The sequence below is a fragment of the Simochromis diagramma genome, unplaced genomic scaffold (genome assembly GCF_900408965.1).
Source record: "Simochromis diagramma unplaced genomic scaffold, fSimDia1.1 OVJJ01000304.1, whole genome shotgun sequence".
Classification (NCBI taxonomy): Eukaryota; Metazoa; Chordata; class Actinopteri; order Cichliformes; family Cichlidae; genus Simochromis; species Simochromis diagramma.
In genome coordinates, this window is record NW_024387030.1 from 12,308,109 (window position 1) to 12,430,004 (window position 121,896).

Below are 121,896 nucleotides of genomic sequence, written 5' to 3' on the forward strand. Positions count from 1 at the left end.
ACTTCTATCTGAAAACTTCCCAAACTGATTAGTTGCATCCTAGACGGCATGGCTAGGTACTTGATTTTATACACCCTTGGCCACAGGACTGAAAACACCTGAATACACAGATAAAGCAGTGTGGACCAGTGCTTTTATCCATGTAGTGCATGTGTAAGTGCTTTAAAGCATTTAAAACAGCAATGAAAGCAAAAATTAGTCCATGTTGGATTTATGGATTGTAAGGGAAAAGTAAGTTGGGGGTTATATCTGTTGACTAGCAGCTGCTGTGGCGGTGTGGATCTTTAAAAGAGTCTGTTAAATTGTGTCAGCAATGGAGGAAGTGATGAATATCATAGTTTCACCAAGTAAAGGCTCTTTTTTTAGCTTCATAAGTAAAACTCCAACTATAAGAGGGGCCTTGAGTGATTTTAGTATATGCTGATTGGTTGACTTGAACACATGAAAACTTCATAAATGAAACAACTGCTACAAACCAGCTACTGGATCACTTCAGTGTTAGGCATGTGTTCTCAGCTCTCCACGGTGTGGTTACCCTCACTGAGTCTACAGAAAATTTTAGTCCGAAAACTGATTTCTTGTTTTGTCTCAACTTACGTCACTTAGCGACCTATAAGGAAGTAAAGGAAATATGAATGGCTTCCAGGCGGTTATGAGTTATGAATCAGTGACTTCTTCTTTTTCTTCTTCATTTGGCTGATCCCTTTAGGGGTCGCCATGGCAGATTATCTGCTTCCAGCTCACTCTATCCCTTACATCCTCTTCTGTCACACCAGTTCGCTGCATGTCCTCCTTCACTGAACTTATCTAAATAAACTGGGTACTGGCACTTATCACTTTAAGTGCTAGGCTAACTCGCTCGGCGAGCTTCTAGACTTCGTGGTTTTTCTCTGTTCCTCTTCACATGTGATGATTCACAATATTAAGAAAAAAAAAATGCTAGGGGTGGCATAAACATCACGGTTGAGACCAAAGAACAAAGCTCAGGGAGCCACTGGAAGTACGTTCCTGACGTCCCAAAACATTAGCCGCGAGCTTTCGAGCTACAGTAGTCCATCGCTACCTTTGGAAATTGTCACTCTAGCACCAAAGGGAGGCCCACAGGTGAATTTCATCATGCAAGTTTCTTATGTGGCGGGTGTTTACTGAAAGTGAAAATTAGAGCCAAAGTTTGTACATAAGGAATTTCTTTTAAGTCAGAGAAAAAGTCCCTGCCTGCAGACTGTGCTGACCTCTTGGCAACACAGCTTACCATGAGCGCACAAGAGTGTTCTTTGCACTATTTTTGAACTGCTTCATCTATATGCTAGCTGGGTGCTGGAGGGGCAGAGAGTTGGTGCATAATAGGGTTCTGCAGGGGGGTACTTTCCCTTCTAGATCTATGCCTGTATTGGGCCTACTACAGTCACAAAAAGATCAACAAGGATTTCCTATTATCCAGCTCCACACCCACTCTCATCATTTAACAAAGCTGTGGCATAGTAGTGTCAAATATGACAGGGGAAGAAGAGATGACATTTTCTTGATGTTAATTATAAGACTCTCAATGCTCTCTCTCTCGCTCATACACGCATACGCAGAATCACTCTAACAAGTGCGTGCTTCATTCTTGAGAGGACGTAGCAAAAAGGACCTGGCAAGGGTTTGGCTAAGGTCCAGCTGCCTTCACACACATGCAAACACACACACACACACACTTAGTTCTCATCTTGGGTGATTACATAGCCTTTCAAACTCATTTACACATGCACGCAGTCAAGCTGAAAACTAATTTGTCCCAACATACGCAAATACAAGCACACACTCATGCCCTGACACACACATTCAACCCCAAAGCATAAACATAATAAAAAACCGAGCCAAACAAAAAGGTGGAACATTGTGAAGAAAGGCGAAAAAAAAAAAAGGACAACACACACATTCATTCTCACGCAGACATGCACCGTAACTATGCCCAATCTCAATTTCAGATGCTGAAAAGTGTGAAAAGTGACAATAATTTGACATGACAGCCGTGAATTGTAATATCAGACAAAAAGAATCTGATCCCATGAAAGGATTCATACACTGGATGATGAAAGAGGAAGTTTCCTGCTGTTCCATCCCTCCTTCCTCCCAGATTCAATACTGCAGCCTCAGTCATCAGGTGAAGCAGTACCTGTTTGGTCAGCTAATTACTCATCATCAAAGCTTTCACAGGTGTGGTTATGGATTTGCAAGTGTGTGTGTGTGTGTGTGTGTGTGTTCCTACAGATGCAAACAGAAGGCGAAGAGACACTCAGCAGGAAGGAGGCTGGTGTTGACTGAGCATCCATGCAGGGTGCAGAGGGAATGAAGACAAACTGCTGCTGTGACGTACAGATAAAAGTGTGCGTTTGTGTGTGCGTAAGACAGTTCTCCAGTTGTTGTGTCCCAGAGATGCATCCTCAGGTCATCTGACACCTCTTCCATTTTGGACATAAGGGCCCTGAAGACACACACACACACACCACAGCGTGTCCTGTAAGATCCCATATATCAGCCTTGTTGGTGACACATTCGGCTTTTCGTGTGTGACCAGCAGCCCGAGGTCACATGACGGATCTTACAGCAGCTGTGAGCGGACCATACAGAGGAGCATCTGTGTGTACACATGGGGGGGGGGGGGGCAGTTAACATATATAAACGCATGTGTGCATCCTCCCGTCAGCTTAGTCAGAGCTACACAAGTTTCCTCTGACATCACCTTGTCATCGCTGTGAAACTGCGCTAACCATAAAAAGACTGCAGCATAAGGAAAGCAATAAATGATTGCCAAACCACAGCTGAATCTCTGAGCAGGTGGGATCAGCTGTCACACAATATAGAAACAAAAAAAACAAAAAAAAGCTTCTTTAAAATGTCGTATGTTCTCCACCATCTTCAGTGTTTTTAGCGTCAGACGTGAAATGCGATAAGCAGAAGCACTCCTGTCCACTTACTTTTGGTCTGTGGCTGTTCATCATGGTTCATGTCAAGTTCATCAGGTTTAAAAAAAAATAAAAACATGATATCACAACATGCTGTGACATTTTAGACAGTTGTGTGCTTTGAAGTTTGGGGAAACCCAATTTCTGTTTCAACTTTGTAACAAATTGCCCGTGATGCACTTCTGAAGTCCATAACTGGGAGAAGAGGCCAAGAAACCATTGGAGGCTCCAGGAAAGTAAATGATCTTAAGCTGTTTTCACACATGAAATCTGGGCAATGCAGAGAAAATGAAGTCAGGTCATTGCCCATACTTGCCCTTTCTCTCATGTAGCAAGCAGCGGGAGATGGTGCATATCGATACGAGCCAGGCTTGCTTCTTGTTTTCAGTCTGCACACTGAACAATGCTACCAGCTCCTGGAGGTTGCTTCATATTTAGCATTGAGCTATGGCATAGGTAGCAATCTAATCATTAAGAAAGAATCTCAGGTAACCTTAAAGTAGCCTAGCCTTAAAGTGGAGACCGTTAAAGAAGCGAGATGTAGCGTAACGTTTTGGGCAACTTCTTGATGAAAGAAAATCTCCTTGTTATTTTCTTGCTCTTGTCTTAGATTAATCCTCTTTAATAAACTGTGTTTGAGAATCTCTAATATACCTAACTGAACTCCAGGGTACTCTGTTCACCTAAATAATTAGAATAATAAAAACAAAACCTTTATGTTGGTAGGTTGTTTAGTATAGTTTTTTTACAGGAAGGTTAACTGAAATACAGTTGTGGTATGTTTAGATTTATATAAAATGTTTGTATTTCCAGTTTCGTTATGGGGTTTGTTTGTTGTTGTTTTTTTACAGTGTGAGACTACACATATGACCTGGTGCCTGTTCAGATTTACAAGAGCATTTCTGCCCAACTTCTTGTGTCGGCAAGCTTTGGTGTCGTTCTAGCCTTGGGCGCTTTCTAGCATGCCGTAGCATTTTATCCCAGCCACACAAGCTCTGATAACAGAAGACATGGCGCATTAGTGTAGCATCCTAGCCACCAATGCTAGTAATTCCTGCTTCGATATGAGCGAACCTGAGAAAGATGAGTGAAATATCTTACCCAGCCATGCCTTGATACAGGACTTGACGTATGTGGGAGATAGAGGAAGAATACAGAGACTCTGCGCCTCATCTCTGGGCAGCAGGATTAGAATGTTTACCCACTAATGTGTTTAGCTACGCCGGGGCAAGTAACACACACAAATTGGTGCATACTCTACACATAATATACAGACATAAATGCAGGAACAAACATGTCTTGTGTGTGCCTAATTTCACATATATATATATACACAAAAACACTCTCACACATGTATAGATCCAGTACATTCAGCTGGTCTGGCCTTGTTTTGTGTATTTGTGGGTGCTGAGGTCTGCACCCATCTGCTCTTGTGTGTGTGTAATCTGCCTCAGACAGGCTACAGTGCTTAGAGGGGCCAGACTGCAAACACTGCACTGGGATGAGACACCTGCCACAGGGCTAAGACCAGAGCCCTGACGCACAAACACACACACAGATGGAGAGGCCACGGTTACCAGGGACAAAGCTGTCCACAGTCACTCAATTACTGCCCAAGCGGTGTAGCATTCAGGTGCTTTGTGCCGTTTCAAACCATCGTTTGTTTTGTTTTTTTTTAAATCACAAACCGTGTTGTTTTTTTATGCTGCAGTGTGTGGATTTTCTGTCCCTATGTTGCAACCATCAGTCTAATTGGTTGGTATTAATCGGAGGCACACTTGACAGTTCCATAACTACGGCGTTCATAATGCTCCTGTTGAGGAGGGAAAAATCTGTACTTATCCTCGTCTTGAAGTCTAGCTTTGAGCATCTGCTGTCAGAGTGTCACGTCTGAATTTAGCAAATGCCCAGGCACGAGGTGGCTGCGTTCTAAACGCCCAATGCTCAAAGGAGTGTCTGTCGTGCCGCGGCTCGGCGTGCCAAATCAGAGCTGGCTAGGAGCTCCCTATAGGCGAACAGATGGCCATTACTATCATTTATAACTTATTAGTGCCTATAATCCTACCTGCGTCAAACACGCCCCAACGCTTAGGACTGGCTCTCTTTTTTGCCTCATTTAAAACAGTTCTATGTGCCAGAAAAGTCCTTGTCACGATTTTCTCTTCAATCTTTCTGTATTTATAATCTGCAAACTGCGCGGATGACACACGTGCAGAAATATTATGATATGCGGCTATCTCTCGCTTAAAATCAACAGTCAACAGATTGCCCCGTGATGGTGCAGAGCTGGAAACCAACAGTACTGAATGGAAATGCAGACACAACATGTGGTGTGCGGTAATTTTCACCAACTGTAAAGGCTTACAGTGATATTTATTTTCATAACAATGCACCGTTGTCGCCTATATAATGGAATCATTAGGCTAATACGCAGCTCTCCATTTGAAGGCATATGCTGAGAGTGTATGTTACGGATGCCTACAGACACGCTCGTTTCTGCTGATTGATGAATTAGCCGACGCTCATCTTTAACGCGGTGCTTATAGTGCTGAAAAAATCGCTTTCTAGCAGATAGCAGCATCCTAACAAAGTCCTTCCTCCTACTTTGTCAGTCTCTCAGTCTGGCTCCACCGAGGCAATCATCAGTGATGCCTCACATTCACCACCCAAGCAGGTGTGGGCATTGACGTTTCTACTGTGAACAGGCTGCATCTGTCATGTGGCAAAGAAGAAATAGCTCCAATCAATGTCCCCCTCGGACACACACACACGCACACACAGATACACGTTTCCGCGCGCACGCTCCGAGATACGCACACACATGCTCCACATGCACGCACCCCAGGCACCACTGTTCTCCAGCAAACAAGGATATGTGGAACAATCATTGTAAACCATCCCGGCCGGCGGTGTGGGCGATCGATGAGACCACCGTGTATAGAAAGTCAACACGGCCCTTTGCTTCGTCCCTGGACTTCAAAACAGTCGCCGCTCAGAAAGGCCAGAGAAATGCCGAAACCTTTGACTCAGTGTCACACCTCCCATCTGTCGCCATTTTGAGTCAGGCACTTTGTTGCAGCCATTTTGTGTCCCAGCCATTTAGCACTCTATTGAGCTTCAGCTGGGGATGCCAAATGGCGCGTGTGAACCCCCTCCACCCCCCCTCCATCATTTGTGACCGGTTTGGATGACAGACAAATAGATGGGCAGACACGCAGGCAGACAGAGAGACAGAAGGAAGGCAGATGACTGGCTTTGATGAGCTTTATGGGGATGTGTGCGGAAAGACAGACAGACGAATGTGTGTCGGCAAACAGACAGACAGATAGACAGACAGAAGGTATACATACATGTGTGTTTGCGTGTGTGTGTGTGTGTGTTTGCGTGTGCACGTTGTGTGTGAGCGGATGTCAGACCAGGTTGTGTGTTCCTGCAGTGGCAGAGATGAGAGGGAGAGAACAGGAAGCTGCTCTCCTGGAGACAGATGGACTGCCATGCTGTGGACACTCACACACACACTCACACACACACACACACACACACACACACACACACACAGTCGCACAAACTCACACACACTCAGAGTGACACACAACAGTACAGCCAACAAGAGAACATATCAGAGCACGACTGCTGAAAACAGAAAAACACACCAACATGCTAGCCTAAACCGGCATCGCGGACACAGATGACGCACATTTGAGATAAAACGGAGGAAATATGCAAACTCTATAAACTGACTTAACAACAAATCACCAGAATTAGCCGCAACCATTGTCTATTTATGTAGCCAAGAACTTCTTCAAGGGACTGAGCCTCGTTTGATTGGCTCGTTGCAAGTTTGTTCGCAGAAAAAAAAAAAAAAAAAAAGAATCCCAATGAATGCAGTGAGATGCTCATTGACAAACATACATGACACACTCGAGCTCATAACAGGTGTTAATCCTGCGAGCTTCAGGTATGTGGTGACAACCTTCTCACACCCGACTTGAGAGCTCTGGCGGATCTAGGCTACGCCAGGTTGTCACACAGGATGTGTTGTGTGTACAGACACATGTACACACACACACACTCTGCTTCTTCTCTTCTTTTTTTTCTGTCGCTCTTTTGAACAGCGACACACAGGAAAAGGAAGGAACAAGAGAGTGAGGGAGTGAAGATGAGAGTCTTCACAGACATCGACTCCAGCGGCGACAACAGCAGTATCACACCGTGTGTTTGGGTGTTTCTGCGAGTGTGTGTGTGTGTGTGAGCATCTGTGAGTGTGTGTGTGTGTGTGTGTGTGTACCCAGGCACGTGTGTTAGGTGTGTTTCACAGGATTGCCAACACATCTCCTCGCAGCGAGAGCCCTATAGGAACAGAGACATCTGTGGAGTGAAAGGACGCCAGCTTGCATGGTCGTCTCTGGAGAAAGGAAAAGTTGGGGAGAGGAGAGGAGAGGAGAGGAGAGTCAACAGGAGCTCCAAACCTTGTCTGTCAGCTGATAATTAGAGGCGAGACGCCGTCTAATATAAAATAGTTTAATCTGACCATATTCCTTAATCAAGAATCGAGTCTTCAAGTTAAGCAAGTGAGCAAATCTACTTTAAATCTGCACCTGCCTCACACCAAATTTTTCAAGGTAAACGTGCAAAAACTGAGGTCGAAACCATCTGCACTTTCTTCACAGCTGATAGTGAGTGAGCTAATCTAAAGTCATGTGACATGTGTGGTGACTCAGCTGTATGGCAGCAAAGAAGATCCTTACCATTAAAGCTAAACCTTAACTAAAAGTAGGTGCTGTGTCATTCTTTCAGGATAAAAATCGCTCACGGTGAATATCAGCAGATCAGTGAATAAATATCGGAGGCGCTGGCCTTCTTCTGTGATTCATCCATAACCCTGCAGCCGGGGACTTCCACTGCAAATGGAGTTGATGACAATACAAGCAAATGTCCTCCTTGTGTGTACAAGCAAGAGCACTCAAGCAGATGTGCACTGCAGACCTTGGGAGTATGAGCCAGGGAACGGGACACAGGTGCACCTGCTCTCTGCTCTCGATGAAAGGTCAGCCAGATTCAGAGAGAGATGCAGCCTTCCAGCGTGAGGGAGCCAGTGACAAAAAAAAAAGTCGGAGAGAGCGAGCTAGACTGACACAGGAATAATCACAGCAACGGTAAAGTGAAAGCAAGATGAAGAAATATTTAACTTTCATTTTTCGCAGAGTTAGTGATACAAACTATTTGCTGTGGACCCTTTTTTTTTTTCCAAACCCACTTTCAAAACCATCTTTTTTTTCCCTAAACAGCCATCATTGCCACACGTGGCTCCGTGTCGGTTGCCAAAGTGCATTTCCAGCGATCTGAGCAGGTATACAGGAGAAAACATGTGCAGCCGGACCGGTGCCAGAAGAGACAGAAGGTCCGCAATGATGTTTCACTACATAGATTATGCAGATACCGCGGTCAGAACGAGGAACAGACAGAGCGAGGGAAACAGAGAGAGCGAAAGAGAGGGAGGGAGAAAGGGAGCACGAAAAACAGAGAGTAGGCGACAAACAAATACAGACAGAAAGAGAGGACGGCGACGGCGGCGAACACAGAAAAACGGAGCAAGTGTAAGCATGAGAGGGGGAACATGAGAGACAGAGAGAGGGAAGTGAAGCAGGGAGGGGTGTGTGTGTGTGTGCAGGCTACAGCTGGCAGAGGGATTCCCAGAGCCAACTGCCAGTGTAGTGGAGCTCCTTAACAACTTCACAGGCCTCTCAGAAAGGAGCTTTAAAGTGGCCACATGGCCTGGCCAGCACAGCAGAGCAGAGCAGCAGGCTTTACTTGGGCTATGTGCACACACATTTGTGCACATGCATTCATACACACACAAGCTCAAACAAGACTCAGCCCGCCAGCTGCTGACAGGGACAAGAGTGTCCAGAGCGATAAATCTGCAAGTGTGTGTGTGAGGGAAGAAGGGGCGGGGGGGGGGGGGGGGGGGGTTAAGCAAGAAATAGCAGGAGAGCAAAAATCCTCATCTAGCTTTAGATACTCCACAGAAGTCACTGCATAGTTTCAAGTCACACTTTTCAATAAAAATATGAAGCCAGCCTCATATTTTGATATTCTGACCAAAGAGGCCACGTCAGGTTTTGCCTCCCTCGCACCTGCAAGCCGATTTTATCTTTTACTGAGCTGCCTCTTTGCACAAATAGAAAAAAATGCATTTCCCCAACTGCTGCGTTCATCCTCGTCCGTGCTCGTAGGGGTGGAAAAAACGTGGTACACGCCACTCAGCAAAGCAGCTTTGCCTTTTGCCGTTTGATTCCTCCGATAACAGTAAGCACCAGCTCTATTGTGAAATGTCCTCAACAAGTTAAGCCTCCTAATTTCAAAATCGTTCCCTGATCCTTTAAACGCTTGGTGCAAAGCAGAAATTGGTTCTTTTATCGCTCTCTTTATATGCACGATTATCATTATCCCTCTTTGGAGCTGAACTTTGAGGAAGGGATGGATGAGGTTTGGGGGGGGGGAGTGGATGAGATGCCATCACACGACCCAGCTGTGTGTGTGGTGAGATGGATATCGCCCCTTTCTTTCTTTCTTTCTCTCTCTCTCTCGCACCTCCACTGGACGTTTGTCCGTCTGGATCGGCACAGTTGATTTTTCCAGGGGTTGTCCAGTCACAAAGGTTTTTCAGTCAGGATCGCGGTCTCTCCCTTTTTTCCCACCATCACTATGCTAGACCACCACTATACTAATGGTGGGGCATTAGCATTTCAAGGAGCCTCCATTAAGGAGGGCAAGAAAAGCTGCTCTCGGCGGGGGGAAATCCATTTTGTCCCAGGCTCCAACATCTGCTGCAGCCGTCCCAGCCAGAAGGACGCTCGGATAAAGCCCGAAGAGCCCTCTGATTTACTGTAATGACAGACAGACAGATAGACAGGCAGAACGGATGACCATATGCAGAAGAGAGGGAGAAAAAGGAAAAAGATAAAAACAACTTCTGTCTCACTGTCTGTCATTTTCTGGTGCTTTCTGTGTGCATGTGCCGGTGGTGGTGGGGAAGAGGGGAGGGGGCTGGGGGCTGGGGGGGGTCATGGGAAAGGCAGGTTGCCAGATTAGGCTCTCTGGGTAAAATCCTTCATGCCCAAAGTAGTGTGAAATTATTATTTTTTTAATTCTTAGAAGCAGAATGTCATAGTATCATAGACGTGGTATTATAATAACAGTTTAAGAGAAGCAGTAAGAGGACATCTGTAGTCATAATTAGAGGAGCTCACAGGCTGGTTGTCATCTGGCCCCACATAATGGCTGAAAGACCTGAACCAGAAACAGAAGACAAGTCGAGAGAGGGACAGAGGGACACGGGGCCTTGATCCCTACCCCATCTGTCCCGTTTCTCGCAGCTCCTTCTAACTTCTTCATCCCGCCCTCCCTCTGTAGTGGTCTCCTGTTTGCGTTGGTCTAAACCTACTAAGTCCCTCAGAAGCCTAAAGCCCGAACAGCACGGAGGTGAGCTGAATCACACGCCGGCCAGCTGGGAAGTCAAAGCTTTTAGCAGCTATACAGACAGGAAGCAGAAAACACCCGCAGTAGCAGCAGTAACATGAGGCCGAAGCAGGAGAAGAACGTGGGTTTGTTTTGGGTTTCTTTTTTTTAATCCTTACAATAACTCATGTAATATAATGACACCGTGCCCTTCTAATGATAGAGCATATTGCAATTACATGACTTTTTCCCCACCCAAAGGGAGCGTCTGTGATGTCATGGCGCCACAGCGTAGATATTTTTGTCCGTCTGCACAGAGCATGCTTGATAATGGCACATTCTCCGAGATGAACGCCGCAGCATTAGTGGCGGGCGTTTAACAACCTCTGGGTTGTTGTGACACAACACACCACCACGATGATGGATACTGGCTGTTGCCGTGCACAAAAATAAGAAACTTGCTGCAGCTGATAAATGCTGTATTTTTTTTATTTATTTTTTTACAGCAGCAGCACATCTGACTGTCTGGCAGGATAATAACACGAGTTCATCTGTCTCTTTTCTTATACCATCTTCTAGGAGTAAAGACACAGATACAAAGTGTCTGTGGGAGTTTAAACAGATGGAGGGCCTCTACTGGGAAGGAGTTTCTCGCCATAAAAAAGAGGGGGAAAATGAGGCAAAAAATGTCTTAACAAGGCATTTATTCTCATTTTCTGTCTTAAAATATTTATTGTTCCATCTCTAAATGTTTAATTTAGACATAAAACAGTACTATTAGGGGCAGAACATGGTTTCCAAAGCATTTTCTCTTCAGAAGGGGTGGAAATATGAAACTCTTCAAGATATTGCGAAGCTATTTTTTCTATGTATGCATATCAGAAAAAAATGAAATTATCTGTTAGTTAGCTTTTGGAAAAATTCTTGTTTTCAAAATGTAGTTTTTTTTTTATATTCTCGGTAGATTTAATGTCTTAGTTTTCACACTGAAAACACACATATGAGAAGCAGGGCGATGATGTCATCAAGTCAAGTCTGTGTCTCACATCATCAGCTGACCCGGTGGTGTCGCCTGCGGTGAGCACCTGGCTGCTTCCACCACAAGAGAGCCATTACATGTCAGAAGGTTGTTTAGAGCGCAGTCATTATGCACAAATACACGCACACACATACAGTACATAGAGCCAGCAGCTGGTATGCAACTCCAACTGGACAAAACAATAAAACTTGGAACACCGCAGCCCATTGGATGCTACAGAAACCTGGTGAATTTGGAAAGAGCTCTTTCTGGTTGACTGTATGTCTGTCTGTGTGTCTGTCTGCTTCTCTCTCTCTGTCTTTATCTCTCTGTCGTTCTCTTACTTTGGTGCCACCCAGCCTTGACGCCATAGCTTTTATGCAACACCAGCCTGACGGATGCCTTTTGCTCTGTGTGGTCCAGACGTAAGCCATCCAGGCCACTTGTGTGTGTGTGTGTGGGTTACTTTTTGCTCTCTCTCTCTTTCTCTCTCTCTCTCACACACACACACACACACACACACACACACACACACACACACACACACACACACACACACACACACACACACGTCATCTCTTGCTCTGTCTCCACAGGTCTGGTTCTGAGCTCCATCACTCCTAACAATTATCTTTGGCTCACAGATCAGGCACCTCAGAGTCTGGGGCTGTTACAGACGAAGCACATGCCGGCTTAGAGATGTGTTTACAAGAACTGGGGGGTAAAGTACGTGTGTGCGTGTGTGTGTGTGTGTGTGTGTGTGTGTGTGTGTGTGTGTGTGTGTGTGTGTGTGTGTGTGTGTGTGTGTGTGTGTGTGTTCGTGACAGAGAAAAGAAAGAAAATGTACAATGTTAGAGCAGAAGGCTAGCCTATAGTGCGCTACAGTCAGCAAGACTCTAAAAGGAACGCTTGTAGTGCTCTTCCCAGTACCGGATCATGTCCAGTGTGCACACACATACACACACAAACACACACACACACAGCCAAACATGCACATACACATGCGCAGAGCCAGATGGACAGCAGTGCTAAGGCTTAGTTTAATGACAAAAGGACCCTCAATCTGGACATGGATTTATCACTCACTTTAAAGTCCATCTGCGAGAAGTTTGGACAGAAAACACAACTGCTCAATCTCACTGCCTTCCCCAGCTTGTGTTTGAGCAACTTAGCAACTCTCTCTTTTAGACCGCACTCACACACTTCGCCACACAGCGTGTCCCGCACCTCTCCTGTATCTTTAACAAATCTGAATGATAAATGTTTGAAGAGAGGGGCGGCTGCGCTACTTAGATTCCCGGGCCGGTGGCCCTGTCGTACAGGCATGCAACCATAGGCTTTTATTTCCTGGGTTTAGTGGTGTCCAGGGGCCTGGCAGCATGTGGGGTGGTGTGAGGGGAAGCTGAGAGGCAGATAGACAAGAAGAGTGACAGCACGGAGATAGACTAGCTACCTATTTATAGCCCGGGCCATCTGCAGAGCTCCCTCTTGTCTTTGGTCATCCTGTTCACAAAGGCTTGGAGGCAGATTCCAGCAGCCCAGCGCCCAGCCGCTCCATTCACTATTCATTCCAGAGCCGGCAGCACCATATGGATCCGGCCCCACTGCTGGGCCCTGGCCGGCCTGTTTCTCCCTCTCTATCTCTCTCTCTTCAGATTGACATGGTAATGAATCCTGGGTGGCTTGCAAAGCGTTCTCCTTTCTTTTTCCCCCTCTTTCTTCCAGTGTCTTTCCCCTCTTCTCTCTCAAAGACGCCGGGCTTGAGCATGACCGGACACCCCCTCCTCCTTCCCTCCTGTTCTCTTCCTATTACTCTCCCTCCTCCTCCTTTTGCAGCACTCGCCTTCTGTCTTTCTTTACAAGCAGCCCAGACACTCTCCTCTCCGTAGCCACTCTCAGACATTCAAATGATCTCATTTGATTCCCTCACACCTGTGAGGAGCTAATGTGACCTTAAGTGGCCAAGATGTTCTCTTGCCAGTTTCGCACTACACATAGAGATCTCCATCTCTGTCAGGGCTGACGCTGAAACAGAAATGAGTCAAAGTGTGTCACTTTTAAATCACCAGTGTCACATGTCAGCAGGAACACAGGATACTCCCAGACACCATATCCTCTTTTTCAGCTCACATCCCCTTTCCAGCTTGACCATCTCACTTTAATGAGGCATAAAAGGCGATAAAGCGGAAATAGAATCAGAGAAGGGGATTCCACGCAAGGAAACTGTTAATGAAGCTACAAAGCACAGCCCCTTGGGGGAAGTAAGACGACTGTGAAACTAAACCCAAACAGAGCTACTGTCAGGCTCTCGCAACCCTGCTTGGTCCTCCGTCATTGGTCGATAGGAAACACGAAAGGCTTTAAAATGAAATGTCTTAGTCTATAAACACCACATGCTTTCAAAAAGCCCTACTGAACAACCTGACACCATACCTCTGCAAATTGTTCTCAGAGACTTTGTCTTGCAAATATTAACTACAATCACAAGACTTTTCATCTGCCTTTCCCAAACATAAGATCAGAGCTCTAAGGTAAACGGTTCTTTCTCTACAGTACTATGATCCAGAGCAGTTTTATTTTGAAGTGGCCACTAATTGGTGCGTTTATAATCTGATATTCTCACAGCTACTTTCAGCTGTTATTACTGCTTGAAGAGCTAAAAAAGAAGACCCTAATGATAGCAGAAAAAAGAGAAAGTTTAGCAGCTGTTTGATGCAAATATTTTTTAAGAGGAACTGTAACTGCTAGAGCAAACTTTTGTGCTTTCTTGAGTGTTTCCCTCTAATTGCAGAAGGGCATGAAGAATAACTGTGTCCATGAGTATTTATTGCCGTAATATTTTTAGAAGATGGATAACGTTAAAAGTACATTAGTAGACCGAGGTATTATTCCCGCTGTAGTGTGCCAGTCACCTTGGGATCTGTGGAGCCTGAGGCCTAGGCCAGCCTAGTTAACCATGCATGCTGTGCTGGGCCTAACCTAATTAGGTGCCATCCCAATGTCAACACTGCTGCGTTCAGAGCATGATAAAAGACAAGGCTTCTCTTCCTCCTCTCAAACTGTGAAAGGGCTACAAAGAGCCGGGTAGGAGAGACCCTACCATCTGCAAGCTCCGTGTGTGTATTTGTGTATGCATGACTTTGTGTGATACTCGCATGCTGTCAATTTGCTTTAAAACACTCGCTGGGAAAGAAAACAGCTACAGGTTCTCTGCGCAATTGCTTCATCTTATTGTGAAACTGGTGTGGACTGGTGGGTTTTTTTCTTGATTAAATTTAGAGCTTTTTCTGTGATAAGCCTTCAAAAGTGCATCCTGCAGCCAGCGGTACTTCATACATCCATCTACAATTTAATGATTCCACTTTTACTTTAGTCTAGGTGCACTCTGATTTCAATGCCTCTGTTTTTTTGTATTCTTTTTTTTTGGGGGGGGGGGGGGGGGATTTTCCATCGCATCCAGAGCATCATTAAAGCAATGACAGATTTTTGCACTGAAATCCCAATTAGGGTCGATCAAATATGGCTCCCCAAGCACAGAGGCGCGCACGCACACGAACTCAACGTTGCCTTTTTAATGTGTCGTCAAACCAGCCACTAATTCCATTTATACGGATAAAACACTCTCACAAATAGATTACCTGCTACATACGATCCTCTCTTTCACTGTGAAATTGTGGCACGGAGCCACATCCTCCCACTGCTTCTTAGTCCATTAAAATACAGATGAGAGCGTTTTACAGCCTGGGCCAACAGCAACGCCTCCCAGCTAATCCACCAACAAACACAAACATCAGATGAATTATCTGTAATGGAGAGGACTCTGTTCTGGCACAGCTGACGGAGAAATGAAACAAAACACGAGTTTATTTTGGTAAATATTTGGATTTCATTTTGATTCTGCTTTTCATGTATGTAATTAGCTGGCAAATATAGATCTGTATAGAAACCTTTGCTCGTCTATGGAGGGTGTTGGTGTCTTTAGGTGTGCTTCCAGCAGTTCCTTTCAGAGCCGATTCGTGCCTTTGCGTTCTGAAAGCTAAATGTGAAAGAAAAAGTTTCTTTCCTCTCAGCATTTGAAGAGTTTGTCAACTTCAGCGTCTAAAAATGCACTTTAAGAAGAGAAATCCGCTTTCTGAAACCTCCATCCATCCATCTATCCGTGGCCAGCAGCACACTTGACAGTTTCACTGGCTCAGGAGCCAAGCAAACAATGCTGCTCTGACAAGCGAATCTCTGCCGTGTCGGAATCTCATCTACTTAAAGCACTATTTATTCAGCACACATCCTTTTAATGCTGAATCTTGGCAACGGTGCATGAAATCCAGCACCTTAATTCCATTAGCTTGTTACTCCAATAAGTCCCAATAATCTAAACCTAACTGCAACACATACACAAACCCTGGAAATACACAAGCCATAGCTGCTCCCTCTGGGGCATTTTTAATAACAGTAATAGCCTTTAAAGGTTGATTCATTCTGCTGAGATAAAAGTAAATGGCCACATTAACCCGTTGGCTGGGACTAGCTGTGCTGGAGCTTGTCATATAGAGGAAGTAAAAACTAGCGGCAATGTGAAACACAGCAGGTTTTTTGAGGATTTAATGTAATTACATCACAAAGACGTAAAGATGCCACAGCTTAAGGAAGTTCTCCTTCAAACGCTTTCTCTCGGCTGCTTTTTTTGGTTAGTTTCCCACCGTCCTGAATGAAACGCCTTATGCTTGATCATAGTCGACACACAGGGGTGAAGCTATTGTTGATAAGAGACTGAAACTTCTCTTCAAATGGGGCTTAGCGAGTGTCATTCAAAGACTTTGCTCTTCATTTCAAAAGTGACTCAGCTTTTGTTAGTCAAAGGGTAAAGAGGGTCCTTTAGGACCTAGATGCACTTGGTGGGAAAGAAGCGATAAAATTGTGCAAGTGAAAGAGAGAAAAAAGAATTTTTTTAAAAAAGGCGAAGACGGCGTCAGCGTCGCGAGATAGATAATCTAAGAGGAAAGAGAGAGAGAGAGAGAAAGTGATGGGGATATTAAGAGTACACCAAAAGAGAAAGGCATGAGAAAGTCCGCTGGTAGGTCTGATCCTGTGTGAGCCGATGAGATGGGTGACGGGTGAGGAGGGGTGAGAGATAAGAGCCAAAGAGGATTAGGGCTGTGAGAACCTTTGTTGTTGTGATCAGTTAAAAGCACTGGCTCTCAATGATCCACCTGACCACTTCGGTGTGCTTACAGCAGCAAATCTGCATGTGAGGCATGACAAGACAACGTCAGCAACCCACTGCAACACGGGGACCCACGACCACAAGTCCACAGCCCTGCAGACAGATGTTTAACAGAGCTGACGTCTGCTTTCTTTAAGCATCTTTACAAATCTTAAATCAAAGCGTCAGATACCAATATGAGTGGAGAACACAAGCACGAGTCATGTGAATCCAAGATGTGTCCAAAAGCATTCACCACATATTTTCCCATGTGTTGTCTACAGCATTGTTCACACTGTTTTATCAAAGTATGTGAACAATTATGAGCCAATATAACTGCCTCAAACATATACATACTGTGACAAAGTGGATGAGCAGTTGAAATACTCTCCACTCGTCCCAGAAGTGACTTTTTGCACATTATTCTCTCTATATATTTATTCGCTATGATTTGTTATTGTCAAAGTAACATTGCAGCACTTACTATCCCGGGTTTGTTTGTGTAAGCATTATGTTACTAGCAAACCAAACATTCGGCAAATTAAAGCAAATACTCAGTTACGTGTTGCTTTATATTTTATTATGTTGCAGAATTCGTGCATACTCACGTTGTTTTTTGTTTTCAGTCTTCATGTAGGTCAGGTGTGAGGAAAGTACTGATGATGTCATGTCTGACATCAGCAGGTTAAACCAAGAGGAGGGGTTTCTTTTACCATAGGAATGCTTCCTTTTGTTTGTTTCGGGATACAGCGGGACTTGTTGAATATTTTTTCTTATAGAGAGCAATTTAGTTGCATAAATGTGTTAATCAGACAAGTGGTGAGCTTTATGTAATTCTCAGTCATTTGTGTTTAGTTTTAGATTCCTCAGCTCAAGCTAGTGGTACTGGCTAGACTAACTGAAGGGAAATTGGTAGCCCTATATATAGTCAGTCTCTGCTGATTCAGAGGAAGGAGAGAAGAGTTGTGTTACTAAAGCTGTGTGGGTTTGGTGGGGGGTTTTGTTAAGTTTTGCATATGATGGCGGTAACTGTGAATAGATTGCCTATCTCTGGGAACCCAAAATGTCTGCTGAGTCTGCTTACCTGCCACCTTCCTTGACGCTCGAGTCAGATTATCTCACACATACATTCTTAAATCTTTTAATAAATTATGCTAAACATCCACTTGTCAAGGCCTGTTCATTTCTCCTTAAAGATCATGACTGGCTAAAACTGATACTTTGGCTTTGCCAGCATAAAAAGGATTTGTTTGACACCACTAATTGGATTGATCAATGCTCAGAACAACGGGAAGGTTCAAAGACTACCTTCATCTTCACCTTAACGCAACAGCTAGATGGTTGAGACTTGGCTGTACCAACAGGTCAATGATCCCAGACACATCAAGACTGGTTTTGAAAATGATAAAGCAGGCTAACATTAAGCTGACCTCCCAAAGCTCCAACCTCAGATCTGTGCATTACGCTTAAAAGCTGCGTCTGTGGCAGGAATCCAGCTAATTTAAATGAACTCTACCAATTCTGCCAAGAAGAGTGATCAAATATCCAGCCAGAATTATGCCATAAGCTTGATGATGGCTACAAAAAGCATCTGATTGAGGTGCAACTTGTTAAAGGACATTTGACAAAATATTAGTGTGGGTGTGTGTATATATTTGAGCCTGTATGTATACTGTATGACCCTGTGTGTAGTAGGGAAAATCCAGAATGAATCCAAACTTGTGCACCTAATTCTTGTTTTTAAAGTCATTAAAGATGAATGCTATAGAATAATTTCACCCTAGAAAAGGCTGAAAGAAATCATTAAAATCCTAAAATCGCCATAACATTCATGCCCATGATGAGTGTATGTGGACTTCTAACCACAACTGTATTACAGATAGAGCCATCATGACATCATCTACTGGTTTGTAACTTTTGGGTTTATTACCTGCAGTTTAGCATCAGTACTACTGGCATGCTGGGGGGGTTTTTACGTTACGAAAGGTTACCATATTTGAGCTAGAGTATTGATGGACTGCTACATTACCAGGAAATGCAAACAAGCTTGGTAGGAGTGACTCTCTAGAAAAAGATACCTGCTAATTGCCGCTAAACGACATACAGACTTTTTGGGCAGTTTTTGGGGTTTTTTTACCCTCAAAACAAGCCATTTATCATTTAACAGAGAATTTTGTTAGTGTCCTAGACGAGTCTGTAAGTGGGAGTCGAATAACTCACTTTTGGAGCCAGGGTCAAGTGGCCGTTCGAGGTACTGCACTTTTTGGAATTGGTATGTTTTGTCTGCCCTCCAGGTTGCAAATTAGGAAATTAGGGATTTTTGACGAAGGTGTTAACCACTACACGATGGAGCCACTACATTCCATATGATGTAATTCTCCGTAGCAGCTTTAAAACGAACAACTTTTAAGACAACAAAATGCAAACAGCAATTAACATCACTTTAATGGCATGAGAAGGTGGCATGGGGTGAGAGGTGGGGTACACAGGTCCATTGCAAATATGAACACATAGTCTACAACATCCTTTCAAAATGTATTTATGGTGATGTACCGGTGGTCAGTGAATGTATAGGAGCATGTGATGTATCAAACAGGGCTGACCTGTTTTTACAGAAATAAGTGTGTTTCCTACATTAACTCTCTCTTCCTTCTCTGCTGTATAAATAGATAAAGATTGAGTAAGAGCAAGATGACTGTGGTTAGAAGGAAGTGGGCTTTGCTGCAACTAAGAGATACAGCTGAAGGAAACAGAGTTCTGCAAAAGACAGAAGTCAGTCCGAAATGTTTTCTTCTTGTGTTCCTGTCGGAGTGTGTCGCAGCAGTCAAGCATAAGGTCGTGTACCTTAAAGATATAAATCAATTTTTTGGTTGCTTGGCCCAGTGTATTGAACACAAACGTGACTCCAGCTATGACGTGTTTCTTTTAACTAAAAAAAAGAAACATTTTTGTAGAGTTTATGTGCATGTGGTGGTCTGAGAATAAACCAAGAAAATTAAGGTTCTAAATATGCTCTTCATGGTTAAATATTGTGGTAAAGTAACCTACATGTCCCAGACAAATCTAGCATCCTCTCCAGCTAAAGATCCTTGTAGGTCTTTTACAGTGGTATAGCTGATTGTCTTTTTTATTGAAAGGATTAAAAATGAACAATTTTAGAACAATTTTGTACCAACATGACCCTACATGGTTCAGTAAAGATCTTTCAGCTTTAATCGTGGTAAGATTTTTTTTACATTTTGTGTTATTGTATTATTTTTAGTTTAGTTTAGTTGTTGGGGTTTTTTTTCGTTAATGATGTGCTTCCTGGCCCAAAATGTTAACAGCTGCAGCTCAGATGCCAAATCCATTTCTTAATGGTTTGCTCCAGTTTTGTTTTGCTTCTAGACTTATTTCAACAAACCCCTTTAAACTTTAACTGGCTTTTCTCTTGCATGCTCATGCACGTTGCTTCAGCATGTTTCCAAAGATTCAAAGACTTGCTTTTGCAATCCATAAAGAAAAAACAACTTGAACTCTTGAACTCTTAAGGTCTGCTGAGGAAAAATGATATGATACAGCTCTCTGTATGCTATTAGAAATGGTCCCTGTGAAGAGATTGCTCTAGTTCCTGGAATGTCTTGCAAAACGGCAGTAATAACTTTACTGAAATTTGGTGTCGTGGATGAAAATAGGGGACCGCTTATGCAAGGCTAAAGCTTATTTAACCAAAATGGCTTTTTTGACACATATCATCTTCGAGACGAGCACGCACAACCGCATTACCACAGAATCCAAGAAGTCTGAGGGCTAGGTGGTATCAGAACCTAGTTTCACGTCTCATATACATTCTCAATTCCCCTTGGAATAGAGGAACCTGACAAACTGAACCCTGGGATTGAAACAGCCCCAAACTTCATCAGTTTAAAAATGACGAACACAATGATATTACACTGTTCCTGCACCTGTCACATCCTAACACTAACTGACTAGTGGTCATCAACGCCACACGTTAACGTTGACTTAAAAAAACATTTTTGTCACATGCGTGTAGCTGTGACAGATAAGCAATCCCAACTCCTAATTTCCACTCACACACCAGCTCACCTCTCTTCTCCCAGCTGCATTAAGAAAAAAATCTCATTTCCACAATCATCTTTTAACAATATTCTACTAGAACCCACACTGTCATACTCCCTGTGTGAAAGTGGAGATATGCAGATATCTGATTACGGGGGTGCAGACTGCTAGCTGCAGTGACAGCTGTACCGCAGTGATAGGTGGGCGACACAGCAATGTTAGTGTGTGATTGTATGCCAACGGGCAATATTGCCTAAAAGTTAAACTGCAGCCAACTTTTTCACACTGCCAACTGGTTGGTGGTTGTTTCTCTGTCCAAAGGAGCCGAGCGGTTCAGCAGAAAATAAGTGGAGTTCTAACTTTACACGACTAGTTGCTTGAACGGTTTAAACTATAGATGTAGGTGGTAGCATAATGCACATCATATTGCTGCAGCTCAACTGTCCATCTCCATCCTCCACTTTTTCTCCTGCAGCCAGCTGTGCGTTGGGGAGAAGCAGAAGAGGAAGGCCGGCCTCCAGGGAGGCTTGGAGTGGCCACTCCACCACCAGCCTGGAAGGCACTTGGACAGCCACGGCCTTTGTCTCCCAGACCAATCTGGCCAAGATCTCTCCCAGTGCCTCCCGCTTGCATGTGATGTGGCCACAGCCTCTCACGTTACAGTAAAGCCAGGCATGGCCGTTGCTCAGAGAGCAGAGAGAGTCCCATCTGGACCACAGGACAGACTAAAAGACGGGCAGGAGGTGGACTGGAAGACAAGGAAAGCAACAGGATGGAGGATTTTAGTCAGCTGCCAGTTAAATCAATGCAACAGTCTCTCTGATCTTAAAAAAAAAAATCAAACATATCAGTATTTCACATAATCAAGTCACAAATGTGGGCTGACAACTTAGCGTGTCTCACATAACCTTTTAGTTATTCTACTGCACTGAGATAAAACAATGAGTCCAATGAATTTGAAAGAAAATGATTCAACAGATCTTTTGATAATGAGTAAATCTGTGTCGGCTCTTGAACAAAAATACCAACAAAAAATCCCAATGGTGGTTTTTGTAAGCTGCTGTTGTCTTATTATTGATTAACGGGTTTACTGAAAAGCTAATGTGCAGATTACTTGACGACGAGCCTGATCGTAGTCTGCAGTTCAGCTGCGATAAATGTAAAAGAAAGCCTTTACCGTGCTAGAGGTGACTCGGGGGCTGATCACGCTTCACCCCACCGCATCACATCAGTGTTTGGGGGTGTGGGCCTATTTTAGCAAACCCCGCCCTGCAGAATAGACGCTGCTTAAAGAGTCACTGCACCACTGTTTGATGTGTACACTCCTCCACGCGACAGGCGCGTGGCAGCCCTACGAAGAAGAGTGTCGAAGGGGAGACCGCTCGGTACTGAGGGACGGTGGAGAGCAAAGTGTTACTTGCGGTGTACTCGGCTGTTGTCACGTCGGAGGACTCGGAATTGCAGGAGGAATTCAGTGTTAGGAAAGAAAGAGAGCGCGCGGTTTGTACGATCAAACCCACATTTGAGAAATTACGAGTTTAAATAACCGTTGAAAAAAAAAAGCTTTTTAATCATCGGTGTTTTCTCCTCTCCGCTTTTAACCCTCTCCATCACACGGCTGGGGTCGATAACATCAGCCGCAGAGGGATATTATAACATTTTCTCCTATTTTGTTGTTTTAATTTATTGTAATTGGTATTATTATTATTACTAGTATTATTATTAGTAGTATTTCTGCTGTTATTATGAGAACTGAAGACCAGTCGCCGTTCGGGTTAACTTTTAGGCGCACGGGGAGGACACTCTGATAGCCTCCACTGTGATTCACTGCATGCAGCAGGGTCGACCAAAAGGTTCATTTCTTTGCGTTTCCCGTAATTAAAGTATTGGCACCAGGAGACGATCGGCTCATCGTTTAGAGCCAGCTTCATCTTTTTACCTTGAGAGTTAGGTAGGGAGAGGGGAGGAGGATCAACAAGTTCACCGGAGCACAGTCGGGCTGTAGAGCGCCCGACTCCGCTTTGGGTGCTGAACGTTACTTTCTGATCCTTCCCTTGATATTTGAAAGAGAGTTGGTTATTGAGGATTTCTTAATTTATTTATTTTTCCATTATTATTATTATTTTTTATTTTTTACTATTCTGTTCGCTCAGATTGGATAATCTCTCTGAGTTACAACACTGTGTTACTTTAGAAAAAAATTGGGAAAAGTTTTGCAGTACTGCTGGAGTCCAGAGGCATGTTTCTGAAAGTTTGACTGTGCGCTCACAAACTTTTGTGCAGGTTCTTTCCCTGCTTTTCGTAAGGTGATGCGTGAACTCTGACACTGTGGTACAGAACAGGACACAGCCACTTATGGAAATAAGTATGAGCTTCATAGTAGAAAAGAGACAGATTACTTTAAAGTAAAAGAAAAAAGACTGGTTAGGTTTTGTAATTAAAAATAAATCAATCCAAACATAATTGAACATAGGCCTGCAGTTGGTTTCTTCCCACACACCCACACCTAATCACAGAAAACAGAAAGAAGATGCTGACCGTTTGTTACCATTAACAATATAAAGTTTGGTGCAAATGAAAAGACAAAAAGAATTAATTTCATAATGACACTCAGAAATAAAACAAAGAAATTAAAATCTCCAATCATGCACTGAAATAGTCACAGCATGCATGAAGTCTTAGGAAAGTAAGAAGCATATTCATACTCCATAAAATATGCAAGTGTTCTTATTTAGCGGCATCCGTGGATCATTATGAGTGATTCATCTGTTATAAGATGAAGATTAATCAAGCTATTTTATATTCACTTGGGTTTTAATCTATCTTTGGATTTAATGTTCCTGTGGAAAATCTTAATCCTTAAACTAGTGACTATAGATGTCAGATAAATATAGCCTAATGGAGTAAAAGTATGTCCACAGTATTTCCCTGCGGGTTGGGATGTAGCAGAAGTAGCATCAAATAAATACGGACCTGTAAGCTTATCCTCCATTAGCGAGTAAATGTAGGCTACTTAGTCACACTAGAGGCATCATAGGAGCGGACACGGCACTCGAAGAATCTCCAATTGAACTTTGTTTTAAAGACAGATATTATAGAGCTATATAACTATATAGATAGACAGATATAGTTTTTAAAATCAGATTTGATTGGTGATTCATGCGTTTGGCTACAGAAATTTAAAAATGGGCTATTTTAGATAATGCTTTAAAATAACCGCCCAAATAAGGGTCCAGATGTGTTTCAGCATGGCTGCGGGGTTACAAGACTTTCTTCTACATACTACAGAGGCTTTGGTCACATTCCTTTAGTGGTATTTTCTTCTTCTTCTTCTTCTTTAAGATTTGTAATGAGATAATCCGCTGGTCCCTCGAAGCACCACCACCAAAGCAGACTCCTCCGGAGACCCAAACCCGTCCCCGGTGTTAACGCTTCCCTGGTTCGGGCCCCGGCTCGATCAGCTGAGAAACACCTCTGACTGACATCCCCGAAACCCCGTCTCTATGGAAACCGCCTCGGCGGCGCCGGGAGGGCTGGCTCGAGGGCTGCTGTGAATGGGGTGACGTCACGGCGCCGGCGCCAGAGAGTCTGCTCCAAAGACTGAGAGAGAGGGAGAGAGAGAGGAGAGAAAGGAGAAACAGGGAAGAGGGAAGGCAGGGTGAGGCTGCGGCTGCTGCTGCTGCCGGTGATTCGCTCGGCTTTGTACCGACGTGCTCTTGCGCCAATTCATCACCTGTCTGTCAGGCATCAGTCAGAGGCGCAGAGCGAAATGTACACAGCTGTGGGAGCGAAAGGATGAAGGGGAGAAATGGAAAAATCCTATTGCACCAGATGTGGACGCAGACTGCAGGAGTTCCAGATTATATTAGAAATGAATAAAAAAAAATCAGGCTCGTCAGACAGCTGAAGGAGAAGCTGTCCGTGAACTGAACCACGCGCAAAACAATGGCACAGATGGTGTTTCACCGGTTTTTCCTGAAATCCCGGAAACATTTCTTTGATATATATATTTATATATATATTTATATATATTTTTATGAGAATTTCAGGACTCAAACCCTTTGCATAGCTTCTACTATTATAGACTAGAGCGTCTTTCTTTGCCATGGGTGAACAGCCTTCTTGGGCTTTTTCATCAGGATCCACCCCTGAAATGCTTCTCTTGTGGTCCATTAAGCTGTAGAAAGCGGATTCTTTTGACTTCTGGGGTTTTCTTTGATTAATCCTTTCAACCAAATTGCCTTGCCAAATTACTAGGCCTATATTTCAATAAACTGAAAATACGAACGCTGACCGCTTCGTCGTCTTTTTAAAAGTACACTGAAACGCGTCATCTGGAGCAAATTTGATCCACAGTGCCAAAATCGCGCACATCACATTCAGCTGCCCCTGGGGGCAATTACTTAGTGCAGTATTAAGCAGCCCCCATCACCTCCAGCCGAAGAATGAAGCGTGTAATTCCTGCTAACAAATGACTCATTCAGAAAACATTAAAGTGTCAATTGTAGTTAATCGCCTCTTCACGTGTGTGGATGTAAAAGCTACATTTGCACTCTGCTGTGCCGAAGTGCACTGGGTCTTTATTAAAGACACATCTCCAACGTGAAAGTGGTCTAAACACGATGCTTTGGATTACTACAGTTTAATACAACTGTGGGGAAAAGTCGCTGAAGTAAATCGACTGATGATTTTCCCTCTGATTGCAACTGTCGCGCATCATGTCTAACGCACACACGCACTTTATTGTGATATATTTTACAGACTCTTGGCTTCAGTGAATACAGTGAATACATTTTAATCAGGTATTAGGTGCGTTAGTTAGTTAAACTGTATATTTCTGCCACCAAAACAAAACAAACATCCATAATCTTTCGTGCACATGGGTACGTTTCCTCGTGCGTAAAAACAAACAAAACAATTAAAGGAAAGAAAGAAAAAACTTTGACTGGTCTGAACATTTCTTTCTGTTGGTAGCTGTTTCAGTTCTCCACTTTAAGGTTATTGTTCTCCTTCATGCAGGAACCTGCCTTCACGCCGGTCCGGGCTGGTGTGAATTAAGAGTCATCAGGCGCGCCTGACACTACCATCACTGCTCCACAACTTCAAATCCACAGCTGAATGCGCTGATGCAAGAAGGAAAAATAAGTGCTGGCTGATGAGGACTTTGATGGTGTTCCGTAAATAGGATTAGCAGATAAACTCTTGAAAAGATCTCCTTTATTTATTTTTATGTTGAATTTAAATACACCTTTCTAAACCCACTGAAGCTCGACGCCCATCGCAAATCTATGGGGTCAAATTTAAAACGTGCAGGCAAAGGTGCTCGCGCCTTGCCGTTGTCAACTGACATCCATGAGAATCATTAATTTTCTTGATCAGAAACAGGTAAGGGCTTAATTTTCCAAATTGCCCACCGGAGCTGCTGAAGCGCCCTCTGGGTTCCGCCTCCAACATGCGTTGCCACTGGTAACCTGGTGGAAAGGGGGTGGGGTTTGAATGAGAAGCGCCAATAGAGGGTATAAAGGAAGTTGAGTGACATGTTAGCAGCTCCCAATCAGCGCGTTTGGCCCGCCCGTGCCGCATGCCCAGCCTACTGGCTATATAAACCACACTGACAGCTAGGTAATCCAGTCTGATCGCAGATCGTCTGGCAAATCACAGGACTTAATAGAAGCAAGACATCCGACACAAGCAAACCCTCTCGCTCAACACTTACAAAAATGAAAGCAATAAGCCCCGTGCGATCCTTCCGGAAAAACAGCGTGAATTTATCAGAGCACTCCTTGGGAATCTCTCGGAGCAAGACCCCGGTGGATGACCCGCTCAGCCTGCTGTACAACATGAACGACTGCTACTCCAAGCTGAAGGAGCTGGTGCCCAGCATCCCCCAGAACAAGAACGTCAGCAAGATGGAAATCCTGCAGCATGTCATCGACTACATCCTGGACCTGCAGATTGCGCTGGACTCCAGTGTCGCACTAACCAGCCTGCATCACCCTTCCCGGCCGGGGCAGACTCCGTCCAGGACTCCTTTGACCACCCTCAACACAGATATCAGCATCTTGTCATTACAGGTAATTACACTGTAGCTGAGCGCGTATCCTAATTGAAAAGCGACAGTCCAGAGTGTTGTGAGAGAAAGATTTGGTGGATTTTTTTTTCTCTTTTTTTCATGTGCGCGCATAAGCAGTGCGCCTTTGTAGCCTATGCGTAACTCGCACAAAATGGCTTGTTGGAAAGGAGGAGGGGGGGGAAATGGCATGTTATATATTTTTTTTCCTCCTTTTGTTCAGAATCAGATGAGGAAGAGATTTGACCTACATAACACTGTTGCAAACGCCAGACACATCATTCGGATACTGCTTAAAGAATTAACATTTGGTCGGTTTGTTTGTTTGTTTTCAGTCCCCGGAGTTGCCATCAGAGCTGATGACAGATGACAGCCGGACTCTGCATCGTTAAAGCGGTAAGTAGGCTGTCCTCATGTCTGCTGCTGCATTCTGTCCAGGGCTTTTAGGCTCCGCTACAGCCTGTCTCCCAGTCTGCTGGAGCAGAATGGGCTTGAATTACCATTTACCCATCCATTTGTTCCACCGCGAATGTCGTCTCACGTTGCTGTAATGGTCCCACTAATGTTTTTGTATGAGAATGCGATGCAACACTGGGGCGTCTGTTATGGCAAGCACGACTTGGGTACATTTTTATTATTATTATTATTATTACTATTATTATTAGTTACAAGGCTCATCTGAAACAAAATTAAAGATCACATCACTGGCTTCTGCGAGACTTTAGTGTGTCACAGATTGATCGAACTATTTCGTGTCTCATCTGCTGTGTGGAAAGACGTAGCAGACTGATATTTCGCGCTGGAGTTTAGTGGCAAGGTATTCGCTCCAGGCTGCTTGGTTTACTGTATATAAGTAGCAATCGTCAGGGTTGTATTATACCCTCTTGTGTCTATAATGAAGAGCATCTGCAACAGGAAAATAATGGCTGTTTGGATTACTGCTACTACGATGTCTGCACATAATTGGTACAAGAAGTGGGTAGGCGCCAGCTGAGCGGCAATTACGCTGATTCTTCCCCAGATTGTAGGCTGAAGTTGTGCGAGAAGTGTGTGTGTGTGTGTGTGTGTCTGCCTGTGTGTGCGTGCGCCCTCTCCTTTCCCTCTCTCTCTTTCTGTGTGTGTACATCTGGAGCGCAGGGTTTGCTTAGTATTGGGAGTGTTTGGTTAAATGTTAAAAACTGCGGCTTCCTCCCTGGCGCCAGTCTGTCCGGATCTCTGCCCTGTTTGCATTTTCTAAACACGCCTCTCTTTCTCAATCTTTTGCAGGTGTTTGGTCAAGACGTAAAAACACACACAGGACCTGGGGAGCAGGACTTCTCTCCCCCCCCACCCCCTTCTCTCTCTCTCCCTTCCCTCACCTCCAACCTCTGTCCTCCAGGCCTGGATTTTTTTTTTTTCTCTCCTCTTCTGACGCTGAAATCAAGAGACTTTTGCTTATTATGGGACAATCTTTATGTGATGTGTTTTCTGTTTGGACACTTCATTATTATTTAACTTAAGACTTTTTTTATTATTATTATTTGTGGGTCCTTTCTGGAAATGGAAGGCGCGTTATATTCCCGACAGCGGGAGGAAAAACGAGATTGTCACAAGGATTATCCTCCACCCCACCACCACCACCGACTTCACCCCATCCCTCCTCCTCCCTCTTCACCCCCCCTCCTGTCCTTCTCCTCCTTGTTGAAGTCTTCGCTTTTTTGCGGAGGTGGGAACGTAAATAGACAGCTTGGTTAGTTACTGTAAAAAGTTTAGTCTTGTCAGAATTGTTGGCACATGAAGGACTGGACGTTGTTTTAAAAAAAAAAAAAAAAAAAAGTTAAAATGAAAAGAATGAAACCTTGTGAACTCTCATCGGGAGTTTATCTTGTATAGTTGCAGGAATTTCAAACTTCTGCAAAAGTGTAATGTTGTACTTAATTATGCTGAAACTTTTTATAAAAGTAATGTAAATTGTACCTTTTTATACAAAATAAATCAAAAACTCCATTTGGATATGTGTCATTTGGGGGGAAGAACCACTTCGGGTTGGGGGTAAATGTGGTGGGCTTTTGTTTGTTTGTTCAGGAGATATTAAACCAGTGCGTAAAATGATCTAGTCAGATACAGAACAAGCTGAGGTTATCTGTGTTGGCTTTAGGTTGGATGTAAAGAAAACATCTGAGATGCGTGAAAAACTAATCGTACAGAGTGTCCTTATCAGACCTGCAGTATGTGACCTATAATAGTCTTAAAACACAGCGTCAACACTTCTCCAAGGCAAACACGACCTGGAGGCACGGTTGCGTAAAAGCTTACTGAGGACGCACTGACTGCACTCTTACTTTCTCACATGCCGCTGAAAGTAAAAGGGATTAACTGGTTTAGGTTGTGAGAGCCAGAAGCCGAGGATCTATTGTTTTTTTTTTTTGTTTTTTAAAATGGTAGACAATTGTGGGAAAGAGGTGAAACTATAGGTCTGTGATGGGTTGGATTCCGTAAGTCGAGCTATTAACTTGCCTTTCCCCTTTTTGCAAAACAGAAGTACGAGTCAGATCAAAACTTCCTAGAAGCATCTGTATTCAGACCAGATTTTGACTAATCAAACCCCACCGGTGTCCGCAGTTTGGACTTTATCAGCTTGATTCCTGTGAAATTCAACTATAAACCAAGTCAAACGATGACGGGAGTTCAAAATCAAAAGGCCACGTTGAAACCTTAAAAAGCCACCCGTGGTTATTTGGCAGTCCACTGTTCTTTAAAGCAGGCATCAAAAGCGGACTGAGGTAGAAAGGGAGACAGGGGGCGGCTAATGCGTGTTGTTGGGTGACGTGATGGACCCCGCAGTGAGACCTGACAGTCACGTGTTGCAGGATCTCAAATGTTTCCATACCACTGACCCGCCAAGTAATCTGTGGCCTCCCATTAGGTGATTATTATTTTTTTTTTTTAAATAACCCCAAGGGACACTTAATCTCCAAGTGTGGAAACAGTCACTCTTATACAAACCAGGAAAAATCTATTTATAAATAAAGCATGTATTCAAGTTAAGACTCATTTACAGTTAAATGTAGAAGTACCAGAAATAAAAACGGCTCCTTAAAGGACACTTTAAGAGTTATTGTGTTGAAGTTCAGAGTCCTCAAACCTGACAGGCGGTGTCTGTACAACCAGGCAGTAGCACGTTTGTATGAAGAGTGCGCCATCTATCGGTCAATACGAATCCTACTACTGAAGACATTTGCTTTTCCTCACCACATCATTAGGTAAAATATGAAAGCTATTAAAAATGTGACTTAATGTGCGTATTCTGGCCTATTTACCAGCGAATTCCAATAATGTACTGCACAAGCAGCTGAGTTAAGTCGAAGAAAACAAAAAAGAAAACCCCCGTCAGACTGATTTCAAGAGTCCACATACTGAGGATGTTTATTGATTCACAAAACACACTTACATGTGACGCTTTGCAGTCTAGTTCATGCATTTCTATCACACAGAAAACAGCACAAGTGTCTAAGCTTTGTTCTACCTGAAATATTCTAGCAACCTCACAACATGCTTTGAAGGCCGAATGCCTCAGAAACACTAGACTTGTTTTCTCTTCACAGTCATGGCTACTGTTCTATAAGCAACACTTTATTTTGTTTTATTTTTTACTGTAACATTACCGTCGCTACACACAGCAAATCCAAACTAACGACAAAAACACACGGGACAAACAAACAGACCTTACAAACATTTTTTGGTATTTAACCATCAACTATCAGATTTATCCTTTTCAAAAATCAAGGTGGTTGCTTTATTAAACCTTACAACTCTTCTTTGACTTTGTCCTTAACAACACAACACTCATCTACGCTAGTTCATTGCAACACGATACAAACAAGAACCACACTCCGCATGACCCTTCTTAGTGTAACAAACACGTGGCTTCTTAGAGGACGCTCTCCCTCTCGTCGCCAAGGCTGATGGTTCGCAGGTTCTGGTTGTGGTGGATGGTGGCTGCCGTGGTGTTGGCAGTGCTGCTGCCGGGGATGATGATGACATCTGGGGAGATGATGTTGGAGCAGGCGGACTCTGTGCCTGTGATGGTGGCCTGCTGCTGATGGCTGTTGTTGGTGTTAGTGTTGGTGTCGCTGGGGCTGCTTGTGTTGTTATTAAGGGTGGTGTTGCTGGCGCTGTGGTTGAGGTTGCTGACCCCGCTGGATGGCCACCCCTCATCTGGGCTGCTGGCCATAAGGCTGGCCTCAGATGGAGCTTCGGAGCAGATGGACATGCGGGCCACTGTGGCATCCTGCAGGCCGCTCAGGCTGCTGGGTAGGGGGCCTCTCTTCTTCACCAAGCCCTCCAGCTCCAGTTCAATCAGACTGGGCTTCAGTGCATCTCTCTGTCTGCCAGTCTCTCCTTCAGCCTCTTCCAGGGATGGGTCTGAGGAGCTTTCACTGGAGCGCATCCCCGAATCGGACGAGTCCTTCTTATCGATGAGGATTTCGGTGAGGAAGCCAGGCTTGGCAAGCAGCCCAGTTGGCTTGGAGCTGTGGGAAGACAGAGCACCAAATTTTGCCTCTTTATGGAGGAGAGGTGTGGTGTTGTCAGAGTCTTCTGGGCCCGAGTCTTCATCATTGGGCAGCTTGTGGTAATATGACCCAGCTCCTTTCTTCTTGGAGCCTGGAGTCCTGGAGGACGAGCTGTGATCCAGCTTTTCATCCTCTTCGCTGATGGGGTCTAATCCATCGGTCCCTGAGGCAAAGTCTGTGGCATCAGAATTCTTGGAGCTTCTCTTGGTGAAAGACTTGCGGCTGTCTTGATCAGATCCTTCCTTGGCCTGAGAAGAGGAAAGAAGTTTCAATGAGGAGAACATAAAAATATACTGAATCCTCTGCTGCTGACCTCTGAGAGACCACTGACAAAAGGATTCCTATCTCTGCCTCTGGTGCCAAGACAAACAAAGAATATAAGCCAATAATGATGAAATGCAAGAAGCAGTGGTCTCCATTTTCTCAGCTGAGACTTCGAGTCCCGCCATTTCTCAGTACAGCAAAATACAACATTTCAAAATCACAAGTTAACTACACGGTACTTTCCTCCAGTCATGACAGTAGAGACTTATTTGAATGAGCTATTTCTGCCATCAGCGATGTGGTGACAAAAACACGACAGTGTACTTGTGACTGTCCACCCACCCCTTTGTCCTCTGAGCTGGCAGCCTGAAGGAATTGTCCAGGGTGGGGCTGAACAGGCCTCTCTCCCCCACTGCCGGACATCTCCAGCTGGGCCATCTGAGCGATGTACTCCCTGTAGGCATCATGATACTCAGCCTGCTGCTTGTCTGTCAGCTTGCAGATGTCATTAGAAGATTCCTGGGAATTCAGGCTAGACATGCTTGAAGTGCGGTGATTTGCCACCTGAAAAAATGAGGGAAAAGTTTGGTTGGGGTGCAACATTCATCCGAGTCTGTCATGTGCTGAGTACAGAGTGCCTTATGGTTCTGGGCTATTGACTTAAGAGTGCATAAAACAAGAGTGCAACAGCATTTACTCTGTGTGCAATCAGACATATACAGCAGCATTCTAAACTGCATGAATATGTACATGAGCTTTTGTAGCTCAGATTGATTTTATTTGTAGAGTTTATTTTTTGCACATCTTATATTTCGACTGTATTTCTTACATACTGTTTGGCATCTGTCGTGTACAGCAAAGGAAGAGTTTCACTGTACAGGGAAACATGTTTCTTTAATGTGCATATGACTAGAAAACTTTGAAACTTCAAACTGAAACTGATCATTAGATCTGAAATATTCTAAATCGGAGAATTGAATGTTTCCAGCAAAGACCGCGTGTGGAGTGGGAACTGGAGGTTATCTGAAACAGCAGCAGTGTCACTCGACGTGTGACCGTTTGCATGTGTCTCAGACATTTTGCACACTGGAAATACAAAAAAGTGAAAATACCAAATAGGGGGCCCTTTGACACCTTTTGGTTTGCAGCAGTGTCTAAGTATTTTTAATTCTGCAAATTTCAAGACCATCGTCAGCTTCCTCCGCTGTGCTCTTCTTCTTTTTTGGGTTAAACCACATTTATGTGAAACTGCTGAGGCCATCAACACACTGGCTTGGTGCAGCGACCATTCAACAGTTTGGGGTCCGACTATTTCCAAGTGTAACACGATAACAGTTACGCTTAAAAGTAGCAACTTCAAAACGGTTGCACATCTGCATGTGTTAAAATAATGTGCCCACACACACACTGGTTGATCACGCCGCAGTTGTGATATTTCTATAACAAGCTCGTGACAGGAAGACTAACCGGCCAGTGTGAGTTGTTGCTGCGTCTCACAGGCTCCTCCAGACCCACGCCGCTGAGTTCCTCAAAGCTGAGGTTGAGGCTGAAGGCGGCTGTTTCGCGCTGGGCTCCCCCTGAGCGTCTGCAGGGCTCCCCGAGGTGCACGCTGCTGTCCTGCTCGCTAGCAGCTCGGGACTCATCCTGAAGTGCTGCCTGGCTTTCAGCATGCCGCTGTTCTATGACCTTAAACAATACAGGACAATATATGTGATCAACAAGTCACTTAGCGTGTTGGTTTTTGGTGTGTTTAAATGTAACAAGTACATCAGACTGCAGCAACAACAACAACAAAAGCTTGTGAGAACAGAATTGGGAGCTGTTCCTTAAGTAGATCTACTCAGCTGTCCCCTCCTCCCTGACAATACCCTCCCTTCATCCAGATATCAGTCAGCCATCTTGAACCAGATGGCTGTGCTAGCTGCATCCTGGCAACACAACACTGGTTTTTACATGGAGCTGCAAGGCCACTGCACTCTCCAGCTGCTTCTACCCAAGCCCTGCATAGGATCTCCGGTAAAACACGACCAATCTGGGGCTCTTGCCTTGGCATTAAGAGCACAGACTGACATTTGATGAAGTGGAGCCGGCTACATGTGTTAGTGATTTGAGCCCCGGCTCAGCCGACTAGACCTCTGGCTGGCTGACTAGCGCCTTTCTCGTAATACGGATTATAAAATCTCCATCCCAATATCTCAGCACAACACGAGATGTCTTATTATGTGATATTGTCTGGATTCTGGCACAAACCACAACTGAAACAAATATCACCAGCGGGGCCCTGGCATGGTTGAGTATACGTCAGAGTCGCAGAGGGGCAGTTGATATTGTTTGTGGCGGACTAATGCTTTCCCTGTCAGCCTACACATGACCACTTCTGTTCACAAGAATTTAACGGGTAATTAATAAAAAACAACTTTATTTATCCAGGAAAGGAAACTCGTGACATTTAGAGCCTATTTTTCCAACAGTATCACAGGCCCAGAAAGGCAAGATTGACCTAGCATCTTTTCTGGAACATGAGAAACCAGAGCTTCAAGAGAAAACTCGCACAAGAATGGTGAGAACATGCACACAATATTTAGCAAGATGTTGAGTTGCACAATATTATTGCATTAAAGGCACCTAAATGAAGCAATCTAGTCTCACCATTCCTCTGAAGAGCTGCCAGTCACCAAAGTTCATCTCCATCTCTTTCTTCAGCTCATCTAGGTTGCAATGCGTGAGCACCCGACCATTTATATTGGCCTGCAACGGATAAAAAAACAGGACTGGTTTGCTCACAGATTCAATGCAATTGCCTAGAAAAGCCCACAGAGTAGCGAGAACTTCATGAAGAAAAACACTGCATTCATATGTTGCAATAAATGTGACCATCGAAAGAATGCCACGCAAAGATGACGACAAGAAAAAATGAGGTGTTCACATAAACTTCTTTTAGTTTAAACGCGTACCTTCTTAATGGTGGAGGTGTACTGAGGCAGCACGGTGGGGTCGATTCCTTCTAGCTGCCTGAGACGCTCGCACACTGCGTCTGTGTTCAAAGAGCTGAGCAAGACGGCGGGAGAGCCCTACATGATAAAACACATAAACATATAATTGGAACATATTAAGACAGCTTTCATGGAGTTAAAGTCACCAGAGCAAACACACGCACACATTCTGTTAGAGCAACTCATAACTCCTAACACACTGATTAGGGCAAACTGAGCAACAATTCCTGAGAAACAGACGTGCAGGGCTGTTAGCTGCGAGGCACACAGAGGTGCAAAACCACGATCTCACACTGTATTTCTTTCTATCAGTCACACAGTGTAAGTGTAAAAGTAAACATAAATGCCAACCTATCCAAATATGCTGTTACCTTCCCTTATTCTTTTTCTCTGTGTATATATAAGCGCATAATGTGTGCGCTCAACACTTAAGGGATGGAGTCTGTGAGTCTGTGAGCCGACCAACACCGAAGCGGCCTCCGCTGATGAGCAGCTACGTAGCTCGATGTGACTAACACCAGTTGCCTGTTGATGCAACTGGCTGTCTGTGAAGGCCTCACAGACAGCCAAAATGCCACCCGCTGGCACGGAGACCAAACAAACCTCATCCACCCTCCTTCAACCAACCCCCCCCCCCCCCCCTCCTCCCGTCCCTTTTCTCACTCACCCCTCTCCCTCTGGCTCTGCTCGTCTTTGAGACAAGCAAAGTTCTCCTTTCTTTCTTCCTTCCTTCTCCCTCTTCTCTCCCTCCCTTCCTTCCTTCCTTCCTTTCACATTCCTCCCTGCTCAGCCTCCTGCGCTGACCTCCTATCACTCTCTTTTCCATCACTGTCTTTCTCTCACCCCTCCATCCTTCCCTCCTCCAGCTCCACTCGGCTATTAGCACTATTAAGACAAGGCTTCAGTCTAAGCCCCCTGGCTTTGTTTCTGGTTTCGAGGGAGAGAAGAGCAGAGCTTAGCCGAACTGTGAGTGGTTGTTAGACAAAAAATCTAAGCAGCTCTTACAACACAGTACACAATAATAGGTGCCAACTTTCAGTAATGGCTAGGATGAAGACTGGCACTAAGGGAGTTTAACTACTGATCATATCCACACTCTAGAATGAAACTATGTTAGTGACTCTAATAACTATACTAGTTAAGTTGTGTTTTGCATTGACTTTAAAGCAACAAGTCCGTGTTTCTACAGCATGCAACGTACACCGGTGCAAGTGTTAGGGATGAAGCAGAGATAGGTGGATGATGGAAATGGAAGTAGCATCGAAACCAAAGGTGTACCTGCTTGAATTTGTAAGGCAGCGGCTTTAAATGCTTGATCAGGAGACAAAAAAATAAGAAGCAGACGGACAAGAAGTCAGACAAAAATACACACAGACATTTATAACACTGTGAAACCAGGAGTGTACCTGTGAAAAAAGAAGGCGGGGAGGCAGAAATTTAGACAGACAAGCAGAGAGACTGTAAGGACACATGTTAAACTCATCACCACGACAACAGTGCAGACATTTATCTGTCAAACAGTAGGAGGGGAGACAGCTAGCCAGCCAGTGTTGTCGGCCTGGAAAAGAGGAAGCTATTGGAAGTAGAATTGTCAGAGAAAGAGATTTTGTTTTCGCTGGAGTCAGCTGGCTTTTACAGCCATAATCTTTGCAGACAGAGCGGACTGCGGAGGACATAGAGACAGAAAGAAAGATCCATCTAGAGAATGAGACGTTTCTCACTCTGCAAAGAAAAAGCAGAAGTTTCGATTCACTGAAGGCCTTGAATAAGGCTCCTTGATTCAGACACCGAACGTGTCTTCTAAGAGCGTGAGTGAAAGCATGAATGTCTGCGGGTGTGTCCGTGTGTGTGTGTGTGTTTGTGTGAACCCTCCCAGTGTGTGTGTGATAAGACTGTAATTACAGCTGGGCTGAGCTCAGGGCTGGGCAGAAGGATGGGGAAGAGGAAACAGAGCTCTGTGAGGGAGGAAGCGTCTTGGTAAGGAGATAAGCTCTACCAGCGCTGGGCTCATTGTCAGTATATATGTGTGTGTCTGTCTGTACGTGTGTTGCCAGCCCCAACAGTTGCTCTGATGATAATCCCAGCAGCCAGAGGAATCCATACTCGCACTTACATCAGCTAGGCAATTACACTGGGATAGGGCTGCTTATATATCCCCACACTAGGAATTACACACAAATGTACACATACACATTTGCAGATTTGTAGAAATGCAGGGACACATGAGCACGACACAAAGAGATTAAGTACAAACCAAAAAAGGGAAGGAAAATGTGAAAATTTATACTAAGGAGGAAAGAGCACAAGGGAGATACGAGGAACAAAAATTGGTATTAAAATATAAGAGACTGATGAAGGTATAAAGGATTCTTTTTTTTAAAATTAAAGACACAAAATACAGACAGATAAGAGTTAGACGGAATGAACATTACTCAGTAATCTATATTTAAATCTTTCATACAGCTCCTCTAAATGCTTGCTGGCAGCAGCCTGATAAGTGCCTTTGTGAAGCAGAAATCTCCCGAGTAGCGTTATCATCAAATTGTTCTAATACTGGCTGATTTCTCTTCAAATGTGTGAATATCTGGATGCAGAGGCTCACTTCTTTTCAGTGCAACTCCAAGCATCCTTGATGTAAGTTCACAGGACCTCTACATCCATTTACAAGAAGAAGAAGAAGAAAAAAAATCCAACCCGCTGTTGATTTTTGCACACTGCCCATCACTTATGATGGGCACAAAATGAGCAATGGGCAGTGTGTGTTTTTGGCTTTCGTTTTAAGACAGACCATTTTTGATCCCACACACTTTTCACCAAGACTTCGCAGTGTGAAATATCCATTTATAAGAGAAGTAGAGATTGCAGCGTGCCAGAATCAGAATTAACTTCATTCAGCGTGTTATAATTACATGTGTTATTGCTTGCACACTCCTTAGTGGGGGGTAATAATCACACCGGATGCAGCTTACTATGAGTATTTAAGCAGTCTGCAGCACGCAGCAGGCGTGACAGCTTATTTTAGTTCTCCTGGCGTTTGTAAACCACTGCAACAAAATAAGTAGCCCGCCGCACAACGAGGCATGCCTTTTATTCGTGCAGCATGTGAGGTTTAAGCATCAGGCCTGCAGGCAGATAATGAAGGACTACTTTTTTTGCATTAGTGTTGAGTTTGTATGTGCGTATTATACGTCCGCTAATGTTAGTAAGGTTACCATTGTGGGGTCAATGGGGCTTGTGTGGAAGGCTTCGCTGGCATCCTCTGCAATAACGTCCTGATATGGAGTGCAGAATGGAGACAAGGATTGTACAGGGAGACGTGTTAACGAGGGTTGGGGTTATAAGCATGCAGCCTACTGGGAGGACCTTAAACTTCTTAATTTGCAAGGGTAAGGCTTTACAAACAGAGAAATACCCCCGCTAAGGTCAGAACATGGACTGTGAATGAGAACAGTGATAGTGAAAACGGGGAGTTATAAAATCATTGAGAGGAAATGAAGAAATTTAAAACTAAAGCATATAGAATCACTAACAGGACAAATGAGGTGTGCGACAGAAAAGGAAGTATTAAAAAAGGAAAGGAGGTCATACTTTGCGGTTCACAATGGACTTCACAGCACATTAAACACTGAGTGCTAAAACTCCACGCTGTCCTGAGCCTGAAATTTTACAAGTTTAATTGCTTTAATCTATTAACTTAACTCTGTGTATGTCTAATCAAATAAGACTTTTCTAGCTGCCAGGAAGCACTGCTCAGATGTCATAAACTTATTAACAAAGTGAACCAGAAGAGTAAAAAGCGTTTAAACTTTCAATCGATCCAGTCAAACAACGTCAAACACACTATTAACACTTCTTTACGGTGTATGTGCTACGGTGAGATGAAAGCACGTGTGAAATGCATTTAGCCCAACTTCTTTACTTACAAGTCCACTGGTGTCTTGCGGTTGACCGGGTGGTTTAATGGAAGGACGCGAGGATGAGGGGACATGGTGGGAGAAATGCCGTGGCAGGTGATACACGTGATGGGGGAAATAAGGCTACGAGGGGAGAAAGAAGGATTGTGGAAAGGCAGGCAGGAAGACAAAATAAAACAAAAATCATAAAATCATATAAAGGAGCATGAGCATGTGTACATATAACAGGAAAGGATGCTGGGGGGGGGATATCATGGTCATGCGGCACTGTCCAAATCTGCAATGTAGGTCAACTGATAAGGAATAAAGGACTGGGCAGCTAAATCCAGTAACTCTTTGAAATCCATCTTTATTTCAATAGGTGCTTTCTGACCAGAGGAGCCAATCACAGTTCTTAAGAAAAACAATGAGTAAATATTAGTAGAGATTGAAGGACTCTGATATTGGCTGTGTGAGTCTGCACTCAGTGAAAATGACAATCACAACAACCAAAGTAGATCTGAATCAGTATGATTTATTGGACACTATCAATGGTCAAGGATCAGATTTGGAGGCTAACATCAGCAGCAAGCTGCTGAAAGAAGCTTCTGTCTAAAGGAAACAGTTTTTTGTAACACTACCTAAAAGAGCATCACACTGCTTTCAACTATGTCCTTGCTGTATTTCCTTCCCGCCTACATTTTTCCTAATTCCTCATTGGTATGTTCTCACATGGGACCACCCCAGTGGGTAGTCCTTAGACCTGTTTGGCCTGAAAGCACCTATTGTGTGCCATTTTTGGGTTGTTAGCATTGTCATTTGGCCATATAGACACCTTTTAGAGTGAGTAGTAGGTACAGGATGTAAGTCATGTTTCCTCACCCGGTTGTAGAAAGGGTGCTGAGGGCCAGTCATTCCACTGAAGTAGGCACTGTGTGGCTGAGGAGGCAGGGATCCGGTGAAGGAGCCTGCTGGGGAGCAGGCGGCAGAGTGTTGGGTGTAAACTGACTGGGGACGGGCCGCTGCCTCTTGGAGGGGCAGTGTGGGATAGGTCACTCCTCCGATGTGCATCTGCTCCCTGGCCGCACGCACATCTAAGAGACGACAGAGGCAGGGAAGATCGTACAATGGAAAGAGTGAGAGAGAGAGAGGAAGGGTTTATCTGTGATGCTGATTATCATGTCTTGGCGATGACTATAAAGACACTTCAGATCCACCCACACATCAATAATTTAGCTTTATTTCATAATCTCTGGAGAGTTTGGACAGTTGTAAATTCAGAGGAAAAAAACTACATATCAAACAGCTGACGTACATGCCGGCAAAATTCTTTGATTCTCAAAGCACTGCAGGGAATACAACAAGAACATTGTTCGTGAACATGTTCTCCTTATCCCAGTAAGAAGAGAGTCAAACAACTACAGACTGGAAAGAAAATTAGCGCAGATGTTACGATTACAGAGACCTTCAACTGTGAATTCCACTCTCACACTGATTCCTATTACGCTGTTTGCTCACAAACAGCAGGCGTGTTGATATTCTCTGTTTTCCAGATTATATGCCAGCCACGTGACGTTTTCTGGCACATGCAGCTCTTTGCTGTCCCCGTCAAATAAATTCGCCCATGTAAACAAACAAAGAGGACCATGTGAACTCATAGACATCATCCCGTAAGTGCTTTGCTACAACCGCTTTCACACGAACCATTCTGACTTTGAGAGAAGTCGAGGAGGAGGTAAGTAGGGAGCTTTGGTTAAAGCTCCCAAATTAAAGTTAAATAAGGCCGAAGACAGAACAGAGTAGCTCTGTGCGGCTGGCAAGAAAGTAAGAACCAGAAACAGAAGCAGGCACCAGAATGTCTCCTGGTTATACAAGTGGCTGCTGAATGACACGCTGAGTGAGACCCAATCCAGCCTGTGAACACAATGGGGGCCTTATGATGTGAGTCAGGCTCATGGGCGGGTATCACTGACAGCACTGCCCACTGGTTGGCCACAGGACACTGGGCACCAAGTACCAACTGGTCAGGGAGGGGAGCGCAGGGAGTTCGATGACTGGGTAGGAGCGTTGGTCACCTTCCGTTTCGCCGTGGATAAGAGTGGAGGCGCAAACGCCCACAGTTTTGAGCACGTACAAACACAAACACATGTTTCATGGATGCATACACTACACGCACCTTTTTAGGAACAGAGTACTGTACTTACAGATCGGGGCGTTCGGTTGTAGTACTTTGTCAGCTGCGCCCTCCGTGACTCAAAGTTGTCTCAGTGGAACAGACTTTCTGTGTGTGCGAGTGTGTGTTTTCTGTGGTCTCATAACGCTATGATGCAGCAGCTTCACACCAGGCGTCATCCACACTCCTGTACGGGCCGAATGGACGCTGACGCACGGTAGCGAAAGTACAACTCCGCTCTGGCTTACAGTTTAACAGTGATGCACTATTACGTCACTGTAACTACAAAGTGTGAAATTTGGTGCTGCACTGTGGCCAGATTGGAAACGGGGAGCGAAGGCATTGTCCTGACCGTACAGCGCTGGTCGACATTTGATTGTTTGGAAACGAGACCCACGCTGTGGGTTACTGAGAGCCCCTGCAGTGGGCGATTTTAGAGCAAACCCTGCTACAATGCTATGAGTAATGCCACTGCCAAATGAGCTGGCACTGCACCGGACACATTGCATAGAGGACAGTTTTCAGTGTCTCCATGCTATTGTACACCATTCAGTTTGGGGTCTTTTGTCCCATCATAACAGCTAAATCATCCACGTGCCAACTGAGCTTGTCCGTTTGCTGAAGATGTCCATGAGATGTGGCTGAAAGCTTCAGAGGCAACAACAGAATTCATGCCCTTCATGCTCCCTTTCCTTTCCCCAGATTGCAACAAAATAAAACAGATTTTGATGTGGTAGACTGCACTCTCCAGCACTATCATCAAAATACCAAATGAGGGAATATCTTTTGAAAGAATGCTAATCCCTGCAGGAGAGCACAGGAGACTGCCAAAGAGCACTGAAGTTGTTCAGACAGGATATTGCAACTCAAATATCTACTAACACTATGCTATTTATGGCAGGTGTTTTTTTTTCTGCCATCTGTAAAATATACCATGTGTGTACAGACCTGCTATGATCTCCCGCAATTTGGGGTCCAAGTTAACAGTGCAGGGCAGAAACATCTCCACATCTCTGGCAGTAAGAACAGGCGTCCTGGAGGAGAGGAACACTTCAAAGCTGCGGATGTCTCCGTCGATCTCCAGCAGAGGCTCCACGTCCTTTGTGGTCGGGATGTTCTTGGAGATTCTTTAGAGGAATGAAGAATTTTTGAAGGAGTTATTGTAGTGAATATTTACCTTAATTGATACTTATTAAGACGAAAAATGCCAAGGACAACAAAAAACACATGGCACCACTGACTATTTGAGGGTGTTTAGAAATGTGATGTTTGCAACCACTGCTGGCATGACTTATCAGAATGTATGCATGACATTAGTAAACACCATTTTACTACATCTTGTATTGCACGTGAACACTAAATTAGAAATCAGAAAGGCAAATTACCCTTTGATCAAATACTTGAACAATACAAATAACAGAAATTTAAAAAGTACCAATTGGAAACAATATTACAATTTGACACCTTTTTACTCCTCTTTATGAGTTAAGAATCAAAGAGAACAAGGATGACGACAAACTATTCTGTCTTACTGACAAATATGGCATAAATATGTAACTGCATGCTAAATTCTGACTTGTGGATTCATAGCAAAAAATAGAAATCATTAAATTCTGACAAAAAAAGGAAAGAGGAAACAACAAGCAGTTCTGTTAAGATTGAAAAGATATGACAACGGTCATCATCATCATGAGAGTAGAGAGATAACTGGATTTAGAAAAAGGCGAGATAGTGAAAGCGGGGATGTTCGAGTACAGATAGAGTGAGGGATGTTATCTTTTCTGAGCAGAGGAGGAAACCTGAGAAGATGACAATCAGGGTAATTTAGCAAGCAGCAGACGGAAGCGCGTCATGATGTGCTGCTACGGTTAACGTGATGTTTGTTATCACAGGCCCTAAGTAAACACCACGTTTGGAGGTTGTTCTGTTTCTGCGTGATTATAGTTTTCCTGGTCTATACAGCAGGGGGGAAAAAAGCTGTACTACATGAAGAACTTTAGATGAGAACAATTTATCGACGCTGTGTTCAGCTTATGGAATATTCCATTTTAAAACACTAAAATTAAAATTGTATAAACCAAATTTTAGACCCCGGAAATGCTGCATATGGATTACAAATGCTGAAAGGTTATGAAGTGAGGACTTTTATTTAAGCTGAATAATGTTAAAAGTGCTATCACAAAATCAAAGAAAGGGTAAAATGAGGCCAAGGACACACAGGATACAAACAACAACAAGCCACAGCAATCAGTACATCTCGACCGATCCGATCATTCAGACAGGAAAATATGAAACTTGGAGTGACTTATGACACCGGCCATTCATCATGAGAGTATGCAGCTCTTATCAGATGAATGAGGAGACTTCAGTGGGGAGTAGACATTTTTCTCATCTCGGCTTCCATTTGTCATCCAAACCCTTCATCATTTTCTCAGTAGATGCTTTTCTCTCCCTACATCTCCCTTAACCTTCCCTCCTTACAGATCAACCTCAACTCACCCTCCTCTAATACATCATCCAGTCTGTCTAGTGGTGAGCTGTGCAGGGAATACAAGCTGGAAAAGTTGGGGTTTTTCTCAAAGACTGAGCTGTTTTCAACAGTGAACACAGACTCGTCTTTCTGTGACTTGATTGGATGATTAGTACGGCTCCTGCTGCTGCTGCATGCTAGCTAAGTCAGGATGAGGTCAGCATCTGGCCAGAGCTCAACACAGCAGACTGTTAGCTAATAATCCAAAATATAAACTAACTTAATCTGGTTAACACGGTGGCCTGAAATGTCCTCCATCAGCCCATTCCAGTGAAGTTCTCATACCTCAGTGATGGGTGGTCACAAACAAGTCCTTTAAAGGTGCAGAACACTCAGTTACAAGTTACATAATTTCCATTTCTGGCTGTTAGTTGACACTCCAGACTGCTTACAGTGAGTGAACAGGTAGGGCTCCAGTCCTCTGTTCAAGGACATTTCCACAGGACAGATGGCTGGTGATAGACAGGTCTGCTGCTGCAGCGCTAAAACCTGTGACCTTGTTGCAGGTTCATGCTCAAGTCTGACAAGAAATACTGACATTTGGGTGTCTTAGAGAGACATTCTGGCGTGTTTGGTAGTCATAATAAATGAAAAATAAATATATGACATGCAAATCCCGCATGTTGATAGCATATACATTATTTCAGTTGAATCAAGTGAATGTTTTCATATTTATCTTCCCACTCAGGATCTTCTCTTAGAACAGCCCAGGTGGCTCACAGCAACCCTTTGTACCCACCCAACTGCTACTTAGAAAAGACAGTGAGGAGTAGGGATGGGTACCGGTACCGGACATAAACGGTAGTAACCAGACCGAAAAGCAGCGCACATTCGGTGCTTTATTTCGGCGCTTTTTTTTCCTGAAATGTCTTACACTTTGGATTCCAGCCAATCATTTTACCTTTGCAAGTGTAGTAGGCGGGCCCAGGTACGTACGTTCTGTTAGAGCAGAGCTACAGATTAAAAATGCCCAAGGCGAAGCGGTCAAAGTCTGGCTGTACTTCACAGCAAAAGATGCAAACTCAGCAGCCTGCAACAAGTGCTTTACGCTGATACTATGATACTGTCAAAGGAGGTAACACCTCAAATCCGATGAAACACCTGGCGACGCATAGCGTTTTTTAAAAGCAGAGAAATGCGCCGTATTTGATAGCTTGCTGCGAGACCTCACATCTACTGCGGGTGGGTTGCCTGTTATCGGACCCGGAGTTAGCAACATCCCCCAAAAACCCGAAGAGGAGAGTCCTGGCCCCTAGCCCTGCCAGTGTAGCAGAAATGATGACGGATGATGATGCAGCAGCAGCCGTTCTTCTCTGCGTGAGTAGCTTAATGTTGTTGGTGTGTAATTTACGTTGAGTAGGCTAACCACGTTATTACATTAATGCATGTAAGGTGAACTAGCAAACATCATCATAGCTACATGCGGCTGTCTTCTTGTTTGATGGCAGATACTCCCTTCACCCTGGCCAAAAAGGCTAAAATGACCAAAGAAAAAGTGGAAAACAGTTAAACATGAGAGGTTTAGGACAAAGTTTGTGTTTTTTTCCCCCACTGATTAAGCACTGCTTCCTGCCAAGAGTGATGCCACAAATCCCCTATAGCTGCAGAAAAGGCTAACATTGTTGTCTTTTTACAAAAAAAAAGCTAAACACGAGAGGTTTTTGGACAAAGTTCGTGTTCTCCATTCTTTAAGCACCGGTTCGAGCACCGTTTAAGCACCGGCACCATTTCAAAAGTACCGGTTTGGTACTAGTATCGGATAAAACCTAAACGATACCCATCCCTAGTGAGGAGACAGAAAAGGCTGTGAGTAGAGAGGACAGAGCAGCACAGCTGGCTCCAGTGGACAAAGCCCTCTCAGTGTTTCTTCCATTAGAACCTTTAATAAGACCCAAAAAGTTGAGGAAGCTCATTGTTGGCACACAGACAAACCCTCTGCTGTGACCTAGCGGATGAGTGTGATTCTGAAGGCACAGCTGTTACCTGAGTGTACATGCACGTAAGCACCACCAGTGATGGTGTCAGCCTGAGTGCTGATTCAAATAACACTGACGAGAACAATTATGTAATATCCACTGCAGACACCTGGGCAGTCAGGATGGGAAAATTCAAAGGCACAGATGAAGGGTGGAGTATGTGTTTAAGCGCATGCGCGAGTGTCTGTGTGTGTGTGTGTGTGTGTGTGTGTGTGTGTGTGTGTGTGTGTGTGTGTGTGTGTGTGTGTACTGTATGTGTGTGGGGGTGTTTGGTTCCTTTTCTCATGAACTGTATTAACCCATACACAGACTGAGAGAATCTTGTGCTTTTCCCCATTTCCAGCTGGCTTAGTGCTGTTTATTTGTGGGTCTGAAGACACAGACCAACAGGAGCCAGTGAGTCACACACACACAAACATGCACGCACACAGAGCACTTCCTTTTGCTATACAAAGAACATCCTCCACAGACTTTCTAAGGAATCTTATATCTTTTTATAGGACCATCTAAAATAACTCTGTAATGTGTAAACAGGAAAAAAAATTAGAAAGGGCTCCAATTATGAAAGTATAACTGAGACTTATTATGCTTAGATGTACACACAGACAGAAATTTTGGTCTACTACAGACTGTTTATATTCATAGATTTATTATAGCCCGAGGAGTCATATGTTAGATGATAAGTTACTAAGAATTATAACGGAAAATAACTCAATAACTGGTTTATCTTGTCATATTTTCAGACACATTTGCTTTTGTTAAAACTGAGACAAGTTTCACAAACAAATAAAAAACCCTTAATTTATACTGGACAACAATGGCAACCAAGAAACTGGCTACAATGTGCATAATTCACTGAGTTGTGTGTTTGCTCTTGGTAATGCACAATGTGCAAGCATACAGGAGCACAGACAGATGTCTCTTCTAAATACAACTGGATTTGCTAAGAGCAAGTCAAGTACATCCATCATGCCCAGACAAACTGTGAGAGAATAAGAAGACGACTAAGTTCCCAACTACCTATTCAGACAAGAAAGGAAAGACCGACACTGAGTGGAAATCCTGCTTCAAGGAGGACCAAAACGTGAAAAACAAAACAAATCAACAAATAGTGGAAAAGGAAACACCCCCCCCACAAAATAAGCATAAACTGTACATAAAAGATGGATATAGCTACTGTGACCCATTGCCATATTGGGTTTCTGAAAAAGAACATGACAAACAGCTGATTTAGACTGGTAAAGCCTTCAACGTAACCTACTTGAGCAGCCGACGGCATTGCCAGCATTCATGCGTCTGCATGCTGTATTATGTGTTAATCATCCTGTGGTTGTGTCCCGGTGTATTATATGCACTGGGACACAACCCAGCAAATTACAGTGGTGTGAAAAAGTGTTTGGAAGACTTGCTGTGGTAAATGAAATCATGAATTCTGCTTTCTACCAAAACATCCTGAAGGAGAATGCCCTGCCATCTGTTTGTGACCTCAAGCTCAAGTGCACTTGGGTTCTACAGAAAATGGAGACTTTGGCGTAGCCTTCGCTTGAATCCGATCGAGATGCTGTGGCATGACCTTAAAAAGGCAGTTTAGCTCGTTCACCTTCATTTAGAAAATGCAAGTATAACAAACCTACAAAAAAATGGGAAACACTTTTCACACTACAGTAAATCTGGTGCAAGCTACGACTGAAACAAATGAAAAGCTAAGACTTTTTCCTTTCTCTATACATCCATTGACATCCGTTCTGACAGTTTCAGCAATCTCCCTCCAGGAATTTGCTGACATGTGCGAGTCCCTATATTGAGGCTATGATTATTACACCTTATATAATAATATATTACCATAAATGATATTTCAGTACTAATGGACTGAGAGCTAACAACTTGACTGCAGGAGTCTGGGTAACACGCTGAAATGCATGTACCCATTAAATGATAAAAACACTTTTAAAATGAGATACGACCACTTAAAATGCCAATATCTAGAATTCCTATCGTTTGAGATGTTGGCTGCAAATCACTATGGACTAATTAGTCATTCTTATCAGAAACCAGTTGCTTAATGAGAAGTTGGATGTTTTGTTTGCAGTGTCCAAGAAGCCACTACACTACTTTCAAGCAGATGAAGAAAAAATTTTCAGCAGCCATTTTTGTAGCACAATAGGCCCATTGACAGGACCGGGCTTATAGTTGCAGTCATGCAGGCGCACAGGTCCAACCTCTTGCTGTGTGGCGTGGCTACTGGGAGCTTTCTGGGCTTATCCAAATGCTAATAGGTCCCAAAGCTGACTGGGGCATAGCCTTTCTTCTCCTCTCAACTCCCACACACTGCAGCTGATGGGAAGGAGCAGAATTCATCTCGCTCGCTCTCTCTTCAGTACTCTCGCTGGGCACAGAAAGTATGAATGTGCCACTTGACTTTGCTTTATAGCTGCCCACTGTGCTTATGGGTGACATTCGCACACACGCCACAAAGAGGTGGTCTCTCTGCCAAACATTTCCATAAAGGGGCCCAAAGACAGAGAGATGCCTCAGAACAGACAACCGCCTGTGCGCATTGTGTTTGAGAAGCTCAAGAGTTTCGATGTCAGACACTGTGCGACCAGTACAACAATGTGTGGGTGAAGAAGTTAACCAGGCCCGGGTCCGGCACATTCCTCTCCTGGTCAGAGTCATGTCAGAGCTGCTGGCAGTGTCTACCCAGCATGTGGATGAAAACAGCGAGGCCCTCTCTGGAAAAACAGTGGACAGGCGAGTTGGCGCGTGGATTCACAGCATCAAGGCTGAGGGAGGTTATTGTTACAATGGAAGCTGCCAAGACCTCCACCACCCAAAGGCAGAGGGGGAGAGCAAAAATATGTTTTCACTTTAGATGACGCCATGTTCTTTGTCTCCTTAAAAATCCAGACGCATTTCCTTGATTTAAATCAAATGCTTCAAGTACTGTGGACACCCCTGTCTCTGCTTTCCTCTCCGTCTCTAACCTTCCCTTTTCCTTGCTTCCTTGTCTTGGCAGTGCCAACTGACAACTTGCGGCAGCGTCTGCTTTCCATATACATTTGTGGCAAAGTTAAGTCCAGTAATTGAAACTCTCTTGTACTAAGCTGGACCTGTGCATCCCAAAGCAAACCACAGAGACAAGCAGGCTAATGGGAAACACACCATGCTGATAAAAACCAAGCAGTTTCGGAGCAAGCGGCCTCTCAGTGAAACGGGCTCAGGGCTCAGTGGTTCCGTGAAATGTTGATTAAACTCATGTGTAGCGCCGAAATGGAGCCTCCTTGTTCCAGACCCCAAAAACCTTAACTGAACCCTCCACTCAGAGCAACTAGGGCCTCATTCTTGACAAATATTAAAACAGTAAACCTCAACTTAGTGATTTACGCACAAGAAGAGAGTTTGGAGCATCCTTGGGTCATTACACAGTTTGTTCATTGTGACAGTAATTGCACCATGAAGCTCATATCAGCACATGTGGTTGTTTGATAGCTGTAATGGCCAGTTGATAGGCCATATGATGCTCGGTTAAGTGGGGTGGACTGCTAAAGTGAAGACAAATGGGCAGCTGTAGATTATGCAGCTGGAATAAAAATGAATCCATACAGTGAAAAATTAATGTGACAAACAAACTTGGGAGTCTCAGACTGGACGAGCAATCCTGTTCAACGTCACTGAAAGGGATACGTGTGTCAATAATAAGAAGAGAAATTGGAATGAGAAAAAGAAAAATCAATGAGAATGTGAGAGAAAGAAAAGGAAATTACTGTGGTAAAACAAAAGCTTCTCCAGTTCAATTTGCATCCAAGTTAGAGGCAAGGATGTAAAGCCTCGCGTGATTATTAAGGACTTTAAAAAAAAAAAGCAGACTGTTTGAGCAACTACTACAGAGGCTGACAACAAGATCACAGAAAGTCAATGATAATGTAGAAAAAAAGCACCTGTGAAACCTTTCAGAGGCTAAATCCTCAATATGTTTCTCTGGGCTTCTTTGCAATTTCCGTGTGGTTTCTGCACACATATTCTAACAAGCCCTAACCTCCATTGACCTTTGAAGGGCCAGGATGTTAATGTCAGTTAAGAGCCGGATGTGTGTGTGTGTGCGTATCAAGATTGCCCGTGGCTCCCGCAGTGGCTGAGTGGTGAATCTCACTGTCCCCTTAAAGGTCAGCGCCGACCCTCTTGTAACCCTGTGCTGCTATTTATAATCAGCCCCCACCTTCTAGCAGTTCCAGCACAAAGACACGGGAAAGCACGAGAGAGATCAGTGATAATGCTCAACACTGCAGAAATACCAAAGTATCAGGCGGCTGTCAGCTTCTCAGCCCTCTGCTCTTTTTCTTCCATCTAAGTGTCACATTTAAATGTTAACCCAACCTTGTGGTCTGATGGATGGGCTCTAAGACCGGAGCAGAGGTCAGCCAGAGGTGTAGCGGTGGGGCTTTTACTGCATTTAAAAATGATTATTTGTGCTTTGTACAAAAAGAGAACAGAGCAGCTCTCTTGTTTCTGACCAATTAGACTAATCCTTCAACCTCGGCTTGCAGGCACAAATGAAAAAGGCTTTAAGGATTTTCTAGCAAAGAATGCTGCACAACGTTCTTTCCGTCCTCACATGGTAGCCTCCCTGCACAAATACACACAAGAGCAGTCAAAAACTCCTCTTCCACATACATACACACACACACACACCTCCTCCTGTGTCACCTGTACACACTGGCCAGAGCTGTCTTTTTTTTTCCTTTTACATTTTAAGTAGCTCAGTAGGGGTTGGGTGGTGTTGGAGCTGGCTGAGGCTGATTCATGCCTTAGTCACCGCCAGCAAACACCTGAGGGATGCAAGAACGACAGAGCAGGCCAAATCGACCCACACACATACATGCACTCAAGTGGAATCAGCAGAGGACTGGTTTCACTAATATAAACAGCCACGTGGGACCCAGGGGACATGTGCATGAATTTCTGTGTGTGTGTCCACCACCTGGACTATCTCACTTGGAGCAGCAGCATCACCTGAGGCTTCAAATACACCCGAGACGCTAGCACACCAATGGCAAACGCCTCATGCGGTAATCCTGCTGGTATCTGGTCTGATCCTCTGTAGTATTCACAAGCTTTGGTTCCGTTACCTTATTTTACCTCCAGAGACAGAACTCTTTCTTCTTGCTCTCTCTTTCTTATCTCCCCCCACCCCCCAACTGTTCCTGTTTTTCCATCTTTATCTCACACCAACCCTAGTTTCGTTTTTGTCTCCGTCTGTCTTTATCTTCCCTTCAGTCAGGTGGTCTGTCAGCACACTAGTGTGTAGACTCAGTGGCGGTGTCCTATCAGCGATGGAGCCAGAACTCTATTGAGACACAGGTGACTTCACATTAGCCTTTTACAAATTCACACACGTTTGGAGGCCTCTTGGCAAATGGCAGCGCAGTGAACGATCGAATTACCAGTTTTACTCTGTATTTCACTGAAATACCTCCTGGGTACAGGGACAATGGGCTCTCTCAGAGGACAGAGAGAGGGAAGAAAACCATTTTGCGCATTTGTCGTGCAGCTAGATTATAGAATGTGTTGCAAATGCGACAGAACTCCATATGAATGGGCTGTATGGTGAAGAATAAAGACTTTTTTTTCTTCATTTGAGGGCAGGAAAAGTTCAGAAGTGTTCATTATAACAAAAGAACAGGGTCTCGCCATTTTTTGAGTCCAGATTTTTAAGAGCTTATTAAAAGAACTCCGCATAAAGGGAATCACCAGCGTGAGCTTTGGAATGGCGCTTTTATCCCTGCACATAATTGCAACCAAATTACAATAATTGTGCCAATTAAAGTAATCCCGAATGAAGAGAGTGTCATCTTAATGTTTCAGTACTTGGGATAAGAGTCTCCCTAATTAAGAGTGAATTGGTGGGCTGCATATTCATTCAGACTGTGATTAGTGGAAAAAAAAAAAGTTTTTAAGTGTCCATCGAGTGGCTGGCTGTACATCACTGAAAGGGTGATTGTTTAGCGTTTGAACGCTGGGTCAAGCCAACAAATCGGAGGTGAAAAGAAGATGAAAGGATGAGAGAAACGGTTCGTTATTCACAAGCCGTGACCTGGTGATTAAAAGCACAGAGGGCACAGAAAGTGGGAATTTTTTTTTGCCCACAATACTACAAAACGTAGTGTCACTGTGTTTCTAAATACAAATTCACCTGACAACAATTTCTCTGCTGTGTTCTGCTTCCTGCACTGTGTGAATGTGTGTGAGTACGCATGTTTGTTGAACACAGCCTGCATCTCAGGGTCTGATTAATTACACCGATCCTCAGAGGAGTTGGGGGTGACATATGTTCTTGCACTGGTGTGAGAGCTAGCTAGTGTGTGTGAATTTTTGTGAGTTTTCTATCAACTGCATGCATAAGATTTGTATGTGATTTCATGTGTGCACCTGTGTAAATTGCAAAAACTTGTAGTGGCAAATGAGTTTCAGTTGAAACATGCACGGATGACAACACCTGAGTGTGTGTGTGAGAGAGTGTCTATAAGTCCATGGCATGCAATAGTTTGTGTGTATATATATGAGTGGGTGTGTAATGAACAGAAGATTCAGGTGCAACGCCAGAAACACACTCCTGAGTGCAGCAGGGGCATCCTGGCACACACAGGGTACCAGATGTCAGAGCAGCGCAGGAACCTGCTCAGTGGACCAGTGACACTTTTTTTTTCTTTTTCTAGAGCTGAAAACTGGATCTGGGCGTCCAGGAATAAACTCTCTTAGGACCCGACTGAACCCGCCCTCACAGACGATTAGATCCAAGTATGTTAACCCTACATCCAAAATTACTTCACTGTGAAACAAATTATCAAAAAACAAGCACAAGTCATTTGAAAGTCCCTGAAGATCCTGCAGTTAGCATATTTAAATCACATCCAAACCCGAAGATATTCAGTGTTTCAGAAACCAAAGAAAGCAGGAACTCCTTTGGTTCTGGTTCTAGCTACTTGAATGCCTGGAAGCAATATTTAATTTTTTCCACTAAAAAATAGCAACTTATCACATATTTTTGCCAACTGACTCATCCACTCACTATTTACACTCCTCGTGTCTTCATTGCTTGTCCTTTCTCGTTGTTCTTTGGGTTTTTCTCTTTGCTAATACCTACCTTCTGTCAGCCATACTGCTACACTATAAAGCAAATTATTTGCTAACTTTGCTGTCATTTAAATCAAACGTCATTTAGACATTTGATTTTTTTGCTGATTGTTGACTAATTCTGCATAATTAATTGCTGAACACCATGTCCTTAATGCCTATCCACTGCTTTTAATCTTCAACTAATGACAAAGAACAGAAAAAAGGACACAACTGTAGTTAAGTTTAGAAAATATATTCTGATCACTTATTTTAATTTTTTTTTTTGCTTTTTATTCACAAATACAAACCCCCATGGAGACTAGTACCAACCGTTCACAACAATAATAACAGATGTGTATTCAACATCCTAAAACTACTTGTTCAGACATTTAAATTCACTCTACAAATGAATTTCCACTAGATGGCAAAATGTAATATAATGATGCTGAAAAAGCTCAAGGAAATAAATATACAGCAATAACCGCAAAGCAGGAGAGGGCCAGGGTAGCTATAATCATCAGGTTTCTAATGGCAGCTAAGAAACAACTCCTGAGAAGAGACAATAACGAAGAGGAAGTAATGATGTAACCGAAAATGATAGTCATAATGCTGCAGGCTCCAGATCCAATTTACTAATGGAAAGAAAAAACTCAAAAGAAAGATTTGGGTTTGTTAATTTGACAACTACAAATTGAAGACTTGCAGATGCTGGTCTAAAGCATCTGATTTTTTGTTTTCTTCTCAGGTTCTGTCAGTGTACTGGACACACCACAATGCTGCCTCACTTGTCCAAGTGTTTTTTGCAATTTCCCCTGTGAAAGTAGTGACACAAACATTTTACCTATGCTTCGAGTAAAAGCTTGACTGCTTTGGACCAGTATCTCCTTCAGACAGTGCCGTCTTTGTTCCTCACACACCTCTTTCCCTCAGCTACCGTGCATGAGCCTGGGCGGCCCTCAGTCTTAGCATTAACGATAGAAATCGCTGAAGTTATTAACCGATTACGCATTCTCCATCAGATTAAGACGGCTGTACTAGCCTGTTCCTGCAACGGGAATCAGAGGTGAGCTTTTCTCTGCACGCCACGTCCTAAAATGACAGTTCACAGCCTTTCGTTGATGCTTGTCAATGCAAAGCAAGTTAGTGAAAAACATTTAGCTGTTTCGAAATCCTGTCTGTTTGTGTGAGATAGGAGAGAAGGTGGGTAAGCATTTCTGTTTATTATTTCTTAAGAGTTCAGCTCACCCCCTTCACTGAAAGGCCTGTGTGTATTCCATAATAATTTACAGTGTGAGAGTTAATTTAGTTTTAATGTATGGGGCATGCAATCTGAACTGAGACCAACTAATGGTGGTTAGCCCCATTTAAAGCACGTTTGTACTTATGAAGATGGAAACAGAAAAAAATATTTAATTGCAACCACAGCTGCACTGTTTTCAGTCTTATGGTTAACAATAAGTTTATTTTTGATGCTGTGGTATACTTAGCTGTAGACACTTTTACAAAGAGAGGGCAGAGAAGAGGAAGAGCTGCTGCCTTGTGACTGAGATGCAGGGCGACAGTTGACCTATAAGGGGCTGACTCACCCCCCACGTTCACTTCACCACTAATATATTCACTTAGTAACGCTCAGGGGATGTGCAGTTTTGCTGTGTAAAAAAGGCTGTGCATGACAACTCGCACACATGTTTGCAAAATAAAACGCAACAAAGAATAGATGAGATCTGAACCACATGAGCAAAAGGATGCTAAGTATAAAAAAAGGAAATTATCAAACTGGTCAAAGTGAAGCTGTGAAACGAGACGTGGGTGGATGTGTGTATTTTTTAACGCTCTGAAAAGGAAGTCAAATAAAAGAAGCTATCCACTTCTCAAACAGGCAGGCAATCCCCGAGACCCCGAGGTTCTTAGAGGTCAGTCAAGTGCCCATCCGTCGTTAAAGGGAATGAGACAGAATAACTCATCCAGAACAAAAAAAAAGGGCCTAAAGAGCCTCAGATCATATGAAAGAGGAAGAAAAGAGCAGAGACAGAAAAAGACAGACAGACAGAGGCCTGAGTCTTATCAGCGGAAGATTGGTGTAGGAGATAAGGCCTCTAGGCAAGGCGTTGTGTTTAGCCTGTTCGAAGCTTCCTGTCATCATCATTAAGCCAGCTTCTTCGACGGCCACTGCGGAACAGAGCAGCCATTTGGAAAGACACTCAGCGAGGAGGAAGATAAAGAAAGACAGGGCCGTTGGTCAAAAGCAAGATGATGGCTATATTAGGTCTAATGAGTAGTCTAAGTACAACCCCATGCTGCGGTAAGGAGACTTGAATCCAGGCCTTTTGTTAAATGTAGAAACATCAGTTTTTAGGGCTCTCTTATTTTCCACAATAATTACAGCAAAAGTAAGAACGTTTCTTTTAGGGTCTCCAGTGAATGCGAGTAGAGTAAACATACACAGGAGGAAATGTAGTGATATTTTTTCCCATAAAATGCAGAGAGAAACGAGACATTTAAAAATCTGCATTCTGTAGTGCCATATGGAAAAAGAAAAGGTAATAACTTTTGTCCTTTAAAAAAACCATAGAGCAAAAATCCAGTCTAATGAGGTAGTGGTTTGTGTTTGGAGATGGGGGATGGAGAGTTGTCGGCTGAATCTAGCTGGCTGAATAGCTGACAATAACCGTCTGTGACACTTCCCTGCCGCAGGAGTCGTGGGCGCTAGTGTATTGTGACAGAGTGCAACCTTTAAAGGCCAGCGATTGATGCACAACAGCGCCCAAACCCAGCGACTCAGCCTCTATCGGTCTCCTCCTCTCGTCTGCGGTGAGCACGCCTAAAAGCATTCATGACCTCACAGTATACACACACAGGGACAAGACTTTACTGCTCCTCTTGTAGACTTTAAAGAATTAGTGTCCCTTTGTGAATCTCGAATCCGGGCAATAACTCAGTCATCATTCGCCTTGAACATTATGGTCAATTACAAAATCTGTCTGACAGTTGCCAATTAGTGTGGCACAGCCTTTGGCACTACATGTGTACAGATTATCTAGCCTGCATGGAAAACAAAATCCTCTACTGCCACCTGCTGGTTATGGTTACTTAAACACAGAGCAATAAAAGCAAATTCTTAGCTGACATCTCAGGATCTTTATTCCGGCTTGAAGATGTGGAATTTTACTCATCCAAATACATCCATCACCTAATTTTCATTTAGATAATTTAGTCGATGATCAGTCTGCTAGTGCTGCTCTCAAGTTAGAAAGAGAATGAATAAAAGGCAATAAAACAACCCGGGAAAGAAAGGCAAGAAAGTCAATAAATCAGATCAGTAACTAATCAAAAGATGATGTTTCTGTGTGTGTATACCTCTCATAGATGCTCTTGAGAGTAACCTGATCAGACATCCCATCAGCCTCTTCCAAGTACAGGATGATCCATGATGTCCTGTAAGGCCACTCTTCTGTCAGGTTTATCCATGACGCCAGTCGATCCCAGTTGAAGATGATGTGATTGGCGCGTAACAGACGACCTGCCAACAACGAATCAGAGGATTAGGGGCCACAGAAGTCACTTCCAATCTGCTTAATAACAAACATTTTCTTTTGGCTGCATCATTGACTTGTATAACATATAATGGTTTTGCTCACAAGCACTAATCAGCTATAGGGGCTTGTTGTGCCAACTTGCTTAAAAACAAACTGTCAGTGGTAGTGCCAACTGTTTTTAATCTTCGACTCTGTTCTATTACTGTACCCCTTGTGTAATTTATTATAATATATTTATAACCTCTAAATCCTAAGTCTGCCAAGCCTTTGTGGTTAAATTAAAATTACTGTTTAAGCTTACAAGCAAAATGTACTCTTCATTAAAACAGAACTCTTGAAGCGCGGATGTTGATGTAAAAAAAAAAAAAATGGCTTTATTACTGTAATAATATGTACAGTTCTCAAGCAGATCATGGTTAATTCCTCACCTGTAATAGAAACAATGTTGAGCAGCCTCCTCATGGTCTGTGGGCTGATGTCACAGAACCAGTCCTCGGTCACCAGCAGCTTGGTCAGGTCGAAGGACATCTGTCTGGTGAGGGTCCTCTGCATCTGACGCCGTCGGTATGTGTCCTTAGCAGACAAACACTCGTTAGCATGAGGCTGGAGATGGTACATGCTGCATTTTACTTCACAATAAGTTACATAATGGATCGCCAAAAAACACTTTACACCAGGGACGTCCAACTCATTTTATATTGTGGGCCACACTTTGATCTTAAGTGGACAGAACCGGTGCAACTACATAATAAATGCATAAAATTACAGGAAAGGTTCTTCTATATTTATAAAAAGTCTTCATAAATACAGTTAAAAGTTTAAAATCTGTGCCCACATTCACATTTTCTAAAGCTGTTTAGTGAGCCAGATTGGAGTCTTTGCCGGACCGACTTTGGCCCACGTGCCTTATATTTGACACCACTGGTTCACAGTATATAATAAAGGGACCAGGAAAACAGGAAGTGTATTCTAGCCACACATGGAAAAGAAATACAGCAAAGGAACCATAGAGAGCCATAAATTTTTCCTGTTTAATGTTAGACTTCTAAACTGAAACAGCAGCAGTTATTGTGGACCCTGACTGATGTTTGTGAGAACGCACCCTTACTGTCCCGCTATGTGCATCATGAGACCAGAGGAGAGGTTTCATGGTCACCATGTGATCTAAGACCATTTTAAGAACCTTTGCTTCATTAGACTACGACTACATCTAGATGGGATCATTTCTATATTATTCCACATACCCCATATTTGAGAGAGAGATTTTATTTTAAAGTATCAGCAGCACCACAATAATTTTTAACAGCAAACACTACCTTACTCTCAACATAATCCAGTTAAGGTTTATACCAATAAGCCCTGTAAAAGAGATGTACATGGGTTTCTTTCCTTCCATATAACCAATCTCTTAATGGCCATGACATACACAGCACTAAATCTCTGTGACTGCACAGAAGAAATCAAAGAGCCGCTGTCCAACACTGAAAAGTCATGACACACAGGCAAGCTATTGACACAGATCTACCGGAGAACATCTGTGATGATTTCAGACAGCTGCAATGGTCATGAGCCAAGACAAGCCTTTTGGTTGACTTTGAAGTTGTAACACCAGTCTCATGACCTCTTTCTCAGAGAGATGAAACATATGGCCACCGCTCAGTCTGAACCAAAAAGGTCTATCATAGAGACACCTCTTTGGGGCTAGCTTTTTGGTATTTATTAACTTTTGCTGTAGCTTCACAGCTTCAATGGTTTATTCTGATGATTCCTTGAAGTGCTAAGAAATACTAAGCAGCAATTAGTTTCAATCCAATAAATGTCAAAATACTACAGAGATATTTACAGCATCACACTTAATTCAAGAAGTCACAGAATTTCAGTGTGGAGAGAGCTCATAGTCAATTTGCCCTCCTGCCCCCTCATTTTAATCTCCACTTCTAGAAATAGGGCCCTCCTGCCAAGTGCTAGCTAGCGGCATATAAAAAGAGAATGCTGCCCTGTATTAAAGGGGCCAACATCAATAATGGAGGATGCTGGGTAAACCCAAGGTACAACCAAATGTCAAACAAACAAACAAACAAGAAAGGAAAGTGGGAAGGAAAGGGGGGATTGGGGGGAAGGTCTCATAGGAGGGTGGAAGGCATCAGCGACAGCAGCAGAGTCACTTAGCCTCCTGCCAGCAGACCTGGTGCCAGTGTTTTGTCACAGGGACCCACTGCTGCTAGGCCTTGTCATTAGGCTGTGGCAACGCAGCAGGAAGGATAAACAGCCATTACATCAATTACACCAGGAACCTTGGCCGCACACCGAGCACCTCTCTCTTTTTGTCTCTGTGTGTCTCCTTCTGTCCTCTGGCCTCTGCACCGCCTGCCAACACCACGCCTGTACTGAACCCCTCCTCCTCCCTCCTTCAGGGAGGAGGCTGAAGAGAGATAGCAGTGAAGGTTTCTCAGCCAGAATATCTCACACGAAGCCAATGTTTTCTGGTCAAAGAGCAGTGAACTGGCAGCTTTTTCATTTTGTTTGATTAATATGTAGAAATCAAACGTGAATATTAAGTACTTTCCTAAACAGCGTGGGTTTTGGGGAAATTATTGAAACAAAAAAACAAAACCTGCCTGCTTTCATATTGTGTCCAAAGCTTCTTCAATGTGCTATTGCAGCCTTTTTGATTTGGGTATTACAGGCTGGTGCAAGCAGTGAACACTCCCTGCTTAAAGTAGAATTTGGACTAATGACACTTTGGAATTTTTTATTTGATTTTTCTTTTTATTAACAATCTGTTTTGAACTACCACGGCTCTTCCTCGTCTTCTTAACTTACAAACCTAAAGTTAGGAAATCAACCACTGATGTGTGTTTGTAAATCCCACCAAAATATTACATGTAATACTTTTTTTTTTTTACAAACTTGACTTGAATAGCTGTTACCCTGCGGTTTAAGGCGTTCTTGCTGCCAAGTTTGGCCTGGTCTTGAGCCAGGCTGCTCTGAGACATCTTCTTGTCCATGTCTTCATGCCATCCTAGAGAAAGGGATGAAGAGGAAGAGTCAAAGTGTCAACAGAGACGATCAAGCATCACCAAGTATTAGATGTAAAACAGTTTATGAAACTATGAGTTTATAAAATGCCTCAAAGCTCTGTGTAAACCTACTTGTATATATTAAAGTGACCATATTATGCCCAGTTACAAGTTTATAACTTTAATTTGTGGGTCAACTAGAAGGGTGGGTCATGGTTTTCCTTCTACTATACAGGACCACTTTTTATTATCTCACTGAAACGTATCATTTCAGCTGCTGCCTCTTTAAGACCCCACTTACAAAAATTCCAATCTACTCTAGAGGGGTCAGCTTGCCTGGAGCGTTGGCTAATTAGCGTAGTTCTATGAGGAGGAGCTGCCTTCTTAGAGCTAAATGGTAAATGCCCTGTATTTGTATAGCGCTTTACTAGTCCCTAAGGACCCCAAAGCGCTTTACACATCCAGTCATCCACCCATTCACACACTGGTGATGGCAGCTACATTGTAGCCACAGCCACCCTGGGGCGCACTGACAGAGGCGAGGCTGCCGGACACTGGCGCCACCGGGCCCTCTGACCACCACCAGCTAATGGCTAACAAAATCCTGGGGTGTAGCCAAGAATATGATCCAGAACAAAAAAAGTCTTGCAGAAGTTGCTACCTTACATAAAGCATAACCTTGGTGCAGAGATGATCATGAGCAAAGGAACAACCCGTTAAAGACATTTGCGAATCTAGATTGCTTTCTTTAAAATAACAGGATCAAGAACAGTGCCCGTCTGTATATTTTTCTACAAATGTACTATGAGGGAATTGCTAACAAAAAAGCATTCACATCTACAAAAGCTTACAAATTTTGATGCCTCAGTGTGACAATTCCAATATACTATTGCTCTGGCTTATGAAATTAGCCCCACAATGTGCTGACATTGTTATGGGGACACTGCCAAAAGTAATCAATTGGTTATTGGGTTCCTCACATGGGGGAAGTGCACATTGTTTTTGCTCTTGCAACCAGTAACAGAAGACTTAGTGTGTTTGCACTTGGTGAGACATTTTAGAGTTAGCATGAGTGGCTTCAACAAGTAAGTAAAACTGGTGTGTCAAACTAGCTGCTGAGTGGAAATGTTTGTTTTATTGTGACATAGATGTGGGGGAAGTAACACTTGACCTACAAATGAGGTGCTTTAAACTGTTCAGTAGCAGCACTCTATTGTGGGAGAGATTAACTCCCTTTGTAGTAAACTTTGGGTGTAACTTTGCAGACTTTTTCACACACAAAAAGCTATATAACACACTAAAAGACGACAGTAAAGAAAAAAATAAAAGCACTTTAAAAGGAAGACGTGTAGCCTTTGTCGTGTACCTTCACCAGACAGTGGCTCCCCGTTGGTGGGTGCTGCCATGCTCATCTTTTTAGCTGTGTTAAATCCTCTGCTGTTGAGGAACACGGGCAAGTGGACAATGTTTCTCATGTAGTCGTGTCCATTGATGTTTGAGTCTCTTAGCACACTGTTGAGGTTTTGGTTGATAGCTTTGATGATAATATGGGGGTCACTGGCAAAAATGGAGATAAAAGGGCCTTTAGAAAAGAGGACCCTTACCTGGAAAGAAAAAGAAACACCATAAGAAAGTTTTTCAGTATCTTTCAGTTGCATTAAATATATGTTTACAATCTAATCACTCCATGACGCGACACCTCGAGGTAGTCAGTCAGCTGTAGTACTTAAACATAATGACTCCTGTGAGAGCTGACTGTCCACAGCACATGGTGCTGGGGAATTCCACTCGACTAACTAAGAGACATTGTCCAAGTGTCACAGGACATCAATTTGTGCTAGATGCAGTGCTGGTTTGTTAACCCGTAGCCAACAACCCTAAGGCTCGCCTGCAGGACGATGAACCTCCTGTCCAAAAGCAGCTGTCAGCAGAATCAAGTGAAAATGTTTTCACATGATGTCTGCATCTTTAATGCACATCATCTGTTAGCAAACGTACACAGACTGAGAGAAAAAAAATTACATTTAGTTAATTGACAAATGTGTTGTTTGAGTCTCTCTCAAAAGAAGAAGGTTTTGGAGTGACTGGGACATGCTTGCAGAGATGAGAAGATTGCATTAGCACACAGGAGGCTGCCGTCTTCCCTGGGATTACTTCACCAAATAATAACATTTGGCTAAAGGAAATTATATTAGAGCAGCTGGGAAAAAGAATCTAAACTTGGAGGCAAGCTGAGGCAGCTGGGAACACCAAGGTGGCTGCAGTGCAACAGAGATGTGTGGTCTCTGTGTGCACAGGTGAAAGACCCACTTTGTGTTTAAACCACATGGCAGATGCTCTAAAACTCTCTGGCTCATAGTTATAAATTTTCTTGAGCGGCAGATGTCAAAAAAAATCTAATTATTCCATTATCTTGTTTTCAGTCAAGAGGAAGCTGCTCTAATTGTTAATCTGCCTGTACTGACGCACATGAAAACACGCACCGTGTCCAGCATCTGCAGCACTTTGTCCTGCTCGCAAGCATCTAGCCCATCAATGATAACCGCCATGCGTGTCTGGTTCTGGGTAAAGCCATCGATAGTTTTGGCCATTTTTGACATCAGCTCCACTTCATGTTTCAGAACCTGTGAGACATAAAAACCCCCAAAACAAATCAAAGCCAATTCATTTTCTATGAACTAAAGGAAATCAATTGAATTAGAAAGCACAACTTCATGATTTCATAAGCAAACTGAATGCCCCACTGTCATGGCAACAGGATGTCAGAGGATTTCCATTTTCTCTTGATTATGTACAATTACTAAATTACCTTCATAAACCCTTCACTCTTGAGTCTATGCAAGTTGTTGGCAGCGCTGTGCAGGCGTTTCCTCTGGGAGTTGAGGACAGAGTCAGCCACCTGCCACCAGGTCTTACAGTTGAGCAGCAGGGCCAGGCCAACCACGCTAGCCATCGCAATCAGCACTGCATTTACTGTCAGATTCCTAGGGTCCACCTGAGGAACCAAAAGATAAAAAGTAGGACTGAAACTCTGACACATACTGGGTAGGCTCTCTTCTTGTAAGGCTATTTCAGACCAGCATAAACAAAATACACCTACACAGTATTTTTTTCAGAGAACTAAAAACACCTACCTTAAAAATAGACAACAGTGCCACACCAGTGATCAAGCACCCTAGCGTCAATGCAAAGAGTACAAATGAGGGAACACAACATGTTTTCTTCCATTTTTGACCTAAGGGGTTCACAGAAAGGAGACAGTAATATTACACAGATGCACAGAGGACACGACAAACCTTCACATGCTAAAAATACATCAAGAAGGATATAAAGACTTTTTAAGTTGAATAAAACAATGAATTTAAAAAAAAATTCCTGCTACATCAACAGCTACCGGTGTTTATACTGGGCTTACTGGGAGTTCTGGTCCCGAATCTACTCTGCAGCCTGCTCCTTCTTTCTATTCATTTACTTTCACCATTAACTTGCAAGTTTGTTTTGTTTATCATTTGTTGTTTGCTGTTGAAGCAGGTTAAAACCACTCCTGCATGACCAAACCAAATGTAGCTAGCTAAGAGGGAGACAGATGTCGGGAGATTGTTTGCACAGCTTTCTTCAAAGGTCTATTTACTGCGACACAGGTATCGCTTGGTCTCTCGAGCGCTTTCTTTCATTTGTATTTCCGTCATATTTTTTGCCCACACTGACTCACCATCACAATTTGTGCAGTGGCTCACCAAGAAAAGTCCACAATGCTTATAAGACTCTCACAGAATTCCCATCATTATAATTTTACATAAGTTCTGATTAATGAAAATACATAATTTATATTATTTATCCTTTGCTGAACTGCAGCACGTTTAAAAAAAACAGCATTTAGTTATATAGTGTATTATTTGTAAATGTAATATTCTTTATTGTCTCAGTAAACTTTTTCTTTACGAGTCCTGACATTACTCATAAAAAAAGCCAGTAACATCACCTTGGATCTCATCACTCTTGAAAACCCTAAACAGCCGGGTGGCTAAGAAGCCAAACTCCCTCTCGCAGGCATCTGACAGCGTTGCAATCATTTCAGCCATTGACGTCTCTCCTCCAACACTAGACAGGCGATTATAATCAGTAAATAAGAACCTGCATAAAGAGGGAGAGAATGCAGATCAGTATTTAGTTTAATATCATCAGTACAGCAGACATATACAGAGTTAGTCGATTGTGCTAACGAATGCATTACATTTTACAACTTACAACAAGAAAATTGTGAAGGTGTATTTTATGTGTTGACTACAATAAATCGAGTGGATGTAGTTCTGTGTCTGTGCATCATTGTCACCTGACAGGAAGGGCGCGGGTGGTCTGCTCAGGGAGTTCACGAGGGTTGACAAACATCAGTTTGAGCAGCAGCTCCAGGTAACCGACATGACGAGCGAGCCGGGTGCTGATGACCCACGCCCAGTTCCAGCTTTCCCTCTCACGTCGGCTTCCGAAGTACACCAATACTAAATGCAGAAGACATATCACAGTCAACAAAGAAAAAAATAACATTGTCCACCTTACTCCATTTAACCAATATCTGTGATTACTTTATCTTCTTAAACCTCAAAAGGTTTGGCTTCTGAAATTCAGTAAGATTTTTACCAGGACCAAGCCTCAGTGACAAAAATAAAAGTAAAAAAATGTGACAGGCACAAATTTTTCAAATGCTGTCAAGTATGGCGTAACCAGGATGATGATGGAGTAGGATTGGTTGTGCTTCTTGTTAAGATTTTACGAATTTAAGACACATTAAAGCATTCACCAAACATGCAAAAAAGCCCTGCTTCAAGACCAGGAGGAGACTTAAAACTCTGGGAGGGTCACAAACAGCATGCAGGATAAAAATCTACTAAATCAAATACATGCTGTGGCGCCCCCTTGTGAATATGAAAACAGCCGAAAGACGTTTCTTCACGCTTTAGTAAATTATGATTCAAACAAAGGCTGATCTGTAAGCACTGAGCTGGATCTTTAAAGCATCCATTTTTTCTCTTTATTTTGTTCTTAATTGTTATTTTTCACTCATTGTTCCTATTTTTTTTTTTTTTTTGCTTTAGTCAATATTTCTATACTGTCTGCAGTGGTTGCTTGACTCTGTTTCTACTAGTAATTGTCTCTGTATTAGGATAATAGAAGACCCCAAAAGCCTAACCAGGGACAAGATCTGCAAATTAAGTTTGGCTAGAAGTCCTAGCGCAGCAATGTTTACACGTAATGTCCACTAAAAGGAATTAAAATTTAATAGTAGCTAAGCTGGTAATTTTTTAAAAAGGGGTTCATTACAACACTGTCACTGACTCATTATTAAAAGGCTTTGATTTACAGTTTAGATTAAATGTTTTTGCACAGCATAAAAACACGCCACACTGAAACAGGGGTCAAAATATTTTCCAGTTAAAGAATTCTGCTTGACATTCTCTTTGGACAGCAGGCTGACCTTTTATTCTCATCTCACTGCAGAGTGATTCAAATCAAAGCAGAGTTTTCCCACAATCATTCAGTACCCAGCATTCAAGCCGGTCTGTCTCCTCACCGAAAAAGATGTAGAGCAGGGCGAGGAGGCTGAGCGAGACCGCGATCGCCAGTTTGGGATTAACAGTAAAGCCCAGAACGACGGCCACTGAGCCGCAGAGCAGCAGGGTGAGGAAGACTACCAGCCATGAGAACTGGAACAATGGCTCTATCTGCTGGCCTGCAAATGTCTTCATCTCATCTGTTGAACAAGAGAAGAACGGAGAGGCGAAAACAAAAAAGAAATTTAAAAAACAATATAAAGTACTTTCCACATCCCAGTACCACTTTATTCTCATCCAGGAGAATACATACCCTCCAGTTTCTTAAGAAGGAAAGACTTGCCACTGCCCCACTGAGCATACAGGCCAACGCAGATAGGCGGCTGCATCGTGGGCTCACTAAGGATGTCTGCTAAAGCGCTGCTATATAAGTCATAACCCAACATGTCTCCATCAGACTCAGTGGGGGACAGGTGCTCTGAGAGAAAGTTAGGGGAAAAAAATATTCAGAGAAAATAAACAGCTTCTTTTCTCAAATTCTGAACTTAAATTCTCCTTTTTTAGTTTGCAATGTGAAATGTGTCGTACTCGCTCCAAATATCTGCGTCAGGATGCTTTTCTGGTGGGTGCAATCGATGTTGTACGGTGTTTCTCCAGCTTTGTTGGGACGGTACAACAGGCGGCCATCTTTCGGGTTCCTCAGCAGCAGCTCGGCCAACTTTCGGCTACGCCCTCGAATGGCGATGTGGAGAGGCGTGTCTCCTTTCTGAGAGGAGAGAACACAGAGCTCAGTTAATGACTGTTCACTCCAAGCTGAGAACACAATCTAAAAACAGAAGCAAGACCAAGCGTGCTTTAAACAGTACCTTGTCCACTGCAGACACCTTGGCTCCTTTATCCAGTAGCAGTTCCACGATCTCTATGCTCCTCATTTTCGTTGCTTTGATAAGCGGCGTCTCTCCCTCCTAAAACCCAAACAAACACAATCACTCAATTAACTTTACAATGATTTCCAGAACTTCAGAACCACATCACCTTCGTATGCAGCAGACTATTTATTACATTACACACTGTTAAATTTCACAGCTTGGCTAAATCAATACGGGACTAATAATGTACAAAGCACGAAATAATCTATGCCTGAGGTTATCTGTTATCAGAGAGATCCAGCATGAACTCAGAGCAAGGGTCAGGCAACATATAAAAAGATTGAGGGGTAAAGTTATGAAATAAAGTATTATACAGTCTTGAGAAACCCCTCATTTCTTAATATTTGCTTGGAAAGTCTGAAATAGGTGTAGCGATTTTTCGAGTCATGTCCAAACATATATGGATACAGAGTATATAAAGTATAGAAGAGTTTGCGTAATTCTAACAAGCATAAAATATTTGGTGTGACCACCATTATTCTTCAAAACAGCCTGAACTCTCTTGTGTAAGCTTACTTTTAATTTCTTTAATTTCTTTCTGTTACTGTTAGAGTGTAGTATTTTTGTTTGTTTGGATTGGTGGGTTTTTTTTTTTTTTTTTCTATTTATTTATTTATTTATTTATTTATTTATTTATTTATTTATTTTTTATTTTTTTTAAATTTTATTATTAAAAAAAAAAAAAAAAAAAAAGGAAAAAAATAATAATAATAATAATTTCTTTAGGTAGTATTCAGCTGTAGCTCTCCAGGCGTCTTAAAGGTCATTTAAAGCTCTTCTTTGGATGTTGGCTGCCTTGTTATTTTGTTCTCTGTTAAGATGATCCCACACTGCTTTAACAATGTTGAGGTTCGGGCTCTGGGCAGGCCAAGTGCATTTCTCTGTTCCTTGCTGGATTTGTTCCCATTTGTTAAAGAGATTACTTTACTGTTCACCTCATGCTCCACTTGTTCAGTTTCTTTGTTTATTTATTTACTTATTTTTATTTTGCACACCTGAGATATGCCAAGTTTTTCAGCTCTCTGGAATCACCTACAATTTTATGTTTGTGTAAACTGTGTTATTGTTGAGATTTTATACAGATAAAACTAAAATAAAAAACAGAACAAGTAGTTTGTTTTTTGCAGTAGGCTTATTGTAAGAAAATGCCTGAAGATACAATTTAAAATTGGGTCTTTGCTAAACTGTCTCATGTGTAGACATAACACTGTGTAGACAATGTGTTATGTGTAGACACAACACCGGTTCATCCTTGACTTAGGTGTCTTTTTTTGACCGGTTTCTTGAATGACTCATAGGTCAGTGTTAAGTGGCTTAAACAAAAACAATGCCTCTGAAAATGCTGTGGTACAATGACTGGACTGAAAATGAGTGAGAAAGCAGCCAGTGTACAAAGACAGACTCTGAAAAACCTTTAGAAAGCCTGGAAAGCATTTTTAAAAATGAAAGAATTCCTCTGGAAGCAAAATATAAAGATATCACGGTGACCTTTGCACAGTATTGTATAAATCTAAGGTTTATTTTTATTTATCGTTATCCTCACCATTTGTTTAGTGAAATCCAGTTATAAAAGTGTTGCTATTTAGAAAACGCTCTGTAAAAGTGAAGGTTACAGCCTTCCAGATAATAATTTGTCCTCTCTGAACTTAAGTAAATTCTTTGTTTTTATTTATTTATTTGCGTGGAAACATATTTGCTGTTGTTGTCTCTGAATAATGGCCAAAATATAAAAGAACAATGAATCAACACCACACATTTAAAAATAAATAAATAAATACAATTATATATAAATACCAATACCTTGTTTTAAAATTTGATTTTCTGGAGGATTTAAATTGCAACATAATCAAGAAATCAAATTAAAGAAGTTCAAAGGTCAAGAAAGATACCTTGGTGGCGCTCTCGGTGTCAGGGTTGCACTGCAGAATGTCTCTCACCATGGTAGCATTACCTTTCTCCACTGCCCAGTAGAGGGCAGTCTTTCCATCCTGATGAAAAATAAAAGCTTTTTTTTTGTACTAACAACAACAAATTGCATTAACAAAATCCCAAATAAAATAAAATATATATGGTTTAATATGCATAGCTGGGAATGCAGCATATTATGTACTGTGCATATTTTTATGCACATTAAGGTAGGTCTATGCAACAACAACAAGAAATATCTGTAATTCTAACCCATGGGGAAAAGTTCACTTTACTGAGAAACAATAGGGATAAGTAAACAGTACTGATCAGTAGGGTGACATTTTACACCGAGCACATGAGAGAGCAGAAGGAGAGGAGCTTCTACCTGGCCCCTGGCGTCAATATCGGCATATTTGTTCAACAGAGCTCGCACTATCTCCACATGACCTCCTCTAACTGCTCCTATCAGCATTGTTTCCCCACTCTGCAAGAGAGAAACCAGAGAAAACCAAACAGAGAAAAGTGAGTTGTATTTTATTTCCATTGTATTTCATATCAGCCACTGCTGCTGCTACTGTCAAACATCTCACCCTGTCTGGAACATTGACGTAGGTTCCGGCGTCAAGCAGGTCCTGCACAATTTCTGTGTGTCCCTCCTTGGCAGCGATGGTAAGGGCTGTGTTGTGGTCTTTGTCTGTCTTGTTAACGTTTGGGTTCCTCTTCAGCAGCTCTTTGACGACCTCTGTGTAGCCGCCTTTCACGGCTACGATCAGAGCCGTCATTGAGTTCTGTGAAGCCAAGGAAAGAGGCATATTTAGACATCATTCGAACCCCTTTTTGCTATTCATTCCTATTATCAAACAAAAAATGTGCAGTTATCGGTAAAGATCATCCTTTCCCGCATGCCTGTTTATTTCAGGAGCTTTAAGAGACAATACACCCTTCTGTCAATGAACAATCTAGCTTAAAGAGCCTAATAACTCGGGTTTTGCAAACTCCACAGTCTCTTAGTCACTGCCTTTTAAACTGCTCTGTAACATTAGCTATTAACAGTTCCATCCGATTACTGATGCAGCACGTAAAAAAAGCACATCATTCACTTTGTATTAGCATAGATGCAACATGACTTGAAGCAGCACAGATGCACTACATTGCAGAAATCATTGGGGGGGGGGGGTTAAGATTGTGTTTTGTTCGTGTGGAAATAAAATAAATAATGTTGCTACTCAAACATTCCAGACACAGAATAATTAAGAACACTATTTTTATTAATAATAAAAGTGACTTTGCTGAAACCTTTAGTGGCATCATCACAACTAATGCCAAATGAAGTTCTTGAGTACTTACATCTGTGTGGAGTAGTCCTTGAAATAAATGACAGCACTGTCTTGTTTATAGTTATGTGAACTACAGCTGAGGTGCTGCCTAATGTACAGCTTGACTCGTAATCAAAATAATTTACACAGAAAGGAAAACACTCCCTTTGACACAGTGTGTCCATTTTTATATGAAACGATTAGCATCGCTGCTGAATGCTACTGACAGTCTACTTACTGCTCCTTCCTGGTCTACATCAGCTCCATTGGCCAAGAGGTGCATCACACAGTCATAGTGGCCCTTCCGGGCTGCCCAGATCAAAGGAGTGGTGCCATACTACAAATAAAAAATGACAGAGTGCAAGAGATGATTCAATCAACAACCTAGAGATTGATTAATCATGAAGGAAGGGCAACAAATAAGAGGCCCAGGACAGAGGAAAGGCACTTGGGGAATAAGAATGTTCTTTTGGACCGAGCCCTAACCACAAAGCACATCTTATGTGGGATTTAAAGCAAGTAAATAATGAGCATCTGTCAGTATGTAGTTACCTTGTCTGAGCAATTGACCTTGGCTCCGTGCTCCAGCAGGAGACGGACAATCTCTGCGTGGCCTCGACCTGCCGCCCAGATAATGGGGTAGACGCTGTACTGTTGGGGCAGAGGACAGCCGTGTAGTCATGCTGACAGTAACTAATGATCAGTGTTAAGCCCGCGGTCATACAAATGCTTCAAGCTGTAAAAGCAGATGATGGGGAGAGGCAAAGCACTGCGGTGCTTACCCCTTTTTTATCTTTAATTCTCAAATTTACTGACTTTTACCACTTATTTAAAATGAGACATTTCTCTCTATTTCCCTGCATTTACACAGAGTTTAAAATCATAACAAACAAACCAAATAATGTCTTTATTCAGATTATCAGATCACAGATGCCCAAAGATTTCAGAAGACACAGATAACATACAAATAACAATGCTGTGTTGAGTTTTTATACCTGTCCAGTGATGTTAGGGTTGGATCCTTTTTCCAAAAGCAGCTGGGCCACATCTGTACGACCTTTATAGGCTGCCCACATGAGAGCAGTCCAGCCTCCCTAAGTAGAAAACACAGATAATCTAGTTCAGCTAGTGAGGAGTTTAAGTGTACATGATCAGAAAACAGCAACACACACAACACATGTAATATTCAGTTTATTTTATTATAATAAAGAGGAAGACAAACAACAGTACTGACCTTACAGGCTAGTACAGATCTAGACAGATTTTGTGGTTGGAAAATGTGCTATTTAAAGATGACGTGACCCAGTAAGTGAAGTATCACACAGTGTCGTTTATTATAATCCCACTGTGATGACTGACTGTGATCTCTCCTACGCAGCTTAGACACACCATGAACGCCGATGAGTCAGCCCACCTCCTGACTCATTGCCATGGAGTTGCAGAGGCCAAGGATTTATAATGTACATGTCTGGTACATAATACGAAAGCAAATGTATCCTTTGATACGCGGTGATACATAAAGACTGTTATTTTACTTACTGTGTTTTTTAACATTTCTCCCAGGATTTCAGCCCAGTTAGGAACAACATGTAGATCATATTTCCTAAGCATTGCTTTTAATCTTATTAATACAGAAAAAAGCTTCTATAGTTTGGTTACTGTCGAGTCTTTGCCTCTGACGAAGTAACTAAATCATATCACTGCCCCATGCAAAGACAACCAGAGCCCAGTAAATGGGATTACTACTAGAAAGGAGCCATCAGACAGAAAGTAATTTAATTTTAGGTCGATTTCCAAGCTAATGCATTACTCTGTTCAACCAGCACTGGAACTGTCACATCAAACAGAAAGCATTAATAATTATAAAAGGAATATATATCATTTCAGTAAATTCATAAGACTGATTTGGGGTCTTTTTCTTTTCTGTTGTTAAGCTATCTAGCCTTTTTTTTTTATATTATCGTAAATTAAATCATTTTGGTTGTGCTTGGAGCTTGTTCCAGCTCAGCAATATGCCCCAAATACATTTTAGGATGCATTTAAGACTTTATTTGGTAACACTGATTGAAAGTAAGGGGAATTAGTGAGGAGCTAAAGCAAAACAAAAGGCTATTGGCCAATACGTAACAGGTGTTGGATCACGTTTCACCCACAAGGCTAGCTAGATGTTGGGAGCCCAGTTTTCTAGCCAAATTTCATTTTTGCTCCTTTGTATTTGTAGTACAGTAAACACAAACTTTACATATTTTAAATGAGGAACAATTTCACACCGTCAACATTCTCACCATGTCTCTGTGCTCAAGGTTAGCATTGTTCTCCAGCAAGTCCCTCACCACCTCGATGTGTCCCTCCTTAGCTGCCGAGATCAGCGCCGTCCAACAGTCCTGTACACAGACACTACCTGTTACTTTGAGAACTCCCATTCTCTAAATCCAGTTGACAGAGCATCTGTCAGAGCAATAAATGGGATGCTCGAGGATGGTTAGAAAAAAAAAAAAAGAAAACCGCACCTACCAGCTGGTCGTACCAGGTGCTCATGGGAACGCGGTGTCGCATCGAGAGACAAAGGTGTCACAGAGCGCGAGTGTGAGACACGGACAGGACTACGAAATGGAAAACTTCCTCTCTCTTCTTTGACTTTGAGTGCGCCATGTGTAATAATAGGTTACATTACGTGAGATGTTAATAAGTGGTGTGAGAGCAATGCATGCGTGCGTCGAAGTAGGAGGCTGCATGCGTGCGTGAGTGTGTGCTGGGATCTGAAGTCGAGGGTGTTGGCTAGTGAGTGGATCCTGTCATTTACTCAAATGAGCGAAGGTAAAAGTATGTAATAAGCTGTCATTATGGCTCATGACGGATCATAACAGCTGAGGGCTAAGCCCGAATGTGGTGAGTTCAGCAAGATGGAACATCAAGGCCACTAGTTATGTCTTCTTTGTCAAGTGGATGATGTGGTTTAAATGACCGCACTGTTTTTCACCTGTCCCTCCATTCTGCGTACATTGCGTTTACTCATGTTTGGGGCTGTGCTCTTTATTAAGAGATGACACGTGCGTGTGCATTTGAAAACTTACAATATCGTCCAAGTTAACGTTGGCTCCTCTCTTAATGAGCTCCTGCACTATTTCCAGACTGCCCTGCTCTGCTGCCACCATGAGGGGAGTCTGTCCATTCTGAAACAAGGAGACGCGGAGTACAGGCAGTCCATTACAAATCCAATACAAATGAAATAAGACGTCACTGGAACAAAATGACAGATAGGTCCAACGATTTTATGACTTCATGTACAGTAACATAACTGATTACTGTCCCATACAAGTCTACACGCTGCTTGATATTTTCCACATTAAGGGAGAGGTCTGGAATTGTCTCAATTTTTCTTTGTCAACAAATTCATGTAAAGCCTAAAATTACAAAATCTGCTCTACTCGGGTACCAGACTGTCTGTCGCCGCACAATTTTATTTCTTTAATCTTTTAACAACCTGCTATGTGCTCTATTTTTTTTGGTAAATGCTCCTATATGTAACTCGGGACTCATTTGCAGGAAATTTAGCACTTTGTGGTAATTACAGCAACAGCAAGAGGGTGTCTATACAAGCACTGTGCATAAACTACAGCACCTATATAGACAAACATGGAAACAAACAGCAATGTGCAACAATCAGATTTTGGCTACATGAAAATACTTATTAGTAGTAGGATCGGTTCAGTTTTGGAGTTCTGGTCTTTTTGTAGGATTTCTTGACAAAATATCATCTCACTGGCATTATCCTTTAAGATTGTATATGTTGCAAATACAGGAATCAGGCTACTTACAGCTGCTACAATCGTACAGTGTATAGTACACATAGTGTGGGGATACTGCATTACCTTTTAATGGCCTCGGATGTTTATATTCCCTTCTAAGCTCTATCCCTCTGTGTCTTTCAGGGTATACTGCAATAACGTCCTATTAGTACTAAGTGCACATAATAAACAATTTCTTTACTGTTGTAAAACAGTAGCTGACCTTTTAATTGCAGCGACAAGAGATATCTAAAATGTTATCTAATATAATTAAGAACGCAAAAGATAATAACATAATAATGTTTTATGAGTACTATATCTTCATCCATCCATTCATTTTCTTAGCTACTAGCTGGAGCCAATCCAAGCTGATTTTGGGTGAGAGATAGGAAACAGCCTGGAGAGGTCACCAGTCCTTCATAAGGCAAGCACAAACAACCATTCATATTCTCACCTAAAGCCAAGAATCACTAATTAACCTAACAAGTATGTTTTTGAACAGGAAGAGGACGCAAACTCCACACAGAAGGATTTCAGTTTTCCTACATAACACCAACTAAAGTTATTTTAAAGAGCCTTTAATTACTGCTTATTCTTCCCTGAACTTCTAGAGCCAACATTAAGGCTGCTGTGATGTGGCTTACATCACTCCTGCTGTCCACATCCGTGAACATGTCCAAATGCGCTTTGATGGCAGCCAGGTTCTCCTCGTCCACATAGCTGAACAGACTCTGGACAGCCAGAGAGGTCATCTTTAGGGACGTGCTGGTATCCATGGTTGACAGCTAACCAGCTATACACCCCTGCAGAATGAGAGCAAAAGCAGCATTCACAATGAGCTAAAGAGCACAACAATAGCTTTGTGGCCTGTGCAGCTAAATATACAGCACTTCTAAGAGACAAACAAGAAGTTAAAATCGTGACCGGGAAGAGGTGTGGTGTGCCTTTGAAGTGATGCAGTGGAATAAATCACCACTGTCCAAACCCCCAACTTGCATGCATAAGCTCTCCCATACAAACAATAACAATACAGCAGAAACTAGATGGTGTACACATTAAAGTGTAATATTTAAGAAACACACATATAAAAAGTGTGTGTTCGACATGTTGCAATATCCACTCTAATGCAACTATATTATCGATCACAAATTATCAGGACAATTTTTTTTGAGCGTGCATTTCAGAGGTCATTACAAATCTTTTAATATCATGTTAAAGTATCATTATAACCATACTTACAATCTATTAAACAAGCTTATTACACAGGGATGAGCAGGGGCTGTTAGTTCTCTTCAGTTTCGTTCAGTCTGTCTGCTGAGGCTGAAAACACTGACTGAAATTTGTCCACTCAGTATAATGAAGGCTGAGCAATCACAAAGCTCTGCTCAAGATAGTTAACCAAGCCATCAAATACCAATGAAGACAAACAATAGTCTTTAAACTTTGACTCTCTGATGTAATAAAGGCTAGGACAATCGGTGCACTCGACTGTTTGCTCCAATTATATCAGAGCCAGCCTTTTCTACCCTCCTCCACTTCCTGAAATTGGACATTGCGGAACTTTTGTACACAAGAAAAAAGCAGAGTTCTCCCTAAAAGTACTTTAGCACCGATAGGAAAAAAGCAGTAAGACGCAGTGACTATATGACAAATCAATGCACATAACCCACTGGAGCGAGATTATCTATAATTGGAGTGAACCATTCTCAAGAATTATCCTAAACCCAGAGACAAGCATGTTTCTAAATTTACTGAGTCATTTTAAGCCTTTTTACCTTAACTGGACGGCCAAGGTTTGTTTTTTTCTTTGACACTTTAACTACTGGGTATTGACTTACTCTATATTTAGAAAAGATATTCCCAGTTTAAGATAAAATTGCACAAAACTCCCAGAAATGTATTGTATAATACATCTGGACAAGAAAAAGCCCCTAAAATATGTTTTCTTTTGAAAGGGGTTTTTACAGGAATTAGGGATTCAGCCAATCGATAAAAGCACTCATTAATCATTCATCAAGTTGGGCTCTTTCCTAATGGTCAGACCTACTTCCTGCCACAGTAACAAAGAATTAATCAGCTCCATTCATTGCTTGTAAGTTGCCCTGGCAATGGGCTTTATATACGGCTCAATATTTCACCATAATCCTTCAGACAAGCAGCTCAAGCTCAGGTCAATAAACACTCAAATGTCACATGCCTCTTGGGCTGTCAGTACAAAGGCCTGGCAGTTTACTCAAATGCAGAGTAACCAATCAATGCAAATATTTAACCTTTTTTTTTCTGAATTCTTTATATTTTCAGTCAGGGATCGCCTGGTAACCATTTGCCCATATTAGACAGTGCCAGGAAGAGGTGAGAAAAAAAATCCTTTGTTTACAGTCAAAGCAATTGGAGCCTGTTGACACACCCTCCCCAGCTTCTTGCCTCTCAGCATAATGGGTGGACAAATACACCCAAGAACCAATCAGTAAACATTAAGCGCTCTCTCCCTGTTCAGCAGTGATCAGAGTGGAGCTCAGTCGCATCTTTTTCACAAAACACATGCACACTAAAGCTCAGAGACAATAAACCAGTAAAAAAGAAAGAAAGAAAAAACATCAAAAATAAGCTGCTGGAGAAAGAAGGGAAAATAAGACCTACAATCTCCAGAAAACATTACTACAAAAGAAACTCTTACCTTCGTGAAGGGTAAAACTGGCAGTGGTTCTCTGCTCAGCTGCACACAGTTTCAACAAGCACTGCCAGGCTCAGGCTCAGCATCCCCCCCTTTTTACAAACAGCTGAATATTAGATGAGGGGGCTGGCCTACGCCCATCCTCACCCAACACAATAGAGGCACACGACCAGATATTCATCCATTACATGCAATGGCTTGGCACCGACTGATAAAGATAAAAGGCCAATTAGGATGTTTGGACTCATCTGTACGACTTAATTTTACAGATAATGCAATAAAGTAGCATGGGAGCTGTCACTTTAGTATCACTATAATCACAGTGTTTACAATGACTCAGGTGCTGATCAATTAAAATTAAATATTAAACTAACCCTTTGAATCACCCAACAATATAGTAGAAAACCAAACAATTTACTGTTATTAATGAAAATGAACACAGTTCTTGTGAAAGTGAATTAGTGCTATAAAAATGATCTACACACAGGATTCTGGATACAAAAATAAAGAAAAACAAAGGATTACCAAATAAATCAGTCGATCACTGCAAGTTATTTTCTAACCCATTCTTAAATGTGACAATTTATCAAATAAATTGTGTTGCTGCCCTGACAAAACAAGAAACTGGCTTTAGAAGTTCGGTTTTCTGGCATTTTAATGTCCAAAAGTCAAATCGACCAAGAAAATAATAAATTCTAATCAGTAATGAAAACACTTGTTACTTGCAAACCAATTCTCTTTGTTTCCAGCTGGAAAACTGACATAAACATGACATTTATAGTGTTTATGTAAAAACACAGAGCACTAGCTAACATCAAAAACCATCAAATAAAACTCCACGTCAGCTGTTTGGTTATCTGAACGCATTCAAATGTTAGAAGGGAACTAAGCAACACTGGATAGGGTCTCTAAATTTAACCTGTCAGCTTTTTATGACCAGTCATGTGGGTATGAAACTGCTGAGGATTCAGTTCCCTTATGCATACCAGGGTCTGCTAATGTCATATGGATAAGCAAAAACTGTCTCATGTTTTTGATACACACAGAGTCTTAAACTGCTTGGCTGTGGGCTTTGCAACGTGCACAAAGTTCATGGACACAACAAACTGACAGGCAAAACACCGTATCAACATCGTGCCATTTAAACGATGTTGATACGGTGTATAATATAAAGTCACCAAGTCTATGGTGCGTTCACTGCTCTGACCCCCCATGACTCTTAAAAAAAGAACATCTGTATGACGCGCATATAATCACATGGCTTTAAATGTGACGAGGCGAAGAAAAGTTTAGAAATAGTGTGGCTCGGTTATTCCGGTGTCTTGACAAAGGTCTTTTGCAAACACGATATTGCAAACACAGCAGCGACTTCCCGTTCACTATCACTAGGAAGCAACTTGAAAACACAAGCTAGCCAAACCTGGAAACGGGCTAACAGGCTAGCGTTAGCTTTCCAACAGGTCCCTACATTTTTATTTTTTTTTTTTATCTCCTCTAAAAAGCTGGAGAAAAGTACACCAACAATTTTTTAAAGTAGTCTTACCTACGCTGGGTTGCTCTGTATTTTAATTCCGGTCCAGATAATCCAGTCACAAAGTCTTCGTTTTTTAAGCCATAATATCTTTGCTTCTATTTGACAGAGGAGCCTCGACCTGCTACAGTAAGACTCCACCTCCTCGCACCCAAGAGTACAGCAGGGTAACATGTGGCAAGAAAACTAACAGGGGGGAAAAAGCGGGGAGGTGGGATTTGTTTTTACTGTACGACATTAATTTTACAGTTTTAACAGTAACTTTATAGGTTCTGAGTTTAAAAACACAACAAAATATTTTTCTGAATTCAACAAGTAGTTAAAATAAGCTTTAAGCACAAAGCTTACATGCTGTGCGTTGCTTTTAGGCAATTCTGTTGATATAAAGAAAAATATTTAGCTTTTTCTTTGGTCGCCTATTAAAGTATAATATAAATGCTGAACCTGAGTAAAGCATCTGGATACTCCCCCCAATTTGTACTCAATTCCCATTATGATGTGCATGGAGCAGTAGATGGATAATCTAATGATGATGGCAATTTTGTTACACTACAAAGCAGAAAATAAGGCCAAGTCCTTTTGTTTGCCCCATTTTTTTGACTTTGGGTGGATGAAGGATATATCCACACAAGTCAAGTATTGTTAAAAAAAAAAAAAAAAAAGAGACAAAAATCAATAAAAGATAAAAACCCAATTGATAAATATATTTTAATATATTTTAATGATTCTACTCGTGTTTCTCTTTAACATGCAAGAATCTTAACCTCCTAAGACCTGAACTCTTCCACGACATGCTTTTTTAATTTCTCTTTGATATTTGGTCACATTGGGGCCCAATGAATGTAAAAACAAAGAATTACCAGATTAATTTTTTTTTACCTTATTTTTGTTTTTAAGAAAAAACAAATTTTGATAGAACAGTAGCAGTATAATGTCCTCGTAAGTGGATATTAGGCCCTTGTAGAGCAAAATTGTGTATTTTGGTCTAAATAACCCATGATGTAATGTCCACATATGTGGACGGCAGGTCCTAGGAGGTTAATGTTGTTATATGCACATGTGATATATGCAGCTAAAGCCCTTTTGTACTAGTGTTTGAATTCATTTAAAAACAAATTACTTCGTTTTTTTTAACAGGACAAAAACAAATCATTTATGACATAATGGCAGTGTTAGTGTTTAAAAATAAGTTCTCTTTATTCCCCCACATAAATCAGAATTGTAATGTACTGTTATACAAATCTTTCAATAAATTTCCTTCTGACACAAAAATAACCAATATGTTCCACAGGCACGCACACACGCAGGCCCACTTATACACAAAAGAAAAAAAACAACAAAATGCGCCATTTATGATTTGGCACTTTGGACATATGGAGCAGTTTGCATTGATCTGCTGGTTTGGGTGGCCATGCAGTGCAATAATCGCTATGTTTTTGAACAATGACATCCCTTTCCCCTTGGGTGGGCCGCTCTCGCCTACACAGGGCCCAGGCTACAAATATAGTTAAGTCAAGTTCACATCAACATCAACGGGTCACATGAATACTGGTACACACACACAAAGTTATGGCAGGAAAATGCGAGTGTTATCTTAGTCTTAAAAACCAAAAAAAAAGAAAGAAAAATCCCCAACTCATCTCTGCTGCTTTGTTACTACTTTACAGGAAACGAATGCATCAGTTTAACTTAAATTATTGAGAATGATTTTTGGGAAAAAAAAAAAAAAAGGAAGCATAATTTCAAAGTGATGTTGTGGGCTTTGAAATCCCAAGATTATATCTTCCTCTTACAGGTACATTTATGTGTCACTATTATTCAGAGCAGCGAGGTGCCTTGTAAAAGGTCCTCTCTGCACCATGTTTTCATTAACTACATCATTCATTAATCCGATCTAATGATTTCAGAAAAATATCACAGCAGTCGCTGTTATAAGGTCCAACTGGGGGACTCTAGAAGGCTAATAAGGCGAGCCACGGACCAAAACAACATGAGGAAACAGGAACACCATACAGCAAATGCTGAAACATCCCCTAGGCTAACATTAAGTGCACACAATATGAAATAAGACCATTTACCACAACAGCTGGCTTATGTGTTTGAAATTTGTACAATACTATAAAGTCACGTACATATATAACTGTAACTGGTTTCTTTATGTGCTTTTATGCACTGTGCATGGACCATTTGACACTTTATTTCTAAGTCAGTGCGGTGATCTGATTAGATTTCTGTTGCGTTTGTAGGACTTAAGACAATTACTGCACAAATAACTCAAGAAGGATGTAAATTCTGTAGGAATTCTGTTAATTAAAATCATTTTGGAGACTTGTTTTAACAACTGAACACAGAGGAAACCTGTCATGAGACAAATATCAGCAGAAATTAAAAAAAAAAAAAAAATTCTGAACCCCAAGTCAACAAGCCTTAAAAGGTATTCCAAGTTACCAGAGGGTAAACAAACTCCCTTTGAAACACACATTTATCAGATGAGTCTTCTTTGCCCAACAAAAAAAAAAAAAAAAAAGCAGCAGATATGAAAAATATAAAAAGATATCCAGTTATTAAATCTTTTAGACTGGAGAGGAATGAGATCTGAATTCCACTTTGAGATTCTCTCTTTCAGGCATAGTCAAGTCATCCCACAAAAAACAAAAGAGCATTCAGAATGGATTTCAATTAGTGTCGTCACAAACATCTAAGTACAAAACACACACGATGTGAATTCTTCTGGAATAGATTTAAAAAAAAAAAGACATAGAAATCAAACAATATGTTGAGGATCCTAAGGCCTGTTTGAAATTGGCAGCTGATGATAAAGGTTATGTTTCTTTTACATGTACACGGTTTTCTGTTGCCACCTAACAGAGGCTTGTACCCAGACAATGACAAAAACCCTCCACATACTGCGCTTTAAATCTGTTTACCTTACATGAAACCACACTGGTGTAACTGCATTTAGGTTCCTGCAGCGTGCCATTCAAACTGTTATTTCACCTTCAAAGTACATAGAGGGTTTAAGGCAGCTTGGAGGTGTTCGTTTTCACTAATGTATTGTAAAGTAACCACTACCGCTCATTAGTTTACACCTTGGCCATTTCTTCACCTTGGTCTTGTATCCATGTCAGAAGTGTGATTGCTGTCAGCCTTGCTACTGGAAGTTTTTGCCAGGATGTAGACTTGTGTTTTCTGTCTGATAGGAGATATTTGGTTCTTTGTCAGGTAAACAGACTCAACACACTCCAGGTCTCAGTAGTTTATAGTTCGCCTCAGTGTTTCTGCTGCTGAAGGGGCGGCGCGTCACCGTCCCGACCCTCATGTGGTCTTTTCTTTCTGGTTGCAGTTGTTGTCTGTGCTGTTGTGATCTGTCTGGTTGTCCTTCTGGAGGTCGTCCTGCTGCTCTTTGGCCTGCCGGCGTTTCGACTTGACAGGTAGGGCCAGGACCACCAGCAGACATAGAAGATGTAACCCAAAGTACCAAGTCCTGTGAAAACATCGATGAGAGAGAATGTTGTTAACAAGACAACAGTAAACTGCATACTGCACATGTTTGACAACATAACTTTGTAGTAAACAAACAAACAAACAAACAAGCCAGTTTAGCTTGCCTGCAGTCAGACCTTTCATCAACAGAAAGTTGGGCTTGTGAATCATGAGTCACGAGTCAGTAAAGTGATTCTCGAGTATTGAACGATTCGTTCATGATTCGCACATCACTACTACAGTGTCTGTTCTTTACTGCCTGTCTAGCAGCTGTTGTTGATGTTTGGATCGTAATTTCTTTGCAGCAACTGGTCAATGTTAAGGTCACTTGTTTTATTTCCTCCTCATCCTTCAATCATAAAGCTGTCTCGTTAACCATTACCGCCTGACAGGCTAATAAAAACATGTAAATTTCAACACTACGGGCAACGATTTCATTTACATTTTTAATACTACAACAATAATAAAGTTTAAGTTTGCTACAATACCACGGTAATCTCACACAACAGAATTGCTCGCAAAATGAATGTATTCTTTAAAATAAGAAAGGCTGACATTGTGTCTCCTACTCCACAGTGTATAAGAAGCTCATAGACGTACCTGTAGAACTTGAGTGAGGGTCCTACTGCAAGTAGCACAAATGGCGCCACTGTATAACTAATGGCCACCTGAGTCCATGCCCACGTGATCACATCATAGATGCCCTTGTATGAGTCAGACACCAGGAAGTACGGCCGGATGTTGTGCCTTACCTGAAAGAGAAAGTATTTTTCTTACTGCTCTAACAAGTTCAACTTGTCAATTTAAACATTTTAGGTAAATGAAGCTGTAAAGTTCGAATTATACTCTACCCACTCTTCCGTACGATAGACTAAAGTTGAGCTAACTGACCTAGTTCCAAAAATCTCCACATGACAGCAGGGATTACTGTCGGCTTCCACTCATTATCTGCCCATCTTTCTTTTGCGCCGTCTCTTTCTGTCCCTCGTAGATCTTAGGAGGAATCTATCTCTGAAACAGCTTTGTGTGGCAAAGGCCAGAAGTCGGCATAACTAGGTCAATGCTCTGCTTGTCTTCCTTCAGATAAAGAAGGATACAGTCGCTGCAGAAACTCACAACTCACTGCCCCGCACACAAAATTGACCGTTTCTGCATTTTATCTCTTTTATCCAGAGATTTAATGCATTCCTAGTGTACTATCAGTCCACTGTCTCTGCATAAATCTCCTCCTGTCTCCTCTTTTGACATAACTGGAATGAAGATGTCTGGCTTTCCTGAGATTAGTGGTAATGGCCTCACGCTCAAAATGAGGTTCAAGTGGCACACTACTTCATTATTATCCACTTGCAATCCATTAAGTGATTTTGTTGTGTGTTCCTTGGTCTGTTAAGTAGCTGTGGTAAATCTATAGAGGTCTTAAAGTCTAGTATGGCGGTGGCAAACAAATCAATTTTTGTAGCAAAATTTTAATGCAAGTTTTTTGAAAGTAAGTAATATACAAATTCTCAGAAGCTTTTCATCAATTGAACAGTGTGCACTGCGTGTACTCACTGCACGTGCAGCCATGGTCATGCCGATGCCAGTAAGGAAGGTCAGATAGTAGCCAGGGTACACCCCGTGCCACATGGCTGACAGCAGGAAGGTGGCAGCAGTGGGGTTAATGGGACAGCGCTCGTAGCACACCCTGAGAAGAAAACATAACGCGTACATCTAGCGCTCAGTCCAAAAAAGTGGAGACCAATGAATCAAAATCTCATAAATGGGCAAAACTGTCTAATTTAAGTTCACTGCATCAAATACAAACGCTTCAGATTATAGGTTCTGTAAAATGTCTCCACATAAATGATGCAGGTATCAAGCAAACATTTTTGCTTATGTGTCAAGGACAATATACATGCACAACTTGTTCTCTCGCAGACTAAGAAAGCTACAGCATTATAACAGAAATGCTCTTACCTCTTAAGCCAAAGAGCTGTTTGAATGTTCCAATTGTCTAGGAACAACTTGAAACTGGTGGCGAACTGAAAACAAATACATAAAAAAATATTCTTTCAGGCTTTACATAAAAAGGGGCTTTATCTGGATACAAAATAATAAAATGAGAACAAAGATCCAGACCTCAATGTCCAGAATTCTGAGATTTGATATCAGATCCCACCGTGGGGAGCCATCTTTGTTGTATCCGTTGAAGCCGAATCCGGCAGCATTGTTGATAGCATCAGCTGCGGGACAGAGGTACATGGGCTTCAGAGTAGAGCGACTACAGTACAGAATGACAAGAGCTTCCCTCCCTGCAGTTTGTAAAGTAGTGACGGAAACAAATGGAGCCTTGGATGCGTTTGTCTAAAATTAAGCGCGACACCACTAGATCTTCACCACTAGATGGCACTGTTACCTCAAAAAATATCTTGAGGTTGCATTTCACATAGACAAGTTCAATTATAAAACTTAAAGAGGCAGTGGGGTTGAGCAATATGATCTTAGTAACACTTATAGACACACATTTCATCAGACTGTCCAGCTTATCACCAAATTTGAAAATTTGAATGCCAGTAGGCATAAGGTATTTCCTCCCTCTCCTGTCCCAGCTCTTCCTAACATTTTGTGCACGTTACACATGTTATTTAAAGACTGTTTCCTTTCCAGCATAAGGGAACCTCTGTATATACAGTGTTTATGCAAATGTTTAAAATCTGCATAAAATCAGAATATACAGATTTTATTTGTAAACATTCAAATGACAGATTCAAATCTCTGAATAACACATTTATGGGAGGAAATGTGTTATTCACTGATAAGAAAGCCAAGTCAAACTCACCGAGCGTCCAGACAAAGTAGTACTTTGGCCTCAGCGCCAGCATTGCCAAGTAAAGGTAGACAATCTGGAGATGGAAGGGTGTGGAGTTTACAAAGTCGTCGTCTATCGAGCGCTCCACTGGGAGTAGCTTGTAGAGGGACAGATAGACGGCCAGCGAGATAGCACAGGTACACAGCTTGGAGATGACATCATTCTGGACAAAGGTGGGAGACAATAAAAGCAATTAAGCAATCCAATTAAACTCGGTGCACTCTATTATATTCAAAAACGAACGCTGGCAACGTGACGAGAGGTGATGTTATTCTACAGAAACCCGGTTAAGCTGATTTGAAGGTAAATCAAGTCCTTGAGAATCCTTTCATGTTTTATATTTAGCAACATCTGTTTTCACTTTGTTCCTTTCTTTTATGAAACACTTAAACACAAACGCTAATCTTGGACTGTCGTTAAATTATTAATGCATTATGCATCAAGAATATATAAAAAAACCTTGAGGTTTCGATATTTGCGTCACAAATTCCCAGTAATGTCCCAGTTTCTGTCACGCAAATCAAAACCCTGTATATGTATGGCAATATATTATTCTTAGGACTGCTCCACTTTGGGCCTTTTATCCAAATGTGCAATTTTACATCACAGTTATGTGCATTCAAGATTCAAGATAGTACCTTCTGTCAAGTAAAAACTGCAATTTCGTATTGACCGTTAGGCTCATCTGCCTAACCAATCTAAATGGAACTTAACTGTGTTCACTAATGTGCTTTGTACCTTGGGCGAGGGTTCGGTTTGCTTGTACTTTCCATTCTCCTTGCCGTTGGCGTTCTCCTGGTGCCGCGGCTGGTAGCACGTTCCTTCAATGAAGGCCTTGTAGTCGTTGTAGGAGCAGGTTGGCCCTGCCAGGATCCCCATGAAGTTACAGTTGTAGCTCAAGTATTCCAACAAACTGGGCATACGACTTGAGGAGACAGGGATTGAACATTAGAAAATATTCATCCATTCACTACAGAAACCAGACCAAACATATATGAGTGACTAAACCCATGTTATAATGCCTTAGAGCAGTATTGTCCATATCGACTGAGAAGAAGTAGGATTTATTCGACTGAACGGTCCAAGCAAAGATGGAGAATCTCGACTGACCCTGGAGACTTTTTTTCTCCTAGTTTTTCCTATTTAAATTTCATCTGCTAGGTGAAGCACAGTCTGACTGCTGGAACATGCGGGATGTCCTTCCCAGCAGCCATTTCAGAGTAAGCGGCTGACTCAGAGTAGCCCAGCGAAGGATTGTGATGTCTAGGGCCTTAAAGCTACAATGAGTAGGTCTTCTAGTGATCACTATGTTTGCTCAGTTTTATAACCATCTAGGCTGGTTTGTGTAAGATTCACATGTAAAATATGTGTTATTCTTTGCTGTGCATTTTTTTTTTTTCTATACTGTTCTTTTTATTGGCTAGTCTTTTCTAACCTTTTGACAAATATAAACTACCTGTTTCTAAACAACTACTTTTACTTTTGCTGCATTATGGTCTCCAATAGGAATGACAAGGGGGGGGGTCAGTTATACAGCAGGATAGATGGAGGGGATAGGCATTCCCACAGTACAAGTCACCAGAGAGTAGTCAATGTGTTGTTTCCTAGATACAGAGTGCCTAACAACTGCTTGACAGCGCTAGAGAGACTGAAAGGGGAGGGCAGTGTGGCGATTGCCTATGCAGAAAGCAATAACGCCTTTATTAAAGAAAAGAGGATCATTGCTCTCAGACTGAATGCCAATTTAAAAATCACAGCAGCTTTTTAATTCCACTTGATTCAGTGAACTCATCATTTGAAGCATCAAAAACATACCTGAGTCACATACCTGATAGCAAAGTATTTCTGACCGGGAGTCAGCTGCCCTTCTCGCTTGGTCAAACCTACAAATGTAGAGAGACACTTCAATGCCAACAGGTGACATGCATAACAGCTTCACAACACACACACACACACACGCATTATTTTAAGCTTGTTAAGGGTCACAAGCATTTTTCTAATACACTATGCTATTTTAGCTCTTTATTCTGTCAACAGGATATGGATTGAAATGGATTACGCTCCTGCCACAGCAGCTTAATACCATTTAAAACTATCAACAGAACATTTTGTACCATAGATTCTGCAGCGTTAATTGTAAAAGTTAGCGTAGGTGCTACACAGGGCCTGACCAGGGTGTATAACCTCACATCCTATGAGGCTGCCCTAAACTGCAAACTTTTGGACATCGCTTCACGGCTTTATCCAGAAAGTTGCAGGCGCGTAAATCCCCTTTTTATTTGTTTTTGTCCGCAGCCCTGGCCTTCCTTAATAACACAATTCCCTCTTCATTTATGCTCATCAGCCATTTTATTAGGAACACCTGATGGACTGGTTCTTAAGGCAAATATCGAATCTACAGGAAAGGAACAGGAACTTGAGGTGACAATTCACATGGGATCACCATAATAGAAGACTGGAAAATACATTTCCTGGTCTTGATTTGCTTAAGCGCCACAGCCTACCTGAGTATTGTTGCTGACCCTGTGAGCACAGTACCCATCTTTTGATGGCTGGTAACATGCCATGATGCCACAAAGCTCAAGTCATCGCAAACCAGTTTCTTGGAAGTGATGATGAGTTCAATGTACGCTCACAGAATAGGTATAGAATGGGTTCAGACCACCATCATGTTGGTAGGGAGACCACCTGTCTAACAGTGGAAATTAACTTATGCTCCATCAATCGCAGGCTGGTAAATTTTCCTTCCTGGCTGGCAGCATATAGCTGAGCGGGACACAACAATATCACTTGCTACAGGAACGATTTCTTTACAATATTAACGACCGTTACATGGAAATTTATGGCTCACACACACCTGATCCTTTGTTACCTGATCCTAAACCCAACACACTCTTTTTTTTTTTTAATATTCATTCTTACATTCTCATCTCTCTCTATTCAGTGCTTCAATGCTTGTTTTTTAAGATACCCGCCACCCCTTGTCCCCATTTCACATTCATTAAGCTATTATGTTGTTTAAAAATTCAATACAATATCAATCACAGCCGAGTTAGCAGAGGACAGTGAGCGACGGAGAGCAAAAGCAAAGGGTGTAAAGAAAAGATGATGCAACAGAGCAAACAGGGTGTTGTGCGTGCATAACCTCATCGCCTAACACTGGCTGTTCCACTTTGCAGTCTGCTCTTTGTTATGAAGACCAGTGGCTATGCAATTCATTATACTATGAGATTATATGCCTGTTGAGCAAGCTAATATTTAGTTAAACTTTCCTGTTCCCCGGGCCACAATTTAACCCTCTGACTCAATTTAAAACTCAAATTAAATATTGACCTCTGAGACTGTAAACTGTGCCATCGACACATGTATTCTAACAAAGGGAGACAATAAATATTGGGCAGGTAATCAGGATGCGGCACTTCGTTCATGGCCACTACTATCTCACTTATTAGACCGGGGGTGTCAAAAATCATTTAATTCATGGGCCATTTCATCTCAGTGGACTGGACTTAACAGCGTTACTGCATAGCTACCAAGCTACCAAGAGTAAAAGACATCCAAATTTTTAAGCCGTATGTAAAGAATTTTGTGAAAATGTTTGCAAAAACTTAAAATAAAAACATGCTGGTACAGCTCCTTGGCTTAACCAGCTCAGTTCATTGTTGCATTGCAGGCCATGGGAAATGCGTTGTCAGTAAGAACGCTGTAAAAGTGATGATGATTCAAAACTCTGGTTGCCCAACCTGTTCATTTTGTCCATGCCACTCACATGCTACATCTTGTTCTTAATGATTTGGCTTCCTACAAAATACAGTGAAATCTCCAGAAAACATGTACTCCTGTGAGACTTTGCAAAATCATCCAGTGACACCAATGCATTTGGCATAATTGCAAAGAGAAGCAGTTAAAATCCTTCTATCACACCATTCAAGTAAACATCATCCAAATTGTCATTAGACTGATGACTGTGTTCAGTCAGTACACTGAGGTGACTTAAGCCACCAAGTGGGCGCTAAACAGCTGTGAGTACCTCTCTGATACTCGGTTAGGTGTTCCTATTTTAAACATGATTTCACTTCTGGATCTTTATTTACTTCTCATTGGCACATGTGGTGTTTCAATTATATCAGCAAAGTCTCTATTTGTTCCAGGAGCGGAGGGAGAGTCAAATGCAGGTCAGCCTACAGGGAGACAAATTGGACTTTTGCACGTCCACTAAAGTTGTGTTACCTTAAAAAAAACAAAGAAATAATCACAGGCTCTGCAGTATGTCACAATGTAACACGGGGCTGTTCCATCACATGTCTTGTCTTGACTTGACTTTTTGGACAGCACAAAAGCACAAAGTCTAGTTTAATTAGATTTGGGATTAAAGAAAGTCTTAACGGTTGAGGAGGGGGGAAAAAAAACAATGCAAAGTTGGTCATTGCTCCATTATATAACTATGTTTATGCTCTCCTTCTGGTTCAGTAGCCCACTGTAGGAACTGACAACTGGCTCAGAAATGTGGCCATCTGATCTGTTTTCACACTCCGAAGAGAATTGAACTGACATTTTCACTTCTGTCACATCTGCTACTTCTTTTTTTCAAAGTATGCACACACACACGCACACTACACTGGAGACACACTGGCTTTAACGACACTTGTCCTTACCATCATGGATTTCAAATGCCATGCTGGTGATCTTCTGTGTGATAACCATCATGGGCCTAAAGACAGAGTAAACATTAAAAAAAAAACCCAAACAGACCAAGAAACAAACACGCAGCACATTTAAGTCTCAGTGTTCTGACTTTAGGATACATACATTTCCTCATGCACTAAACCTTTGTCCTGAGTTTTCCTGCCTGGCTGCTATCCCGTATTCATTTAGCAACTATTGTTTGATATTTTATGTGGAATCTTCCAATAACAGTGCAAACACTGAGTGGTAGTATCTTCACAATGGCTGGTTTCCTCCAGGATAACGGCAGCCTTTATTAAACTTCCTGTTGTTGTTTTTTCTCCAGTTCTGTGCTGGTCAGCCCTCCTTATCCCGACTTAATGATATTCTCTATCAGTGCGGGATATGTATAAGCCTGAACTCAGAAAAACACAGCTCCTCTCCTGATGCTTGCATCAGCATATTCTGGATTAATTTTATACATGAAAGCTGCTGGTGGCATGAAGTTGAGCTACAAACGGAAGAATAAGCCACAGGGTAGAGATTATTTGCTCTTTAAAGGCCAATTGGGTAAAAGTTGCAACTATGGGATGTTACTATGAGACTTAAGCCAATTATTTTTTTTTATTTATATTTTTTTATCTTGCACGTTTTACGGATAAATATGTAAATGAGGCTTTATTTACCTATAGTACTGTGCAAAAGTCTTGAGCCACATGTCATTTCTTTATATTTTGGTAAGAAGAGAAATAGTTGCAGAGATTCATGGAAATGCAGTATATTAAATACAAACAGTTTGTATAATACTAACCAGCCTGAAAGTCGATATTTGATAAGACCACCTTTATTCTTTAATAAAACCTAAATTCTCTTAGGCAAGCTTTCTTGATAGGTTTTTTAGGCCTGCAACGTTTTGCCCTCCACTTGTCCACGCACACACTGACCACCATGCCAAAATATTTCAAGTTTTCAGCTAATAGCTCTTTAGGAATCACCTTATTGATGCAAAACTACTATTTTATGCCTATCAAACTGTCTCATCTTTTGGCATCAAGCATTTTTGCAGATTCAGCAAAGAAATTGGAAGAAATTGTGTATTTCTGCAAAAAGTGCCTAAAGCCAGAATTTAAAATGTGTTGTATGTTATGTGTTGACACAACACGAGTATGTGTCTTTTTTCTGCCTGAATGACTCATAGGTCAGTGTTAAGTGACTTAAAGAAAAAAAATGTATTTACTGTATATTAGTCATCTTTGAAATATAGTGTGGAGATATGTGGCTCAAGATATTTGAAAAAGGAAAAAAAACTTTCCTAATTGATTACACCGAGGCAATTATTTTTTGTGTAGAAATGTTTTTGTAATATGCAAAAAATGGATTAACTCAATAAATATGCACTACTACTCTAATTAAATAAACACCTATCTTAGACATTTCCCCTATTAGCCCGAAAGAAACATAGCAAGGAAACAAAATAGTCCAAAATCTGAATACTGGCCTTAAATAAAATTCCCTTTTTCCGAAGCACATTTGGCTGGGGTGGGAGGTACAATGACATTTAAGAAAACATGTGATTTTGACATTTTGAGCGAAAACAGAGGGACAACAGATGTAGCTGAAGGAGTGAAATCTCACAGAGGAAGTATGGCTTTGCATTAGGTTGCTTAGTAACTAGCCACCCCCAACCTGCTGTGAGTGCGGGCTGTGTGCTCAAACTGTCAGACTGTCTGGAGAAATGGGAACCAGCCACTTGGAACTGCAGTCCCTGCCGACGTCCTCGTGCGGACACAGATGAGCAGTGGGACTCAGTCTTGTATCCATTTAGCTCGAGTCACATCCAATATTCGGCCGATTCTTATCGACGACTTCTCCTTTTAGCGTCATTTGTAGTCCATTTGGGATTCAAGCTCAATCACTGAAGGTCTTTAATGTTAAATTAAGGTCCAAAATATCTTAAAAGTGCACTGATTATGCCTCATTTTCTGTCATTTGGCAAAGTCTCAAATGTTGAGGTCAGCACACAAGTAATCCCCGTGAGCCAAACGTTCAGGCTTCAGTCTACTCAAAACACACAGTTTCCCTCAGACTTTAGAGAGGACAGAGAGGGGATTATTCTTAAAATTTGGTCAGCTCAGGCATACAGTTCACAGATGCCCCACACACCTGATCTTTAAACACACTGTATATGCAAGGGCTAGCCAATCAAACTGGGCTTAAAGGGAGCGTGGTCTTAAAAGGAAAGCATTCTTTTGAAATGTGAAAAATGAGGATGAAAGAGTTCTAGTGTTAGCTTACCCTGTGAAATCTGCAGAGTACATGCCGTAGTCAAAAACGTAGACCCGTGTGATTTGACACAATATTAAATAGCCCAGTGTTACAATGAAGCAGTATCTACACAGAAAAGAAGCAGAGAAAAAAAATTATTAGATTTTATCTGCATTTAAGTGACATTTAAAAAAAGTGACATTTAAAAGAGTCAGACACGAAAACAGCTAAGAAACTTGGGTACGACTTGTTCTCAACTATTCAACATAGCAACGAGGAGCTTTTCAGACCAGCACCTTGATATGTGCAACATAAACAGTTCATTTTAGAGTTCTGGGGAGAAAAAAAATAAACTTTCATCTCTTTGTTTTGATCTCTGTGGCTGAACAAAGATTTTTTTTTTTTCCCAACACAGCACAGTACGCAGTGGCCTCAGGAACAGGGCAGAACTATGCAGCGGGGGGGAGGGAGTCGTAAACTGGACAAAAGGGCAGAGAAGGCTCCAGCAATGTGTCTCTGTCAGGGAGGGAAGACGGAGGACAACACGACCTTTCAAGACAAGGCCCAAAAACAGAGCAGCGCTAAAGGGTCTAACACAAAGCTGCTGCAGAGTCAGCTCAAGTCAAAGCTAGCCAGATAGCATCCCTCCGCTGTCAACAATAAGAGGATTGTGCCTCTCTGAGAAGCAATACAGCATACCAGCTACAACAATGCTGTGCTGGAGATAAGCCACAACGGGACCTCTTGATTCTCACAGCCTACTGTATCCAAGACGTCACCTGATATCTGCTGCCAAGCACGTATGAAACAAAATAAAAGAAGGCACTCGTACTTCTCCAGTATGAAACATTTGTATAGCTTTCAAGAGCCATTACTCTAGAAGCAATCAAACACTACAATTGCACACTCCTATTAATCACAAAACCCTTAGAGGAGACAGACAAAGCACAGTAAACTGGTGATAATCACTGCGTAGTCCTTTTTTATTCTCAGAGATTTGTATACAGCCCACACTTGGCATCTCATCCGAGGGTATAAGCAGTTTACACAATATTCTTTCAGCATTCTGCACATATAGGAGACCAAACGGCTCTTTGCAATGTTGCTAAGATTCCCACACCAGCAGCTTATTATAGTACTTTATTAACCGCTGCCTGTAGCTCTTTCAAAGCTGGTTTCATTATTCTCTTGCATAAATTGACAATATTCTGTCCGTCAGACGCTTTCACATAATATTTCTCAAGGCTTCATTCATACGTGGTCCAAAATTAACACCCACTAAGCAGTAGATTAGTAGGAAGACTCTGCATTTGGTCAGTAAATATTGGAGGGCTATCTGTCACACTGGCTGGTAAATACCGGTGGCAAGAAACAAATGCAATGAAATTATGTAATGACAAAACTCTTTACCCCTTGAAAACTTGCAAGGAGTAGATTAGTTTGTCCCCAAGAAAGTGTGAACGCCCTATTATATCTGCTCAGTGTATCGTTGCACATGCGTCAGATCTGGTGAAAATATACACATTTTATTGAGCCCCCATACGGGGTTTTACAAAATGAGTGAAGTTAGTGAAGGCGGGGTCTCCCTGTGCAGCTATCCTTGGAAAAAACCTGGAAACTATTTTTTGATGGTGGTCAAACTACATCTTTAATTATATATTCTGAGGTGTCATGACTCGTCATTATGGGTGCAGCGGAGGTCGTCAAGTGTTTGTCAGGGAAAGAGGTAAGCCACCGTTGCCTGAACAGTCATCCAGCATTGAATTAAAAACTGAAATCTGCATCTGCAGTCTGTCCTAGCTGGGGAAAAGAGGAGGGGTAAATCGTGAAGAGGTCGCCAGTCCATCACACAGCAGACACAAAGAGAATGACTACTAACGCTTATTCTGACACCGACAGCCGAGATAAAAATCACCAATTATCCGTGAGAGGCGGCAGGAGCACCTGGAGAAAGCCCACTTAAAACATATTACTGATGCGTTGGAGTGAGGTACATTGTTCTGTTGCACTGGCAGAAATTACACTCGCTTTTAACAAAAAGACTAGACTGTATGCCAGAAAGTGCACATTTAGTGATTTAGTGCAACACAAAAGGGAATTTTTTTTTGACTCCACAAAAAAAAAAAAAAAAAAAAAAGAATCTTTATCAAAAACCCTAATTTTGCCAGGATCAGCACTCTGCAGTAGAAGTGTGCAGCCACATTTTATCAGTGAGGATGTGAACTATATATGCAGGACCGGCTATATTTGTACTGAGCCCAGCGGGGATCCTGTCTTATCATCACCTGATTTGTATTTGTGTAATTTACAGCTCAGAAGGGGGTGTTTCATTTCCACTCAAGGCATCAGATGGAGCCTGGAGACTAAAGCAGGCTGGTCTCCCGCTGTGGGACAGCGGTAGACAGGTCAAGCCACACTGGAGGTGCAGGTATGGATACAGTACACGGTGTATATACAGAAATGAAAATAAAAGCAGGCCAAGCAAATTTGAGGAAGTAATTCATACAAATGTCACCCAGAGATTTACAGTCAATTTAAAAAGAGATCAAATTTCCTTAACTCTGTTGGCTAGCACTGGAGCTACAGATGTTTAAAGGGTAGCAAAGTGGTTTCATGAACAGACGGCTGCAACAGACTTGGATTCAGACCCTTTTTGGTCTTAATGACCGCTCAATGCATGCTACACTATATTCGCCTTTTCCACACTTAAGTGCTTTACCTAGCTTGCATCCACCTACGCCCTATTTAGAGTTACCAATTACTGTGCATGTCTTTGGACTGTGGGAGGAAGTGAGAGTATCCAGTAGAAACCTACAAGCACAGGGAGAATATGCATCCTGCCAGGATCTGTTTACCTTTATGTTTTCCCCAAACAAATGACACATAAGTTCCAGACTTATGTGTCATTTGTTTGGTTTAGGTGAAGGTGCTGCCTGGTTAGAGAGTGTGCAGGTGGAAGGATACATTAAGTGCTCTTGGCTGGCTGTGAATTCTCTAGACTATACTCAATTCTCACAAGGGTTCAAGGTGACATCAAACTAGGGAGCTGGCAGGGCAAAGACCATTTGATATCAAATCAAACTGAAGTAGAAAATTGCGTTCTCACATATAGCTCAGGCCCACAGCTCATGTGTGAAAATGGCTCGAGGCCAGTAAAACAAATGAAAAAGAAAAGAAAAACACATAAAATAAAGAAAAACAACCCAATTGATTAAACAGCTTTAAGTAGCTACATGCTGTAAAAGAGCCAATTAGATACAATTACCTCATTTTAAGGCTCAAAAGCTGAAAACTATAAAGATCAGGTACCAACACATTTGCATCAAGACAGCAGTTTTTCTCTCATTTCTGTAGAAGTCTGACTTGTTACAATTCTTTTTTACTGCCAGTATCCCTGTAAGTGGGCTCTTTCATTACTCTGATAGCCTCTTTCATTAGTTACACTATATCTAACAATGTCACAGTTCTCCCTCTTTGCCATCAACCAGCAGGCAGTGCTGTGTTCACGCTCGAGACAAGTTGGAATGCATCTAGAACATTCCCCCGTCTGCTTGCCACATCCAACAGGTGAGCCGTCAAAGACAGCAGGGAGCTGGGAGTGAAAGAGATCTGGTGCTCACGTGATGAATAGTACAAAATATGATGCCAACAACTAAACAAAGCACCTCTAGTCAGACTACAGCCAGACTTGGGTTCGATCCACACTTAGACCCAAAAAGCTGTCATACTGAGCTCCCTGTATGCTCGACCTTCCTCACTCTATGTTGTGTATGGGTTCGTTAGATTTCCCCATCTGTCACAGATGGCAGCTGAAATCCAGGATGTCATTTATGTCCCCTTCTATGGATTGGCATTTTTTTTATACACTGGAGAATATGTCGATTTGCCCTCAGTGTTTTCATGGCAGCTTGAAGTTTCACAGTGGAAAAAAAAAATAGTGTATTTAGCTTTATAATAATTCACTGCAAGCCTCCATTAAAGGGGACAAAAGATTATTTCCTTAGGTTGATTACTGCAGACGTGTTTTTAAAAAAAAGAAAAGAGGGCGTTAAGGTAAACGTTTGACCAGTGGCACACTTTTATGTGTTGAGATAATTTAAAGTTTACATAAGCTGCTATGTTAGAAATAGTTCAAAGAACAAAGGTTGCGATCTAAAGTTCAGACTGACGTGTCCAGCCCCCAGCTCGATCTCAGCTTATTAGACTGATAATAACTAATTTGTTATGTAAAAATATAATGCAGGTGAAGGTTTCATAAGTGTTAACGCAAGAGGGAGTGGACTGCACTTATGTACCAACCTGCAAAGACACAACACCGGGCTACAAAGGACAATAAGAGTTGAACCTCTTGCAAAGGGTGATGCATGTCAAAACGTGTTACTCATCTAGTTAACCAAAGTTGTCATTTCCATTCTGTCACTGGGTTTGGAGCCTTTTCTTTCTGAGAGCAGCTGTTGTGATGAATATTTCCTTAGTATCTATTTAGAGCGATCTTCCCAGGGGGAAACATTTAATGTTCACACCTGCACTCATAACCTTGAATTCTAGCAAAAATAACATCTAAGCCAATGTGAATACGCCTGTGCGTCTGAGTGTGTGTTTGTCTTCATGAGGCATGGACACAGATGGAAGCCCGGGAGCAGAATCAGTATCAGTGTGACTTATGTGCCCTAAACAGATAAAGCACATGAAGCCTTAAAACAGTCCAATATCTAATGTAACATTAATGACAAGATTCAAGTGCAGCAAACTTCAAGTTTTGGTTTCAGAGTTTATTAAATCAAACAGATTTTTTTTATAGGTTTGCGAGTTTTCTTCTTACTTGTGCATGTTCTCCAGCCCAGCAAACACCATCACGCTGTAAGACAGGCCACTCTGGACCAGGAAATGAAGGGAATACCTGTAGAGAGACAGATACCACAAATAATAAATACCACTGTTTATTTATCTACCTGTATAGTTGTAAGGAAGAGGAAATTACAGCATTACAAAGCATAGTCACACCAGCAACCATGTGAGGACAGACCTTTGTAACTAGTAAAGTGTCATCTTTAGTCACAGGGCAGGGAATGTGACCATAACATCACACTATGTTCTTAATTAACATGTTAGTAACAGCACGTACTAACAAGATATTAAACCAACTCTGCCATATATCCACCTCTCTCCCTTTGTGCGAGGCACAAACAGTTCAGCAGTGGCAGCAGCTACCGGATGGATCTTTGAAGGGCGCAGTGTGTGATCCCATAGACGTCAAGCCCTCCAGGAGAGGAGAGATGTCACAGTGTGTTAGCTGTGACTCAACAAAGACAACACGTCTATCAGGGCTGGCGAGGAACAAGAGATCATAGGGGTGGGTCAATGGAATTAACTGAAAATACAAGGGTTAAGAGTCCGAGAGGGGAAAAGGCAATAAAATTCTTATACAAAGAGACTCCAACCCGTTTGCCTGAAACGTACTAAATAATCAGTTCCAAATGTTTGTCCAGCAGCATTGAGGGAAAAGCGTATGTTTCTGGCAGAGAGGAAATACAACCTAAAAGAAACCAGTCAGCCTGGAGCATTTGGAAGGAAGCTCCTTTAAGACCAGCAGTCGAGGGCTCTCTAACACAGAGCAGCAGCAGAATGTCTGTGTGCTATGAAAGCCATGACGAAAGCCATCATATATGCCCCCTGAATAAAAGCATACACCCAAAAAAAAACAAAAAAAAAAAACCCAAAAAACTATTGATGCATTCATGCATTTAATGCCCTTTCCTTCCTCTACATTACATGTTTATCACCAATTCCACTTGTCAAGTTCAACCTTTTTACCCTGTGATTAGCAGCTAATTCAGTCTTAGCAACATAAAACACTTAACTGGGAATACTGAGCCAAGTACAATAAATGCTATATATTACCTCCATAAAACGTATCTTCTTAATGACATTTCTATGGGTGTATAGTCTTTTTATTACCTACTAATTACTGCAGACAATAAAACTCTTTGGCGGGCGCTCACAGAGGTAAATATCAAATAGTGATTATTTGGCCCCTTTGTGCTAAAATAGACGACTGGTTTCGGCCAGAAAAAATGAAGTTTGCTCACATCTCTTGTGTTGTCGGACTAAGTCGGTGTTTCACTTCCTTTATAACTACACTTCCCCTGTTGCCAGTATCTGATGATAAGTTCCACAGCCTTGCTTGAGACGACTTTTCCAAGTAGCCTGTGGTTGAAGTCAAATGCTGTTCATTTACAAAAATACATTTAAGTCCACTTGGGACCGTTATTGCCACGGGACCTTGTGATTTAGAAATTGCAGTACATCCACATGGATAACCACAGCCTGTGTTTTGCCTGAATTTTGAAAACATCTGTGGTTGCCAGCTTCAAAACTTACATTAAACTGATTAGGCTGCCAGATATAATATGTCCACACATCTCCTTCAGGATTTTCTGGTACAGAGCAGAATTCATGAGTCTATTAATTATAGCAAGTCATTCAGATCCTAAAGCTTCAAAGCAGCTCCAGACCATCACACTACAACCACCGTGTTTGACTGTTGGTACGATGTTCTTTTTATGTTAGTTTTACTCCGGATGTGACATGACTCACACCTTCCAGAAAGTTAAATTTGTATCTCATCAGTTCTCAGAATACCATCCCATTGTGCTTTTGGCAAATGTGAGATAGACCGAGTTCTTTTGTCAATGTTTCTGTAACACCCCATGGACCATTCGTTTCAAGGTTGGCTGTAGCTCAGGTGCAGACAGTCGCCACCAGAGGTGTCGTCACACCGCTGCACTAAATATGGGCAGATACTAACCCCATGTTACTGTGGTGGTCAGGGCCCGGTGGCGCCTGTTCCGGGCCTCGCCTCTGCATGCGCCCCAGGCAGCTGTGCTACAATGTACTTGCCAAGCCAGTGTGTGAGGGTGTTGAATTGAATGACTGAAGACGCGCTTTGGGTCCTAGGCTAGAAAGCGAAAAATGCAGTACCAGTTGTTCCAGGTTCTTCTGTGACCTCCTGGATGAATTGTCGATGCACTGTTGGAGTGATTTTCATAGGCTGTTCAGTCCTGTAAAGGTTCCCTACTGTTCCATGGTTTCTCCATTTGTGCACAGTGGCTCTCACTGTGGTCGGCTGGAGTCCCATAGCTGTACAAATGGCTTTGTAACCCTTTCCAGACTGACAGATGTTGATGATTTTCTATTTTGGTTCTATTTTTGGATAACGTTTTTCCCTTAATAAATGAAATCATCATTTTTAAAATACTAAAGGCCACTAGTGCTACCCCTCACCTTCCACGTAGACGCACCTGTGGTCTAAGTTTGAAGTTTCTAGGTGACTTTCTTCTTGAGTTCTTGGATTCACAAGTGTTTTAAGAAAACTTGACCTCTGACCTTGCAGTCACATGACCTTGACTTTGAAGTCAGGGTCACAGAGAATCAAACTGAGATTTCTAGTAGTGGCACCAATAGCATCAATTTGAGAATGTTCACAAAGTTGGGTTACCATGCCAACCACCCTCCCACCAGGCTGACAACAATACTCCATCAGCTTTGTAATGGCTTTGGTTATCCTTGTCTAACATTAACATTTGTTTGATGATCTGAAACATTTAAGTGTGGCAAATATGCAAAAGAAACCAAAACAAATACTTTTTCATGTCACTGTACATAAGGAGAGTGTTTCTGATACTATATGATTGACTATCATCCATCTGCAGCTTGGTGTCAGCTCAGTCATGCAGCATAAACAGTCTGTTGGTAAAGTGACATAAGACCCCATCGGTGTGATGATCAGATAACACTTTATCTGGCTATCACTTTCTCACTTGCTGTGCAGCTTGAAGTCTGATTAGGAGGAAACAAGTGTTTCCTGTGTTTGCTATATATACACACGCACGCACACAGTGGCACTGTGCCAGAGGTACAGTAGATGGTCTAATACAGGACAACAGCTTCCTAATGAGACAGCAGTTACTACCCAATCGATTACTTTGCTTTGGCATGAAGGGCTGTGAAGGTAGTGGCAGAAGTGACAAGGGAGTGCAAAGACGATGGCAGGCAAACAAATGAGTACAGAATTTAAAAAAACAAACCAAAAAAAGCCCGGAATAACGAATGAGGCAAGCGTACTATCAAACCTAACCTCCGAACAACCACCGACAAATATGCAGGAAGTCTGGTTTCATTTTTGGTATAGTAACATCAACACAAATAAGCTACAATAATCAGGCCATAGGCAGACCAAAGAGTGTCACTGTGGTATTCAGTTTAACTGATTATTTGGTTTCTTTGCACGCTAACAGATTTTACTAGTGTTTGATGAGCATTTTAGTAGTTTTAGCAACAATCTTATTGTATATGAGAACGACACTTGAGGGTTATCATTCATTGTAAACCATTTGCGTGCAGTAGAGGTAGTAGGGTAAGAATTTTCTTAAAGCAACAGAGTAAAAACCAGCAGTGACATTTTGTTTTTCACACCTATAGTTTGTTTACTCTAGTGTGAATCAGCTGATGAATTTGTTAACTTTTAATCTCTCCCTTGTCTGGTTTCTCTTCACACAAAGAAAAATCCAAGTGCGCTCCAAGCGAACCAAAATTCATCACTACAAACCACGTGAAAATGTTCTAGACTACTGGAGAACACGGAGCGTTTACGTTCATTTTGTGGTTAGTTGGTAGCTCATACGAACCTTTGCACATCTGTAGTACATTGCTGCATCTTGGAGGAAAAAGCAGACGTGGCTTTGGGAAGTTGTTTTAGTTCAACCTTGTAACGTACACCTGGTAGCTTGTTAGGATCAAGGTCAAATCACATTCACGCCATAAATGAACCGCTGTGAAATTCATTTTGAAACGCACTGAGACCACTTCCTCAAAGGGTCTTGGTGCGATTGTTTTGGTCAGCACCAGGGTGTGATTACTGTGTTCACACCTGCATAAATGAAAATGCACCAACAGGAAAATGAACCAGAGTTCAATTTAAACAGAATAAACACTGCAGGTGATTAAGAAATTCAAATAGACCAGAAAACAACATTGGAAAGAAAGCCATCACAGAGGTTTCTTTTTAAAACCAATCTCCTTCTTTGCCATTTGGCACCATTTGGCATCTCTACACTCAAGTAGATTCTGACCTGCTTGCACAGATCCAAAATGCCCTGGACACGCCAGGTTAAAAAAAAAAAAAAATTATGTGCGTGTGTGTAGGGGGGTGCACGAAAAGCCAAAACAACGCCAAGGCGCACCACAAGTTGTGACTTAACGTTTGGCACGCATTCGTATTTACAAGGACAACAAAAGCCAACGGAAACCATGACACTGGAAAATGGGTACTGCTGCAAGAGGGATGAAATCCAAAATGGTTTGGGAGTCGAGCTTTTTTTGGCTTAATTTCTGTGACAGACGAAACCCAAACAAGAAGCAAATGTGGGTATCTGTGTCACCATTTTTAAAAGCTGACTTTCTATCAAAACAAGTAGTTTTGATAGAAAGTCACTACCTATGTGTAAAAATGAATGCTAGTTTAGCAAAACCAGCAGAGGGTGAACTGTTCACGTAGGTCCTGATTTAGGAAGAAGCATTCTGGGAAATGTAGAAAAATAACTTAAGTAGAAATGAGCACTTCATTACATAACATTTCTTGTATTATATAACATTACATAACATACTATATACTGATAATTGAACTATAAGTAAAGTCAAATAAAAAATAAAAAATATAAAAAAGCACATAGCCATAACATGAAACTGGGACATGCCCTCTGTTTGCAGGAAAACAAAGTCACTAACGTGATACTGTAGGAAGGAAGGTTGGAGCAGAGTCTGAAAGCACACTGATGACAAGAACAGAGCTGCGGGATAAACAGAGGGGTGACTCACCAGCCAAAGCAGAAGAGAGCCAAGTAGAAGCCCAACAGAGTGGCCACCACATGTCTGATGAAGGGACTGGTCTTACTGGGATGGAGGTAGATCCGAAACCAAACAGCCATCAGCAGTGCAAACAGCTGACATGCCACAAAGTTAACCTGCGCACAGAGACACAGTAATGAATGATAAAAATGTATGCTTTCTCTGTGTATCACTTGCATATGAAAGATTATAGTAGAAGACACTGAGCATAAAACAAAGGTGTGGTCCACCTTGTGCAATTAAATTGTCTCTAATAGTGAAAAATAAAGCAAAAAAATATCCATCTATTTATGAAAACAATAATATAATATGAGTCTGACAGGTCATAGCTGGGTTGGAGGGTGTTAGAGTGGGTGTTTGAGACCTTGTTTCATCTCCTAATGTCTCCAAATGGCACAGCAAAGAGGCTTTACACCAGTCAATAGTGAGATTGACTGAATCCAGTGGGAGGGGGCAAAGGAAACCTCTCAGTTTGATTAGTAACACCAAACACAGGTGGAAGATAGAAAAGAGATTCTTATACGGTATTGATCCATCTGGATTTTGCTATATCAAGGCTATTTGACACAATTGTGACAACAGCCCAAGCTAACCTTGTAATAATTGTTTGACTCACACTTTCTGTTAGGGCTGCACGATTTTGCATAAAATGAGAATCACGATTTCTTGGCTTAGAATTGAGATCACGATTCTCTCACGATTTTCTTCTCCAATATAAATATTTATTGCACTTATTAACTGCACATCAACTTCGTAACAGTTGAGACAGAACATGAAAACAATAAATAAACATAACAAAACAATAAATGTCTCACATTTTGTCATTGAAGCAAAACGTTGTACTGCTTGAAATTCCACCTCCACCGTTGCTCGACACTGCGTGTATAGAGCAGGTAGTGCAACAATAGAAAAATAGTTGCAGGACGGCACTGTGTAGCGTTTGTCTAGGGTGTTGATCATTTTCCTAAATCCCTCGCTTTGCACAGTGTTGATGGGAGCCATATCTTTGGTCAGGTGATAAGTGATAGCCTCTGTAATTTCTTTGTGCCTGCTGGAGTTCGACGGGTATAGGGAAGCGCTGTATCAGGTTCACGTTATTGATGTTTGGGTGGTTGACCGGGATGGATTTTCTCCTGTCACTTTCTTGGCCTTACAGCTTCATCTCTCCGTTGTTTTTTCCCTGCCAGCTGGCTTCTGTATCACGTGGTATAAGGCTCCGCCCTTGTCATTTGCTGAGCAGGAAGAGTGAGCGCTTGTTTTCATGCAGATTATGTCCCGGATCAAAATGCGGTACAATCGTCATCTTTTTTTCTTTTTTTTTAAAAAAATCGTTGTGATTTGGAAATGAGATCGCACATAAGTATGAATTGAGATCGCGATTTTCTAACGATTAATTGTGCAGTCCTACTGTCTGTCATCATTATATTTCAAGTAGTTTTGGAAGTGTTGACATGTCTTTCAGTATACAAAGAGGTGAGTAAGAATCTATGATCATTTTAACATGTGCAGGCAACACTGAACTATTTTACGCAGTGTAAATCCTCGTGTGTCATATACCGGTACAGAAAACTAAATAATCTTTTCATGTGTGCTGTAAAACCTCTCACCACACTACACAAATGCTACATGAACATGCCTAACACATTATGAGAAAGGACATTTATTTTATTGACACATATCTTGCAAACATCTCATAGGGTTTTCCCTAAAATTACTATTGAGGCAGTGCATCTGAGCCAAATAAACAATAAAAAGCTAACTGTTCCCTATCATGTTTTGTTGTCCCACGCTGAAGCCTTTCCTCTTTGTCTGACACACGCAGCAGGGCAGCAAAGAGGCAAGCCCAGGTGAAGTGAAGATTTTACAACACAGCTTAAGTACGTGCAATCAGCCTTCACAACAGAGTCTTTTACAGTACTTTATTAAATCACCTTTATCAAGATTAAACAGAGAATATCAATTGTTCCGCACAAGTTATAAGAAAAGCTCTGCACGTAGTGTTACTGGTAACTTAATGTGCCAATTATCTTCACATAGCTGAATCTTCCAAAGCTAGTCGTGGGCCAAGACAGCAGTCGATCCCCTCTGGCAAGGTGACAAAGAATGACTGATGCTTATGTAGCTGGCAGGGTCCATGTGTTTTGTGAAAGACTTTCACTCCAAAACCCCTTGGACTTGACCTCTGTTAATACTGATGAATTTATGGGCTCAGTCACACACTTCAAGGCAGAAAACTTTAGGTCCATTTTGTATAAGTTTCATAAAGCCATTCACCATCAACACCAAGATGTTTTTAAACTCAATGGTTTTCCATGTCTTAAATATTATTGTGTTCATTGACATTTCACTTTTTTTTTTTCCCATTCCATCCATGTTTCTTCTTTTTTTTCTAAACAGTGATTATCTTAAAAACTATTTTTAAAATAGAAATAAAGAAGAGGATGACAGTATAGCTAGCTAGAAGCTTTACTGTGAATATGGGGAGAAGAAAGAACCACCACACCCTCGCCTCTGCAACCTCAGAACCTAACCTTATGATATCTTTAATAATAGTTTTTCTATAACATCATACGTTTTCTGCAATATAGAAGCATGTCGTTGCACATTGCACAAGCCTATTCCACATACACCCTCACAAATGCAAAGCAGAAGGCTGCACGGTAACTTCTTTATTGCCTCTCCAAGTCCATCTCTGCCCTCAGCCTCCTTTGGCAGATGCAAATGAACTACAGATACAAAACAAATTTCAAACATCAGTACATTATAAAGGGAAACAGACTGTTAAGCACTAAGCCCACATTTGTTTGATGTCACGTTAAGCGATGCATGTCTGAATACATGACAGCCCGCCAATGTATATAGGTCATGTTAACAGATCCGTCTGGCCAGTGAACGGTAAAAGACAAGCAACACCATGAGCGCCATCCATTATCTATGGATCCTGCATGATTGATGAGAGAGAAAGGGAGAGGGACAGATATAGCCCTAAGTACTAAAGCCCTCGCGTCTGCAGGGCTATGTAGCCACAAATCATCTGCAGCATTAGCCTGAGAGTTTCATATCAGATGCTAGTTGGTTGAAAATATCAGGGCTTTTGTTTCTCCATGCGCACACAGACACACACACACAATGTATATGAGCCTCAACAATAGAAGCTACCCTGCTTTGTTCTTCTATTGTTACGAGTGATATTGCTTAAAAGGGGGAAACCATTTGGGACTGAGATGAGTGTAATTAACAAATAATCAAGCAGGAGAAGCTAAACCAGATGGCTGTGTGCAGGTCCTGATGCTGATACTCCTTCAGCTTAGCCCAAAAGCAAACAAATCCAAGCAATCCGCTGGGAAGAAATGTGTCATTTTAGCTCCACGGCTGCCAAAAGAAGACTATGAGTCATTTATCTGTCTCATATGGATGAAAGACAAACAACCGCACCCAGCTGTGTGCCAATAAAGATAAGTTTTATTGACAGTGTCTGTTATTTCCATCTTTCAGCTATGGTTAACAGGGAAAAGGCCCAGTTTCAACCTAAATCATCCCCTGACTTATAGTAATAACCGAGTGGCACTCTAGCGCAACAAATTTGGCAAAATTAAGCCGCAGTTCATTTGCAGATCGCTCCTAATTCTCTAAAGCTCAAGTGCTAAAAATAAAATAAGATGCCCTAATATAATGACAAGAAATCACATTAAACCGACCTTCTCTGACTCCCTCTCCACCCACCCCTTCTCATGCAAGCCTCTTTCTTTGCACAGTGTTTAGCCAGTCCACAGCTTTGGATGTTGCTTTACACTTTGATTACCCTTCAAGCTGCTCACTTGCTGAATATGACTTGTGTGCCTGTACACCGGCCCACGGGGTAACAGGCTGATATGCAAAGCAACAAACAGCCCACATTTTACTATAGTCACTGATTTATCCAAGTGTTCCAGTAAGACAAAAATAGCAGTTAAAGTCAACTAGTTGAATGTTTCTGTGGGAACCCAACTAGTTTTTAGGAGCGTTTAAATGTGCATGACTCCAATGAGCATTGAAAGTATGTCAAACCACAGGTATGCATCTTAAATTAGATCTTAGATTATTACAGCCACAACCCCTCGACTCTGGATTTGTACTGAAGGAAGTTACAACGTCCTTTGCTGACTAGCTGGAAAATCAAGAAGTGTGAATTGGCCCCTCCCTGGATATCAAAATATTGCCCTAAGAGCAAGGAAAGGGCGTGGCAGACAGACAGACAGACAGACAGCATTGTGTGAGTCAACAGTGAAGCGGAGCTATGGGTGACCATTTGTGGCAAAATCTCAAGCGGGCCAACTGACAATCATTTATTCTTAAACTGAGAAATGAGATTGCAGTTGTTCACCTATTACGCTTCCAAGCTATTTAATTAGGACAAATAAAGACCAGAGGACCCAGGACTAAAGGAGAACAGGAGAGTTCATGAAAAATCTGCAGGATTAAGACCAAATGTATACTTACAAATTTACTTCAAGGGCTAAAGTCCTTGCAAGCAAAAGTCTCCTTAATAGTAAAGATGACTTTTTTTATTACATACTTGCTACTTTACCTGTTGATTGTTATCTGAGATGGAAAAGATTGAATTAATGAGTAATGAAGGGGTTCATTTCTAAAGAAAGCACCTGAGAGTCTTTTATAGTTGCCAAACATTGACTAACTGATTCACACCGAGTTCATTGTGAGAATGCTGTGCAACACCTACACTGAACAGCTAAAGGTAAGCGCACATGCATGACCACTTTAAAGAGCGGCTCCCCGCTAACTGGTGGCTTATTGGAAATGAGAGCATTTGCATTCATATTCTCACAGCGTTTCTGCACCATATGTTAGTTAATCGGAATCCTTTTATAGACAAAAGCTACAGCTTGCAGTACCTCTCACCGCTCAGTGCTGTGTGTTCAGCTCAGCGGGAAAGATATATTATTATTGCTCACAGGTCAATTACAAGAGCTCCTGCAGAATCTGTGAAATCATGTAGGAGATTGACATTAGAAATTAATGCCAGCAGTTGAGAAATAAGCTGTCAGGGAAAACATAACCATTTTCGGAACGGTTCTTTCACCCGGGCAGCACTTACACAATGACACCAGATGACAAGCAAACTTGCTACATTTCACTCGCAGATGTGATTTTACACTGTGAACGGACACTGTAGCATCTGTGATTTTTTTTCCCCCTTCTTCGCTTTAAAAAAGGTGCTTTCAACCAGAGCCCTCTGACTTGGACATAAATCTAAGGAATCCTGGGATATGTAGGAACCAGTGTTCCCTCTGGGTTGCATGCAGTACTTTGCAACAAAGTTATATCGTTATAGAAGCCGCCACATGCCAAAAAGAAAAGAAAAGCAGTATCAGACTTGATAGTCACAGGATTTGTTAAAAGATTAGGCTAAATGTGTTTTCTCTCAGCCTGGGATGGTTGTTTATTGAATAAACACTTTGCAGTAGACAAGCTCCTGTGCCGAGGTACGTTGTTCCTTCATTCATAATACATGGATCCCCTCTTCCATTATTGATTCACTCTGAAGTCAACCTTACCCTGGGGTACAGCACTCTTATTGTTTCAGAAACTAAGGCAGAATATCTGTGCTGCAGAATCGTTCAAGATTCAAGGGGATGAAAGAGGAGAAAATGCTATTCTGGATAAATGCACTGCATTTATGACAAGGAAAAAAAGGGACACAGACCAGCTTGGGAAAGGGGGAGGAAGACCCCAAAAACAAAAAGTTGCAGATCTGGGATGCTGGTAAGGTGCCATGTCCATGCCTGCTACTGACAGAATATTTACTTCTGAAGCTGAGAAGTGGCTCCAATGAGGCCTGGTGAGAACCATTGTGAAGCTAAAGCCCCTTCCATCCTTTGTCTTCAGCATACAATGTCAAACAGGGATGTCTCAGCAAATCAATCACATGTCATTACAGAGTGTACAGATCACAGAGACAGGCAACATACGGATGTTTTGATAGGTAGCAAGTGCCAGTGTGCAGCCAGCGCTTAGGGGCCATAAGCTGTCAGGCAGTTTCTCCTGGCAGCTGTGGCACAGGGCTCAGTTCAGCTCAGCCTAAAGACGCTATGTTATAGACTGACACAAACTGGCACTGGGAAAGAAGCTGAAAGGAAGGCAGGAAATCACTGTGAATGCTGAAGACAGATAAGCCTGTTTCCTGAAGCTCATTACCAAGTCAAACCCAGTGTCCATGTATGGGTGCCTGCATGCATGTGAGGAAACATAAAGGCCTTCGGGGCTGATCTTTTTCCAGTTTTTCCAGTTCGTTTATCACCAAAATGATATCCTCACCCACAATCTGGATTTTAAAGCATGTCTATAAAGCAACTACTTCCCGCTCTGTTCAGGTTTTTATCTGTCTCATCAGCCAGGAATTTTGTGTTGGAGAGGAGCTGCAGCTGAGCAGGGAGGCTGTGAGGAAAGAAAGTAGGGATAGCACAGGAACGAAGGGATGGGCGGCAAGTCCTTTATACTCTAGGCAAAGCTTATCTTTTTTCTCTTTTCCACAAAAACAACAGTAAGAGACTGCAACCATGCTAACGACAGTTTCACGCTGTCCCCACGGAAAATATCCACTTCCTGACTGCTTAACCAGTGGTTCCTGTTGACCATTCACCTTCTCACCACTCAGCCAACATGCTTAAAAAGGTGCGAAATTCACTTTTGCCATTTCCTGTTTGTTTTTGCATTTTTCCCCCAAGTTTCACTGCTTCTCAGTGAGGAGTTGGACACCTTTGCAGACTAGTCGGCATCTTCCATACAAACCGCGGGCATTCACAGCAATGTAGCGTTTAATGACAAAACCAATCACAAGAAGATTTTTGGTGCAGCACTAAAATTTTGTAACTAGTTTCACCAACTGCCGCAACCACTTGCCAACCAGTTAGCAACCAGTAACTGCCAAAGGGTCACAAGGGGTCTGAGATGTTACTCATTTAGCATGCTAAATGAGTAACATTTGCCAAGTAATAGTACAGTCACACTAAAGAAAATAATGGCTGCAGACTGTAAGTGAAAAAACTGACTTTTTAAAAAATTCAGAGCAACTAACTGACAGCCCGACTCTGACATCCATATCACCTGTGTGACTAACTGCCACTAAACTCAGGATGTGATTAGTAGTGTTTATGTGGAAATCTACATGTGGCCTATGAGGAAACCGATGACAGGCTCACAATCACAGACACACGCCTCAGGTATAAAGCACGAACGCTAAGCAGAAGTGAGAATTTGCATCGAGTCTACTAAAGGGCTTATTTACCCACTTGTGTCAAACTGTGTGTTATGATAAGAGTGGGGAAAATGCAATACAAAAGGTTCCCGTGGGTTACCGTGAGAGATAAACATCTAAAGACTGCCTTGATGAGTTTGACCTGCTGTCTGTTGGTGCTAACACCTTTTCCATAGATGAGATCTTTGCTTAAGTAATGACAAAATTTCACTCCAGTAAGCCCAAGTAGCACAGGTACACACACATACACACTCACAGGGGTAATATCACTTTTCATGAAGAGTATTCCTGTCCTCTCCATGTGTGTAGTCTGTGTTTAACACCCAGGGACTAAAATAGTTCCTTCCTGCACAAAGCCTCCCTTTACTCGCTGTGACGGGTGAGTTCCCATCTCAGCATGTGTGTGCATCTGCTTGTGTGCGTCTACACACACTGAGATAAATTTAGACAGTCATTAGCATAAAGCCCTTTTTTCCATGTCATTAAGTAAACCCACCCTTCCCCCCCAAACACTCCTCCACCCATACAGCCTAAGCGACGCTACAGTCCCGCTCCGCACAGTCTCATTTGATTTCCATCAGCTGTAGTCCACAGTGACTCATGCAGATTCGAGTGGAGGGAGGGAACCAAAGCCTCGAAGTTAAACTCAACTAGTTCCACAGTCTGCATTCGATGCAAAACTGTCTGCGGAGGAAATATGGTGCACCACACATACACTGTCCTAATCCTCTTTAGAGAGTGGTGCAGTGCAAGCAGCAGTTTTCATGTTAGGTGACAACGAGAAAGAGCACTCATGTTTAATTCCCCGGAAGATTAAAAACAGCTGATGATAAGAGTGTTCTTAAACGTTACAGAAAGCGCGGACAACAAAAGGATGACAGAGGAAAAGAGATGAGGAATTTTCTTTCTGAAACGGAGGTAGGAAAATTATACAAGAGCAAATGTGTCCATGCATATATGAGGCAGTAAATTTCAATAACATGTAATATAGTGAGCTCCATCCTCTGCCAAACAAACTCTCGGCGGTCAAAGACGTGGGAAATGTCACGAGTACTTTAGCCTCTGCCAGTAAATGTGCGACAATTGGTCATGGCTCCCAAAGACAAACTACCGTGTGTGTGTGTGTGAGAGTGTGTTTGTGTATGCGTGTGTGTTTGCTCAGCGCAACGAGGTTGTGCTGACAGTACGAGAACAAAAGTGGTCTTGTTCTTTCAGCCAACAAAAACAAAGCTCTGACATGTTTTGTGACACTGGCTATGTCTCTTTGCTAACTCGAATTAAAAAAAAAAGAAAAAAAAGAAGAAGAAATAAAAGAAATAAAAGTTTGACACTTTCACAAAGTCTCACTTAAGTCAGTTCAAAAGGCTGTCAGATGAATAAGATAGCCACTGAAAACTGTGGAATAGAGGCCTCACTCAGAGCCATAAACTCACCGTGTTGCCCAAGGCTATATTATGTTGGAGATAATGAGGAAAGTGTCATGCGGATAAGGCTAACCTAAAAGAAGTGTGCACTGGTGCACAAAGACACACACAAACAGAGACGTGTTAAACCCTGCAGTGTGGTGCTTTCCCCCTCGGAGCTGATCCACAGATCCCAGTCAGGCTCTACAGTCACTGCTATTAATAGTCGAACAATCAGACATTCCCCACAAGGTACAAAGTAGCACTGGGCCAGAACCATGCTGATGGAAAGTGTTTGAACCTGTCCCAAGCAAAGATTATATGGCAGCTTTTAATCATAAATATCATCTGAGCCCTCCCCCACAAAAATCATCTTGGATCCCTAAGAAGGTGTTACGATAAAGTCGTGCTTCCACAGATGCACTGACCTTGAGCTCGACCTTCATTCCATCCATATTGTACATTACTGAATCAAAGCAAACCGAAGAAACAAGTCAAGTCTGGTCCAGTTTAAGATTATGAGTCACATGTGCTAAATGGGCCCAAATAGCATGTGAGTACAGTCTCCAAATAGGACTCATAGGTGTGGTTAGTTTTACGAGCGATTTACAAAAGTTGTGCTGTTTTCTAAACACAGGCGTAGTCAGTTCATTTCAAATCAAGGGCCAAAAACCCCCCCAAGATATTCTTTTTTTTTTTTTCCTGTGTTAAATATCGGCGCAATTTGGAGTAAATTGCACGTCGTAAACGTAAGTAAATCAGTTTGGGGCTTGATTTCTAATATTCTCCTCCCTATATTTTGCACCTTCAGAAAGGAACTCCCAAAAATGCTGCACAAAAATTTGTTTTACGATTTTGAATTTGACAGTCTTTTTAAAAGTATATTAATTCAGTTTTGTTTGTTTTGTCTTCCTTTCTTTTAATACATCAGTAAAAATAAAAACAACCGCAAACTGCAAGTTTATCAGAGTACACACAATGGTCACCTCACAGTCAGAGCAACCAGGCTGTAGCATTTATTCAAGCATCGGGTATCCTATATAGTGCCCAGGAGTTTAAAAAAAAAAAAAAAAAAAATGCACACATAACCCTCCCTAAAAAATGCATGCAAATAATTAGAATGATTAAATTTTGCTGGAAGGGTTTAAAGAAGCTGTATTATTATCTTATCTCTGTCACATTACCTAAGGGACCGACTCCAGAGCCTGTTCTCTGGACGGCTGCTGTTTCACATGAGTGTGTGTACTGATTCATGAATGCAAAATAGCTGCAGTTTTTAAACAATACATTTTTTGGTGTAATTGATTGCATGTCAAGTTTTGGCCCAAGGGCAAAAAAAAAAAAAAAAATACTGGGCTGTTGCCCACACAGGTCACCTCACTTTACTCACACAGAGCTGCTGGGGAATTGCTAATAAAGATGAGCTAGTTACATCTCGAGCGTCTAAGCAAACTTTAATCACCACCCTCATGTTGTTCGAACATGAGGCCACAGCTGTGCACATGGAATGTGCAAAGACAGCATTTCAAAGGGAGGGCAGGCTGCCATGTGTGATCAGCCTTGCTTTAATAATCCCCTTCAATACTTTAAAAGTGAAGTAGAGGAGCTGGATCTAATCTTAAAGACGTCATATCAAGCCAGCAATTAAACTAAAGGTGGCTCTGTTGTCTCTGACTCAATCTGCATGTTTCTGAAATACCTTATTTAAACTTCTCCACCCCCACCCGAGAGCTATAATAAATTCATCTACAAGAGCATGACAGCTTTGACAAACACTGTCTGAAGGCCTTTTTTTTTTTACTCAGTGAACCAGCTCTGCAAAGATTTCCTGAGTGTAACTCTTAAAGAAAGCCTTTTCTTCAGCCGATGAGGACCAATGCAGAGAGTAAAACAGCCTAAGAAAAGAGCGGCCCTAAACTTGCCATAAATAGTCAAATGTATTCAAACCAGTAACTGCTTGATAACACTTTGCAAGTTAAAGGAAACAAATAGTTCACAAGAATTTTCAGTTCATATCAGCAACAGAGGATGCAGGCTTTATTAGCTCGGCTATCGGACCTACCAGCACAAAAGACAGGTTTTTGTGTAAAGTTACAAAAGACTGTAAATGCAGGAATAATGTTACATAAGCAAGTTAAGTAACCGACATTAGCTGGATGGATGAATGTTCTGTGGTTGTTCTTCTGTGGTAATACATTTCTATTCTACTACTGGTGGTCGCTGAAAGACATATCATCTGAAACCACGTCCCCCTTCACAGGTGTACCCCACAGGAAAATAGAAGTGGAGTTTGTGTGTAGACATGCTTGTTCTAAAATTATCAACAGTGTGTCTTTGATATCTCTTTGTAACTGAGAGAGAGCGATCAAACGCTAGAGAAACCCAAGCAACTGCGGCCACTTTCTATATTAAAAATAGCAATAGCTATGCTCAGCATGTGCAGAGTGGCAACTGCTAAAATGTTTCTGAATGGACAAATACGATCAGCCAGGCATCTACAAGCAAAATGGATACAATGGCTCTTTCTAAATTCAAGGCTGTGCTATCCTTCAAAAAGTATCTAGAACCTGTGTTACAATGCTCGGTCAATTGGCGCAGAAGTGACTGGCTATTAGCAGAAGTTGGCAGGCAATGTGACAGGAAACACTCGAGGCTGCTTTGATGCACATGTACATAATGTGGCGAAGCTTCAAGCACAATATGCTTTCATGTTTGCAAGGGGAGGGATGACAAATCTAGCAGACCATGGCACACTAATTTGTAACTTTGTCAGCTGAAGCGTGCACATAGCATTGTTCACCTGTAAGTACAAATTAAAAAGCATCGTGTGGCACAACTAATCAGGTTCAAGGGAATCGATAGCAGAAGGTGCTGGAGAGTGAACACGATGAATCAAGTCCCACTTTTCAAATGACAGTACAACTCGTACTTTTTTAGTCAACATTTGTGTTGACTAGTTGGAATGTACAGCCAGACAGAGGCCTGGTGAATGTGACTGTCTTCCAGTGAGGGTCAATTCGCTGTATGCCCACGTAGTACTGTGCAAAAGTCTTCAGCCACTCCTCAATGCTTTATTTTTTTGAGGAAATGGGGAAATAGGAACAACAACGTAATGAAATGTGCAAACATAGATGGAAATACAGTATATAAGGCAAGAACAGTTTGTGCAGCTTACCAATGAACTCCCCGTGGCAGGTTTTCTTTAAGTTCTTTAAGTAGTCTTCGGGACTAGTTCTCCAGGACATTCAAAGCGCTTCTTTGGATCTTGGCTGCCTTTTGTTCTATTCTCTGTCAAAAATGACCTCACACAGCTTTGATAATGTTTAAGTCTGGGCTATGAAGAGGACAATATGTGACTGATCGTGTTCCATTTTGTGCTTTTTTCCAGATGGTTGCTTGGTGGATCAAGTTTGACATGATCCCCAACACCAATGGCTTAAATACAGCCTCAAACTATGAGCCTCCACTGTGTCTTACAGGTGGCTATAACCAGTGTTGTACCTCACTCTTGACCACCTCTGCACTGTAGGCGATTTGAAACACCAATCTCTCATTTGGATTCATCACCCCGCAAGACCTGTCGCCACTGATTTGCAGTCCAGTTCTTGTTTAATTTGGCATACCTAAGGCTTTTTTTTTTTTTTTTTTTTACAGTTTACCTTACTTTCTTGGCATTATTGTCCCACTGAGACCAATAATGATGAGGTTTTGGTCTAGATAAATCAACTTAAAAGGTTTTCCTATTTCCTAAGGACATGAGTTTCATGTACTCTTCCTCTGCTGCCCTTGCAGGCCTGCCACTTGGCAAGAGAAAACAAACAGGTTGGGGTAAAAGGACTGGACTGAAAATGAGTAGAAAAAGCAGGCAACTTAAAATACAAGCTGGGATAACTATTGTTCAAGACTACTTTAATAAATTAAAGTCTGACTCCATAGAAGCAAAATATTAAGAAACATACAGTGCAAGACTTTTGCACAGTACTGTATATTCTCTTATTTATATTTATATTGGATGCATCTCCTTCATCTTGTTTGACGAAATGAAAAAACTGGCTGTGGAATGAATTTGACATTTTATTTGTCCGAGGAAGCCCTTGTATTTGATAAGCTTGCGGAGAATATATTCAGGCGCTGCTTCATGAGTTTTAAATTCGTTTATATGGGTTAAAAAAATAAATAAAAAATGAAAAAAAAAATCCTTTTTTGCTGTGCACCACTGGATAAACTGACAACTATCATTTAATTACTTTAGGAAACTGCAGCTTCGGAAAGTTTTCTCAAAGTACAGCCTCGCTCAGTGACACCTAATAAAGTAAGACTGTGAGCTTTGCCTTCACCATCATAACCTAAAGCAGATCTTCTCAGATGAGTTTTGCTTGGTCACATAAATTCACATTCTGCAACATCAAATTTATAGAAATTTGACTAGCCTGTAATTTGAAACAGCTAAAATGAGCCCCTGAAAATATCTTCTCTGTGCCACCTATATGCTGTGCCACTCAAGTACTAAACTGGCACTCCAGGCCCGAGAGTGCAGGCTTTTTAGAAACCCAATCCACCCTCATAGCACCACACCATTACCAACAGAACTAATGAGTTAGTATAGCTGAGTCATGTGTACATCCACTTTTGTGGCGAGCACTTCAGACTGAAGAGGAGCGACAGCTGCACAGATTTCCCCCTCTTTCTCCATCTACAACCTACCTGCTTTGCTCTACCATGCAAACAGCAAAACCCATAACAACAGGCATTAGTAGAAAAACTACATTACAGGATATACGGAAATCACTTGACTGTGTGTGTGTGTGTGTGTGTGTGTGTGTGTGTGTGTGTGTATGTGTGTGTGTGTGTGTGTGGGACATAACAGATGCCTTGTATCACACTTGACTGATGCTTTCAGCCTAATGGCTTTGCCATTCCATGACTGCATTTATGGTTAGTAAGAAATACATCCATACCCATCAGAGTTATCACTTCAACCCTAATACAGGATGAGGTCATGGTGAATACTGAGAGTGGAAGAAAAAGGGGGGAGCTCCAAGTTTTGCTCAAAGATTACCAAAACCAGCTCCAGACAACTTAAGAATTTGGGAAAAAAATCACTTGAAAGGGTAAATAAAAGGGTGACTGCCACGCTATGATGATAGAACGCAGGTTTGCGCACAGTTTGTCTCTCTATAGTGTAGCAGACTCAGTGAGGGAAAGAAATATATGAAAGGCAGCAGCAGAATATTAATCGCTGTTGAAAACAAATTAAGAATAAATGGTCCAAAACTCACAAGAGGTCCAACAAATTTAATTTTCCTAATAACATTTAATGGAACTTAATCAGGACATTATGGGGGAGAAGTACTACAAAATGCAGTTTTAGTAATTACACTGATTAAGATGTGTAAATTGGAAAGCTATGGGCTGATCCTTCCTCTATGGTCAGATCTTGTACTTCTCTGGATTTTGCTGTTGTAACAGATAAGTGTCATAAACACATAATCATTACGTCTAATCGCATTTAGAGGGAGCTTGTCTGCTTGTTATTATTACTGCGTTGCCTGTTATCAGCCACTAACAACAAAGCATTCCCATATTCCCAAGGAGGAATTACACATGCTTGTATAGTTGATAGCTAACCATAATAACGCAACAGCCACTGGCACTGTATTACAGAGAGCTAAGGGACCGAAATCAATTGAAAGGATACAACTCCCAAGAGGTCAGCCAATTAAAGACAAAGGGGAGGTAGGGAAACTCTAACAAGACCCAAGGGCTTAAAATGAAGACCAGAAGCCCCAAGGCAGGGGACTCTGGGAACTCAGTCAGTGGCAGGAGACTTTGGAGAGGAGCAAACATAGGATTTTTCAGGCAAGGCTTATCCAAGCTCTGCTATCGCTTTACTAAATGAACTGAAAGAAGCAAATGTTTGCTTTAAGGCTAATAAGAGGAACATTAAGTTCATTTTAAAGGAAATCGGAGGTATCTGGAATTATTTTGAGTCCCCTTTCAAGATCCCGTTTTTTTTACACTATAGATGTGACTACTTTTATCTGCTTTCAAACCTCAGTTAAACGCATTTTAACCTAACCATTAAACTGAATTGTGTCACAGATCACAGGGAATTGACAGTGGATAAAAGAAAAGTGGAAGTCAAACCCTCAAGCACCGTGTGGGCTCAAAGGCCTTACAGCACAATAGCTGGGTAGACAATCCAGCAGCAGCAACAAAAGAAAGCTTGTTATTGTGATAACAGACATGTCCGTTGACTGTGACAGACTGCAATCCAATATGTAGCACAAACAGAAGATTGATTCTACAGCTGGGCCTTTTGGGAGCACAGGACACAGAGCAGAGCCGCCTGTACACCGTGAGCCCCAAAGACTATATCTTTATATCAGACAGTGCACAGTGAAATTACCACCGAGCTACAAAGCCCGCATGTTCACGGAATACCTCTCAGCACGGGTACAAATGCTCTGCTATTTCAAGATGAAACGACAAAGGTGAGAAATTTATACTTTTGTGGCTGAGCCATCAAATCACTGGAGACTAGAGAGAGTACTGTGTAATCCATCAGACAGTATTTCTCTGCATCACAAGGCAGGGCCACTACGGTCTACTGACACACTCACGTCTGCAATAATCAGCTGAAATCTCAAAGCTGTCTCTGAACCTGAATATATGCAAGCTCCTGCCTCCCAGCTTTAAAGGTCACTGCTTACATTAAAAACATCTCATCCAAAATCTCCACTGAATATTTGAGATCTATAAAGATCCTAAGTAAATGAGCAAAATGCCTTTTATTGGTGATGTCGTGCCAGTTGTGGCAGTGTAGCCTAAGAGTGCACCACCTGCAAAACACAACATGGTACAGTTGGAAATTTCCACACTGCCATGCTCCTCTGAGACATCCCACACACCTGCACAGGTGGTAGTGCCGTCAGCCTTTTGAATGCAAGTAAACTTTATCAAGTCACATCACGTTTACCCAGAACACTGAATAGAAATGCAAAGTATATCATGCGTGAACTATGTAAACTTAATACAACAAGATCATTGGTTACAGACACGATCACCACCCTGTAGTTTTAGCCACTAGGCCTGAGCGCTGTAAGGAAACAAAACAATAACACGCTGTAATGGCTGCATCAACCATCTGTGCACCACAAAGATGGTATTTACTGATGTCAGTGGATGATATTTATCTGTTGCGTCACATCTTCTACTAGTTGTTGGGTTTGTGAAAAAAAAAAAAAAATCTTCATTTTGTCGGTTGAGGCACCTTTTTTTCCCTATTTATGCCAAGGCAACATGTGTGACTTGTCAATTATTTATCAGTTGTTTGTCCTATACAAGACACTGTCTTATTAGACGTTAGTGCCGTGGGTCATGTGACTTATCACAGGTGATTTAAGATTGTGCCGCCCAGTGTTTCATAGTCTGCTGAAGAGCAGGTTTGCCTAAAATGTCACAACTAGATGCAATAAGTAAGAAAACTGTCGAGTCCTGTAGTGTGCAAGCCGTTCATTTTTTTCCATGTTATATTTTTTCAGCTCTGCATGATGTGCATGGATTTGTTCCTGTTTTATATTAATCAAAAAAAAATTCTATTATGGCATTAGCTATCAGCTGAATTGCTTTTTTAAAGGGCAGTACAGAACTGCACAACTGGTGCACTGCAATGTAAATGCAAGACAAGGAATAGCTGCACGTACAAAAAATGTTTATCAACTGATCTCTATTGCACTGTTGACAAGCAAGAAGGCTGTATCTGTCGTTTCACATGCATTTGGTATTGCTATCACCAGTTATTATAACTATATTAAGTTAATTCAAACATCACTTTCAGCCTACAAATGTCTAAAACAAAGGGTTAGTGCATATATACTACATGGAGTCTCTTACTAGGCCTCCAGCTGCTGCATATTGAAACAGCTGCAGAAGGAACATCACAGCTGATGCTGCAAGTTACAAAAGTCCCTTCTAGCTTCAGTGTCATCAAAAAGAGGAAAATTTAATTTGGCTATTACCGAAGTCATTTCTGGTATGGAGTCATACATTTATAGATGGACTGCATAATTCATTCAACTGGGTTATTTTTGATTTTCTGTCACTCAGCTGAATGATGATATGGACCCAATGAGCCTTGATAACAAGCAAAGCAGCTGTGAGGTTATGTGAACTGGACATTTCAGACTGAAACTGGATCTGCGATGCCTCGACCTGTTTGTAAAAAACACAAACAAACAGGACGTGCAGACATTAAATCCAAGAGATTCGATTTGATTTATTTACCCACCAGCTCTGAAAATGGCAGCTAAGGCAGGTCTGCTTAATTGTGCAAATACGTGATAGAACACCAAGTCCTAAAGGGAGTAAGAGAGAGCAATAAGTGTCCAGCGTCCTCACTGAAAGTGGATATCTGAAACAAAAACCGTTTTTCATGCTTCCTGATAAAAAAAAGGATCTGTAGACCAGTCGACATAAGAAGACTGAGTAGGAGGAAGATGGGATGGGGATGATTTCTTCATGAACACTGTATCTTTAAGACTAAGCGCATCAATTTGTACTAGATATGGCACAGTTTAGGATTTTGGAATGTAATTGTGTGTGTAATCTTTTCTCCTATAAAAACTCTTGAATCAGAGTAGGTGAATAGTGTTTGTGTGGGCACACAAAATGCAGTGGGAGGTCTTATTCAAAGTAGTGCCGGCATGTTACTGACAGAAGGCGGGCAGTGTGTGATGGAGAGAAAAAGAAGAGAGAAGGAAAAACATAGTGTCATTTTAGATTTTACAGCTTCTGTTATAGCTCTGAGACGAGCCAGTGCCGAGGAGTCCTAACATACAGGGAGGTGCTAGACCAAAGCAGGTGTTGATGTCCACGGGACCGCACAGAGTAGAAATGGAAATGTAGGTATTTTAATGCCAAACGCTGAGGTTGAAACATGCTAAATATTGCAGGATACAAGAGAATAAAAATCTCAACAGCTTAGCATGAGATTTGGTTCCAGTCAGCTACAGATTCCTCTAATAATTCTAAAACTTATTATACAACTATTGCAATCAAAAAACAAGCAAATAAGTTTGGATCCCAGGGATGTACACTCCTTACTTCATGTGACTGAGTCCTCAACACATGACACTCCCTGCAGAAACTGGTACATTCTACGGAGGAGAAAAATAATGGCACATTCTTGTCTCCACATGTAGCTTCAACTGAGGATGAAAGACTGGTTTACTGCTTGACACAGCAAGACAAGGAGTTAAACACTGACTAAGTAGCTGTGTGCAGGGTCTGCCAATGGAGATGCAAACCACGTAGTTTATTCACAAATGACACAATCCATGATTCTGGACACAACTATTTTGTGTAACAAAGTTAAATTTTTACTTTTAAAATATGGTAAAACACTAGCACTAGTGCTTGGCTGGGGAAGCAAACATTCCCCACCAAAAACCTTCTATAATGACTTCAAGACTTGCATGTGAAGAACAATGCATGGCATTAGGAGCATGCCAGTCTAGGAGGAGAACATTTTTGGGGAACTTTTTTTATGCTTTCTACCACAAAGTGTTATTCAGATTAGTTATGGCAAATGCCGAAAGCAATGTGGGGAATAAAAAGTAAATCGAGGTTTGATTTCAGATCACAGTTAACAAAAAGAACATTACCTGACATTGACAAGGAAGGTAGCAAGGTAGTTATTTCAGTACAAATGCACGAGATTAGAAAAGACACAAAAATGGGCCTTATCTGTCTTAGACTAGTCAGACGCTTTTACAGACAACCACACTATCTCTGCTGTCCAGAGCTTTGAAACCACCATTACAGATCATTATGGACTGATCCACCAGAGTTAGTGGGTGTGGTGCCTGTGAGTGCAGCTAAAGTGCCAATGTTTTGCACTATTTCAAGAATCTACCAGTGACAAATATACTTCAAAATAATCCACACAAGGCACAGCTATCAAAAGTTACCCAACCCGTCTCCATGCTGTTAAAAAAAAATGCCCAAAGACCTGGCTTTGGGCATTTTTTTTAACAGCATGGGTCTCTCTTCTGGTGAACAACACAACACTGTCACATGTTTTCGCGGTTTGGGAATTTTTTAAAAAGGGATTCATGAGCTAAGATTCCTACAGCTATGAACCTAAAATAAAAGCCTTACATCATAATCACAAGCCTGATTTTTTTTTAAAACAGCTCACCTTTAACTATACAGTGATAGATTTTGTATGTAAGGGTGAAAAAACAATGCAGTGGGTTAATCGTTCCTGCCTGCATACTGACTCTTTAAGGAATATTTAAGTGAAATTTAAATACATTTAAACTAGTAGACCTCAATTAGACTGGAGGACCCGATGGAATATTTAAGAGATCCCAGTTTGGAAAAGACTGGATTAGGATCTGGGCATCGAAATAAAGACACAAAGGGCATTACCGTTAGTGTAGCTTGGCTAAGAACTAGCTGATGGTGACAGTGAACCACCAACTGTGATATTTGTGTGCGTGTGCATGTGTGTGTAGTCGTTTTCAGTGAAACCGCAATGTATAAATGCTAAGCTAACGATTTGGTAGTGCGCATCACCAGCCTCTGCTAACCTCAGATCTACGGATGCTTCCTAACTGTGACAAACATGTATCGTAACGTGCCTTTCGCTTCACCGAGCAATTTTTTTTCTTCATCCAAACACATACCTGGTCAAGAGGGAGGTTGATAATTTCACTGAGCGGCTGCAACAGAGTGGATCCAGTGCATGATGCTGTCGTTTGGGTAGCCATGCTTGGACGGTGTCCGTAAATCCTTTCGTTTCCTTTCCTCCCCTCGGTTCACTTCGCTCCCCTAGGCTGCTGCAATGACAAATACACTGCCGCCGCCGCTGTTCCTGCCGCTGCTGCTGTTGTTGCGACGAGCTGTACTGTTGTCATCCACGGCACACACTCAACGAAGAGTACACAGCCGGAACGAGAGAGTTACCCGTATGTTCTTTCTTGCAACTCGTAGTTAAATATGTATTAGCTACGAGTTGCAAGAAAGAAACACGTTTGAAAACTAAACCACATTTAAGCCCCCTCTCGCCTTACACAGCATGCTAATTATTTACATTGAAGAAAAGTGGCAACTCCTGTTAGGAGCACGCGCAATGTAAGTTGTCGTAAAAAAAAAAAAAGAATATCCACCGCTATTTATTCACGAGCTGAGGGTTGTTTTTGTTTTTTTGTTTGTTTGTTCTGTCTAACGTTTAATATAATCTTCGTTCAATTTCCTTAGCTCAAATAGGACACAGCGGTTGCTACTTTTGAAGGCTAGCGCGTGAACTATCTCGATTGTACAACACCTTTGATGACAATGACGTCGACAATGGTGTCGGTGTGGGTGGAGAGATGGCGACCCAGCCCTCCCTGACAACATTTTTTGACCCCTGTGTGCGGAGAACGTGAATCCCATTATCCAGTGCCACTGTCGTAAATCCGCATCCCGGATTCGGGGTCCTCGAGGCAAATTGAATTTAAACGTGAGGGATGCTGCACGCTCCGCCCCCCTCCGTTCCACTGTCATTTACACCATTCCACACGCGAAGGGGGAGAAAAAGCATGACGTAAGGGGTTTTTTTTGGTAATACTCGTTTAAGAAAAAGACAAAAACGAAGTTGGTGTAAAAAAAACTAAAAAAAAGCAAGACCTTTATCTCAAATATCAGCATTGGTCCTTTATAGCGACATTAAAAGGAGGTAAACATGACTTCAGGGGTCACCATCTGTATAACCTGAGGGTGGTTATATAAAGATTATTATATTACACTTAAGTAACTCACGGATATTTCTAACATCGAAATTATGTAATATAATATCGCTCAAAATGTCAGTATTTGCACATTTCCTTTTTATACCTGCTAGATACTGTTTAAATGTATAGTGCCCCTATTACTTTTCACAATGTCAGTCATTATTTTCATGATGAACGTCATTGTTTTTATTTATTTTATCACTGTTGTGTATATAAACTTTTTTTCCGCTTATAGATTATGAATTTTTTATTCTTTAGCCTGTGGCTGTAACAGTCATTTCCATTGCTCTATTTAATCTATCTGTTTTTTCGATTTGAGAATGTAAGACAGGATGTTGCCTTTCACTTTCCACTGCATCATGAGGCTGAAAGGAAAACACCATTGAAGTCGAGCAATCTGAAAGGTGTGCAGGTGCAGCCTTGCACGTTATGAAAATGATGTGTTTTCCCAAAGGCTTTGTATATGCCTTTTGTATATGAAAATTAGCAAACCAGAAAAGTCACACAACTAGTTTTATTCTCCGTCTGCTATCAGCACCACCTAGTGGTTCCCACTAAATTTTCCTTTTAACCTGCTTAGGTATAAAGTATCGGATATATATTTAAAATGGGATTATAAATAACTCGTTTATATTTTCACTGAAGTGTTAGTCATAGTGTGTGGTTAAGTTTTCCCTAAATAATCCAGTTATGTTTTGTTTAAAGCGGTAAAGCTGGTGTCTGCACCAGGCCACAGTAGCCAATAGAGGGCAGCGCGTACTCATAAACAGCAGCTCATTCGCTTTTTCACTAGTCCTGCAGTATATGAAAACTTTAGAGTCAAAGCTTATGTATAATCCCAGTATAGTAAACATATTACATTTTATTAGGTTTATAAAGACACACAAAAAAATACACCATGTGCTTTTTGGTCTCCAGTGTTTATTTGTATATGATTAAGTAATAAAGGTAACTTTATATATAAGAAATATTTTAATGACACTGGTACAAGGATCGGCTTGACTGAGTTAAATGCATTGCATAGCATTGATCAGATCAGACTCATTCAGCATGGCACAGCTCAGTGGACTCCTTAAGTGCCTCTTAATTAAAAGCAGGGTGATGTGTAACACAACTCTCTGATCTTTTGTTCCACCCCAACACAAAATGCATCACCTTGGCACACATAACAGCACGACAGCTGCTGTGGAGATACAGACTAGAGGCCAAATGGAGGATGAAAAGATTAAGATGTAGAGGAGCAATAAACACAGAAGACTCTCAGTTTGCCTGGTGTACGGGCAGACAGATTAGGTATACTGTCACAACTTCCCGCTTCTTAGCAGGAGGGAACTGGAGTAAGAGGAAAAGGGGAGCAGAAAGGGAAAGTTAAAGGAAACACCTGCATCATCCAAAGGAGTCTTAGCAACTTAACAACTTACTGAAGCTACTAAAACTGTCTGAAAATTGCTCTTAAATGGCATTAAGTTACAAGTGTTACTTAAACCTGTGCCCAGTGTGTGTGAATGCACACAAGAAGCTACTAAACACATCCCAGACAATGCATGTAAATATTTTTTGCAGGTGTATAGATTAAAGAGGATTTCAAGCATCACATTTTATCAAATACATTTTAATCAGCTGTCAGAGGTAGACGAGTCAGCTTGATTTATTCTTTTTTCTTCTATTTGTGAAGTTTTTTTTCTCTATTTACTCTAATATAAATACTGGCTCGCTGCCATGCATAATCTTAATCTTAACTGAGACAATACAGCAGTGTAAATAAGCTCAACTGCTAAAGCAATATTTA

General features: G+C 41.9%; 3 protein-coding genes across 9 annotated transcripts; 1 reads left to right on the top strand and 2 right to left on the bottom strand.

Annotated features, from left to right (window-relative positions):
• The first annotated feature begins 12,341 nt into the window (after positions 1-12,341).
• On the top strand, positions 12,342-28,742 carry id2a (inhibitor of DNA binding 2a). 2 transcript variants are annotated; one of them, XM_040042712.1, is made up of 4 exons: positions 12,342-12,353; positions 26,318-26,760; positions 27,092-27,152; positions 28,023-28,742. In XM_040042712.1, the coding sequence occupies exons 2-3, from the start codon at positions 26,407-26,409 to the stop codon at positions 27,146-27,148; spliced, it is 411 nt and encodes a 136-aa protein (XP_039898646.1). In that variant the 5' UTR covers positions 12,342-12,353; positions 26,318-26,406; the 3' UTR covers positions 27,149-27,152; positions 28,023-28,742. The 2 variants fall into 2 exon arrangements, with proteins under 2 accessions (XP_039898646.1, XP_039898647.1); XM_040042713.1 differs by having other exon boundaries at positions 12,348-12,353; positions 26,348-26,760.
• Positions 28,743-30,130: 1,388 nt separating this feature from the next.
• kidins220a (kinase D-interacting substrate 220a) lies at positions 30,131-76,673 on the bottom strand. 6 transcript variants are annotated; one of them, XM_040042705.1, is made up of 33 exons: positions 76,515-76,673; positions 74,975-75,179; positions 72,942-73,100; positions 71,584-71,682; positions 70,795-70,893; positions 69,505-69,603; positions 69,062-69,160; positions 68,748-68,846; positions 67,784-67,981; positions 67,579-67,677; positions 67,175-67,273; positions 65,223-65,321; positions 64,945-65,122; positions 64,670-64,834; positions 64,377-64,556; positions 63,141-63,306; positions 62,790-62,941; positions 61,942-62,042; positions 61,617-61,802; positions 61,291-61,431; positions 60,174-60,411; positions 58,718-58,809; positions 56,216-56,360; positions 55,609-55,771; positions 41,581-41,759; positions 39,342-39,553; positions 38,490-38,603; positions 35,845-35,877; positions 34,528-34,644; positions 34,223-34,321; positions 33,041-33,259; positions 31,916-32,137; positions 30,131-31,557 (listed from the first exon to the last, which is right to left on the bottom strand). In XM_040042705.1, exons 3-33 carry the CDS (start codon positions 73,071-73,073, stop codon positions 30,667-30,669), a joined length of 5,115 nt encoding a protein of 1,704 aa, XP_039898639.1. In that variant the 5' UTR covers positions 73,074-73,100; positions 74,975-75,179; positions 76,515-76,673; the 3' UTR covers positions 30,131-30,666. The 6 variants fall into 6 exon arrangements, with proteins under 6 accessions (XP_039898639.1, XP_039898640.1, XP_039898638.1 ...); XM_040042706.1 differs by lacking the exon at positions 74,975-75,179 and having other exon boundaries at positions 76,519-76,673; XM_040042704.1 differs by lacking the exon at positions 74,975-75,179.
• Positions 76,674-77,674: 1,001 nt separating this feature from the next.
• On the bottom strand, positions 77,675-119,734 carry mboat2a (membrane bound O-acyltransferase domain containing 2a). The gene is made up of 13 exons (XM_040042710.1): positions 119,019-119,734; positions 99,640-99,785; positions 94,586-94,663; positions 89,794-89,889; positions 87,489-87,544; positions 84,662-84,716; positions 83,572-83,758; positions 82,804-82,996; positions 82,104-82,207; positions 81,942-82,006; positions 81,537-81,669; positions 80,586-80,737; positions 77,675-79,986 (listed from the first exon to the last, which is right to left on the bottom strand). The coding sequence occupies exons 1-13, from the start codon at positions 119,100-119,102 to the stop codon at positions 79,818-79,820; spliced, it is 1,518 nt and encodes a 505-aa protein (XP_039898644.1). The 5' UTR covers positions 119,103-119,734; the 3' UTR covers positions 77,675-79,817.
• Between the last annotated feature and the right edge of the window lie 2,162 nt (positions 119,735-121,896).

What these genes read in the sequence shown, in the direction of transcription:
- kidins220a (XM_040042706.1), bottom strand. Translation starts at nt 73,073, where the DNA reads ATGGATACCAGCACGTCCCTAAAGATGACCTCTCTGGCTGTCCAGAGT. An exon ending in ACCCGCGCCCTTCCTGTCAG is followed by an intron (nt 62,942 to 63,140) that starts GTGACAATGATG and finishes CTCTTTATGCAG; the next exon opens with GTTCTTATTTACTGATTATA. An exon ending in CAAGAGTGATGAGATCCAAG is followed by an intron (nt 62,043 to 62,789) that starts GTGATGTTACTG and finishes TGAACCCCTTAG; the next exon opens with GTCAAAAATGGAAGAAAACA.
- mboat2a (XM_040042710.1), bottom strand. Translation starts at nt 119,102, where the DNA reads ATGGCTACCCAAACGACAGCATCATGCACTGGATCCACTCTGTTGCAG. An exon ending in GGCATTTGAAATCCATGATG is followed by an intron (nt 84,717 to 87,488) that starts GTAAGGACAAGT and finishes CTACATTTGTAG; the next exon opens with GTTTGACCAAGCGAGAAGGG. An exon ending in CAGAAATACTTTGCTATCAG is followed by an intron (nt 83,759 to 84,661) that starts GTATGTGACTCA and finishes TGTCTCCTCAAG; the next exon opens with TCGTATGCCCAGTTTGTTGG.
- id2a (XM_040042712.1), top strand. Translation starts at nt 26,407, where the DNA reads ATGAAAGCAATAAGCCCCGTGCGATCCTTCCGGAAAAACAGCGTGAAT. An exon ending in TCAGCATCTTGTCATTACAG is followed by an intron (nt 26,761 to 27,091) that starts GTAATTACACTG and finishes GTTTGTTTTCAG; the next exon opens with TCCCCGGAGTTGCCATCAGA.